This window comes from Lissotriton helveticus, chromosome 2_1, assembly GCF_964261635.1.
Source record: "Lissotriton helveticus chromosome 2_1, aLisHel1.1, whole genome shotgun sequence".
In the NCBI taxonomy this organism is placed as follows: domain Eukaryota; kingdom Metazoa; phylum Chordata; class Amphibia; order Caudata; family Salamandridae; genus Lissotriton; species Lissotriton helveticus.
This window is the reverse complement of record NC_136059.1, coordinates 1,499,477,833-1,499,622,011: the sequence shown is the minus strand read 5'-3', so window position 1 is coordinate 1,499,622,011 and position 144,179 is coordinate 1,499,477,833.

Below are 144,179 nucleotides of genomic sequence, written 5' to 3'. Positions count from 1 at the left end.
TTTTGTGGGGTTGTGTTACTAGTGAGCTCCGAATTCATTTTCGAACTTTTATTAGTCAGACTTTCAGGCGTTTCTTCAGTTTGGAGTAACAGAGAGGAGGGGCTTTTTCCTGCTATTTGTTGGGGTTGTAGCACTTTAAAGAAGGATCTCAGTGAAGGTGTAATCTTTATTTTGTGCTCGGGGGGGGCTCCTGTTTTGTCTACTCTTGGTTTAATTTGCCGTTCTCTGTTATTGGTACCTTTTTTGTTCTTTTTTTGTAGAGGCAGGGTTACCTGTTTAGGAGGCTGTGAAAAACTTTGTTTTGGAAATTGCCTATTTCTAAGACAATAACTCGAGATTACTCCGCCCCCTTTCTCAACTTTAAGGTTTTATCAATAGATGTCACTGAGTTGGATAAGGAGAGGGAACAATGGAGGGCATTAAGGTCTGAGATCCAACCTTGGATGGGGAGCCGGCTGTTTTTTTGGAGAGAAGAGAATTATTTCAGTTTTTGAGATGGTTGGAGTGGAACCAGGATTGGATCTTATTCAAGATATTAAGATGAAGTACATCGGATTGGGATCTGATCTTATAGTAAAGTTGGGTGTCATCAGCATAGCAATGATAGTTGATACCAGCTTGCTTGAGAATGAGGGTATGGGGTTCCATAAAGAGGTTGAAGAGAGAGGGGGAGGGAATAGAGCCCAGAGGGACACCCAGGAGGACAGGTGTAGGATTAGAGAGGCAGTCTATGATTTTGATTTGTTGAGTTCCATACTGGAGGAAAGAGGCAAACCATTTGAAGACCGTACCATTAAGGCCAAAGCGAGCTTTAAGCGAATTAAGTAAGGAAGAATGGTTAACAGTATCAAAGGGAGCAGAGATGTCGAGGAGTATAAGTAGGCAGGTCTTCACCATTGTTGAGGGAACAGTGGATATCATCCACTGTGTTAAGCATGGCGGTTTCAGTACTGCAGCCTTTACTGAAGCCGGATTGCAAGGAGTCAAGTAAGTCGAAATTGCTTATGTGATTGTCCAATTGAAGCAGTTCACATTTTTCCAGGGCTTTAGAAAGAAGTGGGAGGTTAGAGATAGGGAGGAGATTGTTAGGGTCATTAGGGTCAGCAGTGAGGTTTTTAAGAATGGGAGTGATCTGTCCGAGTTGGAGGGAGTCGGGGACACATCCCGTGGTAAGGGAGGTATTAATGATAGTAGTCCAGTAGGGGTCAATTATGTGGTTTAGATCTTGGACAAGGTTAGAAGGGAGAGGGTCTTTGTTGTGTGAAGTCAGCTTTAGTTTAGCAATGATGTTAAAGACTTCATGTTTAGTCACAGGATGGAAATAATGCCATGAGGCATTATTTTTCAGCTGTAAGTTTGAAAGGATGTCATCAGAGGAAGATTGAATGGGTAGGGGAGTGGAAGGATTAGGTGGTAGTGGTGATGTCGACAGGGGAGGTAAGTCTATGGAAGCATCTATGGCATGTTGGGCGGGACTTGAATTAGATGGAAGGATTTTTCTATTTTGGCAATTTTATCCGCCAGGAAGATAGCAATTTCCTCGTATCTCTTAGTTGAAGCCGTCAGCTCTGGGTGGGTAGAAGATGATTGTTTCCTGACAATGTTAAACAATTTTCTGGGCCTATTTTTGGCATGATCAAGTTGAGCTGCAAAGAAGGTTGCCTCTTCATTGAAAATGTGTTTCTTATAGGTTGATCTCTCGGATCTGACGAGGGCGAGATGAGAGGGGTGTTGTCTCCAAGTTCTTTCAGCCAGTCTTAGTGATCGTCGTTTGTTATTGAGATCTAAATTGAACCACGATTTGGATTGAATTTTGCTTTGTTGTTTCAGCTTGAGAAGGGCTATTTGGTCCAGGACGTCCTTAACAGTGTTATTGAAGTGTTCAGTGAGCTCACTAGCGTTTTGGGTGAGGGGTTGGAAAGAAGTTGAGCTTGGAGTTTAGAATCAAATTCGCCCGGGGGGATTTGATTAAGGTTTCTGGTCCATTTCATGGTTTTGATATTTTTTGTAGGGGGTTAGGGCATTAGTTGTGATCTTAAACAGAATGAGGTGATGCTCAGGCCAGTCGATAGGGATGATGTTAGAAAGGGAGGCCAAGTCACTGTTGGAAATGATGCTGTCGAGAGTGACCCCTTTGGTGTGGGTAGGAAGGTGGCATAGTTACTTAAGGTAGTTCATATCTAGAAGGTTGAAGAGATGCATGACTGTGGGATCCTCCGCATTATTCCAGTGGATGTTAAAATCTCATAAGAGATTTTTCGAGTTAGAAAGTGAGGATTGTGTAAGAAGGTCAGATAATTCATCAGCGAAGAGAAGATGTTCACCTGAAGGGGGGTAAATATTATGAAGTCGAATCAGGGAAGAGTTCTGCAAAGTGAGTTCAGCGCCAAGGTATTCAAAGGTTAGGTGGTCCGTGTTCTTGACAAGGGTGAGCTGAAGTTTGTTTTTATAAATAATAGCGAATCCACCCACTTTTCTGTCGGGTCTGTCTTTCCTAATGATGGAGTAACCAGGGCAATAAGTAAGTTAAGAATAGCCATTGAGAGGTCATTGAGCCAGGTTTCAGTAAGGATGGCGATGTCAATAACCTCAGAGAGGATGGTTTCTGATATATGCGTTGCATGTCGGACTGCCAATCGGCAGTTAACAAGCATGCAGAAAAGGGGATTTATGTTGTCATTGGTAGGTTTGTAAGAGTGGATGATGGTAAGTTGAGTTTGGGGTCTCAGGGAGATGGGTGAGGAAAGGGTTCTGTTAGTACCCACTATCACAGGGATGTTGGTGTAAGGGAGTGGAGGATCAGTCATCAAAGATTTAGGTAGGTAGGAGTTACATAGGTCAATTAGGTCAGAGGAGGGGAGGTAGTTCACATTACGGAGTGGTCTATGTGTTTGACTGTGAAGGGGTGTGGTTCTCCATCGGTTTTGCTGGGAGATGTTTAGGGAGTAACAACAAAAGGAGTCAGAGTGATTGGGGAAGGTCTTGGAGTTGAGGGCGTTGTAAACCTCTCTGAGTCGAGTGAGTTCAGTACTCATGGTTGAGAGATTGCATTAAATGTTAGTTAGAGTCTGTGCTATAAGATTGAGGGGGAAATCAGTTGCAATGGAGGAGGAGGGTGATGTGGGCTCTAAGTTGACATGGGAAAGAAATCACCTGTGCGTAGGGGGTGTGAAATCAGTTGCAAAGGAAGGGGGAGGAGGCGGGTTCCGAGTTGACTTGGGAAGGAAATCTGCTGTGCGGAGGGGGAGTGAGGCCGAGGTAGGGAGTCTGAACAGAGTTTAGGTTAAGGAATTCTGTGTGGAGTAAGTTAGGTCAGTCACTCAGTCAGACCACGTGGAAGGAGAGGAAAACGGGGAGTGGAAGTGAGAGATATTGGTAGGATATCCCAAGTGTATGGGCCGGTAACGGGGAGTAAGGTTAGAAGTAGAGAGAGAAAGGATAATAGGGGCTCGGTCATTAGATAGTAAGAATTGGCATGACTGTATGTGTGGTTGTGATGAGTAGGGGAGGAATGGTCAGAACCTGGTGGGTGGGAGGAGACGTAAGGGCATCGGGCTGTTGAGTTGAAGAATGGTTGCGAACTGGTTTTGAGAGTTGGTAGGACAAGGTACTGAAATGGTTATCAAAGATGTTGAGGAGGTGTTCAGAGGCTTGAATGAGGATATTACCAGTTTTAAATATGGAAATGTCGATTTCACAGAGAAAGGCCGAGAATGGGGTCATAGACAATATGAATCCATAAGGAGTTTTCCAAGATTTAGAGATTGTAAGGTGGAGAAAGAAAGTGTTTTTCCATTTGGAGGGGCGTTTAGAGTTGAAAATGAAGTTAGTTTTCATAGGAGAGGAGAGGCTGCGGCAGGTGTCAAATAATAATGTTTCAGGGTGACGAATCAATAATTTATGTTTAAAATTGTTTGGATAGCTTAGACGGGTATGAGTTTTTCCATGAGTTGGGGCAATGTCTGAGATAGCAGGGATAAGGGGAGTGAGGAGGGGATTTGGGGGACATGATCGGAGACTGGGGGAGAAAAAGAGGAGAAAATATGTTAACAGAACAGAAGGAGTGGAAAAAAAACTGGTGGGTAATTAGAGAGGGATAGAGAGTCAATGTTAGGGGAGAGGAGAGATGAGTTAGTCAAAGTAGAACACAATTAATACATATTAATAAGAATGTTGCGATGATAGAAATAAATATTGCACAACCTGGACAGATTCAGACGCTTGTTAAGGGCAGGGAGGAAGCAGAAGGAGGAAGGATAAAAGATACAGGAAAAGTAGGGGGTGAATACAGGGGGTGATTATTTATTAAACAATTACTTAAGTATATTATAATGAGGGGGCGTGACCTGCAGCCGGGGAAGATGAAGGCGTAGTACGAGTGCTGCGCTAGAGACCTAATTTTTCCCCTGAAAATCCCGCATTATCCGCACACCGCAGCGACCATGGCAGGCACCCATGGCTGTGGGAGCGGGTCAGTGGTCCGCGATGGTGATTCTCAGCAGCCTTGAGCATCCCAGGAGGTAAACGGGGGAACGGAGGAGATAGGCCGGGTTAACCCTAAGATGGCAGCCGCCCGAGTGCTCTGAGCGGCGGCTCCCCTGCGATCGTGAGGCAAATCCGGCCTCTTGGACAGGAGAACTGCACCCCAGTGGAGTGGCCCCCGGCATTGTCGTTTCTGTGAAGAGCCTGGGTGCAGATCAAGAATTGTAAGGAGAATTGATGCAAGTGGCGCTTGCTGGGGGGGTGAACTCGCGTTGAACAGCGAGCTACGGCCGGCGGATGTCGGCTGCCTCGTGAAGGCCGAGTGCCCTGCAAACTGGGCGGTTGATGGTGCATGGTGTCAGTCGGAGGTCCAGGGCAGCGTAAGTACACAGCAGTGGGAAGGGCTCCTTCTCATTGGCCTGACGGGGACGATTTCTGCTGGAGCGCGGTCTTCACGGCGTCTGGGTACTGACATTGGGCCTGGAGCCCGCAGCCCATAGAAAGTCTCCCTGCTTGAGTATCCGGTGCCGCCCCGCTTGACCAGGACTGAGCGCCGCTACAGGGCAGGAGCGATTGAAGGCCCTGAGAGCCAGCTGCAGCAACGAACCTGTATGTGGGGGAAGGGGGGCAGAGACTTGGAGGCCCGCGCGGTACACCTAGTTCATCGGGTCCCAGAGGTAGAGAAAACAGTCACAAGTGGGGCTTCCTGGCCAGTCGGTGTCCAGGGAGCCGGGCCCATAATGGATCAGAATAGAGCACCGGGTCAAACTAACCAGATAGAAAAGTACACAGTGGTGATGACCCGGGAGCGGAGTGCAACGGGTGGCGGCCAAGATGATGACCATGGCAATGGGGGCACAAACCCATCCCTGAAGGACATAATGAGGGCCATCAAAGATTTTTGTGGCACCATGGAGCTAAAACTGGATTCCGTGACAGAGGAGGTGTACCTCCTGCAGGCGGACTTCTGTAAAATGTCAGAAAAGGTTGCAGCGGTGGAGACCGGCATAGGTGGGCTCCAGGCAAAGACTAAGCAATTGGAGGAACAGGTTGCCGTGCTCACTAAGAACCAGGCCAACATTCTTGCCCGTCTGGAGGACCAGGAAGGCCAGTCTCTGTGATACAACATTCGCATAGTTGGGGGTGTCGGAGGGTATGGAGGGGCCCTCGACGGACTGCTTTGTAGAGGACCTTATTTTGCATCACCTGAAGCAGAAATGTCTCTCAAACTTCTTTTGTGTTGAGCGGGCGCACAGGGCCTTGGGAGGCAAGCCTAGGCCAGGAGCACCTCAATGCACGATCATTGGCACATCCTCAACTACAGGGACCGAGATGCCATAATGCAGGCAGCACGTGTCCACGGGGACCTACACCTTGACAATGCCATCATTCACTTTTTTCCGGACTTCACGCTGTAGGTGCAGCGACAACAGCGCTCCTTTGATGGGGTAAAGAGGGCGCTTCGAGATAAAGGTGTCAAGTACATGATGTTGTTCCCTGCACGGCTCAAGGTTCTAGATGGAGAAAAAGCCTACTTCTCTGACACACCGACATACACCGCCAACTGGATGGAAGACTGGCGCACTGTTGGTCGGCAGGGGAAGCGGCACGAAACGCAGGTGAACCGAGGTGACTGGGAGGTGAGTCGGGAGGTATTGCAAGTGTCCAGTGATGGCGAACGACAGCAGGCAGAGTGACTCTGGTATGGTGAAGGTTTGCTGAGCTCACTCTATGGCTCTGATCGGACTTTGACTTTTGGTTGAAGGGATCGGTGGCCCGGTTGTTTAGGTCCCTGGTGGTAGGGGGATCAAGGATTGACTCGCTCCGTAAACCTGCTGAGAGACATTGACTGAGTCTGCCCACTGACCTGGTTCCGGACTGGATGATGGCCAGGGGATGGGGGTATACTGTTGAAGGTGGGACGCTGGGGGTTGTATAGCAAGAGATGGGGTGTGATCTGTCATGGACCGTATGCATCTTCCTTAGGTCAGCGTTCCCATGTTTTCTCTTACATGGTTCTAGTTGTGGTATCAGGGTGACAGGCACTCTGCAAGTTTTATTGGTGGGTGTTTAGAGGCCCACCAGGCAGGGCGGCAGGAAGGGGGGAGTTGGGGGGTTGGGGTGTTGGAGAAACGTGTGGGTGGGAGGGGAGGGGGCTGTTTCTTAGGGACAGGTTTATTATGCTCATTACTTGATCAGTCCTTTGGCGGGGGAAGTTGACAGCGGCACAATACAGGTCAGCAGGGTTCATTTGTGGAGTTGGGGAGACACTAATTCAGGGTGGGTTCCAAGACACAGGTTACGATTTGAACCTGGAACGTCAATGGCTTGGGCAATAAGATTAAACGGACTTTAGTGCTGCAACACCTGAAGCGACACTACCCTGATGTGGTTCTCCTGCAGGAGACGCACCTGCGCGGCAACAGATGTAAAGCGTTAGACCGCTCTGGGTACAAGATGGCTGCCCACTCGGGATTCACCACTGGGTCCAGGGGTGTGGGTATCTTAATGCGTAAGTCCTTCCCTATGGTGATCTCTGGTGCGTGGACTGACGCCTCGGGCTGCATGGTGGCGGTGCGGGTGGGTGGGAGAGATGGACGGCTGTATTCTGCTCCTGCTATGTCCCGCCGGGCCTCCACTCCAAGACCTACGTACGATTGGGCTCCTTTCTGACAAATATTCCCCTGGGGACTCTCCTGGTGGGTGGAGACATGAATGCTGTTATGAATGCTGACCTGGATAGATCGGGCGGGGTCAGGGATTTAAGGGGGAGCAGGGACTGCAAAGATTTCTGGAAGCCTCGGGCCTTGGGACTTATGGCAGGTGCATCACCCCTCTTTGAGACAGTACACGTTCTACTCGGCCAGGCATGGGTCCTTCTCCAGATTGGATTACCTGCTGGCGTGCACTGATAAATTGGATGCATATTCAGAACCCCATATAATAGCCTGGGGTCTCTCTCACCACTCCCTGGTGAGCGTTCTTTTGAACGGGCCAGTTGTCAACAGGGCAGGGTTCCCATGGATAGATCCGTGGCACCTGCGGGATGATAAAATAGGAGACAAGCTCATGGAGGGCTCTCAGCTGTATTTTGAAGAAAATCGGGGATCAGTAGCATCACATATCACACTCTGGGAGGCGTACAAGACCGTCTTGAGAGGGCAGGCACAGGCCTTGATCGTGGCCAAAAAGAAGGCGGAATCCATACAGATTAGGATGCTTGAAGATGTGATAACTAATCTTGAAAGTAGGGCAGATGTTGCATCCTCAATAGACAGTCATCATGCTCTGTTAAGCAGAAAGAGCTTAGGGCCCTAGCGGAGGGTGAGGCGCGAGCCTATTCCCTGGCTACACAACACTGGATCTATGATATTGGAGATAAAGCCCTGAAGCTCCTGGCATGGCTTGAACGCAGAGATAGGGAGCTCTCCTGGGTGGCTGCGGTGCAGGATAAGTCAGGATCCCTAGTGTCCACCAATACCGACATTGCGAAGGTGTTCGCATCGTACTTCGAAAGGGACTACACCCCGGTATGTACAAGGACGACGCAAGACTGAGAAATTCCTCCGCGATTTTGTGCTTCCCACTCTGTCCCAGTCGCAGAGGGATAGCTTGGAGACGGCTTTGATGGGAGAGGAGATAGGGGTGGGTCACAAGTCCCTACAGTCCGGGAAGGCACAGGGTCCAAACGGGCTCCCAATTGCGATTTTCAAGAGACAGGCGAACGTTATCCCAGGTCCTCTCCCCCAGATGTACTTAGAAGCGTGTCAAGTGGGTACGTTACCGCCTGACCAGAGAGAGGCAACGATTGTGGTCATCCACAAGGACGGCAAACTGGCAGATTGTTGCTCCTCCTCCCGACTGATCTCCCTCATCAATGCTGAGGCAAAGGTGTTGGCCAAGGTCCTGGCAGACAGATTGCTCCCGGTCCTGCCAGATCTGATACATGTCGACCAGTTGGGTTTCATGCCGCACAGGAACACCAGGCATAATTTGCATTGCCTTTATGGCATGCTGTATATGACTGAGGGCGTGGGGGACACACAGACAGCATTGATGGCCGTACCTATTCATGGTCCTGCAGAGACTGGGCTTCGGTCCGATTTTTTGCAGTTGGGTGCGCCTCCTGTATGAGCAGCCACTAGCGTGCGTACAAGTTAATGGATCGGTGTCCAGAGCCTTTTAACTCTGACGGGGCATGAGGCAGGGATGCCCCCTGTCCCCCCTCTTGTTTGCCCTGGCGCTGGGGCCGCTGGCTCACTGGATCAGGAGGGACTGGTCGTTATGGGGCCTAGCACTGAATGAGGACTGGGAGGAGTGCATTAGCTTCTACACCGATGACATTGTGCTATATATGGCTAGGCCCTACCAGTCGATGGCGCAGGTACTTCACCTCTTTGAGCTCTTTGGTAACTACTCGGGCTATAGACTCAATTGGGCAAAATCAGTTATCTTTCTGCTCTCAGGTCCTCCTCCGTGGATACCGACCAGGTGCCCTGCGGTGATAGTGGTGGACGGCTTCAGATACCTGGTGGTGTACATTACCAGACACAAAACAGAGTTCTTATCAAGAAACTTGGACCCCCAGTTGACCCGCCTTCTTACGGACATAGGCCAATGGCGCACTCTGCCTCTGTCCCTAATGGGACGTGCTGCAATGTTTAAGATGCTGGTGCTGCCTCGTCTCCTGTATATTTTGCAGAATACGCCATACCCGATCCCGCCAGTATTTTTTAAAAGAATGTCAGAGAGTGGAGGATACCATCTATAAAAGTAGGGGATGCCCCAAAAATTGGAAGAAGATCTGGGGACCATGGAGACGATACAGGGGGATGAGGGGTGGCCTGGGATAGGGACCTTAACCTAAACGACCTGCTAGTGGTTAATATTGGCCATTCTTTAAACTGTACACTGTCTGCTTACCTGATGAAATGTGACCAATGGATTGTAATGTTAATAAAAAAGATATTTTTTTTTACAGTATGTTATAATGAGAGAACATGAATATTGCAAAACTTGGACAGATTCGGAACACTTATTAGAGAAGGGGGAAAAGCAGAAGGAGGAAAGGATATAAGATACAGGAAAAGTAGGAGGTGAATATAGTGGGGTGACTATTTAGTAAACAATTACTTCAGACTTTTACAATGGGAGAACATAAATATTGCTAAACCTGGACAGATTTGGATGCTTGTTGGGCAAGGGGGAAAGCAGAAGGAAGAAAGGATAAGAGATACAGGAAAAGTCGGACGTGAATACAGTGGGGTGAGTATTTAGGAAGAATACAGTGTGGTGATTATTTAGGGAGAGAGAAGAGGCAATGCTAGGGGGAAGAGAGGTACTGAGTCATTAAAATGAACAGCGGAGAATCAAAATACATGAACATCAAAATTGTAATATGAGTAACTTTAGAGTTCAACTAGAGCAGTAATGGTACTTGGATGAGAGGTACGTGTGATTGATTGCCAGGAATCTAATTAACATTGGCCTTGGTATTGGGATGGTTAATGGGGATAGACTTCATGGGGGCGATGATTATTCTCAGGTGTACTCCCACAGTAAATGTTCAATAAACTTATTTGTTGCTGTGAAGTTTGAATATTGCAACTGAGCTAGTTAAATTGCCTGATTAACAGCTATGCTGACTTGGTCAGCCTTAGTGATCACTGGAGCGCATGAATATTTCTGAGCTGGGGGGCTTCTGAGTAGCCTCGGAGGGCAGCTTCCGGACCAAAGATCTGTATCATGGCCTCATGAGTTGGATTTGGCTCCAGACCAGAAGGAGGACCAGCGGCCCAGAGGAGGCAAAGTAAAACCTCCCCAGGAGGACAGGCAAAGAGCTGGGGTGAGCAACAGTTGAGAGACTCGTTGGAAAGCGAGTGGTTGGATCTTCACTTCCAGAGGTGTAGGGGGCTCATGGTGAAAGAAATTTTAGGGAGGGCTCCTACTTGGCGGCCATCTTAGGAAATAGTTGTAGTGTTTTTTAGGGAGGTCAGTCGTGGAAGACACGATGGCGCAGATTTAGAGCAGAATTATGGTAGTTAATGTCGGCACCAAAGGAACAAGGTCACAAGACCGTGGCCGGGAAAACACTATGTGTGGTCAGCAAAGCCACCACAATGAAGGAAAAGCAAGTCTGGTGGGGGGACGCAGGTTGTCACAGCCTCAGTGCAGTGTCTGCTCAAGGGCTAAACTGCAGCCTGAGAACTAGAGCAGGTCGTGTGCTGTGCGGAGGAACGGTGCTGTGGTCAAGAAGCAGCTAAACACAAGAGTGTGCCCCAAACCGTCAGGCAAGGGTTCAGAAACAGCTGTCTTCCTAAGAAGAGAGCCAGGGGCAGTCTGTGTGAGGCTCATCATCAGGGAGAGGTTATGCGTCATGACCACTGGCATAACGAAACTTGAGGGTCCCCACTGCAAGGCATGTTAAGGGGCCTCCTCCGGACTCAATCAGATCTCCTGCCAGAGTACTGTGCTGAGGGGAGTCCCCTTGGAAATTTGGGCCCCCACCACACTGCAGGGGATGCTTGGGCCTAAGTTACACTTTTGCTCATGACTATCTGTATCCACTCTCAATCTAAGAAAGTATCAAGGAGAGTGTGAGAAGTTAACCTGGCATATGATGGCCACTAGTTCTAGTGGGCACCTTGCACCAGTCTAATCGACCCTTATGTCGATTAGACAGTTGTGGTGTTAAGTGGTTGTAAAGTCAACATTATAGAAAGCTATCCTAGTGGTAGCATGGACCAGTAGTCATCAGGCTAAGACTTCAGAGAGCGTATTAAGCAAGTTGTTTTACCAATTATAATCCCTTGAGTATCAAATGAAAGGACACCACACAAGGTATATATCAAATATATATGTATTTAATCTAAACACAACCCCTCTGCACTCTTTATGAGATCAGAGGTCAAAGTACATTACAAGAATCTCAATTAGCATACGATAAGTTGCACAATATACAGTATGCCATAGGGGCTTCACAAACCATATACTAAAATAGTGGTATAAGAACTGTAGGAAGGTGGATATCTGACTATGGTTACCCCCAAACTTTTTGCCTGGTGTTTAGCTGGTTTTTGACATAGTTGGCCTGGGATCCTGCTATTCAGGGCCCCAGGCTAATTGCTCTCTCCTTAAAATGGACTCCATGTACCTTAGGTACATACACAATTGGAACTGGTTCACCTTATTGGCCCCTGTAACAGTGTACCCAGGTACCCAGGGCATAGGTGCTTCCAAGGCCTACCAGGGGCTGCAGCATGTATTGTGCCACCCCTGGCCTGGCCTCCATATTTTGACACAACTGGCTGATCACTCAGCTGGGGTAAGTCGGTGTAACCACCCCTTACTTAGGTGTGGTATGCCTATACCTAACCTAAAATGGACACATATGTTCCTATCAGTCACTCCTATGGAAGGCCTCATCAATCCTGGAGGCAGAGTGCTTGGAAATATGTGAGATAGTGCTCTGGCATGAGCTGAGCCTGTCTGCAGCTTTAGGAACCATGTCCTTTAGCTGTTTCATGATATTGCCATACCATATACTCTTAAGTGCATTATGAACCTCGCGGTTAAATGCTATCTTGGGTTTGGCTTTATCAAAACATGTCGAGTAAGGTGTCATACGAATTGGAATACTACCCCCTCGCCAGTTCTGGTGACGGGGGTAGCATTCCACCCTTCTAGAGCGACACGACATGTACCTAGCCTGAACCCCGGTTAAAGTTAAACAGAGCCTTAGCATCCCAAAATGGATGCTGCCACCACAGACACAAGTCTGACCTCCTGCTGCTGGGAGTCCTTCCAGCGAGGGCAGCTTGGACAAAGGGTTTCCTGCCTGGGGAGGTGCTAGCACCACTCCAGACAGGATTTTGTGTATTGGGTAGGACAGGGCTGAATAGAATCAGACATGCCTGGGGCACACAAGGTGTCCCTGTGCATAGGCCAGTTCAAACCGGTGCTGGGGCTTTCCAGCCCCAGTCCTGGCGCGAAACTGGACAAAGGAAAGGGGGTGTAACCACCCCCCTTCCTGGTTCCACCCAGAGGAGGGACCTAGTAGGTGATCCGGCCCCCAGATTCGAATAAGAGTGGGAGCTGTGTCCTGAGACTTCAGATCATCCTGAATCAACTTGAAATACAGAAGAAGACTGGACTTCGACATTCTGCTGCACAGAAGACGGAAGAGAATCTCCCTTGTGGCCAAGGAGTGACCACCCTGTGAACACAGGCACCAACCAGCAACTCGACGTCTGCTTTGCCGCCGCCTCCCGCCGGAGCCCGAGCCCAGAGCCTGACAAGACCCAGACTCCCAGACTTCTCACCACCCGATCCACAGTCCCTGCAAAGAAGGGACCCGTGGAGGCACCGAGAGACGTGGGACCGGACATCTTGGAAGACCCCCGAAACGCTGACTGCGCAGCATCAGAGGCACCATCGATGCTGTGCTTTGGGGTTTGAGAAGCCCCAACCTCGAGCAGCCCTTGCACCGAAGATCAGCCCCCCAGCATCTCCACGATCTGCGTGGGGCCCTTTTGCATTGTGCCACTTGACGCGCCTAACCGTCCACTTGCCACGCGGCTAGTGGCCATCTTGGCGACGAAACCTACAACTTTCACTGCGGGTCTGGTTGCTCCAGACTTGCCCTTGCTCCTGTAAAAAGGAGTACCTGCTCTGACCTTGCTGGTCCGAGTAACAAGCCTTTTTTGATTCCTGCGTGGCTTGCATTAGCCAAGGCCTGTTTGCTTCTATCAAGTCGCTGACACCGCCAACAGCGAGAAGCCAGCGTGGGACAGCTCGTGACCGACCCCTGGACGTCTTCGACCCCTCGTGTCCACGTGGCTGCAGAGAGAAGCTACACCTCGACGCCTGTTTGCACCCGACATCGCCTGGTTCCACTCTGGATCCACGGTAGTCACTGGCTAGTGACTTTGAACATTGTCCCCTCTGCTTTCAGGTCTTCACCTCTTCAGATCCACCCTTGGATCCACCGGAACTCTTCACATCGAGCCGCCTGCAGCATCTTCAGCTCCAAGCACCATCGACCTGCGTGACGAAACCCGACACTACTTCGACCCTATGCACCCGCTTCCTGTGGGTGAGGTAACTCAGCTCTGCCGGTGTTCCCACACTGGTACACACCTCTAGTGTCTGTGTCTCAAGTTTCAGCTTTCTAGGTCACTCGGAAGGTTCCTTTCTAACTAACTTTGTACTTTTTACGCACCATAGACTTTGCATTGGTGAGTGTCTGTAAACAGGTTGGGAATTACAAAACAGACAGCTGTTGTCCCAAGAATGGCAATAAAGAGAATATACCTCTAAAGCCAGCTCCAACACCTCCTGTTACTGTCAGCAGTAATCCCCCAGGAAGTGGGAGCACACCCAGGAATCTGGGTGGGTTTACTTTTGGAGGACAGGTGGATTCTGGCCTAACCAGGTCCCCTACCTCAGATACTCTTGTCTATGAGGCTGGCATGGGGTTTGCCAATGTCACTGCTTGCCCAAACACTTTGAGCAAGTATAGACAGGAGCTCCTCATCAATGGCTTGAAAGTTGAGGCCTTTAGAGACACAGGGGCTAGCATCACCATGGTGGCTGAATGTCTAGTCCCCTCAAGGCAACTTTTACCTGATGCCAGATATCAGGTGACAAACATTGATGGAGTTCAGAAAAATCATCCCATGGCAGTGGTAAATCTCAGCTGGGGAGGAGTCACTGGCCCAAAGAGAGTGGCAGTGTCCCCAAACTTGCCTGTAGATTGTCTACTGGGGAATGATTTAGAAATCTCAGCCTGGGCTGAGGTGGAACAACAAACCCATTCTAGAATGGTAAATCTCCATGGAAAGGTTAGTGGGGCTGTGATGGCTACAGCCCCAATCCAAGATGTCCTTCCTGAAAAGGTTGGTAGGGCTGAGCAAACCTCAGCCCCATCTTTAGCTAACTTCCCTCCTGAAAAGATTAGCAGGGCTGTGATGGTAACAGCCCATACCCAAACTGAGTCTCCTCCTGAAAAGGTTGGTGGGGCTGTGATGGCCACAGCCCAAACTCAAACTGATACATGTGTTGTGAAGCCTGAAAAGATGGATCACTCCACACAAACAGAGAGCATTGAGGAGGAAGAGAAATCTCCCTCCCACCAGACTTTAGGAAAGGATCAGCCTCCTCAGGGAACTGATCTTACCCCTGATGAAGGAACTGTCCCAGAGGTTGTTAGGCCTGGCCTGACAGAGCCTCTGATGACAGTGGACCCTTCTCAGGTGGGACCCAGTCTGGAGCAGGTAACCTGCCCCTCTCTACCTTGCCTTAGTCAGCCCAGGGCTGCAGAGGACAAGAAGGACAGTGAGCCCCAAAGGGCCCCCTGTCAAATAAAGCAACCCCATCAACAGATTAGGGGCACCGAAACTAGTAGCCCTAGTGAGGTGAAAACTTTAAAAACTCCTGAGGGAGCCCCCTTTAAAGTAGTTAGGGACCTCCCACGGATGGATTCTGTTGGGCACAGCCAAACCTGGGACCCCAAGGGCCCAAACCTGAACTGTCCCTCCAGTAAGCCAACCAGAGGGACCCAGCCTCCAGCTTTAGGTAGCCAGAGGTTGACCCTGAGAGCACAGTGCAACTCAGTCAAAGAAAGAAAGGCACACATGGTGGAGAGTGACTGGAGGAAGTGGAGTCCTACAGAGGAATCTCACTTCAGTACTCCATCCCAACACCAGCCTTTAACTTTGCAAAGACACACCACAGGTAGAGATTCCCTATGGTGGAGACCCTCAGATACCCTTAGGGTGAGGGATTGCTTAGTGAACCATGAGACAGGGGGTAACCAAGCCAGAGCTGGCACTTCCTTATATGGCCACTTAGGCAATATAGGCTTACCTGGTCAAGGATAGCCTTATCTCCTTTCGTTTGGGGGGGTTATGTAGGAAGGTGGATATCTGACTATGGTTACCCCCAAACTTTTTGCCTGGTGTTTAGCTGGTTTTTAACATAGTTGGCCTGGGATCCTGCTATTCAGGGCCCCAGGCTAATTGCTCTCTCCTTAAAATGGACTCCATGTACCTTAGGTACATACACAATTGGAACTGGTTCACCTTATTGGCCCCTGTAACAGTGTACCCAGGTACCCAGGGCATAGGTGCTTCCAAGGCCTACCAGGGGCTGTAGCATGTATTGTGCCACCCGTGGCCTGGCCTCCATATTTTGACACAACTGGCTGATCACTCAGCTGGGGTAAGTCGGTGTAACCACCCCTTACTTAGGTGTAGTATGCCTATACCTAACCTAAAATGGACACATATGTTGCTATCAGTCACTCCTATGGAAGGCCTCATCAATCCTGGAGGCAGAGTGCTTGGAAATATGTGAGATAGTGCTCTGGCATGAGCTGAGCCTGTCTGCAGCTTTCGGGACCATGTCCTTTAGCTGTTTCATGATATTGCCATACCATATACTCTTAAGTGCATTATGAACCTCGCGGTTAAATGCTATCTTGGGTTTGGCTTTATCAAAACATGTCGAGTAAGGTGTCATACGAATTGGAATACTACCCCCTCGCCAGTTCTGGGTGAGGTAACTCAGCTCCGCCGGTGTTCCCACACTGGTACACACCTCTAGTGTCTGTGTCTCAAGTTTCAGCTTTCTAGGTCACTCGGAAGGTTCCTTTCTAACTAACTTTGTACTTTTTACGCACCATAGACTTTGCATTGGTGAGTGCGTGCACTTTAAACACTGCACCCGAGTCCCGCGGGCCTTTCCCGACTTCTTCACTGTTAGTCCCGAACAGCTCCAGCAATTCCCCAGGCCCTAGGCCTCTTCACTTTCCCCATAGTGGTTCTTATACCACTATTTTAGTATATGGTTTAGGTGGCCCCTAGGGCTCATCCATATTGTGCAACTTTTGTGTATTTTAAACTGTGTTTTGTTTTAACGCATTTGCTTCTGTGCTCATAAAGAGTATCAGGGATATTTGTAGTAATAAATCTATATATATTTTCAATATATATCTGTGTGGTGTCCTTTCATTTGGTATTCAAGGGATTGTGTATGGTAAAACAGCTTGCTTCACATGCCTTTACAGAGTTTAGCCTAAGACTGCTTAGTCCATGCTACCCCTAGGATAGCTTGTCTATAAGGTTGACTTTACAGCCTGCACCATAAGGGTTGCTTGGCATGATACAAGGTGATCACTAGAACTAGTGAGCATCATATATCAGGCCAACTTCTCACAAGAACCACGTGTGGAATAGAAATCAAGCCTGGGGCCTGTGGAATCACTGGGGCTACTCTAAACAACCAAAGGTTAGGAAGTAGGAGGCCCACGGGAGTCGCGTGCAGTGTCTAAACACAGCTGCGGGTTACCATAGACTTTCAATGGGAAACGAAGAAGTTACAAAAGTACAATTTAAGGACACTTCCGGATGGACTAGGATGGAACCCTTTTAAACTAGAGTCAAGTCCCATGGGAGCACCGGAGTACTCATGTTACCTCACCCAGGGAAGCCGGTGCATAGGTGCCTTTTCGTGTCGGGTTTTGTCATCGTTTTCAATGGAGAGCTGCAAAGAAGTGCTGCAAGCGACCAGAGGAAATGTGTCCGGGTGGATCCAAGGGTGGATCGAAGATCTGAAGAACCTGAAAGCAGAAGGGACAGAGTCTGGGTCCCTGCCAGTGACCAGGAAGGAACCAGGAAGGAACCAGGCGCTGTCGGGTGATTTCAGGTGAAGAAGTGAAGGTTGTCTCTTCAGCCACGAGGTCCAGGAGGCATCAACGATGACCAGACACTGGATTCGAGTTGTCCCATAAAGGATCTAGGTGACTACAGTGTCGGTATCCGGATTGGACCCAACAAGCCTTGGCAACCGCAACCCACACAGGATGTCAAGATTGGATCTGTTGCAGACAATCAAGGTCTGTGGTGCTTCTCCTTTGCAGGGAAACTGGAGCAAGCGTGGAGCAATCAGGAAAGCAAGTTTGTTGTAAAGAAAAGTCTTCAGGGGACTCACTAGCCAATGGGCAAGGAACCGGGAAGACGCATCAAGCTCAAATGCAATAGCAGGGCCCACAGGACACCCGTGGAGTGTGGGGGCCTGTGCTTCAGTGCAACTGCAAGATACCTCAGGAGTCGATGCAGTTAGCCAAACCCAGGATGTCAAGGAGTTCCGGTCCCACGTCTCTTGTGTCCGCCACGTGTCTCAGCTATGCTGTGGGTGTGGGTCGGAATCAGAAATGTCTAGAAGTCTGTGTCCTGTGTTGCAGATTCTTCATGATCTGGCGGGAGCCTCGAAAATGCAGACCGGCAAAGTTGCTGTTGGTGCCTGTTTGAACAGGGTGGTCACTCTTTGACCACAACGGAGATGTCTTCCATCTTCCAGTCGCAATGGAATGTCGAAGGTCCAGGATTTCAGTATCAAAGTTTCGTCCAGGGTAATCTAAAGTCCTAGGGACACAGCTCCTATACTTATACTAAGATTGTGGGCTGAACTACCTCAAAGGTCCCTCCTATGGGTGGACCAGAAGAGGGGGTGGTTACACCCCCTTTCCTTTGTCCAGTTTGACACCAGAGCTGGGGCTGAGTGCCCCAACAACCGGTTTGGACTGGACTATGCTTGGAGAACCTTGTGTGCCCAAGGAAGTGTCTGGAAAGCATTCACTGAATGCAGCATTCCCTGCCCTAATACACTAAAGCTTGTCTGGGGAGTTGCTAGCACCTCCCTGGACAGGAAGCCTATTGTCCAAGCCTCCCCTGCAAGAGTTTCGTCCAGCAGCAGGTGGTCAGACTCAGACTCGTGTCTGTGGCAGCAGCATCCATTTTGTGATGCTTGGGCTCTTTAACTTTTACTGGGTTTCACAGTAACTACATGTCTTCTCTCTCTAGAAGGGTGGAATGCTACCCCCGCCACCAGGACTGGCAGGGGGGTAGTATTCCAAATTGTTTCACACCTTACACAACATGTTTTGATAAAGCCAAACCAAAGTTAGCATTAACCGCGAGGATTATAATGCACTTAAGAGTATATGGTATGGCTATATCATAAACTAGCTATAAGGAGATGGTTCCGAAAGCTGCAGAGGGGCTCAGCTCATGCTAGGGCACCCTCTCACATAAAACAAAGTACTCTGCCTCCAGGATTGTTGAGGCCTACCATAGGAGTGGCTTAAAGGTGTATATGTGTCTATATATATAGGTAGATATAGGTATACTATTTCAAAGTAAGGGGTGATTACACCACCTTACCCAGGCAGTGTGAACAGACCTGTGGTGTCAGTTTGGAGTGCTAGCACAGGGGTGGCATAATACATGCTGCAGCCCCTGGTAGACCTTGTATGCACCTATGCCCTGTGTACCAATGGTACACTATACAGGAACTCACAAAGGTGACCCAATACCCAATCTGGTATGTACCTAAAGTACATGGTTGCAATTTAAAGAGAGAAAAGCTAGGCTGTGGTCCTGATTAGCAGGGCCACAGCCAGTCTAAAGTCGAAAAACCAGAGAATTACAGCAAAAAGTGGGGGTAACCAGAGGAAGCAGACCGTACTCTCCTACTGAGAGTGCCCGTGTTGCATGTCCAGCTCTATCATATGTGTGAACAACAGATCATGATAGAAGAGCTGCAGCAGTAGACTGGGCAGTAATGGGTGCTGACCCATCAAAGTGTGGAATGGTAGACGCGAGATTAAAAATCAGTTTGTTGTTAGCACGGGAGTGCAAGAGAAGTTGTGCCTAATGAGTTTCACATTATTTGAATGCATTGATTTGCTGAACAGCCTCAGTTGTGAACTTTGATTCATCCGATAGTGCTCTATTGGCCACATAATTTGCACAAGGTATATTAGTCCTTTATCAAGTATAAGACTGGTGTTATATAAGTTGTTAGGAGTTTGAGCTTCAGTTTTGTCCTTGAACAAATAAATAGTAAAATATACCAATAATTAATCATTCAACAGGCTTAATAGCGCACCCAGTTTTGCACATGGGCAAACTGGAAAGCAGTGACTCACTGAACAGTTAGGTGGCATGTACAAGGGAAAGGCAGACCTCCAGGTACCAGTCGGAGAGAAGGAATTTAAGAAGGAGTGAATAGATGAGCTAATAGTTTGTAGGGAGATTGTGTCTCTGCAGAGTGACTGTTTTTGGATATTGGCTGATGTACCACAGAAGAGTTATCATTGTATAATTGTATTATTACAGATGAATGTAGGCTGTAACATTTTCTAATACACAATTTCTAACTAGTTGACCACTGAGAGTTTTTACCAGACATTTAAAACATCCAGAGGTACATTTTTAAGCAGTTTAACTCTGGCAATTCCTCACAAATTTATTTCACACACCTCGATATCTGAATTCAGATGCAAACAATGTTTATACTCAATGTCAGATTAGCTGACCTACTTGGATGAGAACTAAACTGTGCATATAGTTAGAAAGACCCTGAAAAGGGAAACATCCATTGCAACGCGGTCATAAACATGTAATACCTTTACCATGCAACAATTACCACGCAAATGCCTTTACCATGCATGCATTTACCACACACATCTTTATATGCAATAACTACGCATATGCCTTTATCATGCATGCTGTTACAATTAACATGTAAGTATATGCCAGGATAGTGTGTGCATATATCTATAAATATATTACCTACTGGCCGTCGCCAGTAGGTAGTTATGTATAGGACCTTGTTTCTATTCAAACAGTGTTTTTTCTTTTTGCCATTATCTTTGGTGACGTTTGACAAATCTTCTCAAAAGTTTCAAAACTAATGCCCTGCTCAGGTCAGCTCCTGTCATGAATGTTTCGGGGTGATTCGTCAAGGGGGGGGGGGTCCCAAAATGAGTTTTCTCCATGTTAATTTCGAAAGATAACGTTTGTTGCCGCTGCAGCCTGAACTGATGAACGGAATTACACCAAATTTGGCAGAAAGGTAGCTCTTGGTCCAGACTGCACTCTTTGCTTTAAATGGTGTAAATCCATTCAGTTGTTCCTGAGAAATTCATACTTAAATAAATATTAATATCCGGTGATTGCGGTGGATCAGAGAACCCTTCTGATCACAAGCTGACGTCTGATTGGCTGCCAACACTTCCAACTAGGAAGTGTTAGCAGCCATCTTGTGACTCGGTTGAACTAAGTCACAAGAAAAGAGTGAAAAAAAGAAGAGAAAGGGGCAGGGTAGAAACACCCTGGCCCCCTAGACCTACTCAAGGGATCCCGTAGTGACCCTGAGGGCCTCATAAAGCATTTGTTTTAAAGATACTATGGGGCGGACTAGCGCGGTGTCTGCGAATCCTGCCAAAAATTACAACAACAAAAAAATGAAGCGGGTTCTCCCATGCTTTGTTTCATTAAGCCCCTGGCTGGGCCAGGTCCTGGGGCAATGGTCAATTATTATGCAGGGGCCCATAGGGCCACCACCGCCCCGGGGACCAACACCTCCCTAGGGCTTTTTTCTGAAAAATGCATGGGGGCTCCTGTCCCCCCAGGCTGCCCAAGGATTTTTAAACAATGGATGGGGGGCCTCATGGGGCCCCCAAGACCTGGGAACCACCACCTCCTCTGGCTGATTTTTATAAAAAATACCGTATGGGGGCTTCTGCCCTCCTTGCTGCTTCGGTGACAGCTACCTCCCCTAGGCATTATCAATGGGCTGGTGGCCCTCATGGGCAGTGGGCCCCCCTGATGGAGCCCTCCTTGACCCTGGGGACCGCCAGAGGATGAGTGGATGGGTACTGCCTGTGAGATTGCATGAGGGCACGGGTAGTGCCGTAGTGAATGGATGAGTGCAGTGGAAGTGCCTGGGTGATTGGATGAGTGCATGGGTACTGCCTGAGGAAAAGGATGCATACAAGGGTAATACCTGGGTCATTGGGTCATTGGATGAGTGCATGGGTAGTGCCTGAGAGAATGGATACATACATGGGTAGTGCCTGGGTGAATAAATAAGTGCAAGAGTAGTGTCTGAGTGCATGAGTGTATGGGTAGTGCCCAGGTAATTGCATATGTGCAAAAATACTACCTAGGTGATTGCATTAGCCCCTTCCATGCTCATGACGGTACGGTTCCGTCATCAGCGTCGGTGCTCCGGTGCTGATGACGGAACATTTCCGTCATGAGCCAATACGATTTTAAACCCTTCAGCACTGCAGCGAAATTCGCGCAGCACTGAAGAGGTTAGTGGAAGGGTACTGCCTGGGAGATTGCAAGAGTGCATGGATAGTGCCTGAGTGAATGGATGAGTGCAAGGGTAGTGCCTGGGTTATTGAATGAGTGCATGTTTATTACCCGAGGGATCGGATGAGTGCATGGGCACTGCCTGAGTGAGTACAGGGCAATGTCTGGGCCACTGGATGAGTGCATCAATAGTTCCTGAGTGCCAGAATAGTGATTGAGTGATTGCATGAGTGCAGGAGTAGTGCCTGGGTGATTGCATGAGTGCATGGGTAGTGCCTGAGTGAATGGATGAGTGCATGGGTAGTGTCTGGGTGATTAAATGAGTGCCTGGGTAGTACCTGAGCGATTGGACGAGTGCATGGGTCCTGTCTGAGTGAAAGGATAAGCACAAGGGTAGTGCCTACATGAATCATTGAGTGCAAAAATAGTTCCTGCAGAAGTGGAGGGGTTCTGCCTGGGTGATTGCATGAGTGCATGGGTAGTACCTGGGTGATTGTATTAGTGCATGGGAAATACCTGAGTGAAAGTATGAGTGCAAAGCTAATGCTTGGGTCATTGCATGAGTGCATGGGTAGGGCTTGAGGTCCTAGAATTGTGCCTGGGTAGATCTTGACAGAATGGATCAGTCCAACTCTAGTGCCTTTGTGATTGGATGAGTGCATATGTAGTGCCTGAGTAAATGGATGAGTGCATAGATAGTCATTGAGTCAATGGTTGTGTGCAAGAGTAGTGCCTGGGTGAATGCATGACTCCATGGATAATGCCTGATTGGATGTGTGTATAGGTAGTATGTCTTTAATTGCATGAGTGCATGGCCAGTGCCTGGGTGATTGCATGAGTGCAGAAGTACTGCCTGGGAGATTGCATGAGAGCATGGGTAGTGCCTGAGTGAATGATGAGTGCAAGGGTAGTGTCTGGGTGATTGAATGAGAGCCTGGGTAGTGCCTGAGTGATTGGACAAGTGCATGGGTCCCGCCTGAGTGAAAGGATAAGCACAAGGGTAGTGCCTGAATAAATAATTGAGTGCAAAAGTAGTTCCTGCAGGAGTGGAGGAGTTCTGCCTGGGAGATTGCATGAGTGCATGGGTAGTGTCTGGGTGAATGGATGAGTGCAAGGGTAGTGCCTGGGTGATTGAGTGCAGGGGTACTGCCTGAGTGATTAGATGAGTGTATGAGAACTACTGAGCGAAAGTATGAGTGTAAGGGTGATTGCATAAGCACACATGTAGTGCCTGAGTGAATGGATGAGTGCATGGGTAGTGCTTGAGGAAATGTTTGAGTGGAAGGGTAGTTCTTGGGGCATTGCATGAATATATGGTTTATTTCAGAGTGATTAGAAATGTGTATAGGTAGTGCCTCCTTAATTGCACAAGTGCATGGGAGTGCCTCACTGAATGCTTGAGTGCAGGATTAGTTCCTGAGTGATTTGCATGAGTACATGGGCAGTGCATGGGTGATTCTATAAGTGCAGAGGTACTGCCTGGGTGATTGCATAACTGCAAAGGATTTCTGCAGAAGTAATTCCTGGATGATTACAGGAGTACATGTCTAGTACCTGAGAGAATGGATAAGTGCATGGGTTCTAGCAGAGTGAAATGTTAAGTGCAAGAGTAGTGCCTGAGTAAATGTATGAGTACAGGGGTACTGCCTGGGTACTTGGATAGGTGCATAGGTAGTGTTTGCGTGAAAGGATGACTGTCTGGCTGATTACATCAGCAACATGATGATAGTTTGCAAATAGTGTAAACGTTCAACATTATTTAAATTAGAAACAAAGAACAAATACTTAAACTTGAAAAAGAAAATCACGTTATGGTGCATATTTTATTATGTATTCTTACATTTTAAGTCATTTAGATACATTACTCAGTAGAACTATTTCTCCTAAACAGCATTAAAACTCTTTTGAAACTTCAACAGCAACTACTATAAAGATGAAGAAACACTGTTCTTTAATGATAATATATTACAGAAATTATAACATATTTTTCAGAACTCAACATGAAATTCCCTTTTTTGATGTTTTCCGCTTCCACATGGTAGAAAACAAAAAAATCAGCGTAGAGCCTCATCATCAATTTATGTAGCTATGTGTTTTTCCTATCTACACTTTTGTTAATTACTTCTTTCATCTACATTAACTATTATTTTTTTCAAATACATTTCCCAAACTGTTGACTCTCATTTACATCTGGTACAATATAGACAACAAATATATAAAGTATTTTCTTTTAATCATCATTTTCCAAATGAAATGTCAATTAGTGCAAATGATATTCCAAACACTAATCACAAATACTAATAGTTTCCAGTACTGTCTACTTACTGTTCACACCTTCTCAATAGGCCAAACAAAGTACTTGAAACGTTGGCTTCCAAAAATAACAAATATGAACTTGGTAATTCATAAGGCAATCTAGGTTTGAATTCATAGTGGGCATCATTGCAATGTATCCATCCTATATTACACTTTAAATAAGTAGTATAGTGTCCAAACGATGTAGTAGGTCCTTCACGGAAAATAATAGCGACTACTGTAAAAGTTCTTCCTGAAATAGATATTTGACTTGCATTACATTTTTAATTTTCATTTTCAATTTTCTTACATTTGCTCTACAAAGTTGTAGCATTAAAATGATATATTTTCCAAATCTTTCTATATGTAAGGTAGGCAACACCTCTGATCTACAATGTGAACATCTCATGTCCTGATTAGCTGGTTTTATCAATTTGTTACATTAATACAAATAGGTTTTCGAAAAGGGAAAGGGACAACAACAAATCTCACTGCCCTAGCACTCCTAATAGAAAGAGCCAAAACGAAGAACAGCCTGTTATACGGCTGCTTTATCGACATTAGAGCGCCTTTGACCGAGTTAGTAGGGGGAGACTTTGGGCAAAATTCAAGAAGTGGGGGTTGTCAACAAACCTTCTTAACTCTCTAATGCTCCTCTACACGGACACTTGGGCACAGGTTAAACAAGGAAAGGGCACAAGTCTGGATGGAAGGCTGGCGCACTGTTGGTCGGCAGGGAAAGCGGCACGAAACGCAGGTGAACCGAGGTGACTGGGAGGTGAGTCGGGAGGCATTGCAAGTTTCCAGTGATGGCGAACGACAGCAGGCAGAGTGACTCTGGTATGGTGAAGGTTTGCTGAGCTCACTTTATGGCTCTGATCGGACTTTGACTTTTGGTTGAAGGGATCGGTGTCCCGGTTGTTTAGGTCCCTGGTGATAGGGGGGTTAAGGATTGACTTGCTCCGTGAACCTGCTGAGAGACATTGACTGAGTCTGCCCACTGACCTGGTTCCGGACTGGATGATGGCCAGGAGATGGGGGTATACTGTTGAAGGTGGGTCGCTGGGGGTTGTATAGCAAGAGATGGGGTGTGATCTGTCATGGACCGTATGCATCTTCCTTAGGTCAGCGTTCCCATGTTTCCTCTTACATGGTTCTATTTGTGGTATCAGGGTGACAGGCACTCTGCAAGTTTTATTGGTGGGTGTTTAGAGGCCCACCAGGCAGGGCGGCAGGGAGGGGGGAGTTGGGGGGTTGGGGTATTGGGGAAACGTGTGGGTGGGAGGGGAGGGGGCTGTTTCTTGGGGACAGGTTTATTATGCTCATTACTTGATCAGTCCTTTGGCGGGGGAAGTTGACAGCGGCACAATACAGGTCAGCAGGGTTCATTTGTGGAGTTGGGGAGACACTAATTCAGGGTGGGCTCCAAGACACAGGTTAAGATTTGGACCTGGAACGTCAATGGCTTGGGCAATAAGATTAAACGGACTTTAGTGCTGTAACACCTGCGACACTACCCTGATGTGGTTCTCCTGCAGGAGACGCACCTGCGCGGCAACAGATGTAAAGCGGTAGACCGCTTTGGGTACAAGATGGCTGCCCACTCGGAATTCACCACTGGGTCCAGGGGTGTGGGTATCTTAATGCGTAAGTCCTTCCCTATGGTGATCTCTGGTGCATGGACTGACGACTCGGGCTGCATGGTGGCGGTGCGGGTCGGAGAGATGGACGGCTGTATTCTGCTCCTGCTATGTCCCGCCGGGCCTCCACTCCAAGACCTACGTACGATTGGGCTCCTTTCTGACAAATATTCCCCTGGGAACTCTCCTGGTGGGTGGAGACATGAATGCTGTTATGAATGCTGACCTGGATAGATCGGGCGGGGTCAGGGATTTAAGGGGGAGCAGGGACTGCAAGGATTTCTGGAAGCCTAGGGCCTTGGGACTTATGGCAGGTGCATCACCCCTCTTTGAGACAGTACACGTTCTACTCGGCCAGGCATGGGTCCTTCTTCAGATTGGATTACCTGCTGGCGTGCACTGATAAATTGGGTGCATATTCGGAACCCCATATAAAAGCCTGGGGTCTCTCTCACCACTCCCTGGTGAGCGTTCTTTTGAAGGGGCCAGTTGTCAACAGGGCAGGGTTCCCATGGATAGATCCGTGGCACCTGCGGGATGATAAAATAGGAGACAAGCTTATGGAGGGCTCTCAGCTGTATTTTGAAGAAAATCGGGGATCAGTAGCATCACATATCACACTCTGGGAGGCGTACAAGACCGTCTTGAGAGGGCAGGCACAGGCCTTGATCGTGGCCAAAAAGGAGGAGGAATCCATACAGATTAGGATGCTTGAAGATGAGTTAACTAATCTTGAAAGTAGGGCAGATGTTGCATCCTCAATAGGCAGTCATCATGCTCTGTTAAGCAGAAAGAGCTTAGGGCCCTAGCGGAGGGTGAGGCGCGAGCCTATTCCCTGGCTACACAACACTGGATCTATGATGTTGGAAATAAAGCCCTGAAGCTCCTGGCATGGCTTGAACACATAGATAGGGAGCTCTCCTGGGTGGCTGCGGTGCAGGATAAGTCAGGATCCCTAGTGTCCATCAATACCGACAGTGCGAAGGTGTTCGCATCGTACTTCGAAAGGGACTACACCCCGGTATGTACAAGGACGACGTAAGACTGAGGAATTCCTCCGCGATTTTGTGCTTCCCACTCTGTCCCAGTCGCAGAGGGATAGCTTGGAGACGGCTTTGACTGGAGAGGAGATAGGGTTGGGGCACAAGTCCCTACAGTCCGGGAAGGCACAGGGTCCAAACGGGCTCCCGATTGAGATTTTCAAGAGACAGGCGAACGTCATCCCAGGTCCTCTCCTCCAGATGTACTTAGAAGCGTGTCAAGTGGGTACGTTACCGCCTGACCAGAGAGAGGCAACGATTGTGGTCATCCACAAGGACGGCAAACTGGCCGATTGTTGCTCCTCCTCCCGACCGATCTCCCTCATCAATGCTGAGGCGAAGGTGTTGGCCAAGGTCCTGGCAGATAGATTGCTCCCGGTCCTGCCAGATCTGATACATGTCGACCAGTTGGGTTTCATGCCGCACAGGAACACCAGGCATAATTTGCATTGCCTTTATGGCGTGCTGTATATGACTGAGGGCCTGGGACACACACACACAGCATTGATGGCGCTGGAAGCTTCAATGGCATTCGACAGCATTGAATGGCCGTACCTATTCATGGTCCTGCAGAGACTGGGCTTCGGTCCGATTTTTTGCAGTTGGGTGCACCTCCTGTATGAGCAGCCACTAGCGTGCGTACGAGTTAATGGATCGATGTCCAGAGCCTTTTAACTCTGACGGGGCACGAGGCAGGGATGCCCCCTGTCCCCCCTCTTGTTCACCCTGGCGCTGGAGCCGCTGGCTCACTGGATCAGGAGGGACTGGTCGTTATGGGGCCTAGCACTGAATGAGGACTGGGAGGAATGCATTAGCTTCTACACCGATGACATTGTGCTATATATGGCTAGGCCCTACCAGTCGATGGCGCAGGTACTTCACCTCTTTGAGCTCTTTGGTAACTACTCGGGCTATAGACTCAATTGGGAAAAATCAGTTATCTTTCTGCTCTCAGGTCCTCCTCCGTGGATACCGACCAGGTGCCCAGCGGTGATAGCGGTGGACAGCTTCAGATACCTGGGGGTGTACATTACCAGACACAAAATGGAGTTCTTATCAAGAAACTTGGAGCCCCTGTTGACACGCCTTCTTACGGACATAGGCCATTGGCGCACGCTGCCTCTTTCCCTAATGGGACGTGCCGCAATGTTTAAGATGCTGGTGCTGCCTCGTCTCCTATATATTTTGCAGAATACGCCATACCCGATCCCGACAGTGTTTTTTAAAAGAATGTCAGAGAGTGGAGGATACCATCTATAAAAGTAGGGGATGCCCCAAAAATTGGAAGAAGATCTGGGGACCATGGAGACGATACAGGGGGATGAGGGGTGGCCTGGGATAGGGGCCTTAACCTAAACGACCTGCTAGTGGTTAATATTGGCCATTCTTTAAACTGTACACTCTCTGCTTACCTGATGAAATGTGACCAATGGATTGTAATGTTAATAAAAAAGATATATATTTTTTTAAATATGTTATAATGAGAGAACATAAATATTGCAAAACTTGGACAGATTCGGAACACTTATTAGAGAAGGGGGAAAAGCAGAAGGAGGAAAGGATATAAGATACAGGAAAAGTAGAAATTGAATATAGTGGGGTGACTATTTAGTAAACAATTACTTCAGACTTTTACAATGGGAGAACATAAATATTGCTAAACCTGGACAGATTTGGATGCTTGTTGGGCAAGGGGGAAAGCAGAAGGAAGAAAGGATAAGAGATACAGGAAAAGTCGGATGTGTATACAGTGGGGTGAGTATTTAGGAAGAATACACTGTGGTGATTATTTAGGGAGAGAGAAGAGCCAATGCTAGGGGGAAGAGAGGTACTGAGTCATTAAAATGAACAGCGGAGAATCAAAATACATGAACATCAACATTGTAATATGAGTAACTGTAGAGTTCAACTAGAGCAGCAATGGTATTTGGATGAAAGATACGTGTGATTGATTGCCAGGAATCTAATTAACATTGGCCTTGGTATTGGGATGGTTAATGGGGATAGACTTCATGAGGGCGATGATTATTCTCAGGTGTATTCCCACAGTAAATGTTTAATAAACTTAGTTGTTGCTGTGAAGTTTGAATATTGCAACTGAGCTAGTTAAACTGCCTGATTAACAGCTATGCTCACTTGGTCAGCCTTAGTGATCACTGCAGCGAATCAATATTTCTGAGCTGGGGGGCTTCTGAGTAGCTTCGGAGGGCAGCTTCCAGACCAAAGATCTGTATCATGGCCTCATGAGTTGGATTTGGCTCCAGACCAGAAGGAGGACCAGCGGCCCAGAGGAGGCAAAGTAAAGCCTCCCCAGGAGGACAGGCAAAGAGCTGGGGTGAGCAACAGTTGAGAGACTCGTTGGAAAGCGAGTGGTTGGATCTTCACTTCCAGAGGTGTAGGGGGCTCACGGTGAAAGAAATTTTAGGGAGGGCTCCTACTTGGCGGCCATCTTAGGAAATAGTTGTAGTGTTTTTTAGGGAGTCCAGTCGTGGAAGACACGATGGCGCAGATTTAGAGCAGAATTATGGTAGTTAATGTCGGCACCAAAGGAACACGGTCACAAGACTGTGGCCGGGAAAACACTGTGTGTGGTCAGCAAAGCCACCACAATGAAGGAAAAGCAAGTCTGGTGGGGGGACGCAGGTTGTCAGAGCCTCAGTGCAGTGTCTGCTCAAGGGCTAAACTGCAGCCTGAGAACTAGAGCAGGTTGTGTGCTGTGCGGAGGAACGGTGCTGTGCTCAAGAAGCAGCTAAACACAAGAGTGTGCCCCAAACCGTCAGGCAAGGGTTCAGAAACAGCTGTCTTCCTAAGAAGAGAGCCAGGGGCAGTCTGTGTGAGGCTCATCGTCAGGGAAAGGTTATGCGTCATGACCACTGGCATAACAAAACTTGAGGGTACCAACTGCAAGGCATGTTAAGGGGCCCCATCCGGACTCAATCAGATCTCCCGCCAGAGTACTGTGCTGAGGGGGGTCCCCTTGGAAATTTGGGCCCCCACCACACTGCAGGGGATGCTTGGGCCTGAGTTACGCTTTTGCTCATGACTATCTGTATCCACTCTCAATCTAAGAAAGTATCAAGGAGAGTGTGAGAAGTTAGCCTGGCATATGATGGCCACTAGTTCTAGTGGGCACCTTGCACCAGTCTAATCGACCCTTATTGATGGTGGTTGTAAAGTCAACATTTTAGAAAGCTATCCTAGTGGTAGCATGGACCAGCAGTCATCAGACTAAGACTTCAGAGAGCGTATTAAGCAAGTTGTTTTACCAATTATAATCCCTTGAGTACCAAATGAAAGGACACCACACAAGGTACATATCAAATATATGTATTTAATCTAAACACAACCCCTCTGCACTCTTTATGAGGTCAGAGGTCAAAGTACATTACAAGAATCTCAATTAGCATACGATAAGTTGCACAATATACAGTATGCCATAGGGGCCTCACAAACCATATACTAAAATAGTGGTATAAGAACCACGTGTGGAATAGAAATCAAGCCTGGGGCCTGTGGAATGACTGGGGCTACGATAAACAACCAAAGGTTAGGAAGTAGGAGGCCCACGGGAGACGCGTGCAGTGTCTAAACACAGCTGCGGGTTACCATAGACTTTCTATGGGTAACGAAGAAGTTACAAAAGTACAATTTAAGGACACTTCCGGATGGACTAGGATGGAACCCTTTTAAACTAGAGTCAAGACCCATGGGAGCACTGGAGTACTCCTGTTACCTCACCCAAGGAAGCCGGGTGCATAGGTGCCTTTTCGTGTCGGGTTTTGTCGTCGTTTTCAATGGAGAGCTGCAAAGAAGTGCTGCAAGCGACCAGAGGAAAAGTGTCCGGGTGGATCCAAGGGTGGATCGAAGATCTGAAGAACCTGAAAGCAGAAGGTACAGAGTCTGGGTCACTTGCCAGTGACCAGGAAGGATCCAGGCGCTGTCCGGTGATTTCAGGTGAAGAAGTGAATGTTGTCTCTTCAGCCACGAGGTCCAGGAGGCATCAACGATGACCAGGCACTGGATTCAAGCTGTCCCATAAAGGATCTAGGTGACTGCAGTGTCGGTATCCGGATTGGACCCAACAAGCCTTGGCAACCGCAACCCACACAGGATGTCAAGATTGGATCTGTTGCAGACAATCAAGGTCTGTGGTGCTTCTTCTTTGCAGGGAAACTGGAGCAAGTGTGGAGCAATCAGGAAAGCAAATTTGTTGTAACGAAAAGTCTTCAGGGGACTCACTAGCCAATGGGCAAGGAACCGGGAAGACGCATCAAGCTCAAATGCAATAGCGGAGCCCACAGGACACTCGTGGAGTGTGGGGGCTTGTGCTTCAGTTCGTGCAAATGGTGCCCGGGGCTGGGACTTCTTGTACTCCAATGCACAACTGCGAGATACCTCAGGAGTCGATGCAGTTAGCCAAATCCAGGATGTCCAGGAGTTCCGGTCCCACGTCTCTTGTGTCCGCCACGTGTCTCAGCTATGCTGTGGGTGTGGGTCGGAATCAGAAATGTCTAGAAGTCTGTGTCCTGTGTTGCAGATTCTTCATGATCTGGCGGGAGCCTCGAAAATGCAGACCGGCAAAGTTGCTGTTGTTGCCTGTTTGAACAGGGTGGTCACTCTTTGACCACAAGGGAGATGTCTTCCATCTTCCAGTCGAAATGGAATGTCGAAGGTCCAGGATTTCTGTATCAAAGTTTCGTCCAGGGTAATCTAAAGTCCTAGGGACACAGCTCCTATACTTATACTAAGATTGAGGGCTGGACGACTTCAAAGGTCCCTCCTATGGGTGGACCAGAAGAGGGGGTGGTTACACCCCCTTTCCTTTGTCCAGTTTGACACCAGAGCTGGGGCTGAGTGCCCCAACAACCGGTTTGGACTGGACTATGCTTGGAGCACCTTGTGTGCCCAAGGAAGTGTCTGGAAAGCAGTCACTGAATGCAGCACTCCCTGCCGTAATACACTAAAACCTGTCTGGGGAGTTGCTAGCACCTCCCTGGACAGGAAGCCTATTGTCCAAGCCTCCCCTGCAGGAGTTTCGTCCAGCAGCAGGTGGTCAGACTCAGACTCGTGTCTGTGGCAGCAGCATCCATTTTGTGATGCCTGGGCTCTGTTTAACTTTTACTGGGTTTCACAGTGACTACATGTCTTCTCTCTCTAGAAGGGTGGAATGCTACCCCCTCCACCAGGACCGGCAGGGGGGTAGTATTTCAAAGTGTTTCACACCTTACACAACATGTTTTGATAAAGCCAAACCAAAGTTAGCATTAACCGCGAGGATTATAATGCACTTAAGAGTATATGGTATGACTATATCATAAACTAGCTATAAGGAGATAGTTCCGAAAGCTGCAGAGGGGCTCAGCTCATGCTAGGGCACCCTCTCACATAAAACAAAGTACTCTGCCTCCAGGATTGTTGAGGCCTACCATAGGAGTGGCTTAAAGGTGTATATGTGTCGATATATATAGGTAGATATAGGTATACTATTTCAAAGTAAGGGGTGATTACACCACCTTACCCAGGCAGTGTGAACAGACCTGTGGTGTCAGTTTGGAGTGCTAGCACAGGGGTGGCATAATACATGCTGCAGCCCCTGGTAGGCCTTGTATGCACCTATGCCCTGTGTACTTATGGTACACTATACAGGAACTCGCAAAGGTGACCCAATACCCAATCTGGTATGTACCTAAAGTACATGGTTGCTATTTATAGAGAGAAAAGCTAGGCTGTGGTCCTGATTAGCAGGGCCACAGCCAGTCTAAAGTCGAAAAATCAGAGAATTACAGCAAAAAGTGGGGGTAACCAGAGGAAGCAGACCTTACTCTCCTACTGAGAGTGCCCGTGTTGCATGTCCAGCTCTATCATATGTGTGAACAACGGATCATGATAGAAGAGCTGCAGCAGTAGACTGGGCAGTAATGGGTGCTGACCCATTAAAGTGTGGATCTGTAGAAGCGAGATTAAAAATCAGTTTGTTGTTAGCATGGGAGTGCAAGAGAAGTTGTGCCTAATGAGTTTCACATTATTTGAATGCATTGATTTGCTGAACAGCCTCAGTTGTGAACTTTGATTCATCCAATAGTGCTCTATTGGCCACATAATTTGCACAAGGTATATTAGTCCTTTATCAAGTATAAGACTGGTGTTATATAAGTTGTTAGGAGTTTGAGCTTCAGTTTTGTCCTTGAACAAATAAATAGTAAAAAATACCAATAATTATTCATTCAGCAGGCTTAATAGCGCACCCAGTCTTGCACATGGGCAAACTGGAAAGCAGTGACTCACTGAACAGTCAGGTGGCATGTACAAGGGAAAGGCAGAGCTCCAGGTACCAGTCGGAGAGAAGGAATTTAAGAAGGAGTGAATAGATGAGCTAATAGTTTGTAGGGAGATTGTGTCTCTGCAGAGTGACTGTTTTTGGATATTGGTTGATGTACCACAGAAGAGTTATCATTGTATAATTGTATTATTACAGATGAATGTAGGCTGTACCATTTTCTAATACACAATTTCTAACTAGTTGACCACTGAGAGGTTTTACCAGACATTTAAAACATCCTGAGGTACATTTTTAAGCAGTTTAACTCTGGCAATTCCTCACAAATTTATTTCACACACCTCGATATCTGAATTCAGATGCAAACAATGTTTATACTCAATGTCAGATTAGCTGACCTACTTGGATGAGAACTAAACTGTGCATATAGTTAGAAAGACCCTGAAAAGGGAAGCATCCATTGCAACGCGGTCATAACCATGTAATACCATTACCATGCAACAATTACCACGCAAATGCCTTTACCATGCATGTATTTATCACACACATCTTTATATGCAATAACTACGCATATGCCTTTATCATGCATGCTGTTACAATTAACATGTAAGTATATGCCAGGATAGTGTGTGCATATATCTATAAATATATTACCTACTGGCCGTCGCCAGTAGGTAGTTATGTATAGGACCTTGTTTCTATTCAAACAGCGTTTTTTCTTTTTGCCATTATCTTTGGTGACGTTTGACAAATCTTCTCAAAAGTTTCAAAACTAATGCCCTGCTCAGGTCAGCTTCTGTCATGAATGTTTCGGGGTGATTCGTCAAGGGGGGGGTCCCAAAATGAGTTTTCTCCATGTTAATTTCGAAAGATAACGTTTGTTGCCGCTGCAGCCTGAACTGATGAACGGAATTACACCAAATTTGGCAGAAAGGTAGCTCTTGGTCCAGACTGCACTCTTTGCTTTAAATGGTGTAAATCCATTCAGTTGTTCCTGAGAAATTCATACTTAAATAAATATTAATATCCGGTGATTGCGGTGGATCAGAGAACCCTTCTGATCACAAGCTGACGTCTGATTGGCTGCCAACACTTCAAACTAGGAAGTGTTAGCAGCATTTGTTTTAAAGATACTATGGGGCGGACTAGCGCGGTGTCTGCGAATCCTGCCAAAAATTAAAACAACAAAAAAATGAAGCGGGGTTCTCCTATGCTTTGTTTCATTAAGCCCCTGGCTGGGCCAGGTCCTGGGGGCAATGGTCAATTATTATGCAGGGGCCCATAGGGCCACCGCCGCCGCGGGGACCACCACCTCCCTAGGGATTTTTCTGAAAAATGCATGGGGGATCCTGTCCCCCCAGGCTGCCCAAGGATTTTTAAACAATGGGTGGGGGGGCCTCATGGGGCCCCCAAGACCTGAGGACCACCACCTCCTCTGGCTGATTTTATAAAAAATACGTATGGGGGCTTCTGCCCTCCTTGCTGCTTCGGTGACCGCTACCTCCCCTAGGCATTATCAATGGGCTGGTGGCCCTCATGGGCAGTAGGCCCCCCTGAAGGAGCCCTCCTTGACCCTGGGGACCGCCAGAGGATGAGTGGAGGGGCACTGCCTGGGAGATTGCATGAGGGCACGGGTAGTGCCGTAGTGAATGGATGAGTGCAGTGGAAGTGCCTGGGTGATTGGATGAGTGCATGGGTATTGCCTGAGTAAAAGGACGCGTACAAGGGTAATACCTGGGTCATTGGGTCATTGGATGAGTGCATGGGTAGTGCCTGAGAGAATGGATGCATACATGGGTAGTGCCTGGGTGAATAAATAAGTGCAAGAGTAGTGTCTGAGTGCATGTGTGTATGGGTAGTGCCCGGCTAATTGCATATGTGCAAAAATACTACCTAGGTGATTGCATTAGTGGAAGGGTACTGCCTGGGAGATTGCAAGAGTGCATGGATAGTGCCTGAGTGAATGGATGAGTGCAAGGGTAGTGCCTGGGTAATTTTTTTTATTTTTTTTTATTTTTTAAAAAGTCCTCATACGCCAGTAAAGATATTTTCGGTATTGATTATACAGCAAATCTTTATGGAAGCTCTTTTTGCAGACTCCCAATATACGACTTACGATACCACAATGTCAATAGTCAGCTCAGTCTTACACTTTACCAGACCCTTGGACTGATCTTGGGGTGATTCATTCCGCAAAAAGGCATAATCATTGGACATAGTTGGTTTATAGCCCTTCAAGCCATTTGATACATGGGGTCCAAAAATGCTTCCTTCTCTTCCATACCACTTTATCTAAACTAAGAGTGTGCCTAATTGCCCTGACCCAGTCTAGATATATTGGTGCGTTGGTATTCACCCACAATTTACATATTTCCCTACGGGCTAGAATAATTAAGTACAAAAATAACTTATTACTATCTTGAGATATTACCTCATAATTGGAGGGAAGTCCAAAAAATACTTGTTGTGTACTAACCTGTATTTCATGCCCAAAAAAGGCTTTCATACCTTCTTGTACTTCAAACCAAAATTGTGATAGTGCGGGGCAATTCATAAACATATGGAGATCATCTGCTTTTTCCAGATGGCACTTTGGGCAGCAGGGCGTGGGCCCCTTTGAAATTTTAGCAATCCTGGCCGGAGACCAGTAAACCCTATGGAGAGAAAACAGGTGGTTCCGCTTTAAATTGGCAGGTGAGACCGTAAGGTGTAAAAGATCAAAGGATACTTGCCATAAATTCTGCAAATCGACATCCAAAATTTGTTCACTCCATAGATGTTCTGGAAGGATAAAGTCTCCATCCTCTGCTTCGAGTATTGTCCAGTAAAGAGTTGATGTTTTAAGTAAACTTGCTTTCTTTATTAATAGTTCGTCCAAAATAGATTTGGCACCTTTATCCTCTGTAACAGCCTGGTCCTAGCTTTTTATTTGCAAGTACTTGAATTTGGATAGATTTTTATCTGTGAGAACTGAAATGTCTTCCCAACTCAAAAGATTACCTTCAGGCATCAACTGGCCCCATGATCTGATATTTGCGCTCCGGAGAGATAGGGATAATAGATCTTTAGTCCATTCTGGAGAGCCAGGAGAATCCCAGATCGGTGCTAAATCGGCGTAATATGGAATGTTCAGCTTTTTCTAACTCTGGCCCACACATATGCCATATCTCTAAGAACCTTTAAACGCACTTTTTAAAAAAATCGCATATCACCAAACTTAAACATAAATGCATGAGACCCTCCCTGGATCTCGGATAGCATATTTTGAAACATAAAGTCTGTTTCTGTCCCCCCTAAGGTATCAAATAGACTAATTCCAGCTTTCAATAATAGGGTCCAAGCATACACTCTCAGGTCAGGTGCACACAGCCCACCTTTACCTTTTTTCCTTCGTAGTTTTTTCCAAGAGATTCTTATGCCTTTTGAGGCCCAAATAAATGAATTCCATTTAGCTTGTATTTTGGTTAATCTAGCTTTTTTAAAGGTAAGTGGAATGTTCTGGAATATATATATTATTTTGGGCAGCAACATAATTTTTACTATATTGATCCTACCGATTAAAGTCAAGGGGAGAAGTGACCATTTTTTTAGGGATTCCGCCATTTCTTTATCGATCTTTTCAAGGTTTTTTTCTGCTAATTGATTTATATCCTGTGTAATTTGAATCCCCAGATATCTCATTTGATTTTTCAGAATTGGAATATGATTAATCTGGGGTATATTCCAACACATGCACTCTGATTTAGTTTGATTAATTAAATATCCAGAGACTTCACCGAATTGCTCCGCAGCTTTATAGATAAGTGGAATTGATTTGATAGGGTCAGTGGTGTATAACATCAAATCATCCGCATAGAGGGCAACTTTCTTCACCCAGTTTTTGTATTTAAAGGGTAGAATATCCTGATCTTGTCTGATCTTTTCTGCAAATGATTCCATATATAAATCGTATAATAAAGGTGATAACGGGCACCCTTGTCTTGTCCCCCTTTGGATTTTTATAGGAGGGGACAAGCTGCCATTTATTAGTAATCTGGCCATCGGAGCTTGGTAAAATGCTGCTATTGTGCCACAGAAGTTTTTTCCCAAGTTAACCTTAGCTAATACTTTGGCCAGGAATTCCCAATTAACGCGGTCGAAAGCCTTTGCGGCATCCAAAGTAATAACCGCTAATGGGATTTCGTATTGAGAGGCAAGATCTATTGCTCCCACCAATGCTTGAATGAGCTCTTGTATAGAGCGGCCTCTGATGAAACCCTTCTGATCAAGGTGTAGAAGTTTAGCTGCGCAGCCATTCAATCTTTTCGCTAGTATATTTGCCATAAGCTTATAGTCAGTATTAAGAAGAGAGATAGGCCTTTATGAATCACATTGGTTTGCTCTTTTCATTGGTTTTAGGATGAGAACAACTATGGCATCATTCCAGGAAACAGGAATGTTGCCGCCTTCCTCGAATATACCTGAAAATAGCCTTTTCAGAACGGGTAAAATTGCTGGAGCTAGTGCCTTGTAAATCTCTGATGGTAACCCGTCCGGGCCTGGAGCCTTACTTTTCTTGGAATAATCTATGGCCGCTATAATTTCAGTAGAACTAATCTCTCTATTAAGATTGCAAGAGGATTGATCATCTAAGGCTTGAACCTGGTATTGGTCAAGCCATGCATATATTGATTGATGTTGAGGAAATAAATCTTCTCTATATACTCTGTCAAAATGATGGAAAAAGGCCTGCTCAATATCTATTCTGTTATCAGAGATCTCATCCGTGTTTGGAATCTGTACTTCCTTTATGGAGTTCTTTTCGATATCTTTTTTTGTTTTCCAGGCTAAAAGTTTTCCACTAGCCTCTCCATATTCGAAATGTGCTAGTGAACTAGCCTGCCAGCGTTTCCTCAGCCTTCTATCTAATACTTGCTCCAGTTCTAATATACAGGTTAACAGATCTTTTTTATTGTTGTTCTCTTCATCTGAGGAACTAAGGACTGGGGCTGCTTGTTCTAGGGCCTTTATTCTTGCTTCGATCTGTGTAATTTGCGCTCTATATGTTTGGTATTTTGCAATCTGATATGTTAGTAGACGCCCTCTCAGAAAAGCTTTATACGTATCCCAGACAATTGGTAGAGAGGCTGTATCTAAGTTATAAATGAAGAACTCATTTGTTTCCTTAATCAAATTATTCGTTACCTCTTCATCCAAAAGAATACTTCTATCTATAGTCCATCTCTTGACCAGCTGGGGTCCTGAGAGCTTTAAGGTTAGAGTGACTCCTGAATGATCGGAGATATGCGCAGGAAGGTGTTTTATCTCCTTAACTTGTTGGACTAAGTGTTCTGTGATTAGAAAAAAATCTAATCTCGATTTATGACGCAATTTCCTATTATGGAATGTGAATTCTCTTTTTATACCATTTTTTTGTCGCCAGATATCTTTCCAACCAAACTGAGCTATTGCATTAGATAATATCGCCCTAGTTTTAGGATTGTGAGAGAACCTAGCCGCCGATGTTTTATCCAGCTTTGGATCAATTACAAGATTAAAGTCCCCTGCAAGAATGATTGGATCCTCGAAATCCAAAAGTTCAACTAAAAGCTCTTTCAAAGGGAGAGGGTCATCCAAATTAGGACCATAGTATCCTGCAATCGTGAATTTATGTGAATGTTGTTTTATCTTTGCAATAGCCCATCTTCCCTTTTTGTCAGACCTAGACTGAACCAGATCAATCTCTGAGTTAGATTTGATCAATATAGCCACCCCTTTAGAGGAGGTCTGTTGTGAAGAAGTTATCACCTGTTGAATCCACTTTTTTTTCGTGAAGATATCTATTAATTCTTGTTCAGTGGAGTGAGTCTCTTGTAAAATAAATATATTTTCAGGTGCATCCTTTAAGTACTAGAGAATTCTCTCCCTTCTATGTTTAACTCGTAACCCATTTACATTCCATGATAGAATCTTGATGTATGATGCTGTTGCTGTTGCTACCCTTCCTTGCGCTGTTTGTTTTGACAATGGTAAAAGCAAAAAAAGTTAGAATCTGGCGACTTGGACATTTTTTTGTTTTTTTTCCCCAATGCTCCCCACCCAGTGCTCCCACCTCCTCCCTCCCCCATGAACCCTCTGTGGTAGTGCCTGGGTTATTGAATGAGTGCATGTTTATTACCCGAGGGATCGGATGAGTGCATGGGCACTGCCTGAGTGTGTACAAGGGCAATGTCTGGGCCACTGGATGAGTGCATCAATAGTTCCTGAGTGCCAGAATAGTGATTGAGTGATTGCATGAGTGCAGGAGTAGTGCCTGGGTGATTGCATGAGTGCAGAAGTACTGCCTGGGAGATTGCATGAGAGCATGGGTAGTGCCTGAGTGAATGGATGAGTGCATGGGTAGTGTCTGGGTGATTGAATGCGTGTCTGGGTAGTACCTTAGTGATTGGACGAGTGTATGGGTCCTGTCTGAGTGAAAGGATAAGCACAAGGGTAGTGCCTACATGAATCATTGAGTGCAAAAGTAGTTCCTGCAGAAGTGGAGGTGTATTGCCTGGGTGATTGCATGAGTGCATGGGTAGTACCTGGGTGATTGTATTAGTGCATGGGAAATACCTGAGTGAAAGTATGAGTGCAAAGCTAATGCTTGGGTCATTGCATGAGTGCATGGGTAGGGCTTGAGGGCCTAGAATTGTGCATGGGTAGATTAGACAGAGTGGATCAGTCCAACTCTAGTGCCTTTGTGATTGGATGAGTGCATATGTAGTGCCTGAGTAAATGGATGAGTGCATAGATAGTTATTGAGTCAATGGTTGTGTGCAAGAGTAGTGCCTGGGTGAATGCATGACTCCATGGATAATTTGAATTTAAAAACATTTATTGAGCGCACTTTTACCGAGCGGTTTCACGGCGCTTTTCAGATTACGACCGGCAACGGCAGCAAGAGAGGGCTAGGCAGCGAAAGCTCGGGAAAAAAGAAAGGTTTTGAGGTTCTTACGGAACTCGATGTAAGAAGGTGAAGTGCGGAGTCGCACAGGAAGAGAGTTCCAGAAAGCTGGGGCAAGGACCGCAAATTTTGCTCCTCCGGCTTTCTTCTTTTTGAAACGGGGAGTGATCAAGAGTGACATATGGGTAGAACGGAGTTCTCTAACCGGCAGGTAGGGCTTGATGGCTGAGCATATAAACTCAGGAGCGGTGCCCATCCTGGCCTGAAAGGTGAGGCAGCCAAGTTTGAATAAGGCTCGCTCTCTCACAGGCAGCCTGTGTAATGCCTGCAGCAGAGGAGTAACACGGTGAAATTTGGCAGGCCATAGATCAGGCGAGCGGCCTGATTCTGCACTAGTTGCAGGGGATGGATGCGTAGGCCGGCGCGCCATTATAGATTATGTTGCCATAATCAAGGCACGAGAGCACCATTGCCATCACGATGACTTTTAATGCCGGGAGAGAGAAGAAGCGGGAGATCTTCCTGATTGTCCTGAGGGAAAAGAAACAGCAGGACACCACTGAACTAACTTGGGAGTGAATCGAAAGTTGTGAGTTGAGGAGAATCCCAATGGTTTTAACTTTGGGGACAGGGAGTGGGGAAACACCGAGTGATGGGGGCCAATAAGAGGGAGACCAGGGACTGCAACCACCTCCGGTCAAGACCAGCTCTGTCTTGTCCGGGTTGAGTTTGAGGTGGTTGCAGTTCATCCAGTCCTGAATGAACAGCATAATTGTTTGAACATTCTGGGCAGATGAGGGGGAATGGGAGAGGTTGAAAATTAGCTGGAGGTCATCGGCATAATTGAACACCGTGACCTCGAGCTGCTGCACCATAAAAATGAGGGGGTAGATGTATAAATTAAACAGAAGAGGGGAAAGTGAAGAACCCTGGGGAACACCACACTCCACCTTACGGGAGGCAGCAGTGAAGCCAGCAAGGTGGACCGCCTGAGTCCTCTCACTCAGAAAAGACTCGAGCCATGAGAAGGCTAGGCCCTCTATGCCCGCCGCCCTGACACGGGTGAGAAGGGTGGAGTGGTCCACCGTGTCAAAAGCGGCGGACAAATCTAAGAGGATGAGGGCTTGCGAAAGGTTGGTGTCGATGCCCTCACGTAGCCCATCCATCACTGAGATCACCACCTTCTCAGTGGAGTGGAGGGGCCGAAAGCCCGCCTGACAAGGGGAGAGGCAGTGATTTGCCTCCACGTGAGTGCTCAGGGTACTGGTGACATGAGTTTCTAGAACCTTTCCCAAATAAGGCAGAAGAGAAATGGGACGATAGTTAGAAGAGGATGAGGGATCGGCGCCAGCCTTTTTTAGAATTGGGATGACAACCGCGGATTTATGGAGACTAGGAACAACGCCATTGCTAAGTGAATCATTAAGAAGTGTGAGGGGCGGATGGGACAAGCTAGCAAGATTTCTCTAAGGATGTGAGCGGGGCCAAAATCCAAAGGGGAGCCAGATTTCACCCGTTGAAGCAGTGGGAGGAGTGTGTCTTTGGTCAAGAGGGGAATACTGGTTAATTTGGGGACAGTGGAAGGGGGGGAGGGATTAATGATTGTAGATGATGGGAGAGGGATGTTGGTTTTAATCTTTGTGACCTTCTCAATGAAAAACTCATTGAGCGAGTCGCAGAGAAATTGGGAGGGGGGAATCACAGCCGTAGCTCTGTCGGATGAGGCCAGTTCATGCACTGTGGCAAAAATTTCATTGGACTGGGACTCCGCTGCCAGTATCCTGTTAGAATAAAACTCTGTTTTGGCATCAAGGATGCCTTTTTTGTAAATCTGAAGAACAGATAGGTAGGTGGTTTTTAGCACAGGACAGTACGCTCTTCTCCATGCTCGCTCGGCTCTCCGTGCAGCCAATTTCTTCACCTTAAGGTCTGAGGTGAACCATCGGTTGGCTGCATGGGCCCGCTTGACCGTGATACGTCTCAGGGGAGCGAATTCGTCGCCCGCTTGGGTCAGCCAATTGTTGATGGTAGTCAGCTGAGCTAGGGCTGCAAGACCTGAGAGGTCAGGGCTGGTTTTAGCCAAAGACGAGCAAAGGGACGGCATATCGGCTTTGCCCCATTTCCTGATCCAGATGTTTTTAGGGAGCAGGGGTTTGGCCTCAGGGGCTAGGGCAAGGGAGAATGAAATGAACGAATGGTCTGACATGGGGCAAGGAGAAATGATGGGGGGTGTTGTGGGGATGTTCAGAGTCCAGATCTGGTCCAGCATGTGACCCTGTATGTGAGTAGAACTGTGAATGTGAGGTGTAAAATTAAGGCTGATCATCAGATCAGTGAACTCCTTAGAAAGGGAGCTTTCAGCAGAATCGTTTGGCCAGAAGTTGAGGTCCCCTAGGACTAACACTGACGAGTTGTTTATCGCCAGTGTAGCCAGGAGGTCTTGGAGGCTGGAGACAAAGGAAGGAGTGGAATGGGGGGACGGTAGATAAGAACAGAGGTCAGGGGTATCTGGTAGGAGATCGAACGTGTCACCAGGTAATCTACTTTTGGAATGGGGGGGAAGGGAAGGATCTGAAAGTGAAGGTCAGTGCGAGCTATCAAGGCCACTCCTCCACCCCTCCTGCCCTCCGGACGGTCCGCTCGAATGGCAGAATATGAGAGGGGCAATGCGGCTAAAACGTTGGGCAGGGAGTCGGCCTTGAACCAGGTCTCCGTTAAAAACAGGAGGTCCGGTTCATATGTGTCGATGTAATCAAATAGCTCGTACTGATGGTTGACCGCCGACCTAGTGTTCAAAAGCGTGGCCCCGGTATTAAATACCGGGGTATGGGGGGTGAAGGGAAGGGGGGGAATGAGCGGGGGGTAGCAGGCGAAGGGGTCAGCTGTGATATAATCACGGGTGGAGTACAAGAGGGGAGAGAAAATAAACCAAGGTGGGTCAGATAATCAGTAACAGAAGATCCAATGGCACCGAGGTTCCAATATGAGCAAAGCTGGGATGATGAATATGTGAGTTGAGAAGTATAATGGGGTGCCCCTAGCCCCTGCCAGCCGCGGAGGGGCGCAGACGGGCTTGACTCTGGCGCAACTCCGGCGCGCCTTCGTCGCGCCCGCTGCGCTCGTCCGCTGCGCTGACACATGTGAGCCGTTTAAATGGAGGAGTAGTGTGGGGGGAGTGGCGTGGGTGGGGTTCGCCGGTCCTGCCCAACCCAAGATGGCGGCCGCGGCCGCTGTGAGCCCGCCTAGGAAGATCAGCCCACAGCCAGCCACGTGCAGCCCCTAGAATCAAGGATGCAGGTTAGTAACCTGTTAACTTTGAGGGCAAGGTTAGTACACAATTAAAAACCTGATTGGATGTGTGTATAGGTAGGTAGTATGTCCTTAATTGCATGAGTGCATGGCCAGTGCCTGGGTGATTGCATGAGTGCAGAAGTACTGCCTGGGAGATTGCATGAGAGCATGGGTAGTGCCTGAGTGAATGGATGAGTGCAAGGGTAGTGTCTGGGTGATTGAATGAGAGCCTGGGTAGTGCCTGAGTGATTGGACGAGTGCATGGATCCTGCCTGAGTGAAAGGATAAGCATAGTGCCTGAATAAATAATTGAGTGCAAAAGTAGTTCCTGCAGGAGTGGAGGGGTTCTGCCTGGGAGATTGCATGAGTGCATGGGTAGTGTCTGGGTGAATGGATGAGTGCAAGGGTAGTGCCTGGGTGATTGAGTGCAGGGGTACTACCTGAGTGATTAGATGAGTGTTTGAGAACTACTGAGCGAAAGTATGAATGTAAGGGTGATTGCATAAGCACACATGTAGTGCCTGAGTGAATGGATGAGTGCATGGGTAGTGCTTGAGGAAATGTTTGAGTGGAAGGGTAGTTCTTGGGGCATTGCATGAATATATGGTTTATTTCAGAGTGATTAGAAATGTGTATAGGTAGTGCCTCCTTAACTGCACAAGTGCATGGGAGTGCCTCACTGAATGCTTGAGTGCAGGATTAGTTCCTGAGTGATTTGCATGAGTACATGGGCAGTGCATGGGTGATTCTATAAGTGCAGAGGTACTGCCTGGGTGATTGCATAACTGCAAATGATTTCTGCAGAAGTAATTCCTGGATGATTACAGGAGTACATGTCTAGTACCTGAGAGAATGGATAAGTGCATGGGTTCTAGCAGAGTGAAATGTTAAGTGCAAGAGTAGTGCCTGAGTAAATGTATGAGTACAGGGGTACTGCCTAGGTACTTGGATAGGTGCATAGGTAGTGTTTGCGTGAAAGGATGACTGTCTGGCTGATTACATCAGCAACATGATGATATTTTGCAAATAGTGTAAACGTTCAACATTATTTAAATTAGAAACAAAGAACAAATACTTAAACTTTAAACATTTTTTCACGTTATGGTGCATATTTTAGTATGTATTCTTACATTTTAAGTCATTTAGATACATTACTCAGTAGAACTATTTCTCCTAAACAGCATTAAACTCTTTTGAAAGTTCAACAGCAACTACTATAAAGATGAAGAAACACTGTTCTTTAATGATAATATATTACAGAAATTATAACATATTTTTCAGAACTCTACATGAAATTCCCTTTTTTTATGTTTTCCGCTTCCACATGGTAGAAAACAAAAAAATCAGCGTAGAGCCTCATCATCAATTTATGTAGCTATGTGTTTTTCCTATCTACACTTTTGTTAATTACTTCCTTCATCTACATTAACTATTATTTTTTTCAAATACATTTCCCAAACTGTTGACTCTCATTTACATCTGGTACAATATAGACAACAAATATATAAAGTGTTTTCTTTTAATCATCATTTTCCAAATGAAATATCAATTAGTGCAAATGATATTCCAAATACTAATTACAAATACTAATAGTTTCCAGTACTGTCTACTTACTGTTCACACCTTCCCAATAGGCCAAATGAAGTACTTGAAACGTTGGCTTCCAAAAATAACAAATATGAACTTGGTAATTCATAAGGCAATCTAGGTTTGAATTCAAAGTGGGCATCATTGCAATGTTTCCATCCTTTATTACACTTTAAATAAGTAGTATAGTGTCCAAACGATGTAGTAGGTCCATCATGGAAAATAATAGCGACTACTGTAAAAGTTCTTCCTGAAATAGATATTTGACTTGCATTACATTTTTAATTTTCATTTTCAATTTTCTTACATTTGCTCTACAAAGTTGTAGCATTAAAATGATATATTTTCCAAATCTTTCTATATGTAATGTAGGCAACACCTCTGATCTACAATGTGAACATCTCATGTCCTGATTAGCTGGTTTTATCAATTTGTTAAAAGGTACTGATTTGCAGTCTGGTACTGTCAAGTATATGAATCGTTCTGTTTGTATTTCAGTGGTAAAAGTAAATGAACACTCTTCACATTTATGATCCCATTTATGATCCCATCGATACATTAATACAAATAGGTTTTCGAAAAGGAACAGGGACAACAACAAATCTCACTGCCCTAGCACACCTAATAGAAAGAGCCAAAACGAAGAACAGCCGGTTATACGGCTGCTTTATCGACATTAGAGCCGCCTTTGACCGAGTTAGTAGGGGGAGACTTTGGGCAAAACTCAAGAAGTGGGGGTTGTCAACAAACCTTCTTAACTCTCTAATGCTCCTCTACACGGACACTTAGGCACAGGTTAAACAAGGACAGGGCACAAGTCTCACGTCAAAAATTCCAACCGAAGACGAATTGAAACAGGGCTGTGTCCTGGCTCCTTGTTTATTTAATCTTTACCTCGCCGATCTAGGGAAAAAACTTGGCCAAGTTGTTAGTCATGCTCCGAATCTTTGTAACACCTCAATGCCAATCATTCAGTTTGCAGACGACATTGTCCTTTTAAGCCAAACTCCAATCGGGCTGCCAAGGCTGATAAATGCTCTACAACTCTATTTAGACGAAGAACACCTGGAACTTAATAGAGACAAGACAAAGGTAATACGTCTTGTAGAGCGAAAACCAATCAAATATAATTGGACAGGTAATCACCTTGTAATAGGGGAACAGCCGTATTATCGGTATCTGGGGGTCACCATCGGCAAAGAAAATTAAAAAAAGAACATTCTGCGGTGCTAACAGCTAAGTCTCAGAGGCTAATTTATGGGTACAGTCGTCGCTTGCAAAAACTGGAAAGTCCAAATTTTACCCATCTTTTAAAAATAATGGTCAGTCAGGTTCTACCCACCTTCTCATACGGGCTGGTAACATGGCTTGGAAGGGAGGCTGGTCTACTAAATACTTTACAAAACAAAATCTACAAAGAAGTATTTGAACTGCCCAAATGCTCCTCACCAGCGCAGGTGAGACTAGAATTCGGGCTTTAAAACCAAACCTTCAGGGCCAAGTCAACATTTGTTAAATTTTGCCACAAACTTCGCGCCGCCGACTCAGACACTTTAAATAATCTTTGTTGGCAAGCAATCAATACAGATCCCACTCAGCCCTGGGCAATTCATTTGGAGAAATGTCTTGTGGACTTCGATCTGCCAGTAACATGGAATAAGAAAATTGATCAGGCCAGTTTTTGCAAAATAGTAAATTCTATTGCTAAAAGGAGGTCTGTTCTAGAAGACAAACTAACATTGTCCCATCGACGTCATGCCTGGACAGTCATTTCCTCTTACTCGCTCCAACAACCCCAGGCCTACTTGGCAACTCATTTTAGCCACCATCTAAAAAAATATCTTATCAACCTCCGTATGGGCTTTCATGAATCTAAGGACCTACTACCTTCCTTGAAACCCCAACACGATTGCACAAAATGTCGACTCTGCGGATATCATACTGAATCTCTAGTTCATCTGTTTTGTGTATGTCCATCCCTTATGGTATCTAGAAGACACTTTTTACGGAACATATTGAACAATTTAAAAATAAGAAGTTAAGAACATGTCGCCAGGCCATTATTTTCTGGCTGGGAGGTTCATCTCCAATCCTGACTTGTCGGCGCCTCAAATTTATGACGGAAATTAGAAAGCAGTTACAGGCCTCCTCATGATCATTTTATATCGTCTTGTCCCATCCTCTTTACTAGTGTCCCTTAGCCCACTTTATAAATCCCTATGATGTAAGAGGGGGCGGGATTCGAGTAGAGTTCCAGTTTTAACTCTCTTTTTTTTTTTCCAAAATTGCTACCTTCTTGTTTTTATATTGTAGCCTGCGCTGCAAAGACTGGTTAATCTTACCGTTCTCATTGTAAGGATTTTTATTAATTCAACAATAAAAACATTAATACAAAAAAGATTTCAATCAGTGTACCTTCATGTTCTAATACTCCAAGCATAAGTTTTAGAAATTCTTGTGCATCTTGTTGTATATTAAAAGAAAATGTCAAAGAACCAGTAAAAATTTTCAAAAGATGCCGAATGCCAGAAGGGGTATGAATTTTACTTCTGTCAGTTACCAACAGTTGAAATACATGATGCAGTAAAGAACAAAAGTCCAGATTCACAAAAGTAATCGGAGACAAAATCCTAACATTTTGACTTTTGGTATTCACAAACGGCATTTAGGAGTAGTATACTTAGGATTCCTAATTTTACTACACCTAAATGCCCTTTGGGAAAGTCGTAAAGTTAAGATTTTGTCTCAGTAAAACTTAAGTTTTGGTTAACTTAAGACCAAAACTTAAGTTTAACTGAGACAAAATCTTAACTTTCTGTATTCACAAATGGCATTTAGGAGTAGTCAAGTTAGGATTCCTAATTTTCCTATATCTAAATGCCCTTTGTGAATACCAAAAGTCATAAAGTTAGGAATTTGTCTCAGATTTCTTTTGTGAATTGTGCCCAGAATTCTTTTTACGATTTTCCATGATTTCATGATGAAGATCTTCGAGATGAAACACAACATTCAGAATCACATTAGAATAACAGATGATATCTGAACTATTTTAACTGGTATCCTACAATTTAATCAAAACTTTCTATTTTCTTTTTCCTTATGCATTCAAATTTCTATTCATTTGTTTTCAATTGCATCTTTAACATATTTCAGTTTTGGACACACAAGTTTATCATATATCAGATATTCACCTAAATCAGGAGCATCAAGTCTTCTTAACCTCTTTGGTGTTCGTGACGAGACCACCTCGTCATGAGTCACGGTGGAGCTGTTCTCATGATGAGCTGGTCTCGTCATAATGGCGCCGCTCCACCCACGCGAGATTAATTCCCCGCCTGTGAGGGCAAATTAATCAGTCCGCAGGGTTGTGACGAGACCAGCTCCAGCACAGTTCCACCGTGACTCATGACCTACTGGTCTCGTCATGAGCACCGCAGCGCCGCACTAAGCCCCCACACCTTGGGGGAATTACCCCCGCCGGAAAAGGGTTAAATCAATGTATTCTTAGATAATTTACATCAGTACTAATCATTTTCTCATCAAAATCCATCAAATACAAACCAGACAACGTTCTTACTCGAGACAATGCAACATATGCATTCCCTCTTTGAACACTGTACTTCCGATATTTACAAAAACAGTGTCTATACTTAATTCTTGAGATTTATGAATAGTTAAAGACAGAGAAAACTTTTCTGCAAACATACAAATCTTTTACAAGCAAAAAATGTTTGTCTTGGAGTGTGCGTTTCTAAGTGGCACACGTTTATATCACGTGCTTTGATGAAGAAAGGATGCCGTGGGGCTGAGGCTTTCACTCACACCCTGTTAAGTTAGCTTGGATTTATTAGAAGCTTACACGCTATTTTTGCTTTCCTGCTCTGCTTTGCACAAGACACATACTTGTGATATTGTTTAGAGAAGGCTGAGTATTTTGTTTTATATGAGAATAATTTGGTATGCTAGATTTGTAAAGTGCCTCGCTAGTTTTGTGTGTATAGTGAGAGCATGGAACATCAAAGTTATCTTGAATACTGTGTCTGTTCAGAATGATCCTTGGAAGTTCGAGCCAAAATACATATTTAGTTGTGTCCACCTTTGATACTTGCGCTTTTCATAATGCATTGTGGAGGCAAAGTTACACACAGCTGGAAAACATTCATAACTTGATAGTTTGTGGAGCACTGAATGTGATCTATTACTGCTGAGTACCAGAGGTATGGGTCTGACCATGTAATCCTATGAGACTTTATGTAGTTATAAACTAATCTGCTAGGTAGGGAAGGTGAAATGTAGGTATATTTTAAATGTGTTTACCTTTAGTATTATAGGATGCTTTTTCCGTTTGTATCTTATAGAATAGTAACAATGCTGACAACCTTGTTTGTGATAATATGTTTGGTTGTATTATCTAAGGTACTGTGCATGAGATTTTGGCGTTAGAAATAAACATTTCAAAGTTGCACGTTTCTTTATGCACATCTTGTATTGGACTGGTGTAAGAGTATAATGAAAGAGTGCTATTGTTATCCACGTTACTTCATGTAATCTAAGTGGCATGTTCTGGGTTGACTAGTCGTTGGTGTTTTTGTTGTAGGGCAGTGGTTCCCAAACTTTTGACTCCTGAGGACCCCCCATAGGGTCACCACTGGAAGCTGGGGACCCCCAAGCAATTTGTAGGATTTAAATTTCAAACATTAAAACCGTAAATCGGAAAAAATTAACACATATGTGCACACAAAACAAATACTCAAATTACTAATGATTTTAGAGGCATATATACAAGCCCCTATCACCATGGGAACATCACTTTCTGAGAGTTTTCTGTGGCGATAGGGGCTTTGCCTTATTTACAAAGCAACTTTAAGCCACTTAACGTGGCTTAACGGTCCCTTTTAAATAAGACTCCCTTTGACACAATGTAAATGTAAATGTGTTTGTATTTATATAGCGCACTTCTACCCAGAGGTCTCGTAGCACTGTATTCATACTGTCGTGTATTTCTATAGGTTCTGAATCAGTCCCCCTATTCCTGACCCTATTCTGGTTAAACTAACTATCAAGTTAACTAACAGTCAGCCCATGAGGCAAGAAAACCCCAATGATGCAGATACCGTTATCTGACGCAGTCACACTACGGCACAGGAACGTGTTATCTGATTAGGTCATAACGCTTGAGATCTAATTAGACAAGCGACATTCCTCCAGCCCCTGATAAGGCATACGACGTTCTCATAACAAATCAAACCTATGACAACCTGGAAAATCCGTGCGGCCATTGTTTTGATTTCACAGAGAACTTTAGTAAAGAATGTGCTAACGAGCAAGTCGTATGACATCTTTATTGACGTATCTATGTCCATCCTTACGTCAATCTCGGCACCTTTAAGGTATAAATATTGCCGATCTTGCCCTATGCAAACAGACGCGTGGTGACAAGACGGAGCAGCCATACTTGCCGAAGCCGAGAGCAGAAGCAGACCCCGCTGGCGCAGCCCCGCCTTCCTGACGCGCTGAGAGACGCGCTGCTATCTCAAGCCGAGAGACCCAGCACCGGCGCTTCTGGGCAGCCCTCGCAGGCAGCCTGGAATATCAAGAGCAGAGAAAGAGATACCATTCCTCATTCATCCTAAATTACAGGTACAGAACTGAATAACCCCTCACAGAGAATTCTTTAGTTATTCACTTGGCAAAAACAAACTTAACTTAAACTGTAACTTTCTATTCCCGCCCACGCATTAGACTTAGGTCAGGTACACGGGGTAGGCGTATTTAGAAACACCAGTTGAGTACGTTTAGTCAAATGTATATGTGTATGTAAATATATTTTAATCATTTTAAACATCATATGGCTCAGAAACCATATCAATGTTTTTACAGTATTATTTTATACTATTGCTTTTAATGTATGCACTTTACTTAACTATAAGTATTGCAATAATATCGATCCATTTCTCTTGTACGAGAAAAGAGACTGATCAATAAATAACATCTTTTATTGAACACGCCCGTCTCTTCCTTTTCTCTACATTCTGATGAGACTAAGAATGCACGTACTGACTGAGTAAAATAATTGCCTTGTGCTCACACGACTCTCGAGATTGACTCTTGATTAGGGGAGAGCAAAGTTGTCATGTTCTATGGTTGTCAGAAACTAAATCCCTTCTTGTCTAATCAGGGAAGTTAATCCTTCCTTGAACATTCGAGAAAGTTTCTAGCGAACTCTGAGCTTAGCTGGCAAACCCAAAAATTAAGTCTAGTATCGACAGTAGTAGACCTAGTTAACGTCTGGCCTAGGCCTTTACTGCTGTAGGTACTATTCCAATGCGCAGAGCCTATTGGGAAAATAGGAGCTACACTACATGGCGCCCAACGCGTTTGGAAAGGGCGATAAAACTAACGTAAGACATTTAGAGTAACTCAGTCGTGCTTTCTCACTCAGACCCCTTTTCCCAAATACTCCAAAGACGTCTGGAGTGGGTGAAAGGTTATATCCTCCAAAACCTCGCAGGAGGGAACTCCTATGTATGGTTCTTGGTCAAGTCAACGTTGAAGGATAAACAGTTCCAAAATATTGTGCATCTAATCTTTGTTCCATAAAGAAACCTGATCTGCAAATAGACATAATACCATCCTGTCTGTAAAATGGGAGACAGTGATGAAGAAAGAGAGGCAGTTAGATTAGCTACTGAACTCGCAGATGCTGATGCTACCATGCAAGCAGCAGACCCGAATATAACACTCATTCCGGTCATTAAAAGGAGATCTATAACCTTAAAACTTATAGAAAATGGACTGACACCTAGAGGTGGCACAGTCATATTCGTAATTGAGGCACACGAATATCGGCAGACAGAGGTATACTATTCATGGATACATTTTCCGGCAGCAAATGCTGTAACAAAGTACTTCCACTATTACAAAGTAGAGGAACCTCCTGAAACATACACTCCTTTCGAGGAGGTGGAAGTACCACTCAAATTCCAAGAGCATTTGCTCTTATTTGATGGCGCCCTAAAACATAACAATCACATTACCAGGCTCGGTCCTTTAGGTAGACCAGGAGCAACGTGGCCGGTCTTAGCCGGATACACACCACATCCAGACATCGAAAGAATGCCTGCAGCAGAGCTGTCAATACAGCTAAAACAACTACTAAAAATTCATAGACAATTAGTTCAGTATGTAATGCGGACTTCAACAATTCAGCCAGCGATTAAACTTCCACAGCTGACCCCTCACCAGGGGAACACAAATAAAATTACACCACAGAACATCCAATCCTGCCTAGGTAAAGTTCCAGCTAAACGGGAACAGATACCATTCTGGTTGGCACAGAAAATTACCCAAATAGAGGCGGTGTTTCCTGACACCACCCCATTAGAAAAACACAGGATTCTGACTATATGTCTCCCAATGGGAATCGCACCACACATTGAGGACTGTGACACTTGGGGTACAGTCTTTGCTTCCATCTACACAAAAACGCACGGTGTTCCATCCATTTCGGTAATACCGGATGTGCTAAAACAAATTCAAGATGAATACGGTCCAGAACCTGCTTTAACTCTTGGTATGAAATTACTGAAAGACTTCAAGCAGGTCTCGGCTATATTACTAGCCAACATAAAAGGTGAAGCAGCAAACGTGGCGATCCGCCAGAGGTTAAAAGAGACAGATATAGCAGACCAACCAGCTGAAATTGCCAGAATCATAGAAAAATCCTATGAAGAACTAGGCAGAGATAGTCTAGGTGGAATACCAGTAAAACCGCAACTGACTACAAGTCCAGAAAAAATATTTTTTAATAATAATAATTCACCAAAAAAGAACTGGGATGGAAACAAACAATCCAATCCTAAAGAAAAGAAATTCCAGTCCCGAGGAAGGTCTCCTACGCGAAGAGAGAAATCTCCAAACCAAAGACAGAGGTCACCGCAGAGTGACCCCTCGGGGAATAGATATAACCTTAGAAATAGGGATAACATTAAAAAACCTGATAGATATCAAGACATTGATACACGTCCCTCTCAATCTTTTCAGAATTCCTCGCAGAAATCGGAAAGAAGAGGACGATCAGAAGAGCACGCCAAGTCCAAAGACAAGGAACCTGCTCAGCTAAAAAAGAAATTACAATTTCCAAAAAAGAAGGTAGCCAGTATCAAGGTAGTTAACAATGCCGAGAATACTGAGGACACAACTGAAAAACGGAGAGTGGGCTCAGACAATGCTAGACAGCGCAGCAGAGGTGAGCATAGCTCGAAAGTCCTTATGAATCATCTGGAGACAGTGGACACGAATGAATACCTTCAAGTGGAAACTGCAGACACCAGAGTTAGCAAGCCCCACAAGATATACGAGATAACATTACGTATAGAGGGAGATAAGACTAGGAAAATAAGGGGACTATTTTGGGATAACCTCTCAAAGGGTTATGACATCCTTCTAGCTGAAAAAGACTGGCCACCAGAGTTTGTCAGGGAGTGCCCTCATGGCGAAGAAGTAATTATGCCTGCCTTCTCGAATCAAATACCGATTCATAAAAAATACACACTTGCTAGAAAGTGGGCAGTGGCCTTAGCACCTGCTTTATATAATAATCATGTAGGATGGGATGAGGACTCCCCTCCTCACAAAATCCAGTTAAAATCACAACCTACTGCACAAAGGCAGTACCCAATTAAGCAAGAAGCTAAAAAACAAGTAAATGAAATACTAGATCAGCTAGAATACCAGGGGGTGATTGAAACTTGCACCTCACAAATGAACAATCCTTTGTTTCCGGTCTCCAAACCAGACAATTCATATCGTCTAGTTTTGGATTACCGACACCTTAACACATGTTGCAAAACCTTTGCAGTGCAAAACTCACACAGTGCTGCACTAATGAATAACATAGTGCGCAAAAAATACAAAACAACCTTGGACATCTCCAATGGATTCTTTTGTCAAAACATAGCTCCAGAGAGCAGATCTTTAACTGCATTCTCAGTAAATGGCACTCAAAAACAATTCTGTCGGTTAGCCCAGGGGTACAAGAACAGCCCGGGGGTATTCTCAGCGAGAGTAACAGAATTACTACAACTATATGATGATGAAGCATTATCTTATGTCGATGACATTTACTTAACAGATGATGACTTGGATACTCACTTGAAAAGGGTGAACACCATAATACTTGGGTTCGCTGCAGAGGGTTACAAATTCAACTTTAAAAAGTCCAGAATTGCCCATCTGACAGTCCTATTCTTAGGATATGAGTTATCAAGTGAAGGCAAAAGCCTGGCAGACAATTTCCTAGAGAAATGTGCCGTAATCCAAGCCCCTAAAACACTAAAAAACCTACAGTCAATTCTAGGCTTCCTAAATTTCGGAAGAACATACATTGCAAATTACGCAGAAAGGGTCAAACCCCTTTATGATCTAATTAAACCAGACTTTAAAAGATCCAATTGGACTCAAACACACACAGAAATTTTGAGATCCTTACAAACAGACATGCTAATTAAAACAAAATTAGAAACACGTGATAACACACGCAACCTTGTGATCTGAGTCATCCCAGGGAGATGCGGATTCACATACCTGACCTCTAATGAGGGAGAAAAGGTACCAATTGCATTCAAATCACACTTGTACACTAAGGCTGAAATGAAATTTAGCCCAACGGAAAAAATTCTTACAGCAACACAGACAGCTATAGCAAAAGAACGAGCCCTGGCACAAGGTAAACGAATAGTAATCGTGACACCAATACCAGCCTTAGAGGCGGTAACAAAGGCAAGCATTCCAAATGCTAAAGCACTCCATCCGAGATGGATACAATGGGCTAACTCTCTTGCTGCAACAGACGTGGTGTACGAATTTGATCCTTATTTAAAAACACAAGAATTTCTCCAATATGAATTTGAATGTCCTCCGCCAACCGAAATTCTGCCTCTAGATCACTACGGCTGTATAATATATACAGACGGATCAGCACAACCCGCAGTAGGGGGTAAACAAGCTTACAGTGCTGCGTGCGCGATTGTTAAAGGTCGTTGGCACGAAGGGAAATTTAAACCAACCCTCACTAAAACACAATCCCTAGGAGATTGTACAGCTCAGCGAGCTGAACTACTAGCATTCAAGATGGCGCTGGAGAATACCGATCGAGAATTCCCCACACTCATAGTGTGCGATTCGTATTATTGCGTTCAGTCTTATAATGAATACTTGCAGATCTGGCTTCAGAACGGTTTCAAGGATGCGAAAGGTGGCACAATCAAGCATAAAATGCTCTGGGAACAAGTAGCTCTTTTACAAAAAGAACTACCAAAGACTCACGTGATACATACACTGAGTCATCAACGTGATGGCGTTCACGTTGCAGGGAATTCATTGGCTGATGAGGCCGCGAAGGCAGCTGTGCAAACGACTTCCGTAGCTGCCGTCACCCGGTCAAAAACAAAAATAGACAGCGAAATATTACAAGCTGTCAGCGCTTCAGAAAAGGATTCGATAGAACCACTCCCTAAAGGCTTTCCAGTAAAATACTCATACATAACTGATGCAAACAATGTTCCTTTTGCTCGAATCCCTGGAGTGGGGGATAGGGCAATTCCAAACATGGAACATAGGTTAGGACTAATAATAGCGGCACACGAAGGGCTTGCTTCTATTCATGCTGGCGTCTCAGCCACAGTATCATTATTAAAACAGAGATACTGGTGGCCACAAATGAGAAGACAAACAAGGAACTATGTTCTAGCATGTGAAATATGTCAAAAAATGAAAATATCAACGGTGAGACGTCCAGCACAGACGCCCCTTCTAATCTCGGATAAACCATTAGCCTGTGTATATCTAGACCACTGCGGTCCCTTACAAAGGGATGGTAACTATAAATATATCTTGGTCGCAGTGGATTCATGCACGAGATTCATATGGATGTGGCCCCAGCGAACGGCTGACGCCAGAACTGTTATAAAAGATTTGCGAGTCTTTATCGGCACATACGCAATTGGCATGCTGCATTCGGACAATGGTCCCGCTTTTAGCTCTCGGGCTTATAAGGAGGCCATGGTCAGCATGGGCGTGCAATTGCGGTACTCTTGTCCATTTCACCCTGAGGGGAACGGAATTGTTGAAAGAAAAAACCGTGACATAAAGCAATCTATAACGGCAAAGGTATTAGGTTCGGGAGCTGGGTGGGTCAACCATCTAATAAGTGTCCAACGTAGTCTAAATAACTTGCCAAGAAATTCTCTGAAGGGATTCAGTCCGTACGAATTATTATTCGGAACTAGGATGTTGATCTCTGACCTTGATAGTCAGACTTCAGTGGTAATAGAAAAAACCTTTGATGTCAAAGACCGTTTGGCTATTTTGCAGGACTTAAACAAAACAAGAAAAGACCTGAGCAACATACAGTTGAAACAACAGCCAACAACCACTGAAGAATCACCACCTGTCCCAGCAAGACCTGTCTGGATTCCAAAAGTCGGGGATCTAGTCAGGGAGAAGATCGCGGTAAAGAAGGAATTTGGGCCTTCTTACAGAAAAGCAGTTCCTGTCTTGTCTGTCAACGGGACAAGATCAGTTGTACTACCGCCACTTGCTGGTAAAAAGGAGAACCGAGTTGTATCCATCGACCTGGTAAAACCACAACATGTGGCCGATAACAAACAGTAGGCCAAGTGGACTCCCAATAAGTAGCAGAACACCTAGGTTTGCTACCAGTACAGAGGTCCTATCAAAAAGGCTCATCACATTCGAAACGCCTGCAGAAGAACAAGAAGGACTATGCAACAATGCAATAGAACTCAGGCCTCTGAAAACCCAAATAAAGACATTTAGCAGAGACACACCAATCTATACTGAAGTACCAAGTGAAAATGCAAAAAACAGAAATCCTGAACCAATTGGAACAATTGACAGAACTGCATCCGGTTACTTCATCAACTTCGATGATTCCTCTGACGGCTTCAGTGAATCAAAGACACAGCCATCATCAAAATCCTTTAAAGACAAAGCTAAGGAACTTTTGAAACATCTGAAAGAAACATATCTGGTTTCTCCATGGATTGAATTTTGGGTGGGTTTTGGTGCATTTATCCTCATACTTTGGCTCATCATGGTATTTACTTTGGGACGCTTCATTGAGGGAAAATATGCTAAAATGGACACAGCAAGTCAGAACATCAACTTGGTCCTCAAACCACACACATCTTCACACGTCGAGAAAAGAGAACTTTCTTCAGCCAACTTCACAGCCAATCCTATACCTGGTGGGGTAGCCTGGGACAACACTGACTATGAAATTTATGGTCCGGTCGAGATCCTGAAATATCCACACCAAATCAAGATCTCCTTGAGTGACTTTGCAAAACCAAACTCATTTGCTGATGATTGGGACTTCGAAAGTATTAACAACATGATGTCTGACTTAGTAATGTCTGCTAAATTTACAAAACATGATTATTTGCAAGGTTCTACAAATTATGATAGTATGTATTGCTATAACCATTATGGTAACCATTTTTTACATAAATCTGCACAACCTAGAAATGTTTTGAATTACAATCAATGGGAACATTGTGCTACACCTCCAAAAGGGAGCTCAAGAACCGTTTACGACAAATATTCATATTTTTCAGGTTTTAACATAAGTAATGCTGAAACATTTTATTTTAAATTGTCAAACAAGACAGGGATGAAAACCATGATAACCAACACAAAATTGATATATTCAGATTCATTCTTTGAAAAAATGAATACATTTGGATTTGATTATTGGGACAAAAATGTTGATTTGAAAAGTGTTTGGGGTACAAAAGAATGGCAAGTACAGGGTATAGAAGCTTTGTTTAGAGCCTGCATGATCCCAGAACAAATGATATTTTTAAATGACACTGTTCAACAAACCACCTGTCTTGGCTTAGCCAAAATCAAAGATTTAATTAAACCGTCTATTCCAAAGCCAACAATGTTTAGCAATAGCTCTGATACAGATGAAGAAATAGACGTAAACCATATATTAAACCAAAACAGAACACATCCTGATTGGAAACAATGGTTGATCTGGCCCACAGATACAAATTACTGTCAAGATAGATTCCTGAATAAAACACAGGGTTTCAAAATGACCAGGCCAGACCCTAGATATCCCCAAAGACATCACCCAGGGATAATAACAACCTACAGTGTGGGCAAATTATGCCTTCAATGGCTACAGACTTCCACACTGCCTGAAATTAAGCAACACCTAACTTTACTTACTGATGGTGCTGACTTGCGTGATTTCATAATGGGACCGCGCAAACAGCGTCAAAAGCGTTTCATAGCAGCCTCTGTATATGCAGCATACAATGAGGCCTGGAAGGTTACTCAAATTGAGACAGCAGAAAGAATACGGAAAATTGACCGTATTAATTTGGAAAAATCACTTTCTGTAGTGGACAATGGGTTAATGACTCTGTCCTCCAGAATTTTTTCATTGGACAGCATTGTGTCTTCAGCAATCGATATATTATCGCAAGACTTACTGTTATTACAACATGGTCAGTCACAATTGCGTTCTATTGTACAGCTTGGCTGGACGTTACAAAATCTGCGTTCAGGCTACGTGCCTTGGCGTTTAATCAACACAACGTCACTATTCCAAATCTTTAACCTTACTGATAGACAAATCGGTATGGCGCAAAAGGGTGCTGATTATACAATCTTGAGCATTGAAAAACTAGAAAGATTACCAATGACAATGTCAGAACGACCTGTCAGTGAATGGATAATCCACGGAATCATAAATATTCCAATCTCAACCTTCAGGTTTCAATACTGCCAAAAATATATACAGGCTGGCATGTACGAGAAATTGGGAAAGGGGTACCTTAAAACAACTTGGAACCTGCCCTATTCACATGCATGTGTCAGTAATAAAGGACAGAAAGTGTTTCTTAGTGGCAACAATTGTGCTATGTCACTAAGCGGCACGCTTCTGTGTAACGGAATTAGTTTGCATGGAGCCTGTGAAGGGAATTCATACAACCTTTCATGTCACCAGCAAGGCGCACCTGCAACTGAAATAGAACCATTCTTTCAAAGACTCTATAATGGGAGTTACATTCTTATTGTAGACCGCAGATGTTGTAGTCTTATGCCCGGGACTCCTTATCTAGTCACTACGACGGCGAAGGTCAAGTGCTGTGGACGTTCTTTATTCCCCAGCTCCTTTCCAGACAGGGAGGCAAGGGCATGGCCCAGTTTGAAAATTACTTCTATTCGAATAGATACTTTAAGCAGAATGAAAACAGTGCTTCTTCAGACGCCTACAAGGCTCACGTCATCAAAAGAAACGTATGATCTACAAGTCGCAAGGACGACTGCAGAGATACATACATTATTATCAACTAATTCCCCCGTACATTTCGCGGAAATCCTGAGCGAAATCTTAAATATTTCTGATACCAATGGGATCTCAGGGGTATTTAAGACAGTATTTTCGATGGCATTAACACCATTCAAAGCCATACTGGGTATTTTTCCAGATTTCGTCCATTCGATTTTTGGTGGACTTCCCCTGATCTTGGGACTAATTGCAGGAATCCTATTCTTAGTCCTTATTTTTCGTTATGGCAACCCATGTCACAGATCAAACTCTCGCGACAATGGAAGATACGATCCTAGCCATTGGATACCGGGACCGGATATCAAAAATCCTGGGACTCTCCCGGCTTAGAGACCTAAACATGACTTGGTTTCTATCATTTCGACCAATGTGGCAAAGGTGTGTTTTACCTGTATTAAGGTGTCTGCTATGCGGAGAAGAATGCGTGTTAGACACCTGTCTGACGCTACAATCGGATGCGCCAGTGGATGCAGATACACTGTTGGTTCCTACCAAGGTTCACGCTTTGTGCTGCCCTCAAAGGCTGCCAATCCTGATGACGGCATTCCTGGAATCTTTACCACTACGATTGAAGAGTAGTGAAGTTCAAGATGAAAGCAGCATCGAACAGGTACGACCTTCTGTCAGCAATGCGATACAGAATGTCAATGCAGACAATCATGCGCACGAATGCATGGTTACACCTATTTCCGACTTAGTGGAACTTTCCCATGAAGCTGTTGACAGTTTTTTCGAAAGCCTGAATGATATGATGTTCTCTCCAGAACAGAAATAGAGACTTTTTGAGTAAACTCGCACACGGCGTTCCCTGAATTCGGCCTTCAACTTTAAAAATAAAGTCACATGAACAATTCTTCCCACCAGTTCACGGACAACAATTTTTTAGCAGCCCCAAATTATTTTTCACAAATTTTTCGGGACACTTATCTTCTGCTTAAAGTATGAAACTATTCCTAGAGAACTAAGATTTCTATTTTTAGATACTCTATAAACTTTAGTTGCCCGCTGGGATGTTCACAAATATTTTATTATGTGATGAAATGGTCTCGAACTTGCTTTCTGTATAGCCATATTGAGAGCCATTTCATGTGTATTTCTCATATACCAATAAGCAATAATGCATACAAATGCGTGTTTACTTTTGCGTTTAAACAATAGCTTAAGTGCATACAATATATATGACTGCAATTTTTCAGTATGTTTGAAAATTTCGAAATGCATTTATGTATTTTGGGGTGGTAAGGTATACACTATACTCTATAGTATGTTGTACTATGTTATACTATGCATAGATTAGTAGATATGACCATAGTTAGCGTGGAGTGGGTGTCGTGTATTTCTATAGGTTCTGAATCAGTCCCCCTATTCCTGACCCTATTCTGGTTAAACTAACTATCAAGTTAACTAACAGTCAGCCCATGAGGCAAGAAAACCCCAATGATGCAGATACCGTTATCTGACGCAGTCACACTACGGCACAGGAACGTGTTATCTGATTAGGTCATAACGCTTGAGATCTAATTAGACAAGCGACATTCCTCCAGCCCCTGATAAGGCATACGACGTTCTCATAACAAATCAAACCTATGACAACCTGGAAAATCCGTGCGGCCATTGTTTTGATTTCACAGAGAACTTTAGTAAAGAATGTGCTAACGAGCAAGTCGTATGACATCTTTATTGACGTATCTATGTCCATCCTTACGTCAATCTCGGCACCTTTAAGGTATAAATATTGCCGATCTTGCCCTATGCAAACAGACGCGTGGTGACAAGACGGAGCAGCCATACTTGCCGAAGCCGAGAGCAGAAGCAGACCCCGCTGGCGCAGCCCCGCCTTCCTGACGCGCTGAGAGACGCGCTGCTATCTCAAGCCGAGAGACCCAGCACCGGCGCTTCTGGGCAGCCCTCGCAGGCAGCCTAGAATATCGAGAGCAGAGAAAGAGATACCATTCCTCATTCATCCTAAATTCCAGGTACAGAACTGAATAACCCCTCACAGAGAATTCTTTAGTTATTCACTTGGCAAAAACAAACTTAACTTAAACTGTAACTTTCTATTCCCGCCCACGCATTAGACTTAGGTCAGGTACACGGGGTAGGCGTATTTAGAAACACCAGTTGAGTACGTTTAGTCAAATGTATATGTGTATGTAAATATATTTTAATCATTTTAAACATCATATGGCTCAGAAACCATATCAATGTTTTTACAGTATTATTTTATACTATTGCTTTTAATGTATGCACTTTACTTAACTATAAGTATTGCAATAATATCGATCCATTTCTCTTGTACGAGAAAAGAGACTGATCAATAAATAACATCTTTTATTGAACACGCCCGTCTCTTCCTTTTCTCTACATTCTGATGAGACTAAGAATGCACGTACTGACTGAGTAAAATAATTGCCTTGTGCTCACACGACTCTCGAGATTGACTCTTGATTAGGGGAGAGCAAAGATGTCATGTTCTATGGTTGTCAGAAACTAAATCCCTTCTTGTCTAATCAGGGAAGTTAATCCTTCCTTGAACATTCGAGAAAGTTTCTAGCGAACTCTGAGCTTAGCTGGCAAACCCAAAAATTAAGTCTAGTATCGACAGTAGTAGACCTAGTTAACGTCTGGCCTAGGCCTTTACTGCTGTAGGTACTATTCCAATGCGCAGAGCCTATTGGGAAAATAGGAGCTACACTACAATACCGCTGTGGAATCCATCCTGGCTTTCCTGTGAAATGTCCACTCCTGGGCCACCCCCAAGGTGAAGCCAGGCATTCAAGCGCTGCTGGGGCCGTTGTGGAGATTAAGCAAGCTATTGCCCAGAGTCACAGAGTGGGACCCATGATTAGACTAGGCACCGAGGCGAGAATTATCAGGTCCGGGGAAATTGAGTCCAAGAGCCGCCGTGACGGGAATTGAACCCTGGTCCCGGGCCAGACCTCTGCATCAGGGTCTGCCTCTCTAACCATTGAGCCACGTTTCTCCACAAGAAGTGAAAGCGGTGGGCAGTGCGTGTTGTGGTCGGCGTTTCCTCTGCGACATCCATTGATTTTGACGATGCCGCCTATTTACAAGAGCAGCGTAAATGGGAAGCAGCACCAAAATTAAGGCCAGGGAAAACCTGGTCTTAACTTGGCGAAACAATGAGAAATGCTTCATTTCTCCTCGTTTTTGTAAAACGCCTTGAATTGTTTATGTTCAGGAAGGCAACCCTTCCTGCACATAAACAATCTTTTAAAAAAAAGACATTTTGTAACTTCCATGTGTGATGCATTAAGCAGTACACATAGAAGTGACAAAATGACATTTCAATATTGTTTATGTGCAGGAAGGGGGACCTTTCTGCACATAAACAATCTTCCTCTATTAAATGTAGTGGCAGTGCAGGGGAAACACCGGGCTGCACCATATTCTTGTAAATGTGGTGCAGCCTTGCATTTCTGAAGTAGGTAGAGTGTGTTGTGAAGCCAAGGAGGCTGGTCTGGAGAAGAATAAACTTAAGGAGTGCTGGTCTGGAGAAGCACAACCTCAGGCTTCAGAACATAACACAGTGGTTAGCAATGACTTTAACAATACAAATGTATTTCCACCAGAGAAACCTTTTTAGAAGCATCAGGATACTGAAAGACTGAAAAAAGCATGTCACTAACTTGTACCTTGCAGTTTGCAAGCAGTTGTTTGATGACAGTTTTTTGGTCACTGTCCTAGATTACGATTGTCACTTATGAACTGCAGTGTAACAAAAGAATCTGTGTGACAAAAGCAGTAACCCACTGACCGATGCATATCAAATACTGTTTTTTTAAATGTATGGTACACTTCTTTGCAGTAGGCATATTAACCCTCTGTGTTACATTAGTTCAGTCACAGCTGTCACTGGACAAAACTCTCATGTCTCTCCAGCAGGGAAATCAATCACTGTTGTTATCTTGATATTTTTATTGTTCTTTGAAAACTGGTCATTAAACAAGATACTTTGCAGTGATTTTAAAACTGCTGCCTGCAGACCCCCTGGGAATGTGTGAGGGACTCATGGGGGTCCGCGGACCACAGTTTGGGAAACACTGCTCTAAGGCGAAGAACCAATGAGTCACTAATTGCTAGTCTGGTAGGTTGTTTGTATAGTAAGGTGGATTTTGTAACACCGTAATACACTGAGGTCCTAAGTCTTTATGCACAGTTCTGTGTATGAGCAGAATTCCTGGAACAGTAGTTACAACAAAAAGGCTCGATGAAAGGGCTTGCACTTTGAATATGAATATAAAATAAAAGAATAGTTGATAATCACAGTTAAGGAATGCAGCAATTAGATGTGTGTATGTGTGGATGATCTGTACATTGAGTGGAAGATGAAAAACTTGAAAAATTAGAGAGGTTGTAGAGATGCAAACTTTCCATTTCTTTCTAAAGGAAGTGGGTGTTTAGTTTTCCAGTGCATATATATATATATTCACTGAGAAAACATAGGTTTCAGGCTTGTTATAGTCAGTAATTAGCATTTAAAAAAACTTTAGAAATTCACTGAAGAAAACCATAGGTTTCAGCCACATTATAGTTAGGAATAAGCATTTAAAAAACTTTAGAAATTCACTGAAAAAACCATAGGTTTCACACACATTATAGTTAGGAATTAGCATTTAAAAAACCTTAGAAATTCACTGAAAAAAACATAGGTTTCACCCATGTTATAGTTAGCTGGACATTTCTCTCATACAAAACCATTGAAATTCCCCCGTTATAGTTAGTTCAGCTAACTATAACTCGCGCACCCGCAATGCACGGCTGATGACATTACATATTACATCACTCAAGACATGGTCAGTGACACTGATGACATCATCCAGTGAATGTGTGTTTTTCTGAAAATTGAATATGTTTTATATATGTATATCTCAAGGTCGATGGAAGAATAAATGGGTATATAAGTGTCTAAAGGGATGATTCTTTTTGTAAATTTATTGTATAACTGACTGATTAAGTGTACCTTAATGAAGCCATGGGTTAGTGAGTAATGTTTAAATATGTAAATATCTGTATCAGTCTCTCACTTTGTGTATAAGTGGCTGCATGGGTTGGTGAGTAGCTACATGAGTGTCTATATAGGTTATTAGTTGTTTTTTTGAGTATCAATATGAGTGTCTGTATGGTTTGGTGGGGTTATTACTTAGTGCATAGATACATGAATGAGTGACTTGCTGTTTGTATGTATTGAAGACACTATGTGTGCAAGACTGTATGGGTGGATGAGTGTGTGTATGGGTGTTAGTGAGTGGGTGACTGTCTCAATAGTGTCTTTTTGAGTAACTACAAATGTTGTGAACTAGTATATGTCAGTATTTGTGTATTTAAGTGAGGATATGTGAGAGATGAGTGATTGAAAGAGTTCCTGTATAAATTAGTATGTGTTTTTATAAGTGATTGTTAAGAGAGTAGTAGGTGTACATTTCTGTAGAAGTAGGTGTGGTGGTGTGGGTATAACTGTATATGCAAGTAAATGGATGTGTGCTACTTTGTTTGCATGTGTGACTATGTGAGTGAGTAACTCTATGGATGAGTGTCAGTGTGTAACAGGATGTATAGGTATATGAGTACATATGATGAGTGAGTACATGTATGAGTGACTGTATAGGTATAGTATAGGTCCTATATTCCCAACAGGCTATGCACATTGGAATAATATACACTATAGTTTTAACAAAGGACTTAGGTCAGTGTGTAACTATCGAGTATACTAAACTTAATTGTGTGTGCCAGCTAGCTCATAGGTCACTAGAAACATTCTCGAATACACAAAAAAGGATTCGTTTCTGACAACTGCATAAACATGACAACTTTGTTTCCCCAAGAATAAAATGTATCTTAAGAGTCATGGAAACAATAGATAACTATTTCACTCAGTAAATTGTGCATGCTTTGTTTCTACAGAGTTTGCACAGAAACAGAGAGACGGGCATTTCAATGAAAGGTTTATTGAACAGTCTTCTTTCTCATGCAAGAGAGGTGAACTACTACAATCGTTAGACAGAATGCAAAGTATAATGCGTACAGCATAAACAGTAATATAAAATAATACTGTAATATCATTGTCTGGTGCTATGACATCTAAAAATACATACATAAATAACACAGGCTAAAATACTCAACTGGTGCTTCTAAAATACGCCTACCCCAGTGTACCTAACCTAGTTCTAGTACGAGGGAAGAAGTAGGTCCTGTCTTGAGCATAGGTTTAGTTTTGCCAAGAATTGCTAAAGGTTTCTCTAGGTTCTAATCAGCTCCATACCTTAGAATGAGAGAGGTTGGTATCTCTTTCACAGACTCGATTTCACCCCGCAAGGGGAGTCAGAAACACTGGAACTGGATTCTCGGCAGGAGGATGACAGCTTCTGGTCAGTGCGTCAGCTGGAGAGTTGGCTTCCTTCGGCACTCGCTGTAGCGAGCTGTGTCATGCAAGTAGGTAGTCGAACTGTATCCAACCACACCGTGCTTTGCCATAGCAAGTGAAGGTATATTTAGGAAATGGCTTGTGAATACAGAAGAAAAAGTTGCCGAAACCATTTCATGTCAGATTACATAAAACTGTTTGTATGTGGACAAGAGTCAATTATTGTCTCTGGAATTTTTCAAAGAGTTCTTGTTCTCTGTGAATAGTTCTACTTTAAGCAGATTACTTGTGCCAAAAACAAAAAATACAAATTTGGAGAAAAAAAATTAATCTTTCCGAAGTCCCAAAGTTAGAACTTTGTTTTGAAAAATGAAGGTCGAATTCATAGGCTCTAAGAACACTGTGTGCCAAAATCAAAAGTCATTGTGAGGGCTTGGAGAAAACATAAAATCTTCTATGTCTGTTGACAAACAATCGTCTACCATTGTAGGTGAATGTTGGATTACCTCGTTTAGAAGATTAACCGCACATAGATGTGAAGCTTCGCCGTCAGCATTGGTCGCATTAGCAATGTTTGTATTGGATGGTACCTGCGTGCCTGTTTCCTCTCGTACCTCAGCAGTTACAATTTGCATCTGTGAGATCTCAATGAATGCCGTCATCAGAATTGGTAGCCACTGGGGACAACACAGTGCATGGGCCATTACTGGCTCAAGCAAAGTCTCAACATCGGTTGGCATGACTGATGGGAGTGTGAGACATGTGTCTAACACGCATTCTTCTCCACATAACAGGCAACGTAGAACAGGTAAGATGCATTCTTGCCAAATTTGTCTGAATGATAGAAATCATGTGGTATTTAATTCTCGTAGATGGGGTAGTCCCAAAATTTGGACGATGCACTCTTGACACTTCATCGCCAGTAGAGTTGTCTCCATGGAGAACTGGGTGTCTCTGGTAAATTGGCTTGCCATATCATAGCAGTAGGATCAAAAATAGTATCCCTGAAACGAATCCCAACAGGAGGGGCAATCCACCAAACAGAGTGCACGAAGTTTGGAAATGGATGTACGGCATTACGACGCATACTTTTACAATGCGTGCCGTTACAACGCGGTATTTGTCAATGCAAGTCGTTACCACAACTTGCGTTGGAGGAGGTGCGGAATTAGGAATTTTTTAATTTACTATTCCAACACCAGCCTACGTACAGTAGGGAAGGTGTTGGATAGTAAATTAAAAAATTCCTTGTCCTGCAGCGTCCTCCAGCGTTGCGTTGAAAAGACCGCGTTGTAACGGCACGGCGGTGTAACAGCTGCGTCGTAAAGGCTGTTCACCTTTGGAAATATTCCTAGGACCGCTTAAAAAGGTGCTAACAGTCCAGAAAGTACGGTCTTAAATACATGTACAATACCGCTCATATCAGACATGTTTAAGATATGACTTAACATTTCTGAGAAATGTATAGGGCAGTTTGTTGTTAAGAGGGCATGTATCTCGGCAGAAGGCCTTGTGACTTGTAGATCATAAGTTTCTTTAGCCGAGGTCAGTGGCACAGTTTTTTGCAAATGAATGGCTTTCATTCTGCTTAAAGTATCAATTCGTATAAAAGAGATGTTCACTGAAGGCCATAAAGGCAACTCCCTGTCGGTCTTGGTTTAAGGAAACAATACTTGCATACAGCTGTAACCCTGGCCGACAGTTACCAGATATGGTATGCCTGGCAACATGCAGCAGCAGCTGTGATCATTCTACATTAGGTAACTCCCATTCGAGAGTTGTTCAAAAATTGGATCAATCACTGCAGCTGGTGAACCTTGCAGGAGGCAGGATAAGTTGTTAGAGGAACCTTCGCCGGCCCTGTGTAAGTTCATACCCTGACAAAGGAGAGAACTGCTTAGTGCATTTTCACAGTTTTTCCCGCTAAGAAACACTTCATGTCCCCCACTCCATCTATGTATGTATGGTAATATCTAGGATGTCTTGATGTATTCTTTACCCAACCTTTCATATGTGCCTGCTAGTATATGTTTTAAGCAATATTGAAAATGGAAAATTGTAACAGGCAGAGTGAGTGCCTCTCGAGGCCGGGTCACCCCTTTACCCCCTCACCTGCTCGCCTGCTGATCCTGCCTGCCGCCTCGCCTGCTGCTCCTGCCTGCCGATTCCATCGCCCCCCAGCACCCCCGAGCGGTCCAGCCACAGCTGAGCCGGCCGCTCGCCACTTTTTCCCGCCGCTGGCCCCCTGCGGCCCCGCCCACCACCGGCCCATTGGCCCAGCCGCTCTGCCAGCCCAGCAGACCCGCCCTCCCGTCCCCCTTCTTATGACGCCCCCTGAGCGACCGCGCAGCGGACGCGCGCAGCGGGAGCACCGATTGAGCGCCGAAGGTGCGCCAAAGGTAAGCCCGTCTACGCCCGTCCGCGCCTGGACCGCGCCCAGTGCCAGGACCCCTGGCCCCCACCGACGGAAGCCGACCCGCCGGACCTACAACGCCACCGAACTCAACGCACTCAACTCTGGCCGAACCCCGGGCTGCTACCGAGCCACACCGAGACGCACCCACGGATCCTTCAGCTGCCACTCCTGTAAGTTCACCTGCAACCGGACCTACGCCACACCAGCACCCACCAAGCCGAACACCAGCACCACCCACCTGAAGTGCATCCTGATCAACACCCGCTCCGTCCACAGACACGCCGTTGAGCTCTGGAACCTGCTCGACACCACAGCCCCAGATGTCGCCTTCCTCACGGAAACCTGGATGAACGACTCCTCAGCGCCCGACATCGCCATCGCCATCCCAGAGGGTTACAAGATCACCCGAAGAGACCGCGACAACCAGACTGGAAGAGGCCTCGCCATCATCTACAGGGACACCATCCGCATCAAGACCAACACCGACGACACCCTGACAACCGCCGAACACCTGCACTTCCAGATCCACACGGACCCCAAAACCACCCTCAGAGGCACCCTGATCTACCGACCCCCGGGACCACGCACACAATTCAGCGAGGACATCGCCGACTTCATCAGCCCGCACGCCCTCCCCTCCGCCGACTACATCCTCCTGGGGGACATCAACTTCCACCTGGAGAACAACAACGACCGCAACACCATCACCCTGCTCGACAACCTCGCCAACCTCGGTCTCAAGCAGCTGGTGTCCACCCCCACCCACCTCGCCGGACACACACTCGACGCCGTCTTCTCATCCAGCAAAGACATCACCTTCAGCCACACCACCGGACTACACTGGACGGACCACAGCTGCGTCCACTTCACCTTCAGAAGAACGACGATCCACCACCACCAGCAACAGGTTGCTCGAAGAAGCTGGAACAAGATCACAGCCGACCAGCTCGCCACTTCCCTGAGCCAGCACCCTCCCGCCAGCTCAGCGAACCCAAGCCAGGCCGCCGACAACCTCACGAAGTGGATCAGCAACTGCGCGGACGAACTCGCCCCACTGAGGACCCGCCCAACCGACCCGGCAGCAAGAAGGCCCCATGGTTCACCGACGAACTCATGAGTTCCAAGAAGAACTGCCGAGCCCTCGAGAAAGACTGGAGAAGGGAAACAACTCCGGACAACATGACCACCCTCAAGCTTGCCACCCGGAAGCACCACCAACTGATCCGCGCCACCAAGAAAACTGCATTCAAGGACCGGCTGGACAACAACGCACACAACTGCAAGGAACTCTTCAACATCGTGAAAGAGCTCTCCAAACCCCAACGCCGGAAACAACGACATCACCCCTTCGCAAGACCTCTGCAATTCCCTCGCCTCCTACTTCCACAACAAGATCGCGGACATACACAACAGCTTCAGCACTCAACCGACGCACGCCACGACCGAACCACCGCCCCCCACCACCACCCTCCGCGCCTGGACTCCGATCAGCACCGAATACACCGTCCGCATGATGAACTCCATCCACTCCGGATCTCCAACCGACCCCTGCCCTCACCACGTCTTCAACAAGGCCGACGCTGTCATCGCACCCCACCTGCGGGACATCATCAACACCTCCTTCGACACCGCCACCTTCCCGGAGAGCTGGAAGCACGCCGAACTCAGCGCCCTACTCAAGAAACCTACAGCGGACCCCACCGAACTCAAGAATTACCGCCCCATCTCGCTCCTCCCGTTTCCAGCCAAAGTCATCGAGAAGATCGTCAACAAACAGCTGGCCACCTTCCTCGAGACGAATGGATCCCTCGACTACGGCAACGCCCTCTACGCCGGAACCACCGCCAAGCTCCAGAAGAGACTCCAGCGTATCCAGAACGCCTCGGCGAGACTCATCCTCGACGTCCCCAGACGAAGCCACATCTCCAGACACCTGAGAGACCTGCACTGGCTCCCGATCAACAAAAGAATCACCTTCCGGCTCCTCACCCACGCACACAAAGCCCTACACAACCAAGGCCCAGGATACCTCAACAGCCGCCTCAACTTCTACGTTTCCAAACGCCACCTCCGATCGACCAACAGCGCCCTCGCCGCCGTCCCCCGCATCCGAAGAGCGACAACAGGAGGAAGGTCCTTCTCCTACCTGGCCGCCAAGACCTGGAACTCCCTTCCGACCCACCTCCGCCTGACCCAGGACCACCTCTCCTTCAGGAAGAAGCTCAAGACCTGGCTGTTCGAGCAGTAGCAGCACCCCCCCCCTAGCGCCTTGAGACCCTCCGGGTGAGTAGTGCGCTCTATAAATGTCTTTGATTGATTGATTGATTGATTGATTGTTATATGTATTATCCATTCAATAGCTGTTTTTTCAGCTACCGTAAATGTTCCAGTTCTTCAATGCTCAGCACCATATAATCTGCTCCCCTTTATGTCCATTTGATCTGTTTATCAGTGAGATAGAATTCTGAAACCAGAGACGTAGTATTGATTAAACACCAAGGAACATAGCCTGAATGAAGGTTTTGCAACCTCCAGCCTAATAGCATGATAGAACGTAAATGCGACTGACCATGTTGCAACATGACCAAGTCCTGTTCCATAATGTCTATAGCAGAAGACACTATGCTGTCCAATGAATATATCCTGGACGACAGAGTTGTTAACCCATTGTCAAGTACAGAAAGAGTTTTCTCTAAATAAATACAATCAATTTCTCGTATTCTTTCTGCAGTCTCTGCTTGCGTAATCTTCCATGCTTCATCATAAGCAGCATAGATACTGGCATATATAAAACATTTATGACGCGGTGTTCTTGGTCCTAGCAAGAATTCCCTAAGATCAGCGCCATCTTTATGTAAAGAGAAGTGTTGCTTTACATCCTTAAGTGTATATCTGTGTAGCCAATCAAGGCAAAGCTTCCCTACACTGTATGTTGTTACTATTCCAGGATGTTGTCTTTGAACATATCTTGGGTCTGGCCTATTTAATGCGAAACCCTTTGCTTTGTTCAGGAATCTATCTTGACAGTTGTTTGTCTGTGGGCCAAATTAACCATTTATTCCAATCTGGATCTGTTCTATTATGAAGCAAAATAGTATGTATGTCGACCCCCCCCTGAAGTGTTATAACTATCAGATGTATGTATGGATGGATTGTTCATGTCTTTGATCTTGGCTAACCCAAGGCAAGACGTCTGTTGGACAGTGTCATTCCAAAACATAATTTGCTCAGGGATTATACAGGCTCTAAACGTAGCTTCTATACCCTGTACCTGCCAATCTCTTGTACCCCAGACAGTTTTTGTCTCAATGTTGTCTTTCCAAAAGTCGAAACCTAGTTTAGACAGTTGGGTATAAAAGGCTGCAGAATAAATCTGTTTGGTGTTTGTCAACATACTTCATTCCTGTTTTGTTTATATTTTTAAAGTAAAACGATTCTGGATTTGATGCATTGAACCCTGAAAAGTACGCAAATTTCATTGCAAATGTTTTTGAGCCACCCTTTTGTTCCCATTGATTATACATAGGGCTCCCGGTTTTCCGTTTTCACGGATATTTACTTATAAATACAGACGGAAAACAAGTTTTCCTTTATCTGTATTTATATGTAAAAACGGGAAAATACTAGTACATTTTGTTCTGCTGCAATCTGGTGTCTCCCCCTCCTTAGAGAGTTAAGAGGTGTCAGCCCGGGCTGAGACACCTTCCCGGGCAGGCACGGAGCTGCCAGCCGCACCCGAGCACTTCACAGGTCTTTGAAAGACCATTTACAGAGTCGCGGCAGGGTGCTGGGCCACCTGTGTCGCAGAGATGAACGACAGGAGAAGAGACAAACCCCTCCCAGCAAGTTAGTTGAACAAAGCATCTGGCAAAAAGAACGGCTCACACAGAGAATGCAGAGTACTCAATTGCAAAGCTTTATGCTGATGGATTTAAGAGGGCCAAACCCGCCCTACTCCCCTCATTATCATTGGGGATAGGGATGTGAGAATTCTATTTGTCTGGAGCTCAGTGACTCCTCTTAGAAGACGGTTCTGTTTAGGCGCTACACAGCAAGACCGCCTTTGCACACACACTAGTGTCACTCACAGTCTCTCGTGCAATTCTAGTGCTTGAAAGCTGCTAGAACCCGAAGATTTTGGAGCGCTTTACCTGACGACAATCACATTACGCATGACAGTTATTCATTTTTTGTAGGCACGGGGAGATTAATTGACTTGCCCAGAATCTAAGGATGTTGAGCCAGCGCTGAGCCTCGAACCTCGTTCTAAAGTTCCAAAGTAGGCAGTTTTGGCTGTTATAGCACATCCCCTCCCTGATATTCAGAGAGGATTATTGCACAAACTGCGAGACAATCGACTCTAAATATAATTTTACAAATTCTTGCACAATCTGATTGCTCCCTCCCCAACATATCGCTTCTTGTCTTTTATTCGGTCTGATCTTCCTTTCCCAAGAATTCTTGTATTTGTAGTGTTTAATGTCCTCCGTATTCTACCGGCCAAGTGGGCCCGCCGGATATAGCCATTAGAAAAGCCTCGAGATAGTTAGCAATTATAATTTGAAATCATGTTCTGGAAGTTTTCATGTACACATTTCATGCTTTTTGGCAATCGTCAGAGAGAAGTATTGCTATCTTTTTGGAGGGAGGATCCCAGTATGTTGTTTCCAGTGGTCGAAGTGGGGTACAAAAAAGTAGGGAAACTGTGGGAGTTTGAATCAGACAGTGGGAATCTCAAGAGGAATGGGTCAGTGAGTGGAGCCAGAGGTGTGGCCAGAAAGAGCAAAACATCCCAGTTTTTAGTATTTGTTTGGGATTTCAGTGACCAGTTCCAGCTTATTACATAATTTAATTCAACCAATGGATACACATGTTTAAGGTTTAATATGAGTTATCGACATTAAAATACATTCACAAACTGGGATACGTTTCTAATCAAAGAATGTCCCAAATAAGCTTAAAAATGGAATCACAAGCTAAATGTCTCTGAGCCATGCAGTTTCTATCATCAGCACTTCTCCAATTTTCCACAAAAGCAGTTCAAACATGAATGGCAAAATATCCTAGTTTGCAAATGTTTTCCACATAATTAGGCTCTGCCATATTTGCCATATAATACATCATCTGCTGCATAATCTGACGATTTTAACAAAAAAAACGTGTTTGTAGCTCAAACAGATCAAAAGTTACAAAAAATGTGACTTGTGTTGCTGCAAAAGAGAGGGCCCTTTGCAAAGGTTGACTGGTCACCGTTCTCACTGCTGCATTTGTATGTTACACTGGTAGAGATGAGGCAAAATCTTTGCAGAGACTGTTGATATGTGTAAAGATGTCAAAATAATAAAGTATCAGAAAACGTACAGCATTACGATACAGTCTTTTTTTGCTGTATAATTTAGTTAACACTGCAACATAATTTTGTCCTCCATTGCTGCATAATTCCAGTGGCCACAAAGGAGGCAGCATGTGTTAAAAGTGCTTGTGCATGAAGCAGAGAGACCGTAACGTTTGCGAACTTAGTTTGGTGCACGTGCAAATCCTGCATTGCCGATCCGTGGTGAGTTGCACTACCACTGCTAAAACAAGGCCAATGGAGGTACCAATGGGTGAAGAATACTGGCCTCAAGGGTCCTGAGACCTCATTCACAGAGTCGCTGTTGCTCTAGGGTATGCTGCTTCGTAGGCCTACCCGCAAGACTGGAGGTGAACGTCAGTATGGATTGTGGTGGACAGGCCTTCAAGGTTAACTCACACCTGCCACTGCTAGGGCCAACCTGCTGATGCTAAGACACAAGGGCTTCTAAGGTCTGGCGTGGCCTTCTAAGGTCTAGCATGGGAATTTGCTTCCTCAGGAGATTGGTCTGGTGGACTAGGCATGACGGCTGAGCCTGGTTCCCCAGTTCCATATTCAGCAGCTCTGGCCATAGTGCCACATCCTCTCCCCACTGAACACCATACTAACCCACTGAGAGAAAATTGCAGTGCCTTCAGCTACAGCCCAATTGTGCCCCGCTATATACTCCTGGATGTGACTCAATTCAAATTACGCACTACACAAGAGTAATATGCTGTCTGAAAAAAAGTAACAACATCCTGGAAAAAGCAAACACTCATAAGGAGTGCAAGATTAAGTAAAGCATATGAAATGTGAGCAGGATTAACATGGTTACCTTAATGCTTTTACACTAATTATTCAGAAATCAATGAGTGTTTTTGCCTGAAAAGTTATTGACATGACTACAGGGCCCGGAAAGGACCCGTTACTATGTCCATTGGTTATATATTTACAAAATGGAAGCAGTATAGTGGAAAAATAATTTGTAATTATTTAATGCACATGCACTCTGTGTTGTTTAATGAAACATTTAATTTTGCTTCATGCAGCCTGCCTGTTGGAATGCAATAAAAATTTTAATATATTATGAAAGTGTTTTTGATTCAAGTAGTGTTACAAGAAGCTTGCTAGTCTCCCTGGAACATGCTATGGGCAGACAAAGGAGTAATAAACAAACATTTTCAATGCAATAAGTCTTGCATTTACCCGAGTTTAAGCTATTGGCATGGTAAATGACAATGCCTTCTATTTATATATATTTTTAAAACAGATAAATAAAAGGCATTGTCATTTAAAATGCCAATAGCTTAAACTAGCGTAAATGCGAGACCTATTGCATTGCAAATTATTGTTTTCCTCTGCACACACAAAACATCAATCCTCATAGTAATAGCCAGGGACAGCTTTAGCGCTGGTGGGGCACAATTGGGTTGCAGCTGAAGGCAGTGTGAGTTTCTCTCAGTGGGGCAGTATGGTGTTTAGTGGGGGAAAGGATGTGGCATTCTGCCAATGACAGAAACTGCAAGGCTCTGAGTCAAATGGCTTGTGATAGCACATTTAAGCATATTTGGGACATTTTGCAAAAGGCAAAGTTTTCAAATGAATGTATAGTGTTGACCAATAACAACTGAGCGCATGTGTGCATTGTCAATTTAAATAAATGTGGAAAAATACTAGCTGTAGCGTCGTCTTTTGCTTGTGGCAAAAATAAATGTGGATAAATACAGAAAAAATGCCCGAAAAATAAATATGGATAAATACAGACGGAAATGGCAAAAAAATAAATACCATAAGACCGGGAGCACTAATTATACATTAATACATTTCTAGGATTTGCATATTTGTACAAGAAATGATGACCATAATGATTATAACAATACATTTGTTGATAGTCTGATGAACCTTCTAAGTATTCATGATTAGTAAATACTGCAGACATTTCTAGGTCGGACATAATATTATTAACAGTTTAGAAGTCTCAATCATCAGAAAAGGTACTAGATGAAGCAAAGTCACTTAATGAAATATCGAATCAGTGTGGAATCTTTAACAGCTCCGACAGGCCAAAAATGTAATATTCTGTTTTGTCCCAAGCTATACCACCAGGTATAGGAACGGCTGTGATGTTCATGGCTGACAAGTCTCTTTGTTCACGATGGGATGGGATGATTTGTGTGGCTTCAGGAGTAAGCTGATGTTCTTATTTGCTGTGTCCATTTTTACATGTCTTCCATTTATTGGCATTCCCAAAGTTATTACCAGAGTCAACCAAGGTAGAAGAAAAAATACACCCAACAGAATCCAAAGCTCAATCCATGATGAAATCATTAAGTCTTTTCCAGATGATGAAAAAAGTCTGTTGCTTGTTCTTTCAAAGTTCTTTTCACTGGCGTTGTTTCTGGCTCGCTTGGATCTTCAGAAAACGTATCAAAGTTAATGAAATAGCCAGAGGCAGTTCTGTCAATTGTTGGGATTGCATCAGGATTCGTTGAAATCACTGGAACCACAGGATCCCTTGTTACATTTGTGTAGTCAGATGCTACATCGTTGTAGACAGGCGTTTCTTGACAAACTGTTATTTGGGTTTCAAGAGTTACAAGTTCCATAGCTTTGTTGCTTAGTCCTTCATTTCGAACTGCAGATTCCTCAAAGGTGATGAGTCTCTCAGTTTGAACCTCTTGGATAGTAGCCAGAGCTGGGTGTCTGCTACATAGGCAGAGTCCATTTGACCTACTGCGTATTATCGGCCACATAATGTAGTTTGACCAGGTCGATAGACACAAACCTGTTCTCCTTTTTACCAGCAAGGGGCGGCAGTAATACTGTTCTTGACCCGTGGATGGCTAGGACAGGTACTGGTTGTCTGTAAGAAGGCACACATTCCTTCTTGTCTGTGATCTTTTCTCTGTCCAGATCACCAAGCTTTGGGATCCAGACAGGCCTTGCTGGGACGGTCAGTTTTTCCTCACTGGTGGTTGGCTTCAGGATCACGTTACTTTGTTGTTTCATTCTTATTTCTTTTAAGTCCTGTAAAACAGCTGCCTAACGATCTTTGATATCAAAATCTTTTGTGTTCACCACTGATGTCTAACAATCAAGGTCCGCAACCAGCATTCTAGTTCCAAAAAGGACTTCATATGGAGTGATACCCCCTAGAGAACTTCTTGGCAAGTTATTAAGACTACGATGGACACTTATTAGATGTTTGACCACCCGTCACCCGAAACTAATACCCTAGCTGTTATAGATTGTTTATGTCCCGTTTTTTTCTATCCACAACCGAATTTTCCTCAGGATGGAATGGACTAGAATACCGCAATGCAACGCCCAGATTGGCCATGGCCTCCTTGTAAGCTCGGGAGCTAAAAGCAGGACCCTGGTCAGAATGTAGCGTGCTGACTGTGTATGTGCCAATAAAGACTCGCAAATCTTCTATAACAGTTCGAGCGTTAGCCGAGCACTGAGGCCACATCCAAATGAACCTTTTCTTAACATTTGTGGGATTGCATTTGTCCACAGGGACGTCTGCAGGTAGATAGTCTAATGCTATATAACAATGGTGTCTGTACTGGACTGGCTATGCTATAGTCAGGTATCTGGCTGCGTTCTATGCTGCGATCTCTACTGCAGTCTATGCAGTCAATGACAAACATATGAATGTGAGCATTTATTCCTGGCCACCAGTACGTCTCTTTTAAAGTTAATATTGTTTTAGAGATCCCTTAATGTATCAGACCCTCTCCCAAATGTGCTTCGTATATCAAAGCTACACTATGTTTCCTGTTTGGAATTACTCTATCCCCCGCTCCAGGGATTTGAGCAAAAGGAACGGCATTTGCATCAATTATATATGAGTATTGAGTGGAAACTTATTAGGTAACGCTGCACCACTGCGTTTGCTTGTCGCATTGACAGCTAGCATTATTTTGCCATCTATTTTCATTTTTGAATAAGTGATTGCAGCTATGGAAGCTGTTTGCACAGCTGCCTTTGCGGCTTCATCAGCCAATGAATTCCCTGCAACGTGAATGCCATCACGTTGATGACTCAGTGTATATATCACAGAGTGTTTTGTAGTCCTTGTCGTAACTGAACTACTTGTTCCCAAAGCATTTTATGCTTTATTGTGGCACCTTTTACATCTTTGTAACTGTTTTGAAGCCAGTTTTGCATATATTCATTGTAAGATTGAACACAATAATACGAATCGCACACCATGAGTGTGGGGAATTTGCGGTCCGTATTTTCATCATCATCTTAAATGTTTGTAGTTCAGCTCGCTGAGCTGTACAATCTCCTAGAGATTGCGATTTAGTGACCATTGGTCGGAATTTTCCATCGCGCCAACGACCTTTGACGATCGTTAAAGCGGCACCATAGGCTTGTTTGCCCTCCCCCAATAGCGGGTTCAGCTGATCCATCCGTATAAATAATACATTCATACTGCTCTTGAGGTAGAATTTCAGTAAGTAGAGGACATTCTTGTTCGTATTGTAGAAATGCTTGTGTTTTCAAATAAGGATCAAAAACGTATTTAACGTCTGTTGCAGAAAGAGAATTAACCCATTGTATCCATCTTGGATGTAAAGCTTTAGTATTGGGTATGCTCGCTTATGTCACTGCTTCTAAGGCAGGTACAGGGGTTATGACCATAATGTGTTTCCCCTGTGCTAGAGCTCTTTCTTTTGCTACAGCAGTATGAACAGCTGTCAGAATTGTTTCTGTTGAAGTGAATTTCATTTCTGCTTGTGTATACAAGTGTGATTTGTAAGCTGTTGGTACTTTTTCACCTGCGTTAAAAGTTAAGTATGTGAATCTGCATTGTCCTGGAATGATTCGGATCACTAAGTTGCGTACGTTTGCGGGTGTTTGCAAATGTTTTGTTGGTAACATGTCAATTTGGACCGAACGCAAAAATTCTGTGAGTTTTTGTGTCCAATTTACTGTTTTAAAATCAAGTTTGAGTAATTCGTAGAGAGGTTAACCCTCTCTGCGTAATTTAGAATGTAAGTTCTTCCGAAATTCAGGAACCCTTGTATTGACTATAAGTCTTTCAGCATTTTTGGAGGTTGGAGCAGCGCACACTTTTCAAAAAAGTTGGCTGCCAGGCTTTTACCTTCACTTGATAAATCATATCCTAGGAAAAGGACGTTGAGGTGGGCAATTCTTGATTTCGTAAAATTGAATTTGTATCCTTCAGAGGCAAAGCCCAATATAATGATTTTCACCCTGTTCAAGTGCCTGTCCAAGTCATTGTCTGTCAGATAGATGTCATCGACATATGAGAATGCTTTGTCATCTGGGGGCATATTATCAAGGACCGGTGTTAAAATTATCGCCGTTCTATCGTCAGGAAACTGCCGATAAAATGGTGATAATGGGTTGATAATACCCCCTTGTTAATTCCCATAGAAGCCCATGTTAACACAAGAACATGGGCTTCTATGGTAATTAACAAGGGCGTATTATCAAGCCCATTATTGCCGTTTTATCTGCAGTTTCCTGCCGATAAAACGGCGACAATTTTAACACCGGTCCTTGATAATATGCCCCCATAAATTTGTAGTAACTCTGTTACCCTTGCTGAGAATAACCCAGGACTATTCTTGAATCCTTGAGGTAGACGACAGAAGGAACGTTGTGTCCCCATTATTGAGAAAGTGGTCAAATACCTACTTTCTGGTGCAATGTTTTAACAGAAGAAACCGTTAGAAATATCTAATGTTGTTTTTTACTTTTTACACACAATGTTATTCATCAATGCCATACCATGTACATTTTGCACTGCAAAGGTTTTGCAACAAGAGTTTAGTTGTCTGTAATCCAATACTAGACAATATGTATTGTCTGCTTTGAAAACAGGAAACTAAGGATTGTTCATTGATGAGGTGCATGTTTCAATCACCCCCTGGTATTCAAGTTGATCTAAGATCTCCCTGAACTGTAATTAGCTTCTTGCTTAACTGGGTACTGCCTTTGTGCAGTTAGTTGACTTTTCAACTGGATTTTATGGTGAGAAAAATCCCCATCCCATCCTACATGATTTTTGTATAGTGCAGGAGCTTGGGCGACTGCCCATTTCCCGGCATAAGTATATTTTTAATGATTCGGAATATGGTTGGAGAAGGCTGGCATAATGATGACCTCGTCATGTGGGCACTCTCTGACAAATTCTGGTGGCCAGTCTTATTCAGCTAGAAGAATGTGATAGCTCTTAGAAAGTCACTCCCAAAAGAGTGCACTCACTTTTCTTGGTATGTCTCCCTCCATCCGGAGTTTTGCTTCATATAACTTATGCGGAGAGCTAACTGTGGTATCTGTAGTTTCAACTTGAATTCCACTTTCTCCAGATGATCCGTCAGGTTCTGGCGAGCTATTGTGACTTCTGCTGCACTGTCCAACATTGTCCGAGCCCATTCTCCGTTCTGGAGTTGTATCCTCAAGATCCTCAGCAAGTCAGATTTTTAGACCTCTTACTTTCTTTTTGGTGAATTAAGGTTTCTTGTTTTTCTGAACGTGTTGATTGTCTTTGGATTTCCTGTGTTCTTCCTTGTTTTCTGACCGTCCTCTTCTTTCGGATTTCTGTGACGAAGTCTGAAAGGTACGTATCTTGATATCTATCAGGTTTTCTTAAATTATCCATATTCCTGAGGTTATACCTCCTTTCAGAGTGCTCCTTTTGAGGAGAGCTACCTCTGGAATGAGAAGGCTTCTCTTTAGAAGTTTGTTTAGTGTTTTCCCACTTCTATTTAGAAGGAGTAGGAGTGTATTTAGTAAAGACCTTTTCAGGACTTTCAGCTGTATAATTCTATTAAATTCTGTATGTTACTAAGTAAGTCTTCATCGGACATTGATTCAATGTCAGGGTCAGGTGTGTAGCCGGCCAGAGCCGACCATATTGCTCCTGGTCTACCTAGTGGACCGAGCCTGGTAATGTGATTTAAATGTTTTAGGCTGCCTTTAAACCAGAGCTTGTGTTCTTTGTATGTGAGTGGAATTTCAATATCCTCGAAAGGAATGTATTCCTCTGGAGGATCATCTTTGTAGAAGTGAAACACATGTATTATTGGATTCGCTTCAGGGAAGACTATCCATGAATAGAATACCTCTGTCTGGTGATATTCGTGTGCCTCTATCACAAAAACTGCCCTACCACCTCTCGATGTTAGTCCATGTTTTATAAGTTTTATAGTGATGGCATTCCTTAAATTTAGAGGTATGGCTATAGCATCCTCGTCGGTTTCTTGGAAACCTGTAATTTTAAAAGCTGCAATGGCTGGATCAGCCGCAGCTCCACCGGTTTCGGTGTTGTTGTCGTTATTCGATATTGTTTAATGAAAACTGCAGTGTAAGTTTCAAGGAAACAAAGATAAGGTGCACAATATTTCGAATCACTGTATCCTTTAACATTGAATAAACCAAAAAAGCTAATACATAGGATTATTCATCCTACTCGGCTATGGCAGATTTTATCCCTTACCCACTCCAGAAGTCTATTGGAGTTTTACGGACAAAGGGGTCTCTGAGAAAAGCACAACTGAGTTACTCCAGTATCTAGCATTAAATTAGTGCCTTACCAAACCGTTGGGCGCCATGTAGCCATGTAGTGTAGTTCCTATATTCCCAAAAGGCTCTGCACATAGTTTTGACACAGGAATTAGGTCAGTATGTCACTATCAAGTATACTAAACTTAATGGTGTGTGCCAGTTAGCTCAGAGGTCACTAGAAATATTCTCGAATACACAATAGGGATTTGTTTCTGATAACCGCATAAACATGACAACTTTGGTTCCCCAAGAATAAAACGTTTCTTCAGAGTCGTAGAAACAATAACTAACTATTTCACTCAGTCCATCGAGCATGCTTTGTTTCTACAGAGTTTCCACAGAAATAGAGAGACGGGTGTTTCAATAAAAGGTTTATTGAACAGTCTTCTTTCTCATGCAAGAGAGGTGAACTGCTACAATTTTTGGACAGAATGCAAAGTATAATGCATACAGCGAAAACAGTAATATAAAATAATACTCTAATAGCACTGTCTGGTGCTATGACATAAAAATCCCTACATAAATAACACAGACTAAAATACTCAACTGGCGCTTCTAAAATACGTCTACCCCAGTGTACCTAACCTAGGTCTAGTGTGAGGAAAGAAGTAGGTGCTGTCTTTAGCATAGGTTTAGTTTTGCCAAGGGTTGCCAAAGGTTTCTCTAGGTTCTAATCAGGTCCATACCTTAGAATGAGAGGTTGGTATCTCTTTCATGGACTCGATTACCCAACATCCCGCAAGGGGAGTCAGAAACAGTGGAGCTGGATTTTCAGCAGGAGGATGACAGCTTCTGGTCAGTGCATCAGCTGGAGAGTTGGCTTCCTTCTGCACTTGCTGTAACTAGCTGCTTCATGCAAGTAGGTAGTCAAACTGCACCGAACCACATAGTGCTTTGCCATAGCAAGTGAAGGTATATTTAACCTTGAAGGTGTTTAGGAATGCCAGCTTTGACGTAAAGTCAGGCATATGAACATAATGAATCAACCCCTAAGGAATAGATGTTCATTCATAATAACTGAGTTCTTGGAGAAACCAATATTCAAGCAAGGGGAAGTCCCTAATGGCTTAAGAGTCTGGTTTTCCAAGAAATCGTTGTGACGTAGATGAACGGATGGAAGTAGCCATGCCTGTATTTGGGCAGCAGGGGCTATGCCTGAATAAAGACTGGTTTTCTATGCCTACGTAAGGGCAACATGAATTGTACCTATATAAGGGCATGAATCAGGAAATTCAATCGGAATCTAAACTCGAACACAACATAGGAACTGTTGGTGATTGAGTGGATGTCTGTGTAGATATTGGAATTACTGAATAGATGTGTTGTAAGTGGTATTGGTATGTCCATTGTTTTGAAAATGTTAGTTTTTATTTTTGATTGTGTATCAAAGGTTATATTAGGGTGAGGAGGTCTGCCACTCTTTCACATGGATGATGTAATCAGTGATGTTATCAGTGATGTCATGAGTGATGCCACTGACCCTGTCATGAGTGATGTAATATGAGATGTCATCAGCAGTGCATTGCTGGCGCGCGAGTTATAGTTAGCTGAACTAACTATAACGGAGGAATTTCAATGGTTTTGTACGAGTGAAATGTCCAACCAACTATAACATCCCTGAAACCTATGGTTTTTTCAGTGAATTTCTAAGGTTTTTTAAATGCTAATTCCTAACTATAACATGCCTGAAACCTATGTTTTTTTCAGTGAATTTCAAAGGTTTTTTAAATGCTAATTTGTAGCTATAACGTGCCTGAAACCTAGGGTTTTTTCAGTTAATTTCAATGGTTTTTTAAATGCTCATTTCTAACTATGCCTACAGAGGTAGGACATGTGAAGAAAGAAGAAAAAACACACAGAGAGAAGAAAAAGAAATGCAGAAAGAAGCAACAGAAGTCCTCAAATACGAAGAAAAGTGCAGGAAAAAGGAAGACGTGCAGAAAGAACAAACAGAGGAGCAGAAAGAGGACTTGTTCTAAAATCATCCTGTACCCTCAACTTTTTCAGATGGGTACTGGTGGTAACTGACTGACTAACCAGTCCTAGAGCCAGTGCAATGCTAAAAGACACTTAGAATATAGTTAAAACACCTACATACACTAGGGAACACTATGCGTTGGGGTATCCCTGTGATTACCATGACCTCCTCTGTAAAACTCTAGTACATAACAGGGCAGGGGGATTAAAGCTCTTAAAAGGTGCCACAGGGCACGTTTGCACACTGGTGAAGGGACGGTAGAGCTGAGCTGATGTGTGCAAACAGGCCCTGTGGCCTTATTAATTTGGGGGATAAAGGCCCCTTGAATCCTGAGTGTCCCTAAGGTCAAACTAGCCCACTAGGTACCTCCAGTAAGCACCACAGAGCTGTGTTGCAGAGAGGTCTAAAAAGGGGCATGGCCTGGACCAACTCGTCCTGTGGCTATTTTAAGTTGTGAGATTAAGTCCCCTTGAATCCTGAGAGTCCCTAGGGTCCAACTAGCCCACTAGGTACCTCCAGTAAGCACCACAGAGCTGTGTTGCAGAGAGGTCTAAAAAGAGGCATGGCATGGACCAAATCTCTGCAACGCAGCGCAGTGGAGCTTACTGGAAGCACCTGTTGGTCTAGATAGCCCCCAGGGGCTCTCAGGATTGAAGGGGAATTATTTCCCCAACTTAAAACGTGTCACTGGGCGTTTTTGAACACGTCACCTCAGGCCCCGTCCCCTACATTCCCCACTGTGTTAACATGCCCTGTGGCTGTTTTAAGTTGTGAGATTAAGTCCCCTTGAATCCTGAGGGTCCCTAGGGTCAAACTAGCCCACTAGGCACCTCCATAAGCGCTGTTGTAGAGAGGTGTAAAAAGGGGCACGTCCTAGACCACGTCTCTGCAACGCAGCGCAGTGGCGCTTACTGGAAGCACCTGGTGGGCTAATTGGCCCCCAGGGGCCCTCGGGATTCAAGGGGAATTATAGAGTCCAACTAGCCCAATAGGTACCTCCAGTAAGCATCACAGAGCTGCGTTGCAGAGAAGTATAAAAAGGGGAACGGCCTGGACCATCTCTCTGCAACTCAACTCAGTGGCACTTACTGGAAACACCTGGGGCTAGTTAGCCCCCAGGGGCCTTCAGGATTGAAGGGGAATTATTTCCCCAACTTACAACTCGCCAGGCGGCGCGTTTGCACAATGGAAAAGAATACTGCGGGGCCTGAGATGAAATTTCTCTGTAAACACGCCCTTTGGAGCATTTTAAGTTGGGGAATTAATTCCTCTTCAATCCTGAGGGTCCCTGGTGGCCAACTAGCCCACCAGGTACCTCCAGTATACGCCAGAGAGCTGCATTGAAGAGAGGTGTGCAGAGGCCATGCCCCTTTGTACAAGACTGCGTAAAGCAGCTCTGTGGTGCTTACTGGAGGTACATGGTGGACTAGTTGGGCTCCAGGGACCCTCAGGATTGAAGAGGAATTAATTCCCAAACATAAAACACGCCACAGGGTGTTTTTGCACATATGTCACCTCAGGCCCTGCCCTTCCCTTCACCACTGTGCAAACACGCCCCGTGGTGCATTTCAAGTTGGGGGATTAACTCCCCTTGAATCCTGAGGGTCCCTGGGGTACAACTAACCCACCATGTACCTCCATTAAGCGCCACAGAGCTGCGTTGCAGAGAGGTGTAAAAAGGGCCCTCGCCTCAGAATACCTCACTGCAACACTGCTCCGTGGCACATACTGGAGGTTCCTCATGGGCTAATTGGCCCCCAGGGACCCCCAGTATTCAATGGGAATTAGTTCTCCATCTGCAAATGCGCCATTGGGGCGTGTTTGCAGAGTGCTGCAGGTAGGGGGCGGGTCCTCTGGCACGATGTTGGTCTTTAAAAAAATAAAAATTAAGAAGGGTGGCTGTGTGGACCCCCTTCTTTTCCTAATTTGTTTGCCCTGTGGACCACATCCCCCAGGGCCTGACCCCTTGTTTCTATTTTTTTAATAAAAATTTGGAAGGGGGACGCGTGGCCCCCTCCTTTAGCCATTTATGGCCCTGGGGACTCATCCCCCGGGGCTGGCCCTCTCCGTTGGGGACCGTGGGGGGGTCCCCAATCCCCCCACAGTCTTGCTGGCTCTCCGCGTCCTGCGGGAGCCAGCATTGCTTTTCTCACATGGGGAGCTGCTAAGATGCAGCTCCCCGTGTGGAAAAGCAATCTGCTTTGGTATTTGGAAGAGAGAGCAGGTTTTCTGCTCTCTCTTCCAAATACTACAGGAGCCCATCCTGGGGGGTGGCGGTCCCCAGGGCCATGACAGGGGTCAGGAGGGGGGCATCGCGGCCCCTCTTCCAACATTACCAAAGCCCCGGGGAGGTGGTGGTCCCCGGGGCTGATAGGGTCCATAACAGACCCCCAATTTGCATACCTAGTGCCCCAGGGAGGTGGCAGACCCCGGGGCATGTGGGGGGGGGGGCTCGAGCCCCCCCACACAGGTTAGTATTTTTTTAATAAAACACAAGCCCTGGGGGTGGCCGTGAGCCCCCGCAAATATGGGTCTGGGGGACCCCTCTGAGCCCCCCATTACAAGAAAAATATTGCCCCTGGGGCTTGGTCCACCCGGGGGCTAAATAGTAATGAAACACGGGAGACCGGGCTTAGTTTTTTTTTTTCCAGCCAGATCTGCGGATTCTCCACGGATTTTGCTGATTAAACATTTTGTGAGGGACCCCCCAAGCAGGCCTAGGAGGAAAGGGTGTTCCTACCCTGCCCCCTTTTCTCTTTTTTCGCGTTTGTTTCACTGATTTCTTGTGCCTCAGTTATACCGAGGCACAAGATGACTGCCAACACTTCCTGGTTTGGAGTGTTGACAGCCAATTAGCATGCAGCTCGTGATCGGGAGGGTGCGCAGATCCTCTGCGGCCATAGATATCAGAACTTTTTTATTTTTTATTTTCTCAGCAACTACTGAACAGATTTACACCATTTAACAAAAATGTATCTTTCTGAACCAAGGCCTACCTTTCTGCCAAATTTGGTGTAATTCCGTTCAGCAGTTCGGGCTATAGCCATGTCTAAAGTTTCCTATGGGAAATTAAATGGGGAAAACATGTTTTGGGACCCCCTTTTTTCTCAGCCCCCCCTTGATGAATCACCCCAAAACTTTTCAGATAGGAGCGGACTTGAAAACCCCACGAGTTGTAAAAATTTTGCGAAGATTCTTCAATCGGCACCAAAGTTTTGGGGAATAGAATGTTGCGATTTTCCTATGGAAAATAGGTCCTAACTATAACTATCTACTGACGACCACCAGTAGATATATATATATAAAAATTTACAGTTTTTTATATACACCTTGACACACCTTCCCTTTTTATTCTTCCTCCCAAAAACATCCCTACTCCTCCTTGTGAATTGAATTGGCACTTTGCACTTTGAACTTTATGAATATGATAATATGCACAAAAAGGAAAAAGAGTACTTTACATGTATAGTATAATAAGCAAATGAAGCCAAAATCATGTAAAAAAATGGCGATCAGTTGGTGCCTAAAATTGTGAATGAAGTCGGTAGTCTAATTGTTTTTAACCCTGGAAATCAATGATGGTTTGAGCACTGAGCACTTTAAAAAAACGTTCTAGACAGCCAGGACTCTATGGTCCAGTTGAAGACTGATTGCAGTCGAAATGCGTAGGCCGTCCATTTTGCACTTTTTACACATGGTGTATCTAAAATAAACTATATTAAATTATCTTACTGTTGTGGTGCCGTGACTTCCGTCGTGAAAACGGAGAATGTGAAGATTCGAAGATATATATATATATATATATATCTATATATATATGCGTGTGTTGCAACAAAAGTCTTTACTCCAAATAAGAGGGGTCCGGCACTCAAGGGAATAGAAAATGCAACGGTTTTTAGGGCAACACCTGATCAACAGGAACCCCACCATTGTCCGAAACTCCCCACATCGAGCCACGTTACTTAATGAGGAGACATTTCTACAGCTATCGACCCCTTCAGAAGTATTGATTTGACAGAGTAGACATGCACTTGTAAGACAATAGAAATGAACTTTGATCGTCTAGTAAGGACACAGAAAACTTCATAAACTACCAATATGTTCAAGAAGTTTTAATACCAATAAATACCCCGATTTTAAACAATGTAAACATGTCTGTAGAGATTTTATGGGCTGTGAGTCAGACTCCACTTTATGGTAATCGGTTGGGTTAATGAGATGTTGCTCCACATGGTGTGTGCAAGTAATATTTAGCTGTGATAGATCGGTACATGAGGTATTCACCCATGAACCTGAAGCAGACCACCGATGCATGTTTGGCAGCTTTACCTGCCTGAAACATGTGTATGTTGTGTGTTGTTTCATGTACAGGCGCTGATTCCCCAGGGTTGTGTGCACCATAGCAGAATGAATGAATGAATACATATGATATACGCATGAATGCCAGCGCTGCGTGCCGTTCTGCTCAGATACACCCATACTTGTGTCTCCACTGCATACATAGAAAGCTATCTATACTGTAAGGTTGATGCATGGAATTGAACACAGCAAGACAAGTGCAAAGTGACTTAAAACAAACACGGTGCTGAGTGTGCAGCACTCTGGTGCAGGCCGGCGCTTCCCTGGAGTCTGAGGCAAGGAAGCGCGTGTCCCACAGGGGCGAAGGATCAAGTTACTCTCAAACACCTTACCCACCCTGGGGCTTCACCAGATGGAGCCGGAATGCCCACTCACGCATGGGATGTTTATACACGATGTCATGGGTCAGTACCTGTCAAATACACATGGATGCAATGATGCCTACATGCATATACAAATTTATTGCACACGTACATATATACATACCCATACACATGTGCGCATATATATATATGTATATTCACTGAAAAAAACACAGGTTTCAGGCATGTTATAGTTAAAAATTAGCATGTAAAAACCTTTGAAATTCACTGAAAAAAACAGGTTTCAGGCACGTTATAGTTAGAAAATAGCATTTCAAAAACCTTCGAAATTCACTGAAAAAACTCATAAAATTTTGGGAAAGTTATAGTCGTTGGACATTTCACTCGTACAAAACCATAGAAATTCCACCGTTGTAGTTAGTTCAGCTAACGATAACTCGCGCCACCGCAATGCACTGCTGATGACGTCACATATTACATCACTCATGACATGATCAGTGACATCACTGATGACTCCATTTATGACATCACTGATGACATCTCAAATGACAACACTGATGAAACATCACTGAAGACATCATCCATGTGATAATTTGATGCATCTTCTCACATCCTAATATAACCTTTGATACACCCACTCTAAATTACAGACTGCCATTCTCAAAACCATAGACACTCCAACACCAATAACTACATACCCACTCAATGATTCTTAGGATTACACACACACATCCACTCACTCACTCGTACAGTCACTCATACTTATGGTCACTCAGTACAGGACTATCATATGGACGCATACACCTATACAGACACTCCCTCATCACGACTCATCCATAGAGGTACTCACACACCTAGTCAGTCATGCAAATAATTATTCACACTGCCATTTACTCACCTATACAGTAATACATACACCAACTCACTTACTCATACAAATACTAGCACATTCTTACACTCTTATACAGTCACTGATACAAGCACACACTCATCCATACAGCCACTCTCACAATCACACACTCTCACTTATAGCCATTTATACTCCAACACACATATATACTCACGTGTACCACTAAGATATACTTTCACTCACTAACACACCCATACATACACTTACCCACACACACAGTCCATCACAGATGCACTCTTGAAACCATGCACCCAGTGAATCACCCACTCGCACATCTATGCAAAGAGTCACACACACCCCACCCACACAAACACTGTGGTTGTCCAATCAATAACCTGTATAAACACTCATGTAGCTATTCACAAACCCATGCAGCCGCTTACACACCAACAGACAGATGGATACAGACATTCACACACTTTAGTCACTTACCAATGCATTCACTAAGTTATGTTTAATCACTCACTTATAGAGTCAGTCAGGCACCTACTAAATCATCCATTCAGACACTTGTACACCCACTCATTCTTCAATACGCCTTTCCCTATCTATATTAAACTTTACCGAAACACAGTCCCTGGATGATGTCATCAGTGATGTCATCAGTGACTTCACTTACCATGTCATGAGTAATGTAATATGTGACGTCATCAGCAGTGCATTGCGAGGGCTGAACTAACAATAACGGGGGAATTTCTATGGATTTGTACAAGTGAAATGTCCAACTAACTATAACTTTCCATAAAACCTATGGTTTTTTTCAGTGAATTTCTAAGGTTTTTTAAATCCTCATTTCTAACTATAACGTGCCTGAAACCTATGTTTTTTTCCTGTGAATATATGTATGTATATATATATATATATATATATATTCCAACACCAAGTTCTGGCAGACGAAGAGCCTCGATGGCGGCGGGCAACGCGGCAAGGACGCCACTCCAAAATATCCAAAACAATCCAGCAGTTTGAAAATCAGTTCACACTGGTGCCGCGGCCTCTGTAAATAAACGCTTTTATTCAGCTTTGCAACGGGTGCCCAACGCGTTTCGCTGTTACACTCACAGCTTGTTCACGGGTGGAAATTTACCGATACAATGTGTCATTTAAAGTAACAGAGACTAGTTCCACCTTCAATCAATGGAAACCATAGACAGACTTCCGATGCAGTTTTGTAAACAATAAAGTTCCGTAAGTTCATGTGTTTAAGAAAAATTAATTCAATTAAACTAAACATTGCGGCAGCAAAGGGTAATAATGCAACATAATTTACAAAATAAAGGAACAAAAACTTTAGCCCAAGTGGGCGTAACATACTAACTGATTAGTAAGTATGCAACCACAGTATCCAGTTGTAGGAAATTATTGCACAATATAGCCCAAGTGGGCAATAATATGACAAATAGCCTAAAGGCAACTGTTATTGTCAAACAACACTGGAACTTTAAACAATTATACTGCTTGTATGTTGCCGCTTGTCTTCAAAAGATTTACAAATGTAAAGTAAAATCACGCTCAAGTGAGCAAAACATGATTAATAATCTGGATCTTCAAATTTGACATGTAGTTCTTTCTGCAAGAGAAGAAACATAAGGTTTCTAATTTAATGTCTTGGAACTCTCTCAAAGAATTAATTTAAGAATCAATCAGTTAAAAATCAAAAAAAGGGCAAGATAGACGTACAGGTTCAGACACATAAAAGAGGTTATAAAACATCTCATCTCAGATGAATGGCTAATTCTTCGTCAAAATTAAGCCCGGTGGGCATCATGGTATTAAACTTTATGATCATTTTTTACTCAAGTTTCCTTAACTCTATTGTGCGATTTCCCCCTCTTTCTCTTTGGGGCACTGAATCCAACACACAGAATTTAAGGAGACTTGGGTTCTGGTTATGTGCTTCATGGAAGTGGCGGGCCACCGGATACTGTTTGTCATTATTAGAAATAGCTCTAAGATGCTCAAGGATTCGTAATTTGACTTTTTTGGTGGTGCTCCCTATATAATAGAGATCACATGGACATCTTAAAGCATAAACTGCAAACTCCGTGTCGCAGGAGAAATGTCTAGCAATTTTAAAAGCTGGTTTGTCTTTCCTCAACTTTATACTCTTGCAGTTCTGACTATACTTACACGCTTTGCATCTCATGCAGGTGAAGAAACCTTCAATAGTGTTCTTGCGCTTATTTTCTTTTATAGAGCTGTTAGTGAGACTGTCTTTCAGTGACTTACATCGTCTGAAGGTGACCGATGGATAAAATCCTACATAGTCATTGAGATCTTCGTCTGTTCTAAGAACTTCCCAGAATTTGTTCAGACTTTTCCTTACCTCCCAAGCTTGGTTATGGTAAGTTGTTATAAACCTCAGTTTGTCCGTCTCCTTCTTCTCTTTAGGTTTAGTCAAAAGCTCCTCCCTATTGAGATTCTTACCTTTTCAATTGCTGCCTGTATACTGTCTTCTTTATACCCTCTGTCTCTAAACTTGTTGCACATTGTTTCTTGTTCTTTACTGTAGTCCTCAGCCGAGCTACAGTTGCGTTTTGCGTGCAACAGTTCCCCAAATGGGATACTGGCAACCAGGTTTCTAGGATGACACCTTTGTGAGAGTAAAAGACTATTACCGGCTGTCTTTTTCCTGTGGAGTCTGCTGTGTATCTCATTTTTTTCAATGAAAATTTCTACGTCCAGAAACACAATATTTTCTTTGCTACTCTGGCTCGTGAACTGTAGGTTGAAGTTGTTAACATTCAGTATTTGGAGAAATTCATCCGCTTTTGATTGATCTCCCTTCCAAATACAAAAAATGTCGTCTATGTACCTCGTCCAGAGGCCGACATGGTCTTGGTACAGTATGATGTTCCGGACCACCTGCTCCTCCCACCACCTTTTTTGTTCCATTATTTTGTAAATTATGTTGCATTATTACCCTTTGCTGCCGCAATGTTTAGTTTAATTTGATTAATTTTTCTTAAACACATGAACTTACGGAACTTTATTGTTTACAAAACTGCATCGGAAGTCTGTCTATGGTTTCCATTGATTGAAGGTGGAACTAGTCTCTGTTACTTTAAATGACACATTGTATCGGTAAATTTCCACCCGTGAACAAGCTGTGAGTGTAACAGCGAAACGCGTTGGGCACCCGTTGCAAAGCTGAATAAAAGCGTTTATTTACAGAGGCCGTGGCACCAGTGTGAACTGATTTTCAAACTGCTGGATTGTTTTGGATATATATATATATATATATATATGCTAAAACAGAATCTGGTCGGGGTAGGGGCAGTCAGCAGGGCGATCTGTGTTCAAGGTACTGGCACCCTGCAATATAGCGTTTCAAATACCATCCACACAAGGAAGTATCATGGACACCGTGGTTTGTAGTGCAGCAGATATTTAATTAGAACTGCAAAGCAATGCCTTTCAGCTCTCGCCTTGTTCACGTTTGGTGACAGGCGTTTGTTTGCACTCGTTTTAATAATTGCAGTAAGTAAACATAAACAACAGACAATTACACCAAAGTGGTATCGTGAAAAAGATGGCTGCCATCTTAACAGTGGTACATATATTCAATTTTGGGGTTTTGTTATCAAGTATTAACCTATTCGTACCACAACAAACCTTTAGTTAATACAAAATTAATTGGAATAAATAAAACCAAGAACAATCTCATGATTCGTATCCATAATAAAGTTGCAATGACTTATGAATTCATAAATGGATATTACATGTGCAAGAATCCAGGCTGAATTTATATAAAAGCCAGAGATTTCGGCCGATGTTAGCCTTAAAGTATCCATACTTGGTCCTATCGTGTGGCACTCATATGCAAGATACAATGGGAGATCAGTCTGATTGTCACCAATATTGGCGTACCTCATACCGATGTATTTGCTCTATTACATTTAGCCCCAGTGGGCATACAAATTCAACATAAGCCCAAATCCAGTCCAAGGGCATATATTCAAGTCCAACATACGCCCGAATCCAGTACAAGGGCATATTCACTGTTGTATTTATATATATATATTCAACAAGCAGGTAGCCCTAAAAGGAGTGAAGCCTCGGACACAACTTCACTCAAAGCATTTATTGGCGATTTGCAAGAAGGCAGCTAGGACAGAACAGGCATCTGTGAATAAATTGCCAAACACGTTTCAGGAGTCTGTTGATCCCTTCGTCAGTGGCACGTCTTCATTAAATGAAAGCAAAGTTTCCCTGCACACCTTTTTATTTTTGAAAATTCCCCGCCCAGATGGGCGTGGCCCTCTCACGGCCTTCTGGTCATTGTAATATACGGTATTGAGATCCACAGTGGGCATGCTTTTTTCACGAACTGTAATGATAATTTAAATTCCCCTGTGGGTTGATGTCCCCTCTGCCGGCAGCTTGCCCCACTTTCCAAACGCCAAAATGAGCATCCAAGGCGGCTCCATCCTGCATAAAGAGCCGCAACTTGCGTGTCTTCCCTAATCGCCAGCACTTGTGAAAAACCAGCAAGGGCCTGCGGGGCGCAGTGAGCCTCACTCCACGGCTGGGCAACAGCCGTATTACATCCAACAAGCAGGTAGCCCAAAAGGAGTGAAGCCTCGGACACAACTTCGCTCAAAGCATTTATTGGCGATTTGCAAGCAGGCGGCTAGGACAGAACAGGCATCTGTGTATAAATCGCCAAACGCGTTTCAGGAGTCTTTTGATCCCTTCGTCAGTGGCACGTCTTCATAAAATAAAAGGAACGTTATATATACAGCTTTTACCTTAACTGCTAAAAACATACATTTTGGGTGTTTCATGCATGTGTTGTAAAGATTTGTGTGATATAGTCATTGCGTGGTAATGGATGCGCTGTAAAGGCATGCATCGTAATTGCGTGCAAGGTTCCATCATAGAACCCCCCGAAAAACAGCTACTCTTCTAGGGGCTCATTGCCACTGTAGTGAAGCATGAAAACTGCTTTTTTTATCATGACTCACAAGTTTCTGTTTTTATTTTTTTACAGACAAGCACTAAAGCCAGATCACGGAGGTTCAATACATTTCTGTAGCTGAAAAATTATCTTAGGAGATACAATGGCTTCTTATAATCCTTCACCTGTTTGCACACCTTGCCAAGTAAAGGGTAAGTCACCACCACCATTACTTAGCTGTTAGAATGCATGGTGTACAAATGTCACTTTTTTGTTTTTGTCAAGGTATTATAAATGTTTTTGTCATCATATTGTAAATGTTATTTACACACATAATGCACATACCGAAGTTTAATCAGCCTTTCATAAAATTTTTAAAAAAAGGTCCTGATGAGACAGAGTGTTCAGCAATATAAACATATACTGAAAGCCACTGAATAGTCACAGTTTGGTCCGAATTTCCCACGAAAAGCCTTTTTTCTTTTCGTAATAACCTTGGCACTTAATAAAAACTTCACAAACCTTTCTGAAAAAACTGTAAAAGTTGACTTGGGTGCAACATGTCAAGTTGTGAGCACATTGGTAAAGGGTGACAGGAGAAAGGACATTACTGAAGTGGGGTTTGGTGGCCTGTGGCGAATAGGGCACTAATGCCAACACACGATGTGCATGGCTGAAGGACTTCATGCACAGGGATTGGCATCCCTGAGTGCTCATGGCTGCACCCTTGATGTGAGAGATATTCTTACATGATATTCCTTATCTTGCTACCCATTGGACTATAAAAGTGGTAACTGTGGTAGGATTTTACTTGTTTGTACTTGTATTGTTATTTGAATATGGTATTAATATTGTTCGGCATTGTATTTGGTCTGAGACTTATGGTTTTAAATGGCTGTTGTGCAGGTTATGGAGTGAAATCATAACTTATTTTGCTGTAACTTTTATTGTTTTTTTGGATTCAATGGATAACCTAATTTTACGGTGGATCATCAAGTCTATGTCTGAGTTATTTTAAACCTATGCTCAAGGATAACAATACTTTCACTTTAATGTGCAAAGAGGAGTGGAGGCCGACAGTACTTGCAGCATGTCATCTCTGAGTTTCTGCCTCGCAAGCTGACTACACCGTGACACTCTCTCAGTGCACCATGATAAGTTCAGACACTCGTTGTTGTGCAAAATATTTTCATGGAACAGTCAACAAAAAAGCCAGCCTTGAGCAATTACAATGCTCACGTTTGAATGACCTGCGAGAGACATTTTGGAATCTTGGTGATCTCTTTGTGGAAAACGCCTGGAGAGATTGTTTGGAATCACCCCTAGCCAGCAGAGATGGCCATGGAAGCATCACCCTGGAAAGAAATGTGACACAGCTTTTGGGGTGAGTGTGGTAACACGCTCATGGAAGTGAGGTGATCCTAAAGGTTCAAGGTACTGCTACCCCTTAGCTAATGTCTGGTGACTCCTGGGTGCAATTTGCTGGCAACATTTGTTGTTTTTTTCTTTTATAAGCGCACCAGAAATCACTCAAACATCTACCAACTCAGTGCCTATGTATCCTGGGAGCTTGAACTTTTGAGATACGAAGGCTTACAGGCAGAGAGGTACACCTTGAGTGGCCCAGACAGGCAGGGAGGGAACCGGGCGTTCTAATACACCTCAAAAGGAAGTTGCTGAAATACCATGGAACATTAATTGGTAAAATCAACTGCCTAAAACTAATAAAAAATCAATGCAGGAGCTGTGGTCAGGCCGAGGATTGCCGCCTGAACAGAGAGCTCTGCCCGAGAAGGGCTCTGGATAGCGAGAGCGGCCTTTCGGAGGCAGTTGGGGGGCAAATTCATCACTGCCCTCACGCTGGCTGGATCCCCGAGTGATCTCTGCTTGGGATCCGAGGATGGAGCAGTGGCGTAACAAAACTTGAGGGTACCCTCCTGTACAGTGCATGGAGGGGGCCCCCACACTCCTGACCCATTCTGTAGTTCTCAGGCCTGATTGTGCACAGTACCGAAGGGGGGCCCTGGAGCTCAGGGCCCAATTCACCACAGTTGTTGTTGCTATTGTTACGCCGCTGGAGTGCAAAAAAAAGGCGGGGTAAAAAATGCGTTTTTAACTCATTCAATGTCTTTATTTAGTTGTTCTGTCATACAACCACTTAGGCTTTGCTATTTGCAAAGAGGAAAGTAGCGGGCAATTGATAGTCTGATGTGTTAGTGGAATACAAATACATGATTGAATCCTCATGCATGTAGGCATTATTCTAATCGAAGAGGACATAGTAGGAATGTAGAAATCGGACATGTTTACATGATCAGTTCTCCATGCATGTATGTAGGCATTGTTCTCTGCAAAGAGGTGTTGGGTAATGACAAAATCTGACGTTTACATGATCCATTGCCCATACGTGTAGACATTGTTCTCTGCAAAGAGAAAATAGTGGGCAATGTGACAATCTGACATGTTTATAAAATACCCTTACATGATTATTTTTCCATAAAAATGGCCACTGTTCTTTGCACAGTGGAACCTCGAGGATCATTTAATTAAGTAAGAACACTCCTTTTCATTCACGAATATTTCATTTTTTTTTTTTTATTGAGCAAGATCATAATACATATATCAGTACAAACAGAGCAATCAGTTCATATATATTAAATCACAGTAATAGTTATTGCCCATAAGAGACATCATAAAATTATAAAAAGGTAACAACAAAGAAAGATCAAATCAAAAGAGCAATATCATATCATGGTAAGAATATACAATTCATAGTTCTATCAAACAAGGGGCATGAGGACCTCTTTTATTTTCATACCAATTAGTAATAGGAGCCCGAATCTGGGCACCAAGAGTTCTAGATTTTCTTCCTCTAGTTTTGTAAATAGCTAGCTCCTGTTTGTAAATCCCCAAAAACCGGCTTAACCACATTTGGGAGGTAGGTACCTCAGACTCTTTCCAGCGGGCAGCCAGTATACATCATGACCCAAAATATATACAGTCAATGAGGCTCTAAATCTGTGCCTAAATATTTCCGCCCAATATTCGAAGATCATCTTCTTTATTAAGTCTAATTTGGGGCATTCAGCAAACATATGCGTTAGATTCGCTAGAGGCTGATCACATCTTGGGCATTGATCATTAGGCCGTAGGCCCCAAGTATATAATTTTGAAGGTGTAGAATAGAGATCATAAATTGTTCTGTAATACTGGGCCTTGAGGTTAGAAGCTAAAATTAATTTGGGGGACATGATCAGAGAAGTGTCGATATCCACATTTGGGTTATCTAATTTTGTTGCCCAGCTTCTCTCAACACGCTCCAGGTCATCACTAAGATTTTTAATCAGCATCTCATATAAAGTCCCTATCCTAGTGGCCCGCCTATCAATGATTTCAAAAAAGGGGATACTGTCTAATTTAATTTTTGGTGAGTAGTGTCAAATACTGGTATACACTTAGATATATTTTAGGTAATCAGTAGGGGGGAACGAGAATTTTTGCTGTAGACCCTCAAATGTGGCAGTCAGTTCCTGGCCAACAAAATCACTCAGGGTAACAATCCCTGATTTCTCCCATTTTCGAGAGGTGCTATCGTTAAGATATGCTGGTAGGATCGAGCTATGCCAGAGAGGGGTGTATTTGGTAAATGTTGGTATTGCTAGGTATTTAGAAGCATATTTCCAGGTCTTCCATGCACCAATGATAACCTTAAATTAGATTTTTTTAAAGTAAGACGGTTCTACCTGCCTTAATAGCAACCCTCTGGCTTCATCCCCTAATATCAGTTCATAAATGGAAGGTATATATTGATCTATTATGGGATCAATAGTAGGTTTGGTGTTAAATAAGGGGGCCATTTGCTGAAGGAGAGTTGCCCACAAATATAATGTCAAATTTGGAATGGCTAACCCTCCCCTATGTTGTGGTAATGTCAGAAATGGCAACGCTCTCCTGATCTTCTGATAGTTCCATATAAATTTACACATGGAGGAATCTAAAGCTTTAATAATATTGTCCTCAACCATTAGCGGGATCGCTCGAAAGAAATATAGAATTTTTGGGAATATATTCATTTTAAGATAATTCCCCTTACCTATTATTGACAAATGCAGGTTATTTACTCTAATGAGATCCTTTTTAATTCTCTTAACCAGCGGGTCATTATTAAGTTGGTTGATTTCTTTAACCTCGGGTGATATACACACCCCTAGGTATGTAGCCTGTTTGACTCTATAAGGGCTCTCAAATAAGGTATTTCCTGTACATATCACCATAGTTTTATCCCTATTCAGGGAATACCCTGAATAGGAGCCAAAAATCTGGGTGGTTTGCTCTATCTCCTGAATTGCCTCAGCGGGGTTAGATGTTAATACCGCCACGTCATCGGCAAAGGCTAGAATTTTAGTGTTAAAATTACCCACTTTCACTGGTTCTATTAGTGTGGAGGTAAGTAGTTTTAATATTAAAGGCTTAATGTAGAGGGCGAACAATATTGGGGAGCACGGGCACCCCTGTCTCGTGGCCCGTTGGATATTAATAAACTCTGATTCGATACCGCCTATGGTGAGTTTGGCCTTAGGATCTATATAGAGTGCTTTGATAGATTTAATAAGACCCTATCCAAAGTTATTTAATTTCAAAACACCCCACAGGAACTGCCAAGACACTCGATCAAAGGCCTTCTCGGTGTCAAGTAGGATCATCGACATCGTGCCCCCCGTGACTCCCATGATGTCAAAAAGGTAAATGGCTCTCCGGGTATGATCTGTCGTACCCTTACCGGGAATAAAGCCGTGTTGCCACGGGGAGACCAGATGTTCAATGACCCTGCTGAGCCAGTTAGCGAGAATCTTGGCATAAAGTTTTGAATCAGAGTTTATAAGCGATATAGGGCGGTATGAGGATGGAAGCTCAGGGGGCTTTCTTTTTTTGGGGAACATTGCTATATTTGTGCTTTTCCATGATTCAGGTGGTATGCCATGATATTGGACTCCAAGAAACAGATCTAATAAATAGGGCAGTATCTGCTTCCCAAGTATTTTATAAAGGTCCAACGGGATTTTATCTGGGCCGGCAGCTTTTCCATTAGCTAACTCTGAGTGCCAGTTCAACTTCGGTAATTGAGATTTCCTTATCAAGATCTTCCTTAACTAAATCATCAATCGTCCTAGTTAACTCCGAATGTAATAGCCAGTCAGTTAGAAATTTTTTCGTATCTGCTACCAGCTGTTGATCCTCATTTAAATAAAGTTTTTGATAGTAACGTTGGAAGGCCCCTGCAATATCCGCAGATGAGTTATATTTCTGCCCCTCAGACTCAATAGTTTGTATAGTATTATGAGATTGTTTCTGTCGTGTTCGAAGAGCAAGTTGTTTCCCAACATTTTCCCCACTCTCATAGATGTTTCTTTGATTTACCGGGAAAGTCTCAACTGCTTTTTGTGTTAGGGCACTGTTAATCTCTGTCTTAAGGACTAATATTTTCCGCAAGGTACTCTGACTTTCGTCCCCACGATGTATCTGGGTGGCGTGTTGTGCCTCTAAACTTGCTAACTCCAAATTAAGATGTTGATTTACATTATCCTGGTTCTTTTTGCGTTTAGCAACGTAGGCAATGGTCTCTCCCCTTAAATCTGCTTTAAAGCAGTCCCAGACCACAAATCTAGGGGCGCTATACTGATTATAATCAAACAATTCCTGAGGCCAGAGTGTTATATGAGTTATATATTCCGTGTTCACCAGGAGCTTTCGATCAAATGACCACTGATAGTAGGGTCTCTTACAGCTGGTAATATCAAAAGTAAAAATAAGCGCATTGTGGTCTGATAGTGTTTTGGTAGACTTAGCTATCGTTGACATAGTAGCGCTTTCCATAAATACCATAATGTAGTCAATCCTGACATACTTATTGTGGGGAAAGGATAAGTATGTATAACCAGGGTCATTCCCGTTCTTCAAATCCCAAACATCAATTAAATTATGGCTATCCATAAGTTGCCTTACTGCTCTATAAACCTTAGGTTTACCCCCTTTGCAATTCTGACATGATTGACTATTCAATGTAGCACCCAACACTACATTAAAATCCTCGCAAATAATTAATGAGCCTGTCCAAGATGCCAATTCTAACTCAAGGTCTTGAAATATCTGGGGGCTCATCTACATTTGACCCATGGACCGAGCAGATGGTGGTACCTAGGTCAAGTTGTACTATAACCCATCTACCGTGGGGATCGACCAATCTGCGCCTAGGTTGGTCCAAGAATGTTTTTGCTAGAATAGCAACCCCACGTGTTTTGGACGTTTGCGTTGTTGTTGCAAGGTTATTATAGCCAGGTATCTTTAGCAGTTCTTTATCTCCCACCGAAATGTAGGTCTCCTGCAAGCACAGGACATCATAGGAGTCTTGACGAATTGTCTGATAAAATTGTACCCTTTTAGCCCTATCATTCAGACCTGCTATGTTCCAACAACAAAGTTTTAACTTCCCCATCGTACACATTCAGCGCTCATACCAGGAGTACCACTATAGAACATTAATCGCCTAAGTAAACATACAGACAATTTAAATTTCTAATTTCTTACCACTAATAGAACATTATTTGTTACAAACTTTATTATGTCTCTTAAGTATTTGAGCTTGCTCTTTATTTTATTTTTTTGCACTCCCCCCTTCCCCCCACCCCCCTACCTCAACCCCCCTCAACCCACAAAAAAAGGCAATAAGACTCTCGGTAGAGTCTGTGTTGATGGAGAAATGTTCCCTAACCAGTGCGCAGCAGTGTTAAATGATGAAAAAAAGAACATCCAAAAGAAAAACATTACAATGGGGAAACGAGAAGGAACCAGAAAACAACAATCAAAAATAAAAAACAAGGAAGGCAAAAGTGAGAAAGAAAAAGGGACAGGGAGGGCAAGGAGGATGGATAAAGCGAAAAAAAAAATAGAAGATAATAGAGGGACATCCTCTTCATACATTGGTCTTTGAGACCATGTCCTATAATACCGTGTCATATAGTCAGATATTCCTATAATCACGTAATACGATATAATAGAACATATATATATACATAACAAGTAATCGTATAGCATAGTGTCCCATATACCTATACCGTTAGTCTACCCATAAGACTTTTCCATTTTAAGTAATGGTCAGGGTAACTTTATTATTTTATCAGATATAATCTGTATAGATGAATCTAAATACCCATCCAACCAATAATAAGATGGAAAAATACAATAACAACGCTATCCTCCTCCTGCCCCAACCACTCTCCAAGTATTATAATTAGTTAATTCAGACTATCTAGATACTCTTTCGCCTTAATCTCAGATGTAAAAAATCTTGTTTGTCCTCCGAATATTATTTTCGATTTAGCTGGATTGTTGAGGTACGCCTGTGCTTTCTTCTCCAAAAATGGCTTAATTAGTTGTCGTAAACGCCATCTCCTTTCCACAGTTATGTGGCAGAAGTCTGGTTGTACAAAGTATGAAATAGAATCTCTATTGCGTCGTGCTTCCGGCCTAGCTTTATCAGAGATAGCCTGTCTTAGAAGAAAATTCCCAAAGTATACTAAAACCGCACGGGGGTACCCCCCCTGTTTTTCTGCAGGTTTCAGAGTCAATGGTACTCTATGGGCGCGTTGGACTTCCAGGTCCCAGTTCCAGGTGGATAGCTCAGGGAGTGTTTCACAGAAAAGTTGTATAATGAAGGCACGGATATCATCGCCTTCAATTTTTTCCGGAATACCAAGAACGCGCAGATTATTTCAACGTAGGCAATTTTCACAATCTTCTAACTTCCACCTGACGTCCTCTAATTCGGCCTCATGGGATTCAACTCGTTCATGGGTTACAGCAGCTTCTGTTTCATTGGACAATATACGAGTCTCCATTTTGGTCATATGTTCATTAAAAGTGCACACTGTTTTAGTTAGTTTGCGTACCACACCCTGAACTTTATGAATGGGTACCTGTGCCTTGCGCCCATCTTTCGATGTTTCTTCACGATGAGAGGCGATAGCCTGAAGTACCGCATTCATACCTGTGGTCAGGGTAGCCCCTGATTGATCTGGGTGGTCCATCGGTAGTGAACGGGAAGTCTGAGGTGCTTGATTTTCATATACGGATTGGATTAACGGAGAATAATCCCAGGTCAAGTCTGATGCACCGTGGTGACTCTTTTTCTTTTTTAAGACAGTTTTCTGATTCCCCCTTGGATCGTTAGTTTTCAGGATCTGATCACTGTCAGTGGTAACGTTGGACTCGGTGTCACCCCAGAGGCCCCCGAGCCCCTCCTCAGTATCGTCCGAACAGTCAGCATCCTCAAAAAATGAGAAAAAGTCAGTAGGATCCTTATCAGTTTCAAGCATCTTAGAAACTGTTATGCTTTTTGTACATGTATCTTTTCCATCTAAGCTTCCCTCATAAGTTTCAACATTCTCAGTCATTTCCTGAATCACTACTAAGGCCTCCCCAGAATCACCAAAGCTGCAAGCCAACGACGTTTTTTCTATTACTGCCTGTGCCCCCAAGACGGCAGGTGTGACCACCACAGAAGATGTTTTGGTCTGTGTTGCAGCCTGAACCCCCAACTCGGAGGACGTGGCAGAGGCGGCTGACATACAGCCTAAACCCTTTAAAGTATGTGGCAAACGAGTCTCGGAGGAACCAGTTAGTAATATTTGGGGGGTCATACCTATGGCATGTGTATCCTTCTCAGGTGCATGAGTGATTTCCTCTGGACCCTCTGATGAATTTTCGAGTGCCGGGGTTTCCATGGAGGCAGACTCAGATGTTACGACGCCTTCAATCTCTCCATTCCGCTCCGGTAGGTCGCCTCCAGATGCCGCCTCCTCCAGGTTGCTTAACAGATTCACTGCCGGCTGCAACTTCTCACCACCAGCCGCAGGAGGCTTCAGGGGAGTTTTTACTGCGGATACGCCCGGCGCTCTACGGAGCAGCTCCACCACTGAGGGTCCAGGTGTAGTTTCAGCCTGCCTTGCAGACCTCGCTGATTTCGGCGTATGCTCCGTATCAGGGACTCCCGCTTCAGCACCACCACCAGCCACAATGCCGACTCGCTTCGCCACCAACTCCCGATCATGAAGCGCTTGCCTTGCTGCCCTTGTTTTCGCTGCTGCGGCGGCCACTGCAGCAGGATTTTTCGGAGCCATACCTTCAGTGTCGGATCGACCAGTCAGACAGGTAATTATTGATTGATTGTTGTTTCGAGAATGCTTGGCTGACAACAAGCCACTGAGTAACCGCAGCACCGCAACACCAATTAGGGAGGAAAAAAGGGAGAGCTGAGTCTGCAGTAAAATCCTCCTCTCGCTTGTCGCCAGAATAAATTTACGAGTACTTGCTGCTTCCGTGTCCATCTCCCGCCTCTGGCTATTTTACTTCTTAAATGATTGCTATTCCTTTCACTGGGCAAGCATGAGTTGAGGCGCAAACTGCTTAAACCGGCATTACTTCAGGTTCGTAGGGCAGCTCTCGTCCTGCATTTTCCCTTACTACCGGCACTGGTCAGGGAGACATCTCACAGCGGTCTAGCACACCGCCGCCATCTTGCCCCGATGTGCGTTTTTTAACGCACATCTTGGTAATCCATTCACGAATATTTCAAAGGCATTTTCGGCACATGTATTCCTTTTGGTAAAAAAAAATCTGAACGAATAATATGCAGTTTCTGATGCAGTTAACAGAAAGGGCATTATTGAACCAGGGACCAACTAAGTACAAAAAACATTGTTCAAAGTGCATAGAATAGCAGAGAAACATTGACGTTTAAAGAACCCATACCATAATAAATAACTCTTTTTGTCTTGAACTTCAATCTGTTAAACACCCTCTTAAAGGAGTATTTCAACAATTGCTCATATCAAAACCACCCCTTTAACTCCTTTCATGTTTGCAGCTAATTTCAATCGCTCATTACCTGTTCCGGTAAACACTATTAACTTCAGAGCCGTGTCTTAAGATCCTTAGAGTTCCATTCCAAACCAACAACCAATCTATACAGAGCTTCCATGTCTGGTGTCAAATACGGGCATTGGTCAAAGCAGGGGGGAAAAAAGAGTAGGGGAACTGTAGGCGGAGAATCAGAGGGCGGGAATAACCTGTGGATTGGGTCAGTGGGCGGAGTAAGAGGTGTGGCAGAAAGAGCAAAATATCCCCATTTTTAGTATTTGTTTCCCATTTCACTAACCGGTTACAGCTCATTACGTTATTCCATTTAACCAATGGATACACGTTTATTTAAAGATTAATATGAGTTATTGACATTAAAATACATTCACAAAGTGGGATACGTTTCCAATCACAGAATGTCCCAAATATCCTTAAAAGTGGAATCGCAAGCTATTTGTCTCCCAGCCATGGTGTTTGTCATCAGCACTTCTTCCTTTTTCCACAAGAGCAGTTCAAACATGAATGGCAAAATATCCTAGTTTGCAAATGTTTCCACATAATTATGGGTCTGCCAGGTTTGCCACATAATATATAAAACTGCTGCATAATATGACGATTTTAACTAGTAAATTGTTTATAGCTCAAACGGATAAAAAGTTACTTAAAAATGTGACTTGTGCTGCTGTGAATTGGAGGGACCTCTGCAAAGGTTGATTGGTCGCCATTCTCGCTGCTGCAGTTCTATGTACCACTGGTACTAATAAGGACAAATCTTTGCAGAGACTGTAAGCATGTGTAAAAATGTCAAAATAAAGTATCAGTTAATTTACAGCACCACTTATACCAGTGTAGGGTGTCAGAGCACTTTACATCACACATATTACACAGAGACAATCATTCATACGTGTGTAAATCACTGTATAGGAAATGTTACATAAAGAAAAAGGACAACAAGTTGTAGGAGTCACATGACAACCATACTAGTAGGCAGCATAGTTTAAAAATAGTGATTGGTCTGGAGAAACACAAACTCGGAATTTAAAATGTAATACCATGGTTGTTGGTTCTCTTTAATAATCAGAATTGATTTCTACCCAAATAAACCCTTTTTCTGCAACATTAGGATAATCAAAGACTGGGGTAAAAATCCATAACGCTCTAATTTATACCTTGCAGTTTGCATACACCTCTTACATGACAGTTAAAAGCTCACTGTTCTATGTTGTGATTTTAGGGTATTAACTGCAAGTAACAATAGGGTCTCTCTGACAAAAGCAGTAACCCACTGACCTATTTAAATTATGTGCACTTTGTGATCTGCATGGTACATGTTCTTAGTAGCAGGCACATTAACCCTCCGTGCTTCCTTTCAATTAATCAAAATGTCCACTAGACAAAACACCATGGGGCATATAATCAAGAACGGCGTTAAAAATTATCGCCGGTTTAGCGGCTGAAAACTGCCGCTACAGCGGCAATAATGGGCTTGATAATATGCCCTTGAGAATTCCAATAGAAGTCCATGTTCAGGTGTGAACATGGGCTTCTTTCCGAATTCCCCAGGGCATATTATCAAGCCCATTATTGCCGCTTTAGCTGCAGTTTTCTGCCGCTAAACCAGCGATAATTTTAATGCCGTTCTTGATAATATGCCACCATCTCTCTCTACTAAGAACATTAATCACTGGAGTTATCATGACATTTTTATTGTTACTGAACATTGTTGGAGGCCAGGAAGGAGGCAGCAATTGCTTTCAAAACCATATTATACTTGCAAACACAACGCTCCCATCTGAAGTGGGCGCCAGCCGTGGTCCATGCAGGTAACATCGGTGGAGCCGGGTACGTGGGGATTTCGAGGGATGATTCAGAGGAGAAATTATTTAATTTTCCCTCTAGATCATCCCTTGAAATCCCACCCCCCACCGCTGTTACCTGCACAGACCACGGCTGGTCAGCGCCTGGTACAGTCACTCTGCACTAGAGCCACCCTGCTCAAGGGTTCTGTGACCTCAGTGACAGAGTCACTGTCACTCCATGGTGTGCTGCTTCATAGGCCTGCCTGCAAGACTGAAGGTGAACTTCAGAATGAATAGTGACAGACAGGCCTTCTAGGTTAACCCACACTTGCCACTTCTAGGATCCACCGGTTGGTGCTAAGACACCAGGGCCTTTAAGATTTTACGGGCCTTTTAAGGTCTAGCATCGGAATGTGCTCCCTCAGGGGGAGTGGTCTGGTGACCTAGACAAGAAGGCTGAACCTAGACCCCCAGTTCCAAATTCACCAGCTCTGACCATAGTGCCACATCTTCTCCCCCACTGAACACCATACAGCCCCACTGAGAGAAACTTGCACTGCACTGACCCACTATAAACACCTGGATGTGACTGTATTCAGATTACGCACTAGACAAGAGCAATATGCTGCCTAAAAAGAATTAACAACATCCTCGAAAAAGCAAACACTCATAGGGAATACCAGATTAAGTAAAGCATGTGAAATGTAAGCAAGAACAACATGGTTACCTTTTTCTTTTTACACTCATTATTGTGAAATGAGTGAGTGATTTTGCCTGAAAAGTTAAGGCCATGACTACAGGGCCCAGAAGGGACCAGCTTTTATGCCCAATGCTTATATCCTTACAAAACGTAAGTAGTATGGTTTTAAAAGACCACTTTTGTGAATACAGAGCCGCAGTATGCATTTTGCCTTCCAATTCACCCATCAAGCTGGTATTTCAGTACCTCCAGGAATAGCGCATTTTCCGACCCAGGGAAAACAATGTTGTTCAAAGAGCGACGAGAAAACAAAAGTAGCGCTTTACTGGCAAAAACTTTAAAGTGGCGCTAAAGTGTTTAGGCATGAATAAATCAAGCTGGCCACCTTGCAATCACTCTGTCTTGCTTTAGTTAGTTATTTTCATAATTTGAATGTTTTATTTCTCTCCACCCGGAGGCTGCACTTGGAAATTGAAAAATGTCGGAAAAGGGGTGTTTTTCTTTTTTGGATCCATTTCACAGGGGAGCAAATAAACGAAAAGAGGAAAATAAGGTAATACCTGTTTCTTGAAGGCTTGGGCTTCACTAAATGAGGAGTGAGACAGCGAGGGAAGAGGGGGGACAAACTGGGGGGTGGGGGGCAGCTGCCAGCCGCAGGAGAACTGGACACTGTCCTGGTCTTCGCTGGGCACGAAGGAAAGACAGAGACCTTTTCCTTCCCTGCCAGTTCCACCCGTCCGAAACCAGTGCCTTAACTATCTGCCTTAGCGGTTTTTGCAGTCCGGGAGGCATGTTTAAAATAAAGTTGGAGAACGGACTGTATGAAATTAAATAAGTAGGGCATCATGCCGTGCCGTGCCCTGCCAATCCCGCGCACTGAAAACGGGTAGGTAGGAGCGGTATGCCAGGTTGAAATTTGGTATGCCTCAGGCAAGCGGAACTTGGATGAGTGTAGTACTGTGTGTGTTGTTGAGCTGAGGGGGCCCCTGGAGGCTGGAGCGCGAGGCCTGCGAGGCTATGTGTGTCTCCGAGAATCTGAGTCACCTGGTGGCAGTCGAAAGCAAGAATCAGAAGATCGCAGCTAGCTGCTAGCATTTAATTATTCAATTATGACCTCACGGTCTGTCTCAGTGCCTCAGACCCACCGGCCGCCTAACGTGCAGTTTCTATTGCGAACACTGAGCCCTGCCCTACCCTGAGGTTGAAGACCATGCAGCCGTGCACCATGTAGCCAGTAGGCGCAACATTTAATTTATGAGGCAAAGCAGCAACGCCAATGAGCGTAACTTTAAAACTACGTCCCTGACGGATGTCGCCGATCCAGCTGTCATCAAGTGTAATACTGTGTGAGCCGAGGGGGCCCCAGCAACACGGGACTGCAGGGGCCTTTGTTACGCCTTTGTTACGCCCCTGGGATGGAATACACCAAATCGGAGAGGATTCACCCGGCAATGAGGCGGAAGCACAGGGCCTAGAGGCGTGACTGAATCCTCGGCCCTTGCGTTGCTACTCAGCCCCACCTTCTGTAAATCACCTTGCCCTTTCGGGCAGGTTTTTCATGCAGCACTTGGCACACTCTGGAGTCCTGTGACGGCCCGAGACTCACCACAAAAGACCCCTGGAGCATCTACCAACCCCCCCACCTCCCCCCCCCCAGTTTAACCCCAAAGTGGGGAAACCGGACGTCCCCCCTTCCAGTTCGGCTCCTCACTCTGAGCAGTCTGGCCTGACCCAGAGGCCCCAGGGACCCCTGCTGGCCGCTACAGGAGAGTTGCAACACACCTGCGGAGACATCAGGATGCTCCCACCCCCCTTAAGACTGCAGAGCCCCAGCTCTAACATCCCTTTATGCCACACCCCAGCAGCTCCTGGGTCCACACGTTGCCGGATGAATTGAGATACTCCAGGTGCTTCTCACGAGACTGACCCAAGCGCCAGACAAGGTGGGTCTCCCCCACAATCCCTTTACCCTTATTGGTGCTGGAATGCGTGTGGGTGGACCAGGCTGCGGACCCGGTGTGAACAGACCATACGCTTGGACCCTCCTGCTCACCATACCGGACCACACATTACTCTTGGCACATACTGAATCTCACAAGAGGTTGGGGGAAGAGGTGTGGTGCCGCGGCTAGGGCGACCGACTCCGGAATCTGGGGATCATGGTTCGATCCCCGGCACCGGCGGCAGATTAGCCCAGCACCATGTGACTTTAGGCAATAGCTTGCTTCCCGATGGCCCCCAGCGCCTAGAGACCCTTACAGGTGCGCTTTACAAATGTGGATTATTATTAACAAGGTAACCCACTGGATACGTTACAAAAGGGGATGCAGATCGATAATAGGAGAGAATATGTTGGATGTCAAAAGTTTTGCTTGTGGTAATCAAGAGACGGACTACATAGGAGTAACCTTCAGGGAACACAGCCCTAGCAGAAGGAACAACGTTTCAGAGCAGGCAATGATATCCAAATAAGACTGAAATTACAGCCTCAGATTTTAGGTCAGGTTTTAGGGAAAAAAGAAAGTACAAATCTCCTCCTAGGTTGGATGAGACAAATCCAAGGAAAGCATGTAGCACTTCCAACGGTGCAGAGCAGGAATATTGTCAGAGAAATATCGTCTGACATAAATATCCCCGCAGAAATATCGAATAGAAGAAATATCGATAACAAAAATATAGTTTGACCAGAATATCGACAGACAGGTAAGTAATATCGATAACAATAATATAGTTGTAATAAATATCGTTTACAAAAATATAGTTTACAAAAATATCTATTTTTGAATAATGTCATGTATTTTAGTGTTTTTAATGAGAATTGTTTGTCATTTTAAAATATGTTGTTGAATTTGAATAGTTATTAATGTATATTATGTTGAATTTTGTGTTATTAGTTCCGTAGCGGGTTGTGGGTTTATAGGGGAATAGGGTGTGAAGTAATTTAAATATGTAACATTTATTGATTAATTAATGTGTTAAATTAATATTTATTTGTTAATTAATTTCAATTAGTCAATTATTAAATAATTATGTTAATTAATTCATTATGTTAATTAATTATGTTAATTGTTTAATTTATTTTAGGTGTGTGTAGTGGAGTTTATATGTGTAAATGGTGTGAAGCAATTAAATTGTTATTGATTGATTATTAAATACTTTATAAATTAATTACCATTAATTAATTAGTAATTATTAATTGTAAATGTGTAATTAAATTTAGGTTTGTAGTGTGGTGTTTATAAGTGTACATGTGTGAAATCTGTCAATTAAATAATTAATTAAAAATTTTTTTTTTAAATTATCATTAATTAATTAGTAAATAATAAATGTAATTGTGTAATTATTTTTAGGTGTGTGGTGGATATTATAGTGTTAAATAATGTGTAAATATATATTTTTTTATTATCTTTGTTAATAATAAAATATTTAAATGTATATTAATTATGTTTATATTGGAAAATAAATTTAATAAAAAATGTGAAATAGTTTTTTTTTTATTGTTTTGGGTTCCAGCGCTTTTCCCTACTGTTGTACCCTGTGGAGTGGGAATAGTAATTGTCACCCCTACGCTATCCAACGCTTTCCCTACTGTTGCACTCTCTGGAGTGGGAATAGTAATTTTTACCCCTACGCTATCCAACGCTTTCCCTACTGTTGCACTCACTGGAGTGGGAATAGTAATTTTTACCCCCTACGCTATCCAATGCTTTCCCTACTGTTTCACTCTTTGGAGTGGGAATAGTAATTTTTACCCCTACGCTATCCAACGCTTTCCCTACTGTTGCACCCTCTGGAGTGGGAATAGTAATTTTTACCCCTACGCTATCCAGCGTTTTCCCTACTGTTGCACCCTTTGGAGTGGGAATAGTAATTTTTACCTCTAGGCTATCCAGCGCTTTCCCTACTGTTGCACTCACTGGAGTTGGAATAGGACATTTTTACCCCTACGCTATCCAACGCTTTCCCTACTGTTGCACCCTATGGAGTGGGAATAGTAATTTTTACCCCTACGCTATCCAACGCTTTCCCTACTGTTGCACCCTTTGGAGTGGGAATAGTAATTTTTACCCCTACGCTATCCAACGCTTTCCCTACTGTTGCACTCTCAGGAGTGAGAATAGTAATTTTTACTCCTACGCTATCCAACGCTTTCCCTACTGTTGCACCCTCTGGAGTGGGAATAGTTATTTTTACCCCTACGCTATCCAGCGCTTTCCCTACTGTTGCACTCTCTGGAGTGGGAATAGTAATTTTTACTCCTACGCTATCCAACGCTTTCCCTACTGTTGCACCCTCTGGAGTGGGAATAGTCATTTTTACCCCTACGCTATCCAGCGCTTTCTCTACTGTTGCACCCTTTGGAGTGGGAATAGTAATTTTTACCTCCACGCTATCTAGCGCTATCCCTACTGTTGCACTCACTGGAGTTGAAATAGTAATTTTTACCCATACGCTATCCAACGCTTTCCCTACTGTTGCACCCTCTGGAGTGGGAATAGTAATTTTTACCCCTACGCTATCCAACGCTTTCCCTACTGTTGCACCCTTTGTAGTGGAAATAGTATTTTTTACCCCTACGCTATCCAATGCTTTCCCTACTGTTGCACCCTCTGGAGTGGGAATAGTAATTTTTATCCCTACGCTATCCAACGCTTTCCCTACTGTTGCACCCTCTGGAGTGGGAATAGTATTTTGTACCCCTACGCTATCCAGCGCTTTCCCTACTGTTGCACCTTCTGGTGTGGGAATAGTATTTTTTACCCCTACGCTATCCAGCGCTTTCCCTACTGTTGCACCCTTTGGAGTGGGAATAGTAATTTTCACCCCTTCGCTATCAAATGTTTTAACTACTAATGTTTTAATTTTGTTATTAAATGTATGTATTTTTATTTTTAAATACTTTTATGTGTTAATTAAATATAGAAAATGGTATTTTATTCAAAATGTTTTATATATGTTTTTATTTTATTTTTATATAATTATTAAAGTTTATTAATTATAAAAAGATAATAATACAATGTATTAAAGAACATATATGTATATGTACACATTTATTAAGTTTATAATGATGACATTAAGTTTATTTGTTATAAATAGTTAAAATATAAATGAAATGTAATTTATTTTGTTAATAAGATTAATAATATTTAATTATTTACATTAACTTATAATATTTTTAAAAGTCGATATTTTTTACATCTATATTTTTTACATCTATATTTTTGAGTCGATATTATTGTACTTACCTGTTTAAGTATAGGGAGTCGATATTTTTGTAATCGATATTTTTACATCTATATTTTTGTTAACTATATTTTTGTAATCGATATTTAAACATGGAACCCTTCCAAAACCTCAGATATATATTGACTTTATAATGCCAGTTCCGACTTCCTTTAAGAAGGATATTAGTCTCCTGTCATTAAAGCGCCCCATTCTAATGTACCTCCTATGACGTGTGGCATTGTTAGTCCTGAGGGAACAGATCACTGCACTAATATCAAGGATCACACGTTATTGCTGGGAGGTGGCATACAGCCAAACATTTCTAGCCATGGCCTGACAGAGTGTGATTTTTTAATATTGTTATCATGGAATGTTGCAGGTATTAATTTCAAACTTTCTGATCCGGCGTGGGGAACATTTGTTGATTTACATTATATTTCTACAAGAAACGTGGACCACTAATCCAGTACTTCGCCCTGGTTTCCTGACATTTACTGAAAATGCAGGTCCCTCCCAGGCTGGACGCTCATCTGGAGGCCTCCGGAACTGGCTAAGCCTGGACTTATTTCCTGAGATAAAAACGATCCGCACTAACTCTAAGATCTATTGGCCCTGCAAGTTGAAATCACCACCCAAACAACTACTAGATAAATAGCCCTGGTGAACATATATATTAGATCAGTTCCCCCTAATGCACCATCCCTGATTGTACTTAGACTTGAAGAACTGATGGGTCAGTTCCACCCTAATGCGTTAACATATTTAGCTGGAGACAGCAATACCAATATCCTGACAAATGCTGGGTGTGTTCTCTCAGAAATGTCTCCCTGAGAGTATACGAAGGTAACAAAATCATCCAAAGTGTGTGATCAACTATTAGATTTTACTATTTCTCATGGGTTGGAAATTGTTAATGGCAACATGGAATCTGATTGCCCACCCATTCCACTTTTAAAAGAGGCCTTAGCACCTCTAGGATTGATTATATATTGCTGGACAATGAGTTATGGCCAGATTTAATTGATATGCTGGTTGTACCTCCACCAGATAGTGACCATCAAGCATTAATTACAACCTTTCGATGATCCCTTTTAAAGATGGAAATCATTGTAACTACCCCATTATTTGACACTACAAACAATCTCAGAAATGGTAAATGGGCAGACCTGATAACGGACCCAAAGAAAATGACATTTATATATAATATTTTTGTGCATAAACTTTCCTAGATAGACCTTGCTACTGTCCATAATACTAACATTGTGAATTCATGGAATAACTAAGGCCATGCTTTATGAGTGAACTGAAGAGACGACCAGCTAAAAGAAAAATGCCATCTTGGTTAAATAAAACCTGCCGCCTAGGGAAAACTTACTTACACCGTCAAAAAGGGATCAAGGTCAGATATTATCAAGGCTAGGCACAGTTATAAAACTCTGTTACTCACAGCAAAAAGGGAATGGGGGAGAATCAATGGTTGACCATTGCTGAAACACTAGAGAAGGAAGACCTTAAAAGTTTCTGGAAATTGCTATCAGTCAATCAGCCCACTGGTAACAATCTACACCCAGTAATTAAACCTGAAACCTGGGTCACCCATTTCAGCAGCCTGTATAGTAGCACACATCCACAAAGTAATGTAACAAGCCTTCCCTTGAACTGGGCTTATGGCCGTGCCTCAATGTAATATGAGAAGAAAAATCCTGCTATAGGTGAAGCTCAGCTCACTTTTACTCTATCAAAAACTTACCATGCAGTGAAACTAACAAAAAAAGGCAAGGCAAGATAAGGAATGGATGTCGGTCCTGGCAATCGTTTTCTTTAGCAACCTGACATCTGGCATCCACTTTTGAATGCCCTATTCAATAGTATATCAAAAGGGAATTCAATTCTTCCAACATGGCAGGGTGCCGTCGTAACACCCATTTACAAAAAAGGTGACAGAATAAACCCCTCCAACTACAGACCCATAAGACTGCTAGACAATACACAAAAAATATTCTGTAGACCGGTTCCCTTCAAATTGAACGAATGGGTTAAACAGAATAACATCCTTGATAAGGTGCAAGCAGGATTTAGAACAAAGGTCAGCACATTGGACTGAGTCCTCTGCTTCAAGGCGATAACATGGAAATACGTCACCTTGAAGCGTGACCATCTATATGTCACTTTCATCATTCTGAGAGCAGCATTTGACCTGGTGCCAAGAAAAACCCTCTGGGAAGTACTGGCAGGATATGGTATCCCCCAAGAGCTACTAAGAATACTAATAGAGTTTCATTCAACCACCTATGGAAGGGTTAGATGGAGCAAAGTAGGCGATCTTGCAGAAAGGATAAAGTATAAGCAAGGAGTCCGACAAGGGTGTGGCCTCGCTCCCTCACTTTTTAGTTTACATAATAATGGCACCGCGAGGAAGCTGAGGAATGCACATATGATGCCCCTAAACTAGCTGGTGTGCCTACCCCAATTCTGATGTTTACAGATGACAGATGATGTGGATTTCTCGTACACCTATGGGCCTGCAAACAGAATTCAATGCTTTTGAGTTTTTGCATGGATAGAGACCTTGAATTAAATCCTTCCAAATCTAAGGTTATGATTATAAACCCCCCCACACAAAAAAACATAAAGCAATAAGTTTATTGAGGGAGTTTCTCTAGAAAAAGTGTTCCATTGCGATTATCTTGGGGTGAGGGCTAAGCAATAGTCAAACATGGGGCCCGCAGCTGGAAAAAGCAAAGTCATACTCCAACAGAAAGCCTCTGCAATAGTAAAATACAGGGTCGCATCGGGCGTTGCGATATCCCCTGTTCTTGTGGTATAAAGAGCAGCAGTGGTACCATCAGCAATATATGGAGCAGAGATATGGAGTTATGCTACTTCAGTGACCCTAACTAAGATTGAAAATAAGTTTATTAAGGGCTTATTTAAACTATCCCCAATCTTGCCCACCACCCCATTACAACTTAACCTAGCAATTAGTACTATACCCCTAACAGTCCTTACAAAACCCTGGTTATATTGGATTAGATTGAGGTCTACGCAAGAAGTAGAAACCTATAGAGACTGTGTTAGAGACAAGATAGGTATTGATAGGTCACTGTGCACTCCACAGCTGAAGAATATTAAAGAAACTTCACATAGAATAGGCATGGATGAACTATGGGCATCCCCTGAGTCGATTGTTACGGGTGATGCACAAAAAGCAAAACCGCTATATTGTGAGGCAGTCTTAATCCAAACATGGAAAACATACCCAGATAGCAGCCTGACGGGCCTGTTTCTGAATCGTAAGTGTAGCCTTGAACCCTATATTGATAGAGTGTACCCTTTAATACCAAACGCTTATATGTTCAGTTCAGATGTGGACTTCTACCCAAGAGAATTCACTCTTCGGCATGGACCAATGTGACTTCCCCTTCTAAATGTTGTCCTAACTGACCTAACACCAAAGAATCAGAGGTCCATTTTATGATTTTCTGCCCTTCCTATAGGTTTGCTCAAAAGAAATGGCTCATAGCTGTATATAAACTCATGGGTTTGAGACACTATTGGGAAGAAATGAGACTCTTCAAAAGTGGCACTAGTGAACAACTAGTGTGTGCAGTATCTTGGGGGCATATGTATCAAACGATTTTGTATTCACAAACGCTGCGATTCGCAAAAAAATGCGGCTGCGAATACAAATTCGCTAAACGCGATTTATGAGACATTTTGGCATCGCATTTTTTAAGAATTGCTAATTTTGCAATTCTCAATTTTGCGTAAGCATTTAAGGAATCGCAAATTGCGATTCCTTAAATGCTATGTAACAAGCACCCAAGTTGTGCCATTTCTCCTTAAGAAATCGCAAATTACCACCAACTTCAAGTTGGGGGTAATTTGCAATTTCTTTGAAAAATTCACTTTTTGGCATTTTTCAATGTGCCATGTGGCGCACATACATGCCCCTAGGGCATGTATGTGCACAGTAATGTATGTGTACCATATACGCACACATGCTCATTTCAGGGGTGCATCAGGGTGTCCTTATGACACCCTTGCACCCTTGAAATTATTCTCAATTTGCGATTCTCTAATTGCGAATCGCAAATTGAGAATGACTTCCCATTCATTCCTATGGGCCAGGAGACCCATAGGAATGAATGGGAAGGTATTCCTTAATTGCGATTTCGCAATTTGCTAATCGCAATTAAGAAATACCAAGAAATCCCAAAATATTTGCAAATTTTTAAATACATCCAGTTTTGTGATTCTCAAATAGCGATTCTCAAAAAATAGCTATTTGAGAATTGCAATAACGGATTTTGATACATATGCCCCTCGGTATCTGCACTGTGCATGGAAACTAAGAAAAAATGTCATAGATAAAACCTAACTATGATAACTAAACTGCTGAGTTAAACTCAAATAAGCAGTCTAATGTCTGCATTCTCCTTTTTTACACCCGGGATATTGTTTGACCCTATATTTCATGAACTGTTTTTAGATTGACATATGTATGTGTTTTATATCTATAATATGATATCTTTTCATTTTAGACTGTTGTACAAGAGGATATATTCTCATTTTTATAAGGAAACAGGAATTATTATATAGCAGTGATATGGCCATGAGCGACTGCATTATTAATGATTTGTTAGCTGCTATATTTCCTTTTTTAAGATGGTTTTATCTGTAGCTCCTCTTCTGCAATCATTTTGCATGTATGATGATTTTTGTTATTGTTCTTATTTATGCAAACTTTTTATGGCTTGGTGCCAAAATGAGATATCTATCTACTCTTGGCTGTGCACTAACAAGCAGACCAACCATTCTCTACTGGAATAACTCTATGCCAAGGACTGCCTCCAGGAACAAAGTCGGTCAACCCAATAATCTCATTACTCACAGACGGCCCCACCGCGTCATTCCTGGGACACCCTGGACAAGCTATTACGCGATGCTGGTTCTCTGGGAGGAGCACAATGTCACCCATTCCCCCGCTCCCAATTCTTGGCCAGCCTACAATGCAGGAACCAACACCACCAGCACAGTGTGCTGATAACTAGACCAGGAGTACCTCCCATCTGTGGTCCCTGAATTTCCAGCGCAAATCCATGGAACACAGCACAGGCAGCAAATGAGTCTAGAGGGACACTGCTTGGCCCCCTCAATAGTGATTTAAGGGACACCCTGCAACAGTACTGCAGCAGGGAGGGAGCCCCTCCTCATCCATTGACTGCCATGGAGCTACCGTATTAGTCTCTGCACTTGCTAGCCCGCCATTGGGTGCCTTCGGGCAGCTTGGCACTCCAGGGCAGGGCATCATCCTGTGAGTGGGAGTGAATGTCCACCAGTAAACACAGGAGTAAGTTTCATTTAGATAACTTTATTTCGGTCAAGTAGACCATAAAAGTGTACATAAAATCAGGACATTTTACTGAGGGTTAAAACAATAAATTACGTATTCAGTAAAACCTTAAGGATAAAATAGATTAAACCAGAAGTTATCAATGATACAGTATAATAGATATATGCAAAATTATAAAAAACTTCTCCTTCTGTGCCACATACTCAACAAGTATTGTGATACGGCAAAGACAATTGGGGGATGTGTATCAAAGCGAAGGACCCTACAAGCATGGGCACATTGGGTGAAACCAAGGTTCCTACAAAGTGGGATCAGCCAGCGTTTCCTTATCTCCTGGTAGGCAGTGCAGAAGAACAGTACATGGGCAATATCTTCTCGCTTGTATTTGCAAGCTGGGCAAACATGGTCTCGGTATTGGCCCATTTACCAGTGTATACCCTAAGTGGGAGGCTGCCGATCCTTAGCTGTATGTAGAGTTTCCTTGCAAGAGTGGGATAGATTAAGTCCAAGAAGTTCTCTAAACTCGGTTCTACCTTCACTTGAAGGAACTCCAATGTCAGTCTACCCAGGGTTGGACACCTCTGTAGAGATGCTAGATTATAATTTCTGGCATAACTCAGCAACTTAGCCTTCGTTATCTTCTGGCAGCTATCTGCAGGATTCTCCCACAACTCGAGTAAACCAAATTGATCACATAGTGCCCTCACATGAGCAAGCCATGGGATGTTCCTAGTTTTTAAAGTAGCCCATACATCAGTAAACTCCACTTTAAAGGATATTAATTCAGGGACAGACCAAAGCCTCTTCCAATACATTAGTGGCCGAGCAGCTGCTACGTCCTCTATCGGTTCTAAGCCCAAGTCCATATGCAACAGAGTTAATGGTGTACTGATTGGTAGGCCAAATAGGTTCCTCATGAAACCATGCTCTACCCTCACAAGGTTTGGTATTCGTTTATGGCCCCAAAGTTCTGCACCATACGTCGAGGCTGCTCTGGCCTGAAGTTTGTAAATTTCTACGACTGGCGCAGCGGGTTTGAAGACCAAAGACTTGTAGACTTTCCTAATTCCCCCCACCACCTGAGACAGCCTTAGGGCCACCTTTGCTGTCTGAGCCCCCCAGTCAAAGGTTTCTGTCAAGGTAATGCCCAAGTAATCGAAGGTCCTAACTCTTTCTACACGTGTACCATTTAACAGAGGGTTCGGGCGGGTTTTCCTCGGGGGATTAAAAATCATATACTTGGTCTTGTCCAAGTTGATCTCTAGCCCACGCAGTTTGCAAAAAACAGCGAAGCCTTCCAGGGTACGCTGAATCCCTGTTGATGTTTTAGATAACAACAGAGTGTCGTCTGCAAACATCAACACAGGGACGTGCCCAGTCGCCAGCCTAGGGGCATCATTATCTTTTATCTCCAGGAGGTGGTCAACTAGCCCATTCAAATAAAGGCAAAATAAAGTTGGGGCCAGGACACACCCCTGGCGTACCCCTTTCTTCACAGGGAAGCGATCCGACAGTTCTCCATATCGTCCACACCTAACTTGCACATAAGTATTGGTATGGAGTCTAATCAAGATGTCTAACAGATCAGGTGGGAGACCCATACCCAGCAATACAGCCCACAATTTTTCTCTCGGGACTAGATCAAATGCGGCCCACAGGTCCACGAATATGACATAGAGGTTGCCACCCTCCACACATACCGTTTTCCAAAATAATACCTGGAGCCTAAAAATTTGATCGATTGTTGAAATACCCGTCCGAAACCCTGCTTGGAATATGGATAGAGTCCCATTTTCCTCTATCCACCCCTGAATTCTATCTAGGATGATCCTGCTCCTTCCTCAAAGACAGAACTCAATGAGTTACAGTTACCCCCTATACCTCAGAAACCAAGTAACTCATCTGCGGAGTCCCTTAAGAATAGTTACTCAGCTCAACACACTTCAACATCTACATGACAGCCCTCACGGACATTGTCAGAACCCATGGCATCAACATAGTATCCTCTTCCTTACTGACTCAACCAGCACTGCTATAGCAAATTCACCAACTGCATGAGCAATGACTGCTTGTATGAAACACAATTGCCTCAAGCTCAACATAGACAAAACTGAAGTCATGTTCTTTGGCAGCAGCCACTCCCACTGGTACACCTCTTGGTAGCCCTCTGAACTTGGCCTCTCACCCACCCATGTGGACCATGTCAAGAACCTAGGGATCATCCTGAACATCATCCTCTCCATGAGCATACAGTTCAGTGTTGTGTTGTCATCATGCTTCCACGTCCTGCAAATGATACGCAGGAATTTCAAGTGAATCTCACTGAACACAAGATGAACTGTCACTCAGGTTCTTATCACAAGTAGATTTGATTACAGAAAAGCCCTCTACATCGGAATCCTAGACCCTGTCCTGAGCTTACTCCAAACCACCCAGAATGCCGCTGCCAGGCTCATCCAGATATTCCCATGAAATAGCCATGTCTTTCCACACCTCAACAATCTCCCATGTCTCCCAGTTCCAGGAATGGTTAAAGTCCAAGCTACAACCCATGCCTACTAAGCTATACACATCACCAGTCCAGCTTACCTCAACAACCACCTAAACTTCTACCAACCCACCAGACACCTTCAATCTGTGTCCCAGGAGAGAGTACACCTCTCTCGCATGAAGAAGGTCAGAAACTGAGGACGCTCTTTCTCATACCTCGCACCAAGAACTGGAATGACCTCAAGCCACACCTAAGAACCTCCCCCTCCCTCATGGACTTCCAAAGGAATCTCAAGACATGGCTTTTCCAGAAGAAACAGGCATGATATACTCCTCCCCCCAGGTCTGCCCTACTCAGTGCCTTGTTTCCTCATGAGTGATTAGCTGCGCTTTCCAAATCCACATAACGTAACTGTCCGGTATACCCCACTACCAGAATGGGAACAGACTAGTTCTGTTCGACTTATTGCTTGATGAGATTTTGCAACACCTAGTCACCCATCAACAAACTGTATAAAACTTAGTTATTACCCTTGTCCTACCTTTTATAAATAACATTGAACACTAGTGGTGTCTTCCAAAAACATTCACAAAAATCTCAATGTTATCTATTTCTGCTTAACACACAATAAACTTTTCAGGTCTGTAAAAGCTTGAAACCAGCAAAGAAAAGAAGGAGGTGAATCTGTGTCTCTCTAGCAAAACCTATTTGGGGAGTAATCCCTTTTAGGATGAATGCCCTAACTCACCAAAGGTGACATGCTTCATCATTTGGGTTTTCTCCTCCCAATGGGAAAACCTGGTCCCACTGAGGGCTACAACCACCTCACTGAGAGGTGGGAGCTCTGGGATTTGATTGATTGTGTTCTTCTGAGTCTCACTATCTTTAGATAAGTTCCAGTGATACCAAATTTCATCTAGGATTACAGATTTGTATTAGAGTTTATTTTCCTTCTTTTCACTTCACAGCAGCAGTTTTGTTATATTTTTTGGACTTGTTAGATGACTAATGGCTGTAAAATTTCGACCTCTTTTTTTCTGTCCAGCAGTTTAATTGCATACTGTGTTGCACTGCGTTTTAACCCTGCCAGTCCAGATGAGCTAATAATGTTTATTTTCATCCACACTAGGTAGTTTTAAATTCACTTTTCACTCACTTATTGCGCTGCACCCTCACATCACTACACTGCTCACATTTGGGATTTTAGCATCCATATCTGCTGCATATATAACTAAAAAACATCCCAGAGCTCCCACCTCTCAGTGAGGTGGTCGTAGCCCTCAGTGGGACCAGGTTTTCCCACTGGGAGGAGAAAGCCCAAATGATGAAGCATGTCACCTATGGTGAGTGAGGGCATTCGTCCTAAAAGGGATCGCTCCCCAATTAGGTTTTGCTAGAGAGACACAGATTCACCTCCTTCTTTTCTTTGCTGGTTTCACGCTTTTACAGACCCGAGAAGTTTATTGTGTGTTGAGTGTATTTGTTTAGGGGAACAACTTCTTGCAAGCCTTTAAATTAATAATCCCTTGGACCCCCCCTCATAGTTCCTTTGTGTTACAAATCTATTTTTGCTTCACAAGAACAACTTCAGTACTAATTTGTTAACTAGTTCACATCTTAATTGAATATATTATGAAATGTCTTCTACCTCTCTCAATTTTTCCAAACCTTATTCCAGGGTTTCTGAATGGGCTTTCCTAATGCTGGTGGTAGCAATGGGCTAGTGTTAACAGGAGAGTCATCATAAAGGGAGGGCCCATTCCTACCTATTCTGAAATATACTTGCGAGGTTGCACTCCAACTATATGATTACTCAGAAGGGTTAGTCATTAGTGGCAAAGGGACTAAAAAAAAACATGCAGTAAGCCAGTAAACCAAGACTGAGACCACCATGACAAAAATGTCATACAAACAACAACGAGTAGTAGTAACTTCAAAGCAATCTGGGGAATTAGTAACTAGTTTACTTATAAATTCAAATTAAACGTATAATAACTTTGAGGCAGGATTCAGGAAAAGCTTACTCCATGTTGCATAGATTTAGTAAGCAACATAAGTAATACTGGCATGGGCTATGATCCATAACAATGAGTTGCCATCGCTTTAACCACATTCACTCTGACAAGTGTGTGATCAATTTGTGGTGCAGAATATTAGGTCACACATCAATAATTCACAAAAACTTGGGGAAGAGGCTTGGGATTTTCCTTTAAAGGAAAGAGGAAAGGAGAGACAAAGAGAAAGACAACATTCATCAAGTCGATGAGTGTTACATTATCACTTCTGTTGTGGAAGAAATGACCTGGTTCAGTTACCAAATGCATTTCAAACCGTCCTTCAGCCCCATAGCCCCCAGTTATCTAATCGTTATGTCACCTAGGGTTAAAAAAAATAAAATACACAATAAAATTCCAAAATAGACAGTGCATTTGCATTATTCTTGGAATGTCTTTCTTGGGTGCAGGGCTGAACCACCAGTACAGTAAGCAGGAGTGTCATATAATATTTGTGCAGAAGAAGAGAAGGCCTGTGGGATGCAAAAAACTACATGTTAATATTGTAGTCAAGGAGTAGGTAAGCTTCATGGTGGATGAAGATCAAAAGGGAGAGTTTAGGATGGTGCAATCATGTGTGATTGACTCATAAGAACAATCTTTTACTACCAATCCCAGACAAGTAGCGGCATGTACATGACGAGCAATCTCACACATGTAAATTGTGTGTCTCATTCATGTGATGATGTGACATGTGTCCAGTGACAATTCTCCCAAGCCATAACCACTTACAGTTTAACATTTGAGCCAGCACACTACTCAGAGTTTTCCAAATCAACACGCCACTCTCCAGTCCACAGGAGTGGGACTCTTTGATTCATGTTGCTGGTTTCCCAAAGATATTATTCGTAACATTCTTCTTCTGGCTGTTGGGGTGGTCCTTTGACCGACCCAACTCTGACTTCCGAGCTAAACGAGACAGACCTGTCGATTCGTTGAAAAAGAAGAGAAAGAGACTTTGACCATTTTGTGTAGTTTTGTTAACTAAACTGAATGGTCTCTGAAAACTTCAAAAAAAGAACTACATGAAAGGACTGGAGTGGACCAGTGGACCATGTATTTAATTATAGTGAAATGTGAAAGCAAGGCAATCATTCAGACCGAATCATCCATCCGGCCCCAAACATTACAATTCAAATGTATGAATCAGTTTCAACACCCTCCCAGCCACCACATGAATCATCAATCACTCAATATATCACGCATTGATGCATAGTTACCTGCTCTAAGTATGGTGCAGTGCACATTTGTCTATTGTTTCTTCTCATTTGCAATGGAAGCAACAAACAAAGGCAGCCTTGTATTATTCCTGATCTTTACGGGCAGGCAACCCAGCTAAGGAATGACAAAATGAAGGATTTGGATGGAAGACAATGTCTTTTTCATGTCCTTTAAGTGAATAGGGGAGGCTTCTTATGTGCAAACTGATCTACTCGCGTGGGCTTAAAATCTGTTTCGTTCGCGGAATTTGCGGATTTTTGGCAATTTCGTGATACGCGAATAGCGCAAATTTGCCCAAAAATCCGCAAATTCGCAAGCTGCGTTTTTTTTTGCTTGGTCACGCTTGAAAAATACAATATCGCGAGTGCTGCGTTGACTTACCGTGATTCTGTGTTCGCCGAGTTGTTTTTCTTCCGGTTTGCGTGTGCTGCGACATTTTGGATCTTGCTGCGTGATCGCGCGAGAGTTTTTTGACCGCAATTACGTCATCGTGGCCCGCCATCTTGCACAGCGAGAGTTTGACAACGCGAGTACGTCATAAGGGCCCGCGATCACGCATTGCGGGAGTAAACAATGCCGAACACGTAGATGCAATTTAGAAAAAATGGTTCTGTCGGGTTCGAACAACAGATAATTAATCGGAAAAACACAATTTCTTCTGCTTCTAATAGAACCAAGAATATCCAAAATGTTATCACAGAACCTTATAATGAATAAATGAAAAAGACCTATGCATTACTTTGTCATCTCTTTATAAAGTTTTTCAAAATCAAAACTTATTTCTATACATTATATACAGTAACTGTCATTATACCAAATACAGTGCAAAGAATCAAGTGACATTTAGTGAGTAGTGAATTCGTGAAATACAAAATATATCCAACTTCTTTTATAAAAAACTGTACATGTATGTACAAAGTCTCATTTCGTAAGACCATCAACTAATACAATCCCGTAACCTATCATTTCTTTCAAATTTATTAAGAGTTCTGGGTTTATATGGCCTGAAAATAGATGTCGACGTTTCGACCCTTGGAGCGCAAATGTTTTCAGTCGCGGTGGGTCTTTATCAAGCCAGTAGTATGCAGCACGACAGTCCTATTCGCCAGGTGCAATAGTCACTTGGGAACGGTGATTTCTTTGGCCGGGAATAACTGCGACTGAGAATCTGTATGAACAATTTTACGGATCTCGAGCCAGCTTCTGGAAACGTAGATGCAGCGCGCAGCTGACTTCCGGCAGGAGATTTGATCCACCGCAGACAGCATAAACCTTCTGTCAGATTGACATTTGGCTGCACTTTTTGGTGCAAGGAGTCCATTTTTTGGGGGGGGGTGTGGGAGGAAGGAAGTGCCCCAGAGTCTCCAACTTCCTGTTCCTGTCCAGCAGGCTCCTCCCAGTGCTTTGTCCATGTCCTGGTCACTTTTGATTTGAATCTGGAGCTGGAAGGATTACATTTTGTGGCTGCTGCTGGATATTTGTATTTGAGGACTTTTTGGACTTTGGAGTTTGGATCTCTTTTGGACTTGAGATTTTACAAGTAAGTTGGTGTTGTTTGTTTGGGGCATTGCAGTTGCTGCAACTACAGTTTAAAAACTTTTTTCACAACTTTAAAAATATATATATTGTGGGTAGCCACAGTATCCAGTAGGCCGAGGTTAGTCATGGGTGCATGATACAACTGTTTCTGTGATTTGTTTTAAACTTAATTCTAATTCATGTCATGGAATTTTAGCTCACTGTTATATGTTGATTTTTTTTTATTTATTTTAGGGTGCCTGTAAAGCCTCACTAGGCAGTAGGCCCAGGGGTAGTGAGTGGTGCATGGACCAAGTCTTTCTGTGTGGTATCTTTAATTTAGACATCATTGCGGGCATGGATGGCATTGGATTGTGGTGATGTTTTTGTGTTTTTTGACTTTTTGGGGTGTTGTTGGGGCCTGTCCATGTGGGTGGGGGCCATTTTGAGTCCTGGTCCAGGCAGGGTCTGGCCATGTGGCTGGGGGTCAAGGGCCCATTTTGAAGCCAGGCAGTGTGCTCAGGCCTGCACCCAGTTTGCCTTGCTTTCATCCATTATGCCCAGGGGTACTCAGTGGTGCATGGACCAAGTCTTTCTGTGGGGTGTCTTGAATTTAAACATTGTTGAGGCATGGATGGCATTGGGTTGTGGTGATTTTTGTGTGTATTTCGACTTTTTGGGGTGTTTAACTGATGTTCCTCTGGCTTCCATTGCTTTTAGGTGCAGCACAACGTCACGTGACGTCACGTGTGGCCACAGACAAGACAATTCTGCAACTAGTGCCACTGCGGCCTGCTGTTCTGACATCTGAAGAAGATGGGCCCAAGGAAAGGTGGCCATAGCGCCTCAGCGAAAAAAGTTGCCAGTGCCACTGCCAGTAAAAAGGAGCAGAAGAAGCAAGTGGCACCACCTACCAAAGAGACTGGTGGTCCCACCAACACCTTTTTTGAGAAAAAAACTACGCCTGCAGCAGCAGCGGTGTCCACCGGGGACCAAGCTGGAAGCAGCACCTCCGCTTCATTGGACTCAGTGCCACCACGCCAAGTTAGGTCCAAGACCATGAGTGCTGCTGAGGCAGCCACTTTACTTTCTCAATCACCATCGACCAGTGATGCTGGCTCATCACAAGAAAGTACCATCCAATCAACGCTGGGTGTAACTCAGCTGACGAGTGTTCAACAACCACAGCCGCAACGACAACCACCGGTACAACTAGTAGAAGCGCAAGTACATCTACAGGTAGAGGCGCAAGGAGAGGTGCAAGGAGAGGCGCAAGGAGAGGCACAAGTAGAGGCGGAAGGAGAGGCGCATGGAGAGGTGCATGGAGAGTTGCAACTAGAGGTTCATGGAGCGGCACAACTGCCTACAACGCTTGTTCCTCCAGAAGTAGGGACACATCAGGAAATTGATATTCAAGGGAAGGTATCATCCGAGGAAGCCACTCCTCCTGATGATGATCCATTGTCTTCCAGATCCCCAGCAAGATAAAGGTCAATGAGGGCTGCTACTACTACTACTACAAGTTCTTTTTCAAGCCCCCTTCATTCTGATGACCTTAATCTTGATTGGAACCCACCAATGCAGTGTGAGAGTGAGGCACGCCATGAGCCGACAAAGGTAGCTAAGCCTAAAAGGAAGGTTCCCGCAAGGCTTCCACTTATGGGTGATGACGACGAACAAGAAGTCGTGTCTTCTGCTGCTGATGAACAGTCTGACGATGACCCAGTCATCACAGACGTCACGCCAGCCCCAGCGGGCATTCAGCAGACAGACATTTTCACCCCATCTTGAATGGCTGCTGAGCGGGTTGTGGGCGGCGTGGCACTGGTACCACCACCAACGCAGTTAACTACAACACCAACACGACCTACAGCTTCCATATTTTTTAGTCAGAAGGGCCGGCAAGGACCTCCATCCAGCTCGACCTCCATTACCTCAAGTAGTGGTGCTGTAAGTGAACAACAGAAACAAATTCAGCCACGCCCATCCTCCACTTCATCTGGCATTGAAACTCAAAGTAGCAACTCCACCACCAGCAGACTTCTCCAGTCCCCAGTTTGTGACTTATTTACTGTTAGCCAAAAGGCGGAAAGCATGGTCATTTGTTCGATTTGTAGACAAGCAGTTAGTCGGGTAAGCTTGGTACCAACTGTGGCACCGGAGGCCAGAGAGGTCATCTCAAAAAACACCACACTATCGAGTCGGCGGCTCACCTTAAGAAGATCCAGGAAGCCAAAAGAAAAACAAATCCAAATACATCCATTGATATTGCATCTGATGATGACGAGGGGCTGATCATGCAGGGGGGAAGTCAAGAACCGACCAACATTTTTTCTGGTACACCCAGTACCCCTGGCAGCAGCACTGCAGTGGTAGCGCCCACACCCTCTACCCCTACAACATGTATGAGGCACACAAAGAGTCTGGGAGAGACACCAAATCGAAAGAGTACATCAATGAGCCTAACTGCTTTGAAGAAGTCTACATCATCATCATCACGTAAAACGGTCCAGCCCACCATTAGAAGCATGTTTTGGTCGGATGCGCCATTTGAACGCAACCACCCAACGGCACATCTGTATAATGCAAAGCTGGCTAAAATGCTAGTGATGGACCTTTTCTCTTTTTCTTTCGTGGAAGGGGTGGGTTCTCTAGAATTTGTGGCAACAGTCTGCCCAGCTGGAAGGTTCCTAAGATGGTCCTATTTTGCCAGAGTTGCGGTTCCAGCACTACATCAAGATGTGCTGGAGGTGATTGGGGCAGCTTTGCAGAAGAGTGCGGTTCACACTATCCACCTGACAACAGACATGTGGACCAGTTGCCAAGCCCTTGATTACATGTGCATCACTGCACACTGGGCCTCTTTTGCAGGGGTTAAGGATCAGTTAAAAGCAGGTGTTGAGTCTGACACAGTTTTTCAAGCTACTCGGAAACATGCAATAGTAGCCATGTTTGCCATGGAGAAAACTCATACTGCACCTAACCTTTTGGAGGAGTTTGATAGGAAGGTCTATGAATGCCTTCATCCAAGAAATCGCATAGTTGGTTATGTTTCCACGGATAATGGCAGTAATATAGTTAAGGCCATGCAGCAAGGTGGCTATTTCAGAGTGCCGTGTTTGGCGCACAGTATTAACATCGTGGTGCAAGATTTCTTGAAAAAAGAAAACACAGTCAGCAAGTTACTGACCACCTGCCGAAGAATTTGCACACATTTCAGCCATTCTTTTAAGGCCCAGAAGCAGCTGAGGAGCATTCAACATGAACATAGACTGCCAGTCAAAGGACTCATCCAGGAGGTGGCAACACATTAGAACTCAACCTTTTACATGCTTGAGTGTCTTTTTGAGCAGTGGGGGGTAATAAATGATTATGTCTATAAACTGGATTCTACTATGAAAGAAATTAGGCTAGAGTTGGAGGAATTGAAGCTAGTTGCAAGCCTGACAGACATGCTTCGTCCTTTTGAGGTCTTCACGCGTGAAGTCAGCAGGGAAGACTGTTCTTTGGGCAAAGCTATCCCATTGTTGGTCATGCTAGAGCACCAACTGAAGGCGGTGTCTTCAACGTTCCGAGATGATGCTGAAAAGCAAGACGCATATCAGTTGGTGGAGAGGTTATTAAGCCGCCTAGTTGACAATGAAAGGCTTAAAAACATACATACAGAACAACATTAAATTTGTGCCACTATTCTGGATCCACGGTACAAAAAGGCAGTGGCCAGCAAAGTTTTCATTCCTTTTGATGAAGCAGATGTTTCAAAGTACAGACATTAGCGAGCTGTGTCAGCCACTCGGTTCCAAAAAGAGCGGCAGAAAATTCACGGAGCCGGCGAAAGTACAACTGAATCAGCAGGCCATCCGGCGTCAAGTTTCACTTCTGACTCTGTGGCCGAAGGGAGTCACTTTCCCTCACAGCCGTTAACGACACCAGCAACCGTATCATCATCCTCACCTGCACCAGGCCCAGCCATAATGTTGTCGGAAGCGGATTGGCTAACTCATCAAGGGTTTGCTTGTTCTAGTGCTGCAAAGGCCACAGATGCTACGCAAAGTGGAGCAACCCTGGAGAACCTTGAGTCAATGGTGCAGGCCTATCTGGATGACCCAACAGAGGTCTTTGTTAATCAGAACCCATTGCTGTATTGTTGTAGGAAAAGTCCTCTATGGCCACTGATCACCAACCTGGCTCTAAATGATTTGTCTTGCCCACTCGCAAGTGTGTCTTCTGAACATGTTTTCAGTGCTGCTGGTGCCATTATAATTTCAAAAAGGACACGCCTCTCGCCCAAAAATGTGGAGAGGTTAACACTGATCAAGCTGAATCAGCACTTCATACCACCAGATTACAAAATACGTGAATTCACGCATGAAGAAGAGGGCACCGACTTATGTGACGGAAGTTCTTCTCTGTTAGCTGACCTACTCCCATCTCAATTCATAGAGTTTGAGGACGAGCTCTACTTCCCTGACACCGAGGCCTGAAAATGACTTCCTTTTTTTTCGTCCTTATTCACTTTTATTCCTGTGTGTCTTTGTTTTGCAACTTTTACCACAACAAAACTCTAATCACCTAATCACAACAAGTCCATCAGCAGCACTGTCTTCATCTTATTTTCCTTATTGATTTGAAGGTGCCGCAGTCTGCATTCCTGAGGTTCACAAGTTCACAACTCAAGCACGCTCATCTATCCTCCTCCTCCAGACTCCCCCTGTCCATTTCCCTCAAGGCAGATGGATGGATTACGAAGAATAAAGAAACTTTGTCTTCGTAGAAGAGTCCCCTCAAGTGGGACTTAAATTACTGACTGACTACATGCTTGCTGATTGCTGACAGAGTTACTTCTGAAATTGATAGGAGAGGCTTCCCTGTGGACCCTCACTTTCCAAAGAAGATGCGGACAAAAAGTAGAACAGGTAATGAATAATGAGAAGATGGCATGTAGTGGACAGCAATGGCTGTCTTTCTCTGATGAAACCAATTGCTGTTTGTTTTTTGTGCATGAAATGAATCATATGTCTTGGGTTAGTTATTATTTAATCTTTTACACAGTAATTGTAACTCATGTCTACTACTCTGTTTTTTTTTTTACCTTGTTTATTTCAAATTGTACTTCAACTTCAGGGGCCACTATTTTGCATTTTCCAATATGCAAAATGTCTTTGGAGTGGACTCACTTGCCAATATACCATGATGATTGATTAAATAATATATCTTTTTTCTTTACAGTCACTCACTGGGATGGATGGATCATCAGCGTCGGTTTACGGAAGAACTATGGCCAATTCGTGAGTGGCAAAAAGGTAAACCAGTCTACAACAACTACTACAGCAGAACTACATGTCTGTCTATTCGTGGTATGTAGTGGTCGAGGGCGAGGCAGTGTACTGTTGTTGTTTTGCCAGGCAGAGTCCACACCACTCCAGACAGCAGGTCATGTAAAATTGAGGCTATGTGGCTGGCTGCATTGTCTGACAAAGAGCCTAGGTATGCTACATCTGGTTGCTTCACTCAGTGGTGCCTGCCTTGACCGTCTGCATGGCCCTGTCTCAAGCTTGGGCCAAACTTCCGTTATGTTTGCGAAATTTGCTGTTTTTCTGTTTTTCACAAATCTCGCGAAATTACCAAAAATTCGCAAATTCTTGAGCGGAACAGATTTTTAGCCCATGCTTGCGGCAGGGCCATGCAGACGGTGAAGGCAGGCACCGCTGAGTGAAGCATCCTGATGTAGCATACCTAGGCTCTTTGACAGAGACAGACAAAGCATATCTAGGGTTTAGGGTTCAATGCGATTTACTAGGGTTTTTGGGTTTAAGTTGGTAGGGTTTCTGCTGGGTCTAGGGCTCAGGGCCTGATGGAGGCTCGTTCATAATGATGTTGGCAATGTTTTAGGGGGTTTGGTGTTCTTTGGTCCAGAATTGGCAGAATTTTGGCCTCTTTTGGAGTTTTGCGGGCGCGTGTGTTTGGGTGAAAAGTGAAAACTAGTTGTAGACCTTCTTCTTCTTCAAAGGGCACAGTGGTTTGATTTTGTTCTGCCTTGCTGAGATTCTTGGGAATTGCTGGAACAAGTGTTTCAGGTAAGTTTCAAGAGGATTGAAGTAGTGGCAGTGCTGAAAACAGCAATTTGTTTGTGAACAGCGCAATTTGCCATGTTTTGGATATACCAGTATTGCATGTTTTTCGGGGGCTGTTTGGGGGTGTTCTAGATTTGTGGGGGTGGGTCGGGGGGTCTTGAAGAACTACTCGGAAGGTCTAATTTTGATTGCAAGTGGTTTGATGAAACTCCATGGTGGAAAAGGTGGGTTAGGGCCTAGTTGCAGACAGCGTTTTGGCCCAATTTAAACTGAGGCCTAGCAGTATTGCATGTTTTTGGGGGACTGTTTGGGGGGTACTAAGTTTTTGGGGGTGGGTTGGGGGTCTGGGAGCACTTCTGGGAAAGTCTAATTTTTATTGCAAGTGGTTTGAAGAAAATCCATGGTGGAAAAGGGGAGTTAGGGCCTAGCTGCAGAGCGCGTTTTTGAGTGATTTTGACTGGTAGGCCTCAAATTTTCTAAGTGTGGGATTTTCCATTTTTGCTTTTGGCCTGTTTGGGGGTGTTCTACTTTTTTGCGGGTGGGTGAGGGGTCTGGGGGCAATGCTGGGAAGGTCTAATATCGGATGCAAGTGGGTTGGAGAAAATCCATGGTGAAAAAGTTTTTCCTTTTTAGCTAACTTGCGTGTTTTTGGGGGCTGTTTGGGGGGTTCTAGGTTTTTGGGGGTGGGTTGGGGGGTCTTGGAGCACTGCTGGGAAGGTCTAATTTTGATTGTAAGTGGTTTCAAGTAAATCCATGGTGGAAAAGGGGAGTTAGGGCCTAGCTGCAGAGCGCGTTTGGAGTGATTTTGACTGGTAGGCCTCACATTTTCTAAGTGTGGCATTTTCCATTTTTGCTTTTGGCCTGTTTGGGGGTGTTCTACATTTTTGCGGGTGGGTTGAGGGGTCTGGGGGCAATGCTGGGAAGGTCTAATATCGGATGCAAGTGGTTTGGAGAAAATCCATGGTGGAAAAGTTTTTCCTTTTTAGCTCACTTGTGTGTTTTTGGTGGGCTGTTGGGGGGGTTCTAGGTTTTTGTGGGTGGTCTGGGGGGTCTGGGAGCACTGCTGGGAAGGTCTAATTTTGATTACAAGTGGTTTCAAGAAAATCCATGGTGGGAAAGGGGAGTTAGGGCCTAGGTGCAGAGCGTGGTTGGAGTAATTTTGACAGGTAGGCCTCAAATTGTCTAAGTGTGGGATTTTTCATTTTTGCTTTTGGCCTGTTTGGGGGTGTTCTACTTTCTTGCGGGTGGGTTGAGAGGTCTGGGGGCTATGCTGGGAAGGTCTAATATCGGATGCAAGTGGTTTGGAGAAAATCCACGGTGAAAAAGTTTTTCCTATTTAGCTCACTTGTGTGTTTTTGGGGGGCTGTTTAGGGGGTTCTAGGTTTTTGGGGGTGGACTGGGGGTCTGGGAGCACTGCTGGGAAGGTCTCATTTTGATTGTAAGTGGTTTCAAGAAAATCCATGGTGGAAAAGGGGAGTTAGGGCCTAGCTGCAGAGCTCGTTTAGAGTGATTTTGACTGGTAGGCCTCAAATGTTCCAAGTGTGGGATTTTCCATTTTTGCCCTTGGCCTGTTTGGGGGTGTTCTAAGTTTTTGCGGGTGGGTTGAGGGGACTGGGGGCAATGCTGGGAAGGTCTATTATCGGATGCAAGTGATTTGTAGAAAATCCATGGTGAAAAAGTTTTTTCTTTTTAGCTCGCTTGTGTGTTTTTGGGGGCTGTTTGGGGGTTTCTAGGTTTTGGGGGTGGGTTGGGGGGACGGGGAGCACTGCTGGGAAGGTCTAATTTTGATTGCAAGTGGTTTCAAGAAAATCCATGGTGGAAAAGGGGAGTTAGGGCCTAGCTGCAGAGCGCGTTTGGAGTGATTTTGACTGGCAGGCCTCAAATTTACTGTGTGTGGGCTTTTCCATTTTTGCTTTTGGCCTGTTTGGGGGTGCTCTACTTTTTTGCGTGTGGGTTGAGGTATCTGGGGGCAATGCTGGGAAGGTCTAATATCGGATGCAAGTGGTTTGGAGAAAATCCATGGTGAAAAAGTTTTTCCTTTTTAGCTCACTTGCGTGTTTTTGGGGGGCTCTTTAGGAGGGTTCTAGGTTTTTGGGGGTGGGCTGGGGGGTCTGGGAGCACTGCTGGAAAGGTCTGATTTTGATTGCAAGTGGTTTCAAGAAAATCCATGGTGGAAAAGGGGAGTTAGGGCCTAGCTGCAGAGCGCGTTTGGAGTGATTTTGACTGGCAGGCCTCAAATTTTCTAAGTGTGGCATTTTCCATTTTTGCTTTTGGCCTGTTTGGGGTGTTCTTCTTTTTTGCGGGTGGGTTGAGGTGTCTGGGGGCAATGCTGGGAAGGTCTAATATCGGATGCAAGTGGTTTGGAAAAAATCCATGGTGAAAAAGTTTTTCCTTTTTAGCTCACTTGCGTGTTTTTGTGGAGCTGTTTGGGGGGGGTTCTAGGTTTTTCGGGGTGGGTTGGGGGGACTGGGAGCGCTGCTGGGAAGGTCTAATTTTGATTGCAAGTGGTTTCAAGAAAATCCATGGTGGAAAAGGGGGGTTTGGGCCTTGTTGCAGACAGCGTTTTGGCACAATTTAAACTGAGGCCTAGCAGTATTGCATGTTTTTGGGGGGCTGTTTGGGGAGGTTCTAGGTTTGTGGGGGTGGGTTGGCAGGTCTGGGAGCACTGCTGGGAAGGTCTAATTTTGATTACAAGTGGTTTCAAGAAAATCCATGGTGGGAAAGGGAAGTTAGGGCCTAGGTGCAGAGCACGGTTGGAGTAATTTTGACAGGTAGGCCTCAAATTGTCTAAGTGTGGGATTTTCCATTTTTGCTTTTGGCCTGTTTGGGGGTGTTCTACTTTCTTGCGGGTGGGTTGAGGGGTCTGGGGGCAATGCTGGGAAGGTCTAATATCGGATGCAAGTGGTTTGGAGAAAATCCACGGTGAAAAAGTTTTTCCTATTTAGCTCACTTGTGTGTTTTTGGGGGGCTGTTTAGGGGGTTCTAGGTTTTTGGGGGTGGACTGGGGGTCTGGGAGCACTGCTGGGAAGGTTTAATTTTGATTGTAAGTGGTTTCAAGAAAATCCATGGTGGAAAAGGGGAGTTAGGGCCTAGCTGCAGAGCTCGTTTGGAGTGATTTTGACTGGTAGGCCTCAAATGTTCCAAGTGTGGGATTTTCCATTTTTGCTTTTGGCCTGTTTGGGGGTGTTCTAAGTTTTTGCGGGTGGGTTGAGGGGACTGGGGGCAATGCTGGGAAGGTCTATTATCGGATGCAAGTGGTTTGTAGAAAATCCATGGTGAAAAAGTTTTTTCCTTTTAGCTCACTTGTGTGTTTTTGGGGGCTGTTTGGGGGGTTCTAGGTTTTTGGGGGTGGGTTGGGGGGACTGGGAGCACTGCTGGGAAGGTCTAATTTTGATTGCAAGTGGTTTCAAGAAAATCCATGGTGGAAAAGGGGAGTTAGGGCCTAGCTGCAGAGCGCGTTTGGAGTGATTTTGACTGGCAGGCCTCAAATTTACTGTGTGTGGGCTTTTCCATTTTTGATTTTGGCCTGTTTGGGGGTGCTCTACTTTTTTGCGTGTGGGTTGAGGTGTCTGGGGGCAATGCTGGGAAGGTCTAATATCGGATGCAAGTGGTTTGGAGAAAATCCATGGTGAAAAAGTTATTCCTTTTTAGCTCACTTGCGTGTTTTTGGGGGGCTCTTTAGGAGGGTTCTAGGTTTTTGGGGGTGGGCTGGGGGGTCTGGGAGCACTGCTGGAAAGGTCTAATTTTGATTGCAAGTGGTTTCAAGAAAATCCATGGTGGAAAAGGGGAGTTAGGGCCTAGCTGCAGAGCGCGTTTGGAGTGATTTTGACTGGCAGGCCTCAAATTTTCTAAGTGTGGCATTTTCCATTTTTGCTTTTGGCCTGTTTGGGGGTGTTCTACTTTTTTGCAGGTGGGTTGAGGTGTCTGGGGGCAATGCTGGGAAGGTCTAATATCGGATGCAAGTGGTTTGGAAAAAATCCATGGTGAAAAAGTTTTTCCTTTTTAGCTCAATTGCGTGTTTTTGTGGAGCTGTTTGGGGGGGTTCTAGGTTTTTCGGGGTGAGTTGGGGGGACTGGGAGCACTGCTGGGAAGGTCTAATTTTGATTGCAAGTGGTTTCAAGAAAATCCATGGTGGAAAAGGAGGGTTTGGGCCTTTTTGCAGACAGCGTTTTGGCACAATTTAAACTGAGGCCTAGCAGTATTGCATGTTTTTGGGGGGCTGTTTGGGGAGGTTCTAGGTTTGTGGGGGTGGGTTGGCAGGTCTGGGAGCACTGCTGGGAAGGTCTAATTTTGATTACAAGTGGTTTCAAGAAAATCCATGGTGGGAAAGGGAAGTTAGGGCCTAGGTGCAGAGCACGGTTGGAGTAATTTTGACAGGTAGGCCTCAAATTGTCTAAGTGTGGGATTTTCCATTTTTGCTTTTGGCCTGTTTGGGGGTGTTCTACTTTCTTGCGGGTGGGTTGAGGGGTCTGGGGGCAATGCTGGGAAGGTCTAATATCGGATGCAAGTGGTTTGGAGAAAATCCACGGTGAAAAAGTTTTTCCTATTTAGCTCACTTGTGTGTTTTTGGGGGGCTGTTTAGGGGGTTCTAGGTTTTTGGGGGTGGACTGGGGGTCTGGGAGCACTGCTGGGAAGGTTTAATTTTGATTGTAAGTGGTTTCAAGAAAATCCATGGTGGAAAAGGGGAGTTAGGGCCTAGCTGCAGAGCTCGTTTGGAGTGATTTTGACTGGTAGGCCTCAAATGTTCCAAGTGTGGGATTTTCCATTTTTGCTTTTGGCCTGTTTGGGGGTGTTCTAAGTTTTTGCGGGTGGGTTGAGGGGACTGGGGGCAATGCTGGGAAGGTCTATTATCGGATGCAAGTGGTTTGTAGAAAATCCATGGTGAAAAAGTTTTTTCCTTTTAGCTCACTTGTGTGTTTTTGGGGGCTGTTTGGGGGGTTCTAGGTTTTTGGGGGTGGGTTGGGGGGACTGGGAGCACTGCTGGGAAGGTCTAATTTTGATTGCAAGTGGTTTCAAGAAAATCCATGGTGGAAAAGGGGAGTTAGGGCCTAGCTGCAGAGCGCGTTTGGAGTGATTTTGACTGGCAGGCCTCAAATTTACTGTGTGTGGGCTTTTCCATTTTTGATTTTGGCCTGTTTGGGGGTGCTCTACTTTTTTGCGTGTGGGTTGAGGTGTCTGGGGGCAATGCTGGGAAGGTCTAATATCGGATACAAGTGGTTTGGAGAAAATCCATGGTGAAAAAGTTATTCCTTTTTAGCTCACTTGCGTGTTTTTGGGGGGCTCTTTAGGAGGGTTCTAGGTTTTTGGGGGTGGGCTGGGGGGTCTGGGAGCACTGCTGGAAAGGTCTAATTTTGATTGCAAGTGGTTTCAAGAAAATCCATGGTGGAAAAGGGGAGTTAGGGCCTAGCTGCAGAGCGCGTTTGGAGTGATTTTGACTGGCAGGCCTCAAATTTTCTAAGTGTGGCATTTTCCATTTTTGCTTTTGGCCTGTTTGGGGGTGTTCTACTTTTTTGCAGGTGGGTTGAGGTGTCTGGGGGCAATGCTGGGAAGGTCTAATATCGGATGCAAGTGGTTTGGAAAAAATCCATGGTGAAAAAGTTTTTCCTTTTTAGCTCAATTGCGTGTTTTTGTGGAGCTGTTTGGGGGGGTTCTAGGTTTTTCGGGGTGAGTTGGGGGGACTGGGAGCACTGCTGGGAAGGTCTAATTTTGATTGCAAGTGGTTTCAAGAAAATCCATGGTGGAAAAGGAGGGTTTGGGCCTTTTTGCAGACAGCGTTTTGGCACAATTTAAACTGAGGCCTAGCAGTATTGCATGTTTTTGGGGGGCTGTTTGGGGAGGTTCTAGGTTTGTGGGGGTGGGTTGGCAGGTCTGGGAGCACTGCTGGGAAGGTCTAATTTTGATTACAAGTGGTTTCAACAAAATCCATGGTGGGAAAGGGGAGTTAGGGCCTAGGTGCAGAGCGCGGTTGGAGTAATTTTGACAGGTAGGCCTCAAATTGTCTAAGTGTGGGATTTTCCATTTTTGCTTTTGGCCTGTTTGGGGGTGTTCTACTTTCTAGCGGGTGGGTTGAGGGGTCTGGGGGCAATGCTGGGAAGGTCTAATATCGGATGCAAGTAGTTTGGAGATAATCCACGGTGAAAAAGTTTTTCCTATTTAGCTCACTTGTGTGTTTTTGGGGGGCTGTTTAGGGGGTTCTAGGTTTTTGGGGGTGGACTGGGGGTCTGGGAGCACTGCTGGGAAGGTCTATTATCGGATGCAAGGGGTTTGTAGAAAATCCATGGTGAAAAAGTTTTTTCTTTTTAGCTCACTTGTGTGTTTTTGGGGGCTGTTTGGGGAGTTCTAGGTTTTTGGGGGTGGGTTGGGGGGACTGGGAGCACTGCTGGGAAGGTCTCATTTTGAATGCAAGTGGTTTCAAGAAAATCCATGGTGGAAAAGGGGAGTTAGGGCCTAGCTGCAGAGCGCGTTTGTAGTGATTTTGACGGGTAGGACTCACATTTTCTAAGTGTGGGATTTTCCATTTTTGCTTTTGGCCTGTTTGGGGGTGTTCTTCTTTTTTGCGGGTAGGTTGAGGGGTCTGGGGGCAATGCTGGGAAGGTCTAATATCGGATGCAAGTGGTTTGGAGAAAATCCATCATGGAAATGTGTGGTTTGGGCCTAGCCCTAGTTGCAGAGAGCGTTTTGGCACGGTTGAAAGTTAGGCCTAGTAGTAGTATCGCATGTTTTTGGGGGGCTTCTTGGGGGGTTCTAGTTGTTTGGGGGTGGGTTGAGGTGTCTGGGAGCACTGCTGGGAAGGTCTAATTTTGTTCTAAAATCGCAGTTTACACTTTACACCTAGCTTGAGGGAAAAGATCTGCAAATTTCACCCACACAAGTTATTTATCCTTGAAAAGGAGACTCAGAGTACGCACTTTCGAATTGATGCTTGTATGTATTGTAATACTGTCGACTCTGAAACTGAAAGTGTTATTTTTGCACTACACAGCGTACCTTATATTTTTTTCTCCGTGGTATTTTAATATCACTTCCTGTTTTTCCATCAACAATTACAGGCCGGCTTTCACCCTGTGCAATGGCAAAAAGGATAAACTCAGGCTTACAATTAGCAACCGGCAATTCAGCATCCGCCAGGCAGGCAGTGGACAAGGTGTCTTCTGGTCCCCAACATCGATCAATGGAGCGTCAGATGGAATGGAGGAGTAACGCGACAAAGAGGAATGGCTGGATGCATGCAACCTCCCAAATTCAACAGGACAACTACAACAACATACAGTTACAGTATCCATCTTCATTTCTACTTATCTTTTAAGTAATGTTATTGCTGTGAACTTCTATGAGTGTGGCTCTGTTCATTTGTTTGCTCTCTGCTTCAATTCATCCCTCCAGCCATCGTATACTTTTTTCTTTGCTATTTTTTAAACTAATTTAATGTACTAAGTAGTTCTTCTCTCTGAGGGCAGATAGGCAAGTGAAATTGCGTAATTACTGCAGCCCTGTACTGTCACATTGTTTCTTCATAGTTAGTACATTGTAGAAAGTACTACTCACTTTTCAGTTACCTATCCATTTAGCAAACAACTTCATGCATGCAGTAGTGCATGCACTTCCTTTATGTCCCTTAAAAGATTTATGGATAGCTTCGTATCCAAAGATTTGTTTATCTTCATTTGTTGTTTGTCCATGCTGTGTTTTTTCCCCCTCTGCACAAAACTTTCCCAACAAACCCCATTCCCATCCAAGTTTCAAACCCTAACCCTCTTTCCCTGGGCTGTGTGGTTTTCATTGAGGTGTGACTAAATTACAACAATAATTCCACACACTTGCTGGGGAGGATAAGGTGCAAGCAACCTCCTCAAATCTATTTTAAGGCAGCTAGATGAATCCTAGGATATTGTAATTCTGGTTAAAAAAACAACAATGAGTATTTTAAATAAATTCTGAATTTCATGCCCACCATCGATTGAATCTATCGTCAACATCATCCTCCTACATGTCAAGAAGACTTGTTATGCTGCTGTGTCACTGTTCTTGTTGTAGCCATAATCATCCATGCAATTCTTTTTTCCCCATACTTATCTTCAGCATTGCTTAGGCTACTGTTCCTTCTAATACTCCTCTCAGGCCACTCAATGTCTAATTTTTTTACTTTGTTTTTCATATGCTGCTACTGCTAGTGTGGTACCACTCCTACTAATACCACAACAACGGAATTTCGGTCCAGGATAGCGTAATCGCCTTTTTCCATGCAGCCAGCACTGTGCCTAGCTCTATTCTCAAACACGAATCACAGGTAAGATAAGCATTTTGGGGAGGTAGAATAATGGGCTAGGACTCGGAGGAGACCCTGACAGTAGTACTAGTAGGCCAATTGAATTCACTAACTCTGTTAGTGGCACTTTTGAAAATTTTTGGACGTTTTAGATAATTCATTCTGGTAAGTTTGATGAAACCAAATGTGCCGTAACCCCCGCCCACAACCCAACAAAATAAGATCAATGCATACACTATGTTGAAGTATGTAAAAAGAATAATGATATATTTCCCCTAACAAAAGTAAACTAGTCCCACCCCTCCCTAACCCAAACAATTGTCCATTTCAAATAGTCCACTAGTCCCAAATAATCCCCAACTCCCGATTCCCACCCCCCCAACAGTCTTTGAAAAAGGGGCAAGGGACACAGTCACTTTCGGCGGTGTTTGGACAGGTTGTCCCGCCGCTCCTTGCGGAGGTCCCGAAGCTATTTTTCAAGGTTGTCCACCTTGTGCTCCAGGTAGTCCACTCTTAGGCGTAGGCATGCGTGCCTTCCAGGCTTTGAGGGGCCAAGCTGCTGATGTTCTTGCAGCTGAGCGGCGGCGGGGGGCTGTTTGAGCATGGTGCCGTGCTGGAGGCTGCTGGCTGCTGGACACGGGGCAGTGGTGGAGGAGGTTGTTGACGCCCCCTCCTACTGTTCCCGAGCCCACAGCCGGCAATATTCCACCCGAATGGCCTCCAGCTTCCGGGCCTTGGCCCGGAAAGCCATCTCCCTTCTGGTGAGCTTTTTGGGAGCATCTATATGAAGAAAGAAAGAAAAAAATGTACTCTTTAACAATAACACAAAATAATTCAATAGAAAGGTGTCTCACAGTATCACTAGCAATTTGCAAGCACAGTATAACATTTTGGCATGTATCTTTCCGCCGTCTTTGTAGGACTGTAACAGTGAGAGTTTCAGGAATTCTACTACCAGGCAGCACTATGGACTCAATACATAGTCAGAGAGTCAGAGAGTACACAAGTATTCTTCTTTTTTTCTCTAGTTTTGCGAAAGAAATTACTTGTACATGAGTTTGTGGTAGCCGGCATAATGCCAGCTCAGTCAGCTTGCACCCAAGAAAAAGAGACACAAGCCATGATGACGCAGACTTGCATGCATTACTTTAAGCAGTACATGCAGGTGGGGATAGGGAAGCACTTACTTTTGTATAGGGGTGGCACTGGCCATACTCGTTTACATCAAGGGCTACTGCTCAATGTAATTTATATTTCGCACTGCCCCCCCGGGCCTTCAGTACTACAAAAGGAAAATGAAGATTATTCATTTCTGATCATGTATCCAGCTGATCACATGATCTCTTTGCTTATATGATGGATGACTTTAGGTGCTTTGTTGTGATTGAGGAAACAACAGCGATAGTCCACCCATGATTAACACAGCAGAAAGAAAATTATGAACATAGGGAGTGATTGTGGTAACCATAATTGTCGGAGGAAGGGACTTGACTTGATATAATTGTCAACTATACAATACATACACAATATTTGCTGTGCTTGCAAAGTAAACTACTGTACTGTTACTTTAGGCAAGGGAGAGTTTCTGAACAATCACAACTTGTAGTATTTGGATTTTCTCTGCTTTGCTACTCTGGCACGGACATGCTGTTCGAACAAAGTAACACTCTTCATGCACTGAGCGTCTGCTCTAAACATACACCTCTGCTATGTATGAGGAAGAAGATACCGTCCAGGCTTCCAAAGTAAACGTCTATCATTCTTCTTAATGTCTCAACTGTAACAACTTTACGTTTTCTCAGCAACCAAATAACACCCTTTTCATTTTATTTGGTAAACCACCGTCTTGACTTGCATTTTGTTAGAAGCGGCGGTCTCTAGTTGGCAGAGGTATACACTTCTGACAAATAGGGACACACCTTTTCTAGTCAGGGCAAGGGGATCACACACTTAGATAACCCCTGCTCACCCCCTTGGTAGCTTGGCAAAGCAGACAGGCTTATATCAGAGGCAGTGCGTTAAGCATTTATGACCACATACAGTAATAAAGTGAATACACTACAATTGGACACGACACAGTAGTATTATAAAAATAAGGATTTTTATATAAGGCTTAGCACAAGACCAAATAACGACAAAAATATACCACAATCTTAATAAATACTTTTGGAAGGAAAAATAATAGTTCAAGCACGGTTTCTTCTTAGCACAAAGTCTTTAGTATCAAAAGCAACTCTTCTTCTTTAAAACACAGTTCTTGGCAACAATGTAACCCACACGGGAGTCACACGACGTCGAGGCAAAGTTAATCCAAAGGTTCGGCGTCGACCGCGAGGAGCGCTACGTCGAGCCCGGAGTCGCACAGACCCCAACAACACAGTACCTTGGAAAAGTGAAGCACTCGATGATCAGCGGCGTCGAGATGTCCGGCGTCGCGTCTTCGGCGTCGATCGGGCCTCGGAGTCGGGGCGATCTGCAGCGGCGTCGACCGAAGTCAGGCGGGAGCAGCGCTCACGGGATGAAGCAGGATACGGCGTCGTCGATGTCGATGTTGCAAGAGTGAGCAGCGCTCACGGCGTCGAGAGGGCTCGAGGTCGATGCGATCAGCGGCGGCGTCGACACAGGGTCACTTGGAGCTGGAGCCGAACTCGCTACTCACTGGCGTCGCTACTGGCGTCGATCGGGCCCGGCGGCTGGCGTCGAAGGTGCGGGACACTGGAGCCGTTACTCACGATGTCGAGCTGGATTCGGCGGCGTCTGTCGGCGTCGAGATTGCTGGATTCTTCAGAGGTGCTGGATTTTCAGGTTCCAGCAACAAGCACTTTTAGCAAATAGATGAAGTCCTTTGGCCCTGTGACTTCAACAGGAGGCTGGCACTCTTCCAACCCTTGGAGATTTTCTTAGCAAAGTTTGAGAGTACACACACAGTTCCTCTCTCCTGGTTCCTTGGCATAAATAAAGAAGCAATTGCAGGATTCCCCCAACAAACAGCACTCTGGCAGAAGGGGTAGGCAGTCCTTGGATCAGCAGGCTTCTTGTCCTTGGTTCAGGTTTCCTTGTCAGAAGTGATCTGAATTCTTGGTTCAGGGGTCCTTCTCTTATACCCCTTTTTGGCTTTGATCCCTTTGTCCATGCAGGGGAATTTCCCCCCATCCTGGGTTTGTTGTGGGTGTTGCCAGGCCTAGGCACCTGGCCTATTCACTGTGCAGGGCAGAGTCCTCAGCCGCCCAGCAGGAGCGGAGCCAGCATTGTCACTGGTAGGGGCAGGGCCATCAGTTGCCCGGCAGGAGGTGGGCCAGGAAAGTCCCTGGCAGGCACAGAGTCATCAGTCGCCTGGCAGGGGTACGGAGCCAGCATTGTATCAGGCAGGGCAGGCTATCAGGAGCTACTCTTCCCCTACTCTCAATGCAAATGCCCCACTCATCCCACACTGACTCATTCAGACCTCTGGAGCCACCCAGCTCCTGTCACACGCACACCAGAACCAGCAGAGACTGGTAGACAGTTAGACAAGAAAATAGCTACTTTCTAAAAGTGCTATTTTCAAACACAGAGTCCAAAAACCATCCACACAAACGGATCGTTATCAAACCCTGAGTTCAGGGATACCAAACTCGACATTGCACCATGCTCCCCTATCCCGCTAGGATTATAGCATTAATAATCCTGGCAGCCCATTCTAACTGATGGAGAGCAGGTTACCTTACAATAGTGAAAAACGAATATGGCTGTAATTCACTATTAGGACATGCCAACCTTGTCAGGCTTGTCCTACCATATGCTTACAATGCACCCTGCCCGTGGGCCTACCATAGGGGTGACTAACATGAAGTTAAGGGAAGGTTTAGGGACTGGCAAGTAGGTGTACTGCTGCAGTCCTCGTGACAGTCAGACTGCACGTGGTCTAGCAATGGTAGACCTTTAGACATACTTTTACTAGGCCGCTCTTGTGGGTGGCACAACACGTGCTGCAAGCCCACTAGCAGCATTTGTATTTACAAGCCCTGGCACTCCTGGTGCACTCTACTAGGGACTGACAGTAAACCAAATAAGCCAAACATGGAATTCAATCAATACAGTAATTTCACATAGGGAGCACTTGCACTGTGGCACTGATCAGCAGTGGCACAGTCCCCAAAGCAGTATACCAGCAAAAACATCGTAAACAGAGGAGGCAAACAGAAAAAAATGGAGGAGAGACTCAGGCCAATGATGTCAGGTCTAACACATTTGAATTTCACCAAAATGATATATTGCAATGCAGACCACACATGAATTTTCTGATTGACCCACACAGGGTGTCATTTTTTATTTCTCCTCCAACTATCCTTGCTTCAAGCAGCCATGCATCTGATTCCTTCCTATCAGCCACCTCTGCCTGCATTCAGAAACACGTATCATTCTTTAGTCATAAATGTTTCAACTCGCTGGTCCTTACATTTAGCCTAAGTTCTTTCCCTTTTCGTTCTTCACATCCTTCAAGTTCATCTGATATGACTTGGCTTCACGATAAAAGTTTCCCAGCTGATTTGAGGTCAAATAGAGGGGGCCATTGCTTACTCGAGAACTACCGCCGCTAATGCTATTGCTAAGTCAAGGGTAACTGTCTTCTCTGTGATTGGCTAAAAAAATGTAGTTTTAAATCAGTAACTGTTCTTAACAGTACAGTGTACTTGTAGTAGTGTACTGTCTACTGTACAGTACATCATACACTCCTTTGCGAGCCTACTCTAAAATGTCAATAAGTAAGGAGTATAATAATAACTTACCACCGTCCGCCGCTGCTGAGCCATCCCCCTCAGCTCCGGTGACGCCGCCGCATCTGCCGCTTGAGTGGACCCCTCCACGCTGCTGGCCCTGGTGGTAGCAAGTGCTGCATCCGATGTTGTGACGCCTAGAAAAAACATGTCATATTTTTATATGCCATACACCACCCCCTACTTCGTCTCGTAATGGAAGAGAAAATGTTAAACAATTTTTAAATATTGGGACTGAAAAGGAGTCACGGTTTTGGGGAGGGTGTTAACTTATATGCTTAGCCATAACATGCAAATCTTTTTGGTACAACTGATGAATGCTTGCTCTTTAACGTGCAACATTTTTATAATTACAGACAGAACCAACTACTCCTCATCACCACCAGGAGGACTTGAAGTTCCAACAAGGTGAGGGCTCCCGAGTCCCGCACAGTTACTTCTGACTGAGGTATGTGGAAAGTCGAACTGCACCTATCATCAACAATGTCCTATTTCTCTTGTCCATACTTCTGTATGTGCAGAATAGTCCCTGAAACTCTAGCGGTATGGTATGTGCCACTATCAAATCAAAAAGCCAACTACAAGCTTATTCTTGGTGGACATTGACATTTTGCTGTTGGAAATTGTCAAAGCACTAACATTAAGAAGACTGGAACAGACAGCAAGGGCAACCCAGAGGACTGCACTGAGTGCCTCTAGAGCTATTGATGGATCAGAGTTTTGTTTAACACCGTTTGCCAACTGGGCAAGCTTAGCTACCTACACAGACCGACTCAGAAATAATAGTAAATAGTAGTAGCACAGAGAGTGATGGTAGAGAGGCAGGATAAGAAAGTAGAAACAGTCCACAAGAAGTTCAAAGACTATTTTGTAAAAAATAGAATTAGGAAACAGTTTGGAATGAATAGGAGCTGTAAAAGTTAGGGAAGTATAATTATATTAACAACAGAACAACTTACTGGGGCCAGCAGAAGAGCCTGCAGAGGACCGTTCCTGCCCACTCTGTTCCGCCGGAGTCTGGGATGTTGCTGCCTTGACCCTGGGAGGTGCTGTGGATCATGAAATAAACACAAACATGGATGATTGTTTTTTGGAAATATTTGATTTCTTTGACCACAATCTAAAATTATCTAGGGGAAACAAATTAGCAACAATTGCACTACATGTATTGACCTATCTGATCTGGTCAACTAGGAGGATACTAGTACAGTATTGCTGGATTCGCAGACCGTCTACTTGGAAAGTTATGTAAATCACTAACTAAACCAACAACAAAAAGGTTCTACTACGACTGCCAGCACTCAGCAGCACGCGACATGACAGACACAGTCCGTAATCATGATTGCAGAGCACTAAAAAATGTCCTACTACTAATAACAAGTCATACTATACTCAACCTATCAATCCATCACTATCTCTTCTTCTTAGTGGCAGCTGGAGTACAAAGGAAGGACTAGACCTGAGTCTCTAGTCTCTCTAGCATTACGCAGTTCTGTAAAGTACTACACTCATACATATTCAGGCCAAATGAGCACAAAGTTGCAAACAAGTAAGCAT